This window comes from Aquila chrysaetos, chromosome 14 (genome assembly GCF_900496995.4).
Source record: "Aquila chrysaetos chrysaetos chromosome 14, bAquChr1.4, whole genome shotgun sequence".
NCBI classification, from domain to species: domain Eukaryota; kingdom Metazoa; phylum Chordata; class Aves; order Accipitriformes; family Accipitridae; genus Aquila; species Aquila chrysaetos.
The window spans coordinates 30,496,584-30,631,434 of record NC_044017.1 but is presented as its reverse complement, the minus strand read 5'-3'; the positions used below and the strand labels follow the sequence as shown (position 1 = coordinate 30,631,434).

At 42.6% G+C, this 134,851-nt stretch overlaps 3 protein-coding genes and 2 non-coding genes across 6 annotated transcripts; 4 read left to right on the top strand and 1 right to left on the bottom strand.

Annotated features, from left to right (window-relative positions):
* The first annotated feature begins 19,735 nt into the window (after positions 1-19,735).
* On the top strand, positions 19,736-23,968 carry TPT1 (tumor protein, translationally-controlled 1). The gene is made up of 6 exons (XM_030036324.1): positions 19,736-19,914; positions 20,196-20,269; positions 20,683-20,873; positions 21,607-21,712; positions 22,206-22,322; positions 23,742-23,968. The coding sequence occupies exons 1-6, from the start codon at positions 19,887-19,889 to the stop codon at positions 23,742-23,744; spliced, it is 519 nt and encodes a 172-aa protein (XP_029892184.1). The 5' UTR covers positions 19,736-19,886; the 3' UTR covers positions 23,745-23,968.
* Positions 23,547-23,676, top strand: LOC115350798. The gene has a single exon (XR_003926621.1). It is a non-coding gene; the product is annotated as a small nucleolar RNA SNORA31 (small nucleolar RNA).
* A 755-nt stretch (positions 23,969-24,723) lies between the features above and the next one.
* On the top strand, positions 24,724-24,859 carry LOC115350799. The gene has a single exon (XR_003926622.1). It is a non-coding gene; the product is annotated as a small nucleolar RNA SNORA31 (small nucleolar RNA).
* Positions 24,860-33,839: 8,980 nt separating this feature from the next.
* GTF2F2 (general transcription factor IIF subunit 2) lies at positions 33,840-125,415 on the bottom strand. Of its 2 annotated transcripts, XM_030036321.2 has the most exons (9): positions 125,179-125,412; positions 117,498-117,571; positions 117,006-117,024; positions 115,426-115,570; positions 107,272-107,310; positions 81,411-81,492; positions 46,976-47,075; positions 40,912-41,055; positions 33,840-34,735 (listed from the first exon to the last, which is right to left on the bottom strand). In XM_030036321.2, exons 1-9 carry the CDS (start codon positions 125,242-125,244, stop codon positions 34,616-34,618), a joined length of 789 nt encoding a protein of 262 aa, XP_029892181.1. In that variant the 5' UTR covers positions 125,245-125,412; the 3' UTR covers positions 33,840-34,615. The 2 variants fall into 2 exon arrangements, with proteins under 2 accessions (XP_029892181.1, XP_029892182.1); XM_030036322.2 differs by lacking the exon at positions 107,272-107,310 and having other exon boundaries at positions 125,179-125,415.
* KCTD4 (potassium channel tetramerization domain containing 4) lies at positions 93,115-94,538 on the top strand. Its single transcript, XM_030036323.1, has one exon. It carries the CDS (start codon positions 93,305-93,307, stop codon positions 94,076-94,078), a length of 774 nt encoding a protein of 257 aa, XP_029892183.1. The 5' UTR covers positions 93,115-93,304; the 3' UTR covers positions 94,079-94,538.
* Positions 125,416-134,851: the final 9,436 nt, after the last annotated feature.

Sequence of the window (134,851 nt, the reverse complement as noted above, 5' to 3'; positions counted from 1 at the left end):
GTGCTATTGGCATGTGTAAAAAATGTAAGACATATTAAATAGTCCTTCCATTGTGTTTGCCAGGGGCAAAGCCGCAGCTGGAGCACCACGTCCAGCTATGTGTGATGCATTTCAGGAGGGCTGTAGAGCGGAGTTAGGAGGATAAGGCGAGGGATACAAAACACGATCTGCAAGGAAAGATTGCAAGAAGTGACTTGTTTATTTTAAAAAAGATTGAGGATAACATAATCTTCAAGACTGAAAAGTGGTCGTACAGAGGAAAGGAATTACCTGTTCTCCACCACTTGTATTAGACATTAGAACAGACTGGCTAGTGGTATGGACAGCGCTAGATGAGACTGACTGGGAAGCTTGCAGTGCCTTCGTCATCACAAACTTTTAAAAACTGTTAAGCAGCTGTTTCTCAGGAATAGTTTCAGTCTGGATGATCCAGTCCAAGCATCGGGATGGACTCTCAAGGATCTTTCCAGCCCTTTTTTCTGTAATTATTCAATGACATTTCCTGCTCCAGCTTCTAGCATGTCATACAGGCATACAATGACAACACATCTTACAGTTTCTAATGTAGTAACAGACTCTGCTGTGCAGAGTTCAAGGAGAAAGGAAAGTGAAAGCAGGAATAACAGTAAATGTTATTTTGTAGCCTTTTTGTTAATAAATATTTTTTGATGATCTGATTTGGGCCCTGGCATTGGCAAGAGCCAAAGGTCTTTATTGTATCCTCGTTTTGTGGATATAAAAGGACCATGTTATTTGTTTTTAATGCGTAAAGGGTGAAGAAACGGAGGACAGTTCCGGGCTTTGAGGGTGAAGGAACTGAGGATAGTTCTGGGCTTTGAGCGGACGGAAGAGTCATACAGCACGAGTTCCCAGCAAGGCAATTCTAGTAAATGTAAACCTGGAATCCAAACAAAATTTTCTGAAAGTGTTGCAATCTTCCAGCAGGTCCTGGGAAATTGATTTCTGTTCATTTCTGAGACTCCCTACAGAGATAATAATTCCTATGTATGTCACGGCGTTGGATTTGATGTTATTTGAAAAGCTGTTAAAGATTCTCAGATAGGAAGGCACTACAGAAGGCTTTTCATTACTATACAATACTTTCCGACCTTAACAGGTGATCTGAGAAGTAGGCTGTTGTCCTCTGATCGCTTGCCAAATAAAGATCAGTCACAATTGCTTCACAGAGGCTTCTGTCCAACATGGCACTGCAGCTAAACAAGCAGCAGCTGGAAGAAATTATGCCAATTTGAATGCTAGCAGATGCAACACAAAGAAAAGCAAACATGTTTCTACGCCCTACTAAAAACCAGGCAGCATGTGCTGCAAGATATGGCCTAACCTTTTCCACAAGAGATGATTCAATGTTGAACGAAGGACAGAGAGGTCGGCGTGTCACCAAAGAACATGGTACATACAGTATGTTTTCTACCACTTTAAGTACACCCCTCACTTGGCAGTACTCAATATCCAGGGACAGTGGGACTAAGCATCTGCTGGGGGAAATACTTATTTGCACTTGACTATCCTGTGAAAGCAGAGTTGCAGTTGAAGTAGTTCTACAGTAACAGAAATGTGACTCATACATGATAACAGACAGTGAGATGTGGCGGCAGATGACCCCAAGCCATGTCCTTCACGGTACAGGATTTAGGTCGATCAAAACACAGAAATGCCTATGTAAGACATTTCAAACTTTCAGTGCTGTTACTTTTTAAAGGAGCCTCACTATTCTCTTTCCTGATTCCCAAGTTTTCATCATTTTCCCATAGTATCTATGGAATACTTTGCATTAAATCATTACCCAAATAATCCAGCTTTTCTTCTGTTTACCACAGTCTGGCTGTGGGTAACCCAGCTTTTCCTATCCATGTTTGAATACCATTTCCTTCTTTTTAACTTTAAAAATGTACTTTACAAAAATTTGTAAAATGAAGCATTTAAGTAACATCACAATTTTTTTTAACTTAAAAGGTTTGGAAAAACCAGGATGCTTTCTGAAGTACTTTCTTGCTTCGCAGGCCTGCTGATTCACAGCATGACAACACCAGGGTCTCAGAACTAACGCTGTGTTTGGCTAAGATGAGCTGATTGCTGTTAACCTTGAGCAAGACAGGTTAGTCTGCACAGCAGGAGAAAACAGCTGTAGGATTTCATCCTTATGGTAGTCATCTGTCACGAAAAACACATCTTGGACAAGTCACTCAGGATCTTTAGTGTGCAGTGGGATTCCTTGCCAATGCCGCAAAGCAGCAGCCGCAGGTAGGAACTCTCATCTCCACTCGCTTCCAGTCACAAGGCCTGACAGTGAGGGAAAGTGGTGGTCTTCAAGGGGCTGAACAGGCACAGACTGTGGTGATAGACACCCTGGGCTTCTGGGGAAACGTGGCAGCTGATGTGTTCAAACACCTCCCTCCATTTTCCGTAGTAGTCCCTCCCTAGGGTCTGAACAGAAGGTTCAGTGCATGCCAGCTTTTGGACTGGCTCATGCCTTAGGTGGCAGCTCCAGTGAGCGCAGCGATGTGCCTCGCAGCTGTAACAAGGGCTTTCTGCAACATGGCAGCACGGATGTAGGAGCTCATTGCCAACAAGGAGGATGCTTCCTTACCTTCCCACATCCTGCCCCTCCCCATTCCCAGACACAGCTCTGGCCCTTTGCTCATGCCGGTGATAGTTTTCGTCTGACTCGCGAGCAGGTTCAACTCACTATGTTTACAGAACGCACTCATCAAAACCTAAGCTTTTGCCAGCTGATGGAACTGAATTTGCTTCACACTGGCACCAGCACCAATGTAACAGAAGCGGCAGGAGTGCATGACTTGCAGTGGATTCAGCCTTTTTGGAAGCATTGAACTATTATTATGACTCAACATCTCACAGGACTTAGCCACAAGTACTGGGCACAGCAGAAACATTTGAGGAGTTGCAGTATGCATTCTGCGTTTAACACCACATCCTAATACCTCTGGCCTCCTGTCTGGCTTGCAGCGTGAACAGGAGGTGGCATTAACCGCCAGACTTCACACAATGTGCTGACAACTTTTTCTGACCTTCTTCAAAGTCAGAGAGCAGAGACTGCAAACAAGGCAGAGCGACCTTGCAGCCTGCAGGCTGCCAGCTGGACCATGTGGAAAACCTCACTGAAGGACTTCGGATGGACTCCTACAGTACAGCTAAAAATGCAGAGTCTAATTCATGCAGGAGACGGGTTGGCCTCGTTTCAGCTCTAAGGCCAGGGGGAATCCAGTCCTGTAGAGTCAAAGAACCAGCCTACAAATTTCATTGCTCTCCATTTCAAATGCAAAGCAAGCAAGAAGACACGGAGAAGAGAGACAAAAAAGCAATTAAGAGTGACATGGTTGAACAAGAGAAGGTAGTGCAAATGAAGGCTGAGATAAGAGACATGAGAACAGGCATGTATAAACTGTGCAGAAGCTTTTACGGGTGCTAGACCGTCTGAAATGACAAGAGGGTTTTTGTAAGTGAAAAGAATAAGTGATCTTTTGAAAACAGATGGTCTGCCAGTTCTGTAACAGTTTACGTGTGGATTAAGGCATTTAGGTAACTTGTTCCAGAGGAAAGTGCTACCGGTGAAAGCTATTTCTGACACCTTCAGCAGTCTGAGAGCCAAAATGTTCCAAGGAAAGTGGCTGGAGGTTGAGTTGAATTCCCTGGAGGAGGTCTTGAGGGACCTTGGAAGGCCACAGCACTATGCAGTCACACCTCAGGAGATCCACCATGGCTGTCCTTCAGGCTGCTTGGAGAGCAGGACTTAGCAATAGATTATATACTTCTCCCTGGATGGAGTTAAACTTTGGGGGATTGTAATATCTGTAAATTTTATGGGAAACTAGCCCAGCTCTTGTAGTTCTGACACACCCTGGATTTTATATGGTTCCAAAAGACATACATCCACTGTTTTTACTTTTTTTTTATCTTAAACTACAGTCCCTAACTGAAAGGCTTCTATAATGGATGCAACTGTGTGAAAATGCACACACATGTGAAATGCCTCTGTAGTAGAGGCTACACAACTTTTTTTCAAATCCTTCTCAGTAATATGCAGATGACAGCACTTTTTCTGATGTTGACTGTCACTGCAAACTCCATTGTAACACTGAATTTTTGAGATTATAAACAGGATGCTCTGTATTTCTAAAACCTTGGAGTACAGAAACAGTTCCAGAAGCAGGGGAACCCCAGAAGATGGCTTTTGATCAGTAAGCGTACAGCAACTGAAAGGAATGGGAGAGGTGCAAAGAGTGAGCAATGAAGTGTACAATATAGACGATCTTACTCTCTCCATACTGTCTGGCACATTGTAGAGGCATTTAAATGGTGTGGGTAAAAACTAGGTGGGGAAAAATCACAGTGGTGTGCAGACGCCTGCAGCTCCATCTGGCTTATCTGAACAGAGCTCATTCAATTAGCTCAGCAAGTCTCTAATCAGTAAAAAAGATCTTAGTTTAACCACTGCCTGCGTCACCACGGCAGAAGGATATAGCTCCCAAACTGAGCTGCCTTCTCATCTGACCATGTTAACACATAGCTATGGGTCAGTCTTTTCAATCTAAATGTTAACACACCTAACACACCTAAATTCGAGGGGGCTTTGCTAAGCTTAGACAGACACTGGCTTCTGGATACCTGCCCAGAAATGGTTCTAAGAGTTTACTTAAGCCTGTGTAGCCTCTGCAGCAGCTCTGCGCTGTGCTGCGATCCCCTACCAACGGTGATAGGAGACAGAGCTGCAGCAGCAGTGAGACTTTCTAAACTTCCTGTACATGTTGCAGGAAGACAGCATTAGGAACAGAATACTTGGCACACTGTCATGAGTGCAGCACTTCTTGTAGCAGGAGAAATCAGAATTAGGACTCTTGCGATCAAAGCTGTTCTGCCTGTGTCACAGATTCTTTTATTTTGCTGTTTTGCATTAGAAATAATGAGAGCATTTTTGCATTTTCATAAATAACGTTCTTGGTCAAAATCAGTTTACCCAGAAAGCTCCACTGAACAGCTTCTTTTTCTTCTTAATTCTTCTAAATCCACTGCAAAATACATCAGTTCTCTGGAAAACAATTGTTCAGACAGGCCACAACGTTTTTCCTCCCATCCAGTGCTCTCTCTCCCAACAGTTTCAGCAACCCTGGAGCGCGTTTGCCAGGCTTGGAGGTTATTTGCCGTTTGCTGACTAGTGGCAATGGCATTGGGCCCTAGAGCTTCTCACTGACATTCACGTCTTTGTCCTTTACCTTCCCCGTTTCATTTACTTTAAATGCACTGAAACAACTGGCAATGTAAATGTCAATGAATCATAGGCTCATTAAATGGACCTAGGTTTGCCTCCAAGTTTTAGCTGATCTCTCTTAGCCTTGTGAGGAAGGTACTGTGAAAAAGCTTGGAAAGCCAGAGCTTTGATTTCAGAAGGCAGTGGTGGGAGGCTGATTATTATTTTCTGAAGTTCTCAGGGCATAAGTTTTGGATGCAAAAATGGGAAAAAAAGTCTTGAATGAAAATCAAGAGCAAAATATATCCCTCAGATTTTTGTCAGGATGGTAACAACTGCTCATCCTAAACCAAGGGTCTAGCCTCACATCTTCAAATATTAGGCTAGACACAGTAATGTTAAACTGCTTCATGTGCACTGGCGCTTAAGGTGCTGCCGCAAAAGGTACAGCTGAATTTATAGAGCAGATGATCCTCTCTAGTGTACATTATACCTAAAGATGTGCCATGACACCAACATTAAGTATTGCACTGTAAATACAGAGATGTATGTTCAAACATTGCTCTGAGCTCATATAGGCTTTGCTCTGTTGATTCTAGTTGACTGTGGCTGTTGGGCTGAGTCGTCAAAGGTGGCAAGGCATAATAGTAGTCACTTTGAATTTTTGATGACGGAGACTGGTCCATCTTGGCTCCAGTATGTCTCAATTTTAAAATCTTCTCAAGCGTAGACTGAAATGTTTGCCATCACTGAACACCACATATGCAGATACAGACACTCTCCACCCCACTCCCCACTTTATTTCATACTTGAAGAGGTGCTTGCAAACATGAACTTTAAAAGGTATAGTCAAAAGGGCAGTCAGGAGCTCTGTGGGACAGGTAAAAATATATAATAAATCTCCTCTCTCAGAACGGCATCTCAGCTCTCGCTGCCTGTGTTTTGAGCCCAGATTTGGATGTCTGAACTTTTCCCTGAGTAGCGCATGACAGAGCGAATTTGTGCCAGGTTCCAAAACCAGCTCCCAGAGACCTCTCCTGACCACAGACAGGAGCCAGTGCAAGCAGCATGACCTTACTGTGGGGTCACTCTGCACTGGTGTTTTAAAAAGTAAGTCTTTTGCTTTCTGCTTTACACTTCTGTAATTGCATTAATGGATTCATGTCTGAGTTACTGCAAGCAATACAAAGAGAAAAAAATATAGCACTTGCTAAATAAATGTGTGATTGCAAGAAAACTAGGAAAAGTAGTGCAAATTAAAGCTGTTTATATATTTGTAGAGACTGCATAAGATCCTGTAGCAAACACCTCATGGCTTTTGGTAATACAGTGCTGTATTTTATATCAACTGTAAATTAATCACAGACATTTGTTAACATAAACCTTGTCTACGGAATATAAACTTACTATGCCTTAATACATTCAAGACATTCAACATGTTAATGAATAGTAACAGTGGCAACAATGATGATGCATCAGCTAGAACATTATGCCAGCTGCATTCGTACACAGTAATAATTCAGACCATCCTTTTTCTTAGTTTAAAAATGCTCAGATGCAATTCCTTGCAGAGCAAGCATTGAAAAACAAGTGGGAAATCATGAAAGAATTATACCTAAAATTTTGCAAATCTTCATTGTTTGGCTTCGTTTCCTCTTACTATACACTATTAACATGAGAATTTGTGTTTGAACTAAGTCAAAATAAAGCCATGGTTCACTTGCCAGAGCATGGACAATAAAACATTGCATTGTAAATCACAGTTCTTGTCTTGCAAACTACATGATGTCCTGGTTTCAGCTGGGAGAGAGTTAATTGTCTTCCTAGTAGCTGGTACAGTGCTATGTTTTTGAGCTAGGTATGAGAAGAATGTTGATAACACCGATGTTTTCAGTTGTTGCTAAGTGGTGTTTAGACTAAGTCAAGGATTTTTCAGCTTCTCAAGCCCAGCCAGCAAGAAGGCTGGAGGGGCACAAGGAGTTGGGAGGGGACACAGCCAGGGCAGTGACCCAAACCAGCCAAAGGGGTATTCCATACCATGTGACATCATGTCCAGTATATAAACTGGGGGGAGTGGGGGGGGGGGGAATTGCTGCTCGGGGACTCACTGGGTGTCGATCGGCGGGTGGTGAGCAATTGCACTGCGCATCATTTGTACATTCCAATCCTTTTATTATTACTGTTGTCATTTTATTAGTGTTATAATTATCATCAGTAGTTTCTTCTTTTCTGTTCTATTAAACCGTTCTTATTTCAACCCACGAGTTTTACTTCTCTTCCCAATTTTCTCCCCCATCCCACTGGGTGGTGGGGAGTGAGTGAGCGGCTGCGTAGTGCTTAGTTGCTGGCTGGGGTTAAACCATGACAATGATTAAAAAAATGTAACAACTGCAGTCATCTTAATAATACTACTGTATCACACACCAGAGAAATCCTGAACACATATATTCAACAGTCTTTACCTCTCAGATTTCTACTGGACATTTGCAACAGACGACTAAAGTTATCTGACCACCAGTACATTCTCCAAGAGTTATATATGCAAGTCCATATGTGTGCAGTGTATGCAGTCTGTAGCTTTCATATTTTTCACATAAAAATTATTTATTAGCTAACAGTAGTTAACATTGTATGCATGTTAATATAATTTTTAATTCTTTGAGATAGATATATGAATGAAAACAGTACTGTTGAAATATTGGGGGGATAGCACAAATCTGTCTTTCTCCCCTTTGTGCCTCCTGGTAAATCCATAGCTATTCCTAGTACAGTTTTTAAGCTAGCAGGTCCTTCATATTAATGGTATAAAAGGGCAAATAAAGGACTTCAAAATTCTGAATATGACTGAAATTGCACCAGTGATATAGTGATAGTGAAGAGAGGCTGGAACAGTGCCTGCTGCTGTTCACATCTCTGCAACTGGGCTTGAGCAAGGGGGTGCGATTCTTACATGCTTTGTAATACTCAGCCTTCTGTCTCAAGGCTTAAAAGGATCTCAACCCATATACTGCACTTCTAAGCTGTTAGTAATGAGTCTTAGGGGTACTTCTGTGTGGTCAGAGTTACTGCCCACACGTACATGTTTTGAATAAAGGGACTGAAACCAAAAGATAGAAGCCCAAATTGAGTGCCAAGAGCAAGACCTGAGCATCACAGGAAGCTCCTACCTCCTCTGAGAACCCAAAGAAAATTACTTAGGTTCCTAAATACAGATTTACAAGCTTGGCCCTGAACACCCTAGAAAGCGGCACTGCTCCAGCAGGGCTGGGGCATGGGACTTTGCAGCTGTCAGTCCAAAACCCAGCCCTTTTTCATACTTCTCTTGCAGGGTTAACATTTTGTAACTTGGGGATGCGAGGCCAAATGCCACACTGTGAAAACAAACCCTGTAGCTCTCTGAAGACCAAACTCCTGCATCAGCACCACTGAAATATTTTAGCATGGCAAGATCTCGGGTTCTTACTATCCTTCTTGAATATTCATGATCTCCATGGTTTTGTCTCCCTACCTATCGAAATATGTAATAATTTGTCACAACTGCATTAAATCAAAAGAGATGCTATGAATGAATAAACACATTTGGTCAATCTATCTACCAACTGTCATGGTTGTTTTCAAGAATGGAGAATATCATCAGATATCAAAGAAATTACAAAGAAGAATTTTCATGGCCCTTAATTTTCAGTGGGCTACAACAATCAGAAGATCCAGCCTTTGTGTTTGCACTTTTCATGTGAAATCTGCAAAAAAAAAAGAATTGCAAGTAAAAATCACTGCCCTGAGCCTCTGCCTAGGTGAAACTCCAAGTAGTACAGACACGTTGCACCTACAAGCAGTCAGGTTGTTCCTCTGGCAAAGCAGACCCTCAGGAAAGCAGCTTGCTCATAGGTCAGGGCTGCACACAGAAACTGAAACGGTGCCTTTTGTGTTCAGCAGTGGCAGAACTGTTCAATGAACTAATGGAGAATTTGCCTTTTTTTTGTCTGTATGTCTTATACAAAGCATGTGAGTGCAGGCTTTGGATAAAAGCCAAGTCTTTAAATAGCACTGGCTGCCGGCAGAAATCCAAAGGAATGGATGACAAACTCAGATTAATAGAAAGAAAGGTAAACTGTCCCCATTTCCATGGCATTGCTCTTAAGTGCCTGGCTGGGGCTCACCCCCTTTGCCTCACCGCAGAGGAGTTTGAAAGCAGAGACCAATTTGTATCCTGCTATTTATGGGCCGACCGCGACTCTGGGCAGCACCAGCACACCATACCCTGCATGCTCTCACGGTGTGTCTGCAACACCCACTGGAACCAAAACCAACTCCTCAGCTTCTCTCTCAGATGTTCAGCACAAAACTATTCATGAATGGTGAGGAAATGCACCAAAAAGATGAGTGGAATAATTTACATACATTTGATGTTCAGCATAGTGCATCTGTTGCATGGTTTCCACATTCATGCTGTTCTCAGTGGAGAAACATTTGCTTTGTGCTGTAAGAGCATACGCCCCCGAGCCTCCTCTTTTCTCCGCGTTCACTTGCTCCTGTATATATTAATTATTTCAATGGGATTTCTTCTTGGTTTCCTATCCCCATAGAGTAATAATGATTTGTTCTATCAACCCTCACAGTAGGTGGATAAACATTACTAGCCTGATTTCATGCATGGAGAATCTGAGACAGGAGGGTTATGCACTGACTGCCATCGCAGAGAAGAGTGGCTGTAAACACCAGCTTTGGCACAAAGGAATTTCTTTGTTGCCTCCCAGGTGTGTACCGTGCTCCCACCCACGCTGTTGAGCTTTTCAAAACTGAAGGACGGCACAACCTTTTAGGAAAAAAATAACAAACCCAAACCTAACAGGCATTGTGCGCATCGTGGCCACAGTGGTTTTCATTTGCAACAGAAAAATATGTATGCTCAGCTTTGGATGTGCATATATGTCTTTTCGATCTCCTGATGTGCTTTGCTTGCTTGCACACATATAAATGTTTGTGGGTTGAGATGTGTACATATGTCAGGACATCCCAGATGGGAAATTTGCTGTCATTTAATGCCCAGTGAGCCACAGGTGGAGGAATACAGGACTAGACCACATTGCAGAACAACTCGGAAATAAGACAGATGGAGGGCGCCTGTGGCTGCCCAGAAGACTGCAGAAGGTGGACGTGATTTCTTGGCATGGCTGAAACAAAGCAGCCTGACCTCGCAGCACCTCCATAATCCTTCGCTTACCCAGGGATACCCAACGCACAGTCATTAAACAGTAAGGAAGCTGATGGCAGCTAAACCACTTGACACGTGTGAGGGTTTTACTTGCTCTTTCAAATGTCAAAACCAGGTCAGAACTATGAGACAGCAAAATTAGACCAGGAAAAATCCTCAGGCTGGCAGCTAATGCAGTTCGCATAGCTGGGAGCTGGTGAGCAGAGCAGGCAGCGGCCCTCCCTCACCTCAGCATGGTCCCACAGCTCGCCAAGGGTTATTTCAGGCCAGAGAAACAGCCAGAGATGATTCCCCAGCCTCCTCGTGACCTCCTTGCTCCCTCTTCCTTCCTAGGCATGTCCCTTCCTGAGGCTGCACATGATTGGTAAGTTAATAAAGGCAATTCAAGGGTACAGGAGATCTCTTCCAAACCCTTTATCCCGCAAAACCTACAAATCTATGCAGAGGAAGATTTTTGTAACATTTCAGTGTTAAATTTCCCAGCCTCCAGCAGTCCTTGGCTGAAGGGCTTCTTCCTGAGCCAGAAGTGCTTAATAGCCCTTTCTCCATTTTTTCGATGACTCTTTCTAATTGCTTCTGCATTAATCTAAACTTTTGGCATCCACAGCATCCTCAGGCAGTAAGTGCCACAATATAACTATACACAGGGTGTTAAAAGGAGCCTTCTTTTGTTTCTTCTGAACCTGTCAGCTCATCATTTTCTTGATGTTCCCATAGTTCCTGTGTGCTGAGAGGCAGTGAATAATTAACCTTTTTTAACTTTCTCAGTGCCGCTGTTAATTTCAAAGACCGCCATCATACCCACCACCTCAGATATCTCTTAAAGCTGGTGTGTCCTATTCCAGTTTATTATTTCGCTCCTTGCCTCTCTTCTTGGTACTGTTACTACTTTTATCATACCCTTCTGACACTGGGAGGCCAGAACTGCACATGGCATTTGACATGGAATATCCCTTTGGTCAGTTGGGGTCAGCTGTCCCAGCTGTGTCCCCTCCCAGCTCCTTGTGCACCTGCTCGCTGGCAGAGCATGGGAAACTGAAAAATCCTTAACTTAGGATAAGTGCTACTTAGCAACAACTAAAACATCAGTGTGTTATCAACATTATTCTCATACTAAATCTGAAACACAGCACTATACCAGCTACTGGGAAGAAAATTGACTCTATCCCAGCCGAAACCAGGACAGGCATACAGCAGTTATATATAAAATGTGTATGTGCATATATATATATATATATTTACTCTGTGTGTGTGTGTATACAGACATATACATGGCAGGGATGTTTCTGGTTTTATTCTCTATTTCTTTCTTAAAATTTCATTAACAGTTTAGTCTTCTGATGAGCACTGAGAGCTGCTCTCACGTTTTCACAGAAGTATCTATTATCACTTCAAGCAAACTCAGCCCTGAATTGTATTCATTAGTTAAACTGCTTTTTATCTGTAAAGCTTCTTGGTAGAAATACATGAGACAGGCTGGTTCCTCCATTTCTCCTCTCTACCTACAGTATCATGGCCCCACAGATAGACTTCCATGTGCCCCTGGCCTGGTGAAGGAACCAAACAGTGGAGAGCATCCTGGTTCATCCTGTGTGGAAGTACTGACAAATAATACAGAATTTTTTCAGTTAAATATGGAAACTGTGCAGCCAAGTGTCCATGTAGAATGAGGCAAACTGAGCTCCATAAGGATCTGAGCATCAGACAGACCCCTAAATCCACTTTAATACAGGTTATGATCCATCCTATATTTACAACACTCACAGGGGAATGGGAGGACCCAGCCCCCAGTCCCTTTTTCAGTAAATGTTTGTTCTGCAGAAGAGGATGGTAATCTCCATCATCAGGAGATCTGAAAAACAAGGTAGACAAACATCTCCCCAGAGCGGTGCATGTCTAACTAATCCCCCTGATGCAAGAAGACTGGCTGATTGACCTCTCAAGGTCCGTTCCTACCCTAATCATGAAGTGCCTAGGATTATCAGCCATCTCACAGATAGATAAACAGATAGGCCCTTATTTTCTCAGAGCACAGCACATTCGTGGGGGACAGTTTGCAAAGAGCTTCTTCTACCACCCTTCCATTGAAATTCCCCGTTTCATAATGGCTCCTACAGTACTGCCGTACCTTTCTAAAACAATATCAACCGGAGCAGTTCAAAATCACTCAGAAGCTGGATGATACCTCCTGACCCTCCAACATATCCTTTGTTGCTCAGGTCCCTTTTTGATTTTCACAGAAGGGGGGAATATAGTAGACAGAAAATCCTTATCAGAAAATAATGAATAACAAATCTGTCTTGGGATCTTTGAAGATAATAGCAGGTTTGTGTTTGCAGCTGACAAGCGTTATGAACTCAAGTTACTGGATTGCGTTTAGGAAGCTGTTTTCCAAAATGCAGTCTTTTGATCCTGTTGCCTGCTTTCTCCTACATTATTTTAAAGTGATGCTTTGCACAACTGGGAGACCAAAAGGTTGATCTACCCCTTTCCTTATAATGCCACCTTTATTCCTGCCATTCTCCTGGAGCATCTGCAGCAAGGTTTGCTTTATACACATAACTGAGTGTGTTCCTTATTTATTACCTGCTGGCAAATCCACTGCCAGAATTTTAGGAATAACACCATTAACATGCTGCGTGCTCTGATGATTATTTCTCTATTGACAAGACTGAGAGCTCACACTGCATAACAATGAACTAAAAAGCACACAGCGACAGATTAAAACGATAGAACTCAATTTCAGGCTTCAAAACATTTGTGAAGCAAACACCATTTTGAAAAATGGCAAATGATTGAGTTTAGCATGGCAGGATCAGCCCCTCTAATGGTTAAAAACTCAACAGACCCAAGCAGGGATGCTAATTATCTGGAGAGAATGGTATTTGTGTGCAGCATCCAACTGGCCAGGAGCCCAGAGGAGTTCTGTCGGTTACAGGCCCAAGATCAAATTTTTCTTGAGCTGGTCCTGGGGCATTCCAGGTGATACGGGAATGACCCCAACACCAGTGGAAAAAGCTCTGGCCTCCTACCAAGATGAGTAGAGCCCTGCTTGCCATCCACCGGCTCCTGTCCTGCCATCTAGTGGGGTGTCTCCGTATGTCACAGGTACCCAAATAAGCAGTCTTACATCTGGAGGGCAAACGCAGAGATCTAGCGGGGGAAAGTCTTCTTTGAGTCTTCCCGAAGTTAACTGAGGATACAGTTCAGCTCAGTGTCTTCAGGGAGAAAAATTAGGCAGAGAGGTTAGCTGGCCTTAGAAAAAAGCTGCTCAACTTTAGAGGGGTGTCTGCAGATAGAAGTTGTAACCTTGGCTCAAGTTGCAGTAAAACCAGCTGCAGTGTGAGCCAGAGCCATGAGCGGCCTCGCTGGGACCCTCTCCCCCCATGGCTCCGCAGCTGTGTTTGTGCTCGGGCCCTTCCCTCGCTCCCCACCTGTGTTATGCTGCAGCCATGCTCTGCCTGACCCTCGATCTTGCTCATCCCAGCTCTGGCTTAACTTCAGACCTTGGTCCCACTCCGCTGGCCTCGCTGGGGCAACATGGGGCTGAGTCCTTGCTGGGGAGGACACTGGCCCTGCCTGCCTTGCCACCACCCATGCTCCCAGCTCCCCTTCCCTTATGGAGCAGGCCCTGCTGCTCCATGAGAAGTCAGATCCAGCTCACTTAACAAAGGGATCTAGAGGTGAGCCATCTCTACTGTGGAGGTTAAATAGGATGAGTTCCACCCTCATTCTTTACAAAGTAATTGAACCAGCCAGGTGTGCACTGATTTTTTTAATTTTTTTTGTGGATGAATTTATAAATCTTCCACTCTGCAGATTAAGCAGAGTCCTGGCAAGCACAGGTAGTTAAATCCCTGCTCACCTTTCCCTTAGGTTTGGCATGCAGCCCTTTCTGCAGCATAGCTCTGATCTGAGTCAAAGGACTGTACCACATTGTATTTAAATAGGACTAAAGTAGGGAATCCTACCTGGATTACAGCTCTGGGCACTGAGGAACCTGAATGCTTCTCCCTCTGCACACATGTGATTTCCATGCAGACCCATCTTGCCATGCAGGACGACAAACACATTCCTCTCTGACTATGTCCCTTTCCCAAACCCTCTTGTCCATTCTGAATAGGGATATGAGGATATTATTTTTATCCCAATTGTGTAACCAGTCTAAACAGGTGTCAATGACAGCACATAGTTCATCTAGGAATCACTGGGTGACAGAGAATAGGGCTAGAAAGGACCTAGAAAGGACCTAGAAGCAGTCTGTCCCTCTGTTGTGGGGCAGGATCAGCTATTATCTGTGTCATTCATGGTGGATCTATCATGCTTTCTGATCTCATCTGAGCAGGTTTCTAGCCTATTCTCAAAAACCTGCAGGGACAGAGAACTAGATAGACAGCCTATTCCTTGCTTCTCTATTGACAGTACTGGAAAGCATTTTCAATGCCTAATCTAAAACTCCTTGAAGCAAAATAAACCATCTCATATTCCTTCGACTCATTCCCGCTGCTCTTCTGAACTTTTGCCAATTAGTCCATACCTTTTTCAAAGCATGTTGCTAAAGCTGGAGTCAGTGCTCCAGGAGGTATTCACAGCACTGAACAGAGCTCAGCCCCTCACATCTTTAAGACAGCAGAAGTTTCTTACACGTAACATCACCACTTATATATTCCAATATGGCATGGGCTTTTCTTAAAACAGGTAAGACAGATGATATTAGGAAAAATTTCTTCACCAAAAGGTTTATCAAGCATTGGAACAGGCTGCCCAGGGAAGTGGTTGAGTCACCATCCCAGGAGGTTATTTAAAAGACGCGCAGACGTGGTGCTTAGGGACATGGTTTAGTGGTGGACTTGGCAGTGTTAGGTTAACGGCTGGACTCAACAATCTTAAAGGTCTTTTTCAACCTAAACGATTCTATGATTCTGGTTCAGCTTTGGATCTGCCAGTGCCCCAGGTCTTTTCTGCAGAACTGCTGCCCAGCTCTCTGTCCTGTGTCTGTAGCTGATCATTTCTGCTCTGCACTCAAGAGCATGACATCAGAACAGCCATATGGAGTGCAGCATCAGCTCAGCATTCCCTGGCATCTGCCAGCAGCAGAAGCCTAGGGAAGAGTGGAGGACCGGGGCCAGTAGAAAGCAGCACTTCCCCCATACACCCTCTCAGCTTCTAGCAGTGTGTGGCTTAGAGCTTGCCTGAACCTCGTGTTGCATCTTTGTGTTTAAAAGCCTTCAACAGATTTTCCTTTAGTAAATTTGTTTGACTGCTCAGTGACCTACTGGCCTTGTCCAAGTGCCCTCTATCGATTCAGGCCATTTGTCCAATGTGTCAAGATCATTTTTTAATTCTAATCTCAATCTCCAATACACTTGTGGTCCTTCCTGACCTAATGTTGTCTGCAACTTTAATGAATGCACCCTCTATTCCAGCACTCTGCACGTTAGTGAAACACTGAATGGTAGCAGACCCAAGACAGGAGCAGGCCTGGCTAGCATAGTTCTTTTAGTCACAGGGATGTTTATAAGGTTACCAAGTCTAAAATGTGGCTGCAGCTTTGGGCAGCACCTTGCTTCAAAGTTCCTATCTTGGCAATTCCCGTTTTTCCTGAAAATGCACTAGTTGCAGTGCAGCCTGACACCCTCACGCATCCCCACTGGCAGGGTTTTAGGTAAGCTGAACTGGTGCGCGTAATGTCACCGATAAAAAGCCTTTTTGTTGCTGTGCAGTGACCTCTCTGTCTGTTCGAAGAAGTGCAGCCAGCCATCAAGCAAAAGAGAGCTGTGGGTGTACAGCCAAGGGAGATGCAGAGGATTTTCAGGGGCCCAGCTGCAACAGAAAGAATTGTAAATACTGTAAACGTCAGGGTAACACCACCTACATTTCTTCTGAGTGCAGGAGGGGTTGTTGCTGAACGGAAGACCTTTCTTGTAGTCAAAAAAGTGATGCCTTTGTCTGGGATATCTTCATCTATCTAATCCAGTCTAACGTATTCTATTATTTGTGAATAGATCAGACCCGATAAGCTACACTGATGATCAAAGCTCAACTCTTTCAAGCAGCAATCTTGGGATCTGGGATTCTGGCTTAGTACATTGCCAGCGTAATCTAAATTACAAATTCTGGCTCAAGCTCCAGAAGGCTCCAAGGATTGCCAGGGACTGAAAGGCTGGCTATATTGCATAACCTAAACACGCCTGAAAGAACCAAACTGATGGCCTGGTTTTCTGCGGTCAATTCCCAATTAATAGGAAGGTTTAGCACCTAGAGGTCAAATCTTTATTGCCCTGAAACTCCTTGGGGAAAGAACTTGAACAAAACCAGTTAGAGCTGCAGTTTCCATCTGGATGGGTGGAATGAGGGGCTACAAAGTCACAGCTCCCATTTCAGTCCTAAATTCCAGCCAGATTTGTGAAGACACAAGCTGATCACAGGCTTGTCATGCACCCTCTCTCCCAATGCAAGAGCCTTCATGCCAGGAGATGCACTGGGGAACGGGGCACTGGGCCCAGACTGCCCTGCCAGGCCTCTCTGCAGTGCCAGGTCTCGCTCAGTCATTTAGTCTTCGATTTTCCAGTTTCTCGCTACCAGGGTATATATATATTTTTAGGACCCTCTGCTCCGCATCCAGCAAATGATGTAAAATATCACCACTACTATGTGACTTTCACAGTCTTGTACAAAGATTAGAAGAACGCATCGGTGCCATCCCTTACCTCAGAGCCCAGCCTCCCGTCTCTTCCTCCAGCCTCACCTCTCATTTATTTCCACTGACTGCACTTCACAGGATACTTGGCTGCAGGCAGGATCTCCTCCCTTTTCATTCAGCTCAATGGGAGCTGCCACGATGGGCTGAAAACGTGCTGTTTACTTAGAGGAAGAATGGCGAAGTATCAGCCATCATCCACCATTTTAATCCAAGACACAAACAATCAGTTGAGCACAGTTGTATCCAGATGCTGATATTTGATGTGAGTAATTCACGACTAGCTGAGATGTGTCTTCCATGAGAAAAGCTTCCTGTGAGACTCTGCAGACACCTGCCTAGAAAATCCTCCTCAAATGATATTAAAAGCCTCATCTACAAAAACACAGGACTTCCATCAGTCCTTGGGAATTTACACATCTCCAAAGATGAGGTACACTGTCAGGAAAACCTGTCACATCATTTTTAGCTGTCAGTCAGCACCTACAAAGACCCTGCTGTGGAGGGACCACCTTTTTAACCTACCACTCTGGAATGTATTAACAAAATACCTATTCTCGCTGGATGTGAGAGGTGCTTGAAGGGGCTGCCTGCACAGAAAGCAGGTGAGGAACACCAAGGTTTTCTTCAAACGATGCTGGTTTCTGGGGAGAAAAAAAAAAAATAATAAAAAAATGCATTTTCGAATCTAGTTCATCACAAAGTATCAGCACGTGACAGAATTATCTATTTATATGGCATCACAGGAAATTTTCAGCACTGGTACCTCAGTGAAGTGATTCTTGCAAAGCCTACACCAATTAAAATATCAGTAACTTAGTCCTGGGATTTATTCAGGGTTGTCTGAGTTTAAATCAGTTTTAAAAGCAACTCAAGTTAAATGGATGCAAAACCCGGTCATGTCAACACTCCTAGTCTCATTTAAAGCTTTTTCAACTTGATATTGATTTAGCTTAACTCCACATCAAACTGGTATTCGCACAGGAGCCTTGACCTATTTAACTGATGCATTTTAAAATAATATCTCCCATTTCACAGCTGCAACTCTGAATATAGACCTACAGGCAAAGGAACCTGAAGGTCCACCTACTTTAGCAGTTGTGCCGAAGGTTTTCTACCCTGGCTCCAGTAAATTGAGTCAACCGCTGAATTTGTAAGAGGTTTCAATACCACTACAGAAATATTCATTTTTCTAGAACAAACTCTTCAAAATAAAACCAAATTGAAGCACACCTACTAACTGGATGTTTTTAGCTGCATATTACACTACGGAGAAGGAGCCAAATGTTCCCCTGTCATTCAACCCACTGCTAAAGATGTAAGTTGCTCTTTTTCTACTGTGGTTTGTAAAAAAGAGGGGCTATCTTTTATCAGGCCAGCTGCCACTGAGAAAAAAACAGACAAGCTTTTGGGCAGAAGCCCCTTCTTCAGGTCTGAAACAGCACCAGCAGTCTTGAAGGTGAAGAACAGCAGAGAACGACTTATAAATTTAATTGGATTACGTAAGCAGCTAGACCATCTATGAAAAAAAAAAAAAAGGGCACTGATATCTGGAGCAAAGGAAGGGATAGCAGGGGAGGAGGAGATAAAAGGTGAGCTCCTCTGGCACACACAAAGCAAGCAATGAGTAATTTACTGCGTGAGGAGGGTGAGGAAGAGGGACTTGTACCCTGTGCCCTGGTGTCTCTGTCAAGTCTGGGATCGTTAACAGCATTAAGCATTTTAGGTCCCATTATGTCCTCTGAAGGTATTTTGTCAATGTCCCCTAAGAATCAGGGTTCAAGGGATGTCTGCATTTATTTCAACTGCGGCAGGCTGCTGCAGAAAAGTACGTGCAAGGGGGGAAAAAAGAGGCCTAGGTATTACTGTCCTTCTGCCTTTCATCTCGACCCCAACTGCTGGGCTTTCATCTCACTTATCGGTGGAAAAATAGGAAAGATACACCTGCCCCAACTGGTCCTTTCACAAGCACAGAAGCGGTGCCTCTGAACGTCCCAAACTCAATTTATCTGCGGGAGTAGTAACAGGAAGAGTCTAACAGCTTCTTAATTATTTGTCCATTAAAAAACCCAGCATGTATATGGAGAAGGCACAGCGCTCGGGACAGCGAATACACGCCGCGGCCCTTACGAAGCGTCAGGAGCTCCACAGCGAGCGAGCACAGCCCACGTTGCAGCAGTCGCTACAGAGGACGGGAGACCCCAGCGAGACGCCTCGTAGGTGAGAAGGCGGCCGATAACACGCTTGTTGCCAGGCTGTCAACGGAGCGAGTGACACAGCGGCACCCTGGAGACGCCTGGGAAAGGCTGGGAGCGTTTCTCCTCACAGAAAAAAAAAAAACAACCCTCAAGGTTGTGCCAGAGCTGGAGTTAAAAGATTACAGCCCCCTCTACCCTCCTCGGCTGAGGGGAAAGAGGGACGCCCGCTTCGCCGGCTCTGTGAGGGGAGGGCGGCTCGCGCGGCGCCCTCGCGCGGCCGTTTGGGCGGGAAGGCGGTTGGTGGCGAACGCCGCCAACCGCCTTCCCGCCCAAACGGCCGCGCGAGGGCGCCGCGCGGCGGGCGGGCGCGCATGCGCGATGACGCGCCGCGACGTGCCCGCTATATGAGCACCCGGCAGGCGCTGACTCGGCCCTTTCCGCCTCGCTCCCGCCCAGCTCTCGGGTCGCTGCGCAGAGACCCGCCGCCGCCGCCGCTAAATCACCACAAAACACCCTTCTTTCCCCCCCACTTCCCTTCCCGCCGCCATGATCATCTACCGGGACTGCATCAGCCGTAAGGATTGACGGCGCGGGGAGGGGGGGGGGGAAGCCGGGCGCTCGGTGGTTTAGTCGGTCGAGGGCGGGGGGGGGGGGGGGGAGAGAAGCGCTTGGCCGCGGCCTGCGCCCGGCCGCTGGGCCTGGTGCTGCCGCGCATGTGCAGTACGGGCGGCGGGGCTGAGGGGAAGGCGGCTGAGGGGAAGGCGGCCGAGGGCCGGCCCGGGGAGGCGGAGGTCGGAGGCTGACCTGTGTGTCTTGTGTGTGTGTGTGTCCCCCGCCCGCCCTTCCTCCTCACAGAGGACGAGATGTTTTCCGACATCTACAAGATCCGGGAAGTGGCGAACGGCCTGTGCCTGGAAGTGGAGGGGAAGGTGAGTGACCCGCCCGCCCCCCCCCCGGGGAGGGAGAGGGAGGCATGCGGGGGACTCGGGGCCCGGTTGCTGCGTGGAGGTAGGATTCGGGGGTTGGCTTCGCTGCTGGAGGTCCGAGAGGGGCGGATTCACCACGGCCTGGCGCCTGTGGCCGGGGCAGGGCCGGCTGCTGTCAGGCGTGAGAGGGCACGGGGCAGCCAGGCCGGAGTAGAGCACCGGCGGTGTAACGAAGCTTCGGTCGGGCACCGGGAGAGGAGCCTGGCTTAAGAAATCTGTGCTCAGGCTGCAGTCGGGTTCCTTGCGCTTAACTGTGGCTCTGAAGTCATGCCCTGCCGTCAGGTCATAGATGTGTAAGAGCGGTAGCGTTAAGATTTTTGCAGAGCCGTTAAGTTTTTTGATGTCTCTAAATCTAGATGGTCACCAGGACAGAGGGTCAAATTGATGACTCTCTAATTGGTGGCAATGCCTCTGCTGAAGGTCCTGAGGGAGATGGAACAGAAGCCACGGTCATAACTGGTGTTGATATAGTAATAAACCACCACCTTCAGGAAACCAGCTTTACAAAAGAGTCCTACAAGAAGTACATCAAGGACTACATGAAAGCGTAAGTGTTGGTAGGCTTTTTCTTCAAATGGGATTGCAAAATTTTTAGGCTGCTGAGATTTTAAAAACGGCGTTGAACTTTATTCCTTGTAGGTGTTAGTTCTGGTACAAGTGCCAAACTGGCTGTGAACTGCAGTAATGTCTTAATACTTGGCAAAACTGGAGGTCTAAAGAATTGATACTGGAATATCTAAGTTTATCTTGGCTGGGGCAGAGGACCTGATCACGTGCTTTGGATATTATTTGTAACCTTGCTGTTTTCTTTTGGATTTCTCTGTGCCAAACATTCATGTGGAAGGGAGTGAGGTGGCGAAGAAAAGCTTCCTGAAGCTTTTCTAACTTGACAGTTTAAATGTCTGAAAATAGTATGTGTGAATGGAACTTTTTGCTAATTTAAGGTCTAGTTTCTGCTACTCGTGGTTCAGTGGGTTAGTATTAAAGGTGAAAACAAACACTTTGTGATACTGGTGGTGCTCTTGATGCTGTGAAAATGGCTTGCTAATTCTTGTCTACCACTAGCCTACAAGTAAAATGAGCTTGATAGGAGTGGCAGGCACTGTTCTGCTAATTCATTAGCAAAAATAAGTTAAAAGTGGGGGGGCTTTGAGCGGGGGAGGGGCAGCAAAATCAAACAGTTTGACTGCTAGTAACTCTTTCTGTTACAGTGTGTTGCTGCACAGTGAGGTTACATAAGCTAGAACATGTTTTCGGAGCTTTTTTCTTTTTCCTTCCAGAATCAAAGCCAGACTTGAGGAACACAAGCCAGAGAGAGTAAAGCCTTTCATGACAGGGGCTGCAGAACAAATCAAACACATCCTTGCTAACTTCAAAAACTACCAGGTAATGAAACTTACGTCTCCTTATAGCAGTATTGCAGTGATGCAAACTGTGATTAGTTCAGCAGATGAACCAGCTTGTTGAGAGTTTTGAGGGCTCCTGTTGTGAGGACACCTAACTTGCCCTTCTCTGAGAGTATTAGGGGCTCTGAGAGTCAGGGAGGAGAAATAGCAAAAGACTTAGGTGTTTGGGGATGTCATTTCAGCTTGCCATGCTTGTAGCTAGCTACATTTGCACTTGCCACCATTTAGGAACTGTGGAGTTAAAGACTTGAAAGATGGATCACTTTGGCCCCTGCTGTGTCTTACTCTGCTGTTCATAGCAGTGTGGTGAAGTTACATGGTACTGAAATGGACAAGCTGCAGAAAGCAAAATCCTGCAGCTGGTCAGGGGGGCTTTTAAACTGAACTTGGAGAAGTTACAGGTTGTTTGTATAAAAAGGCACTTTCTTCTGGTAATAGCTCATTAAATGTCTCAGTAACACATTTCTCTGAAGTTCTTTGTAGGAGAGAACATGAATCCAGATGGTATGGTGGCTCTCCTGGATTTCCGTGAGGATGGTGTGACCCCGTATATGATTTTCTTTAAGGATGGCTTAGAAATCGAGAAATGTGTAAGTACTGACCTGAATTGGATGAATGTGCCTAACTACGTGATTAGCTCTTTCAATGCATCACTTGTTCTGTCGTATCCCTCTTAAAGTTGAACAGTAGCTGCCAGTCTAAAAACTTAAAGTTCATGTAAGTACAGCCTAATTGCTGCTTCGTGTTACATAAAGTGGCTGAAGCTTCCCCTGTACACTATTCAAAGGGGACATAGTTTCACTGCAATGATTCATGGTGACTTAATGGCTGAGAAATGCAGAAAGAATTGCCTTGGAGAGATGTGTGTAATTGGTAATGGTTTTAAACTATTAGATGAAGGACAGTGTCCTTTGAAATGGAGCACTTCTGCTCTGGATCCCTCTTGTGGGGGTTAATTCTGAAGTACCTTACATGGTCACGTTCCATCTTCTTTCACTTAATGCGATGCCCTTACTTTGTTATGTGAGAACTGTCTGTTTAAATATTGCCCTAAATTTGGGAACACGGTAATAGTTGGCCGAGTGCTTAACCTTATTCTATCTGGAATCTCCAACTGCCTGAGCTCAGACAGCTCCTGTGGTCTGCTTTATCTTTAACTACTCTTATCTTGGAATGTGGCTGCAACAAAACAGTATTTGGACCCCAACACTTGCATTTTTTGGCTTATTCGGGGAGCCGTGGAATTCACTGCAGACTAGCCGTGTGGGATCACCAATTGCTTTGCCCAGTCATTGTAGACTTACGAAGCCTGTTTATAGCCAGCTAAATTTATCTGTAAAGCCTCTTGCAGGCTTGCTGGTATGAAAGTCATGTAAAGATGAACCAACTTCTAGAGCAGAGCAGTGGCCCAACTAAAGGAAGCCTTTTATTGGCCAAAACAGGCACACCACCTCCTGTGTGTCCTGGGCCCTAGAACAGATAGTCACCTGGAAGGTGCCTCCTCGGAGCAGAAGCTTGTGTGCATCTCCCCTACTTGGACAGACCTTTTGGATGTGTAACTCCATTAGCTTCAAGATGGAGTAAAAGAATTGTAGCAGGGTGTTCCAGTGGGCAAAAAAACTGTTCCAGCTTCTTGGTACAGCTGTTGCAAGAGATAGCACGTACATTGTAAGCTTTAGTACTTGTTTAGGATGTGCTCTTACTTGAGAGGAACTCTGGAACTTGGTGTGTCAAGCAAAAAGGGTGTGAATGAGTATCTTGCCTGGCTTGCTCGGCAGCTGATGCCAGTTGCTCTGTACAATTATAAAAATGATCAGCATCCTCTGATAGACCATGAGCACTCTTCCTGTTGCTCTCTGGTTTGCACTAAGATGCAAAAATAATTTCCTTGCGCTTTCTGCCTGCCTGACTGTGGCAGCTCAGATTGAATTAGGGAATACACAAATAAGTTGTAGAAACGTAGCGTGACTGTCATGACCTTGAACTAACACTTGCTACTCTTGTTTCAGTAACAAATCAAACAGTATGGTTTTGGATCACTTGTCTTCATAGCTGGCTGCTGTTTCTTCTTCATCGGCACAACACCAGGAATCGGCAATGTCTAACAACTGGACTGATGTCATCTTGAGCTTTATTCACTTATTTTGACCCTGATTTGGAGTGGAGGCATTGTTTTAAAAGAAAAAACCAAACATCTGTCATGTAGGTTGTCTAAAATAAAACTCATTTAAACCCATTCTAGGTGATGCCTTTTGGTCTATAGTGTGTTTCTTAAGGTGACTTGCAGGAGACGTTGCAGCAAGGTGTTTGTCCAAGGATCTGGTACTGTCACTAGTATAGCCTGGTCCTAGCGCACCACAACTTGACTGTCTCCAGCCAGACTTCACGTGGTTTCTACCTGTGGCGTTGGAGTGCAAGAGCAGGCTGAGGTCAATAAGGCAAAGCCCAAGAAATGTCATCGTAATGGAGTGGACCACCTTCATCTTTCATGCTTGCACAGAGACTTGCCTCTGGAAGAGATACCGAAATTAATTAAAAAAAAAAAAAAAACAAACAAAACCAAACCCAGAATGGAATTGGTGCTGTTCAAGCTGAGCTTCTTTGTCAGACAAGGACACTTGAGTCTGTCCTCAGTTGTAGTATGACTTCAGGATCAAGGTAGGAGGATGGATGGAGCAGGAGTCTTAACACCAGCACTCTCTCTGAGCCCAGGTACTGGGAACATTGCGGGGAGAGGGTGAAATTACTAGGTTTTCCAACACAGGCCGGCTGTGGTACTAGCTCCTTTGTATTTGACAGCTGTTCAGGAGCAGACTAAGTAGAACTCAGTCAAGCTGCAGGATTTTTGGGTTTTTTGTACTTCTTGGTGAGAGAAATGTCAGAATGGCCTAGCCCTGTCCTAGGCTTACCACAAGGCAGGTGCGTGTCTGGGCTTGAGCCTTACCTGAGCCTTTATAACTTCACTGTTCCTGCTGCGTTGCCTGTTAGGAAACACATCTGTTTGACAGACCTGAGGCAAACAGCTGTTGCTTTTCTGGTTCTTGCTGAGATGCAACAGTAACAGGTTCCTTGCGCTTTCTACCTGTCTGATCTCATGGCAGTCTGGATTGAATAAAGGAACACAAAACGCCTTCGCAGAGCCCCGGCTGGGGCTAAGGGGGTTTATGTCACTGCTGACAAGGCAGAGGTGTGTGCCCCACCAGGGTTGTTGCCTTGGGCTGTAAATCATTAACTCTTCTTACTGCAGTGATGGCAGAGGTACGGGAGGTTAAGGTGCCTGAAAGGGGAGGGCATGACCCACTCTTGCCAGCTGTTGATCTCTGAGGCCTCAGGCTTCCATGTCAGAATTTTGTTGGCATTTTTGCAGTCTTGTGTCAGTTTTTGGTCCTTGGTGCCGGAGGGCTGAGATAGATGCGGCAGCAGGCTGGGAGGAGGGAGAGAGTGTCTGCAGAGGTGGGGGTGGAGTGTGCCCTAGTTATCTCAGAGGTTCCTGTCTGGTTTAAACACACCTTATTTTAGTTCTATGGGAACTTCATTTACATAGCTTGTTTTGTTTTTTTAGCTTTCCCAAGAAAGGGTCGTGGGCCAGCTGTGCTTATGGCTGAGGTACAATTTTGGTGTAATCTGAGCAATGTAAATGAGTGTTGCTCTGCCTTCACCCAACAGGGCTGAAAGGCAGGGAAGCAGGTTCAAAGCCTAAATAAAATCACTGTGAGCCAACTCTGGCTTTCCTTGCAGAGCGTTTGTTTAACGGGGCCAGGTGAGGATGTTTTCTTACCCTTCCTGTTGCATCTTTGTTAAAAACAGGGAGCCTTAAAGGAAGAGGAGAGTAAGCACTTGCTTAGCTTGAGACTTTTTGCTTCTCAGTGGAGTAAGGTTAGCGTGGGCAGGGCAGTGCTTGTACGCCCATGCAGCCTCTAATACCCCTGGCTGCCGCCTCCAGTGACTCAAAAGTGTTTAAAACTGAGGGGAGCTGGTATGTGGGAGTGAAAACAGCTCTTCTCCCCCCTGCCTGGCTGCTTGGTGAGTTACGCCTTGCTGTTGGGTTGGATGGCTTATTGCGTGCCATCCTGTCTGTACTCCAGGCTAATTGGGATACTTAATTGGTGTGTGCAAACATGCCTAACTAGTGGGTTGCGTGCTCCTCTCCATCTCTTACGCTTTTCTGCACGGCAGAGCCTCTGATGGGAAGTCTCCCTTCAGCCTGTTGTAGGAAAGTGTCAGTTCAAAGGCTCTTGAGATGCAGGATTTTGTTCTGTTTGTCTCCAGCCAGCTGCAAGAGAAGGGGTTTCACTGCTGGCTGTGCCATGCTTCCCAAAAATGTATCGCTGCCTTCAGTTTCTCGGGGGAAAGGGGCAAGTCTTGCCGCTCTCTGGTGTCCAGGCACCAGGGAGGAGAGGTTAAACCCCACTTGATGGCAGGGAAGGACCGTGGCAGTGACAAGCTGAGGAGCTGCTGTGGTAGCTGAGGTAGGGCGAGGGAAAGTTGGGATCCAGCTCCTTGCCTTGGGAGTTGCCACATACTGTGAAGTGGGAGGCCTGTGGCTAGTAAATGGACTTGTCAACAGTCCATGACGCAACTCCGAGTTGGAAATGAAGTCAGAGTACTTCCTTGTAACCCAATTCCTCCTCTTCTGGCCCCTCGTCATTTCAAGCAGCTGTTTTCTGGGGCTGCACAGCTGAAGTGATTTGAGAAGGCAAGGCTTTATACTACTGTAATGCTACAGCTTTGGAGTTGCTAAATTGATAAAAATCCCCCATCATAACAACTTATCCTAGTGCTGCTTAAACACAGCCTGAACTGAAGGACAGTTTTAAAACCTCTCCCCATCTTGTTTTAAAATGTGCTTATCAGGCTCGTATCTCGCATTCCTGGAAAGACATTTTCCGTGGCTGGAAGGGCTGTGGAGCTGAGAAGGATCCAAATAGCTTTTCCTCCTGAGCCTCATGGAGTGGGTTAAGCGGCTGGGTAGAAACCTTTCCTCTGCCGGCACGGGGCCAGGAGGCGGCTCCTGCACCCGCCATGAGCCGGCTGCTGGCAGGGGAAGGAAGCTGATTGCTTAGAAAGAGGGGAAAAAACCCTCCCTTTTTAGTTTTCTTACTTTTGTGGTTAAGGGAGTGATGTCTTGGGGCTGGAGGAAGCAGCTACTGTGCTGGGCACGTGTCCCACTGTCCCCTTGGCCTTTCACCATCCCACCCCACTGCTCTCCCTGTTTGTCTCAGTTTTGCTGCTCCGGATGGGTGCTGGGAGAGGTGCTGGTGGGGCCACGGAGAGCTGGATACCCCCACTGCCCCCTCTTGGGTACCCGGCTGAGCCAGCCCGGCTCCATCCCTTGGCTTTGCCCGCTCAGCGTGGGCAGGGGGTGGATGCCAGAGCCCAGGTGGATGCCAGAGCAAAAGGAAAATGAATGGATGTAGGGAACAGAGTTGGGTTTGTTCTGGTTTGCGTTTTTTTTTTTCCCACTTGGTTTAGCTCAAGGCCAGGAGGGATTTACTGTAAGCTTAGGACATGGTTGTTGTCAGAGAAGTAAAATTAGATTATTTTTCAAATAAGCTGTAGGAAAAAAAAAATTTTTTTAAAAAAGCTGCAACTTGCTTCCTTCCCTTAGCAAGTCTCTGTTGAGCTGGCTCAGGCTGGCCCGCTGCAGTCCTGGCAGTGTTTTTGGTGACAGCTGTCTAGGGACGATGTTTTTATTAAACAGCAATAGTATCTGCATCAAGATATCTCTGTTTTCTTGCATGCTGCTGCTGGCTTGGAGCAGGTAAGACGCCTCCCTCCACTCCCACGGACCTCTGGCTGCGCTTCAGCTCCGCAGCTGCTTCCCTGGGATGCGGCTGTTGTAAACTGGGATGTTTTACCCTGCACCAGCCAGCAAGTAAATCTCCATGTCAGCGCTAGCCCACAGCGGGAGAGCAGCAGTTAAACACCGTGTTCATTTAGCTCAGAGATAAATGTTTCAGTAGGAGAGGAAAAAAAACAACTAGCCAAGCCTGAAAGTCTTTGCTATAAACAGCCCAAAATCCATTGCCAGGAGCACAACCGTGCTGGTTTGTGGTCCCTGGGCCTTGGCTGCCTTTTGGTTGAAGCTGCAGCTGGAAGCTGTTGTGCAAAGATCACAGCCAAGTGGCCATGGCCAGGGCTTGGGAAGCTTTTTTTGGGTGCCAGCAAATGCTGGTGATCCTGGAAGTGTGTTCTACAGGAGGGCAGCAGGATGTTGTTGAGGATGTGTGTAGCTGCTGGGTGTTTTTGAGCCATTAGAGCTGCATTCATCACCTTCCACTCCTGGCAGAAAGGAGCCAAACACCCTAGGAGGCCTTTTTAGACTATTTTGGTGTGTGATACCAACCTCGCCAACGAGGCAGCGGCTGAACGCGGTGAGAAAAATGCTGAGCAATCATTTCTCTGCAGCCCTCCCGATATCCTGGGAGCGACCAGCAGCGGTGGGAGGAAGCACTGCTGGCATTTCGGAGAGCAGCCCCATTCCCTCCCATCCTCGGCAAGGTGCGGGCATGCCGGCAGCCCTGCCCAAGCAATGCAGCCGTTTGATTTTTATAGGGATTGTCCAAAAAAATTAGATGTCCGGAATGGATTTAAGGATTAGCTTCCCAAATTCTTTGTAATAGAGTAGTCGAGAAAAGGCCACGTCAAGCTGGGTGCTCCCTCCCGGCTCGCTGTGGATGCTCAGCTAGCAAAACCCCACTGCTGCTACTGGAATAGTCTGGTTCAAGGGCTCTGTGGGCTGCAGCCATGAAAGTGCCTGCAGCTGCTGGCGCTTGGTCAAGCTGCCCACAAAAAAGGCGTTTAAGGGGCTCGGTGCAGCCCTTCACCCATCGGCTTTGGCTGCCGCAGCCTGGCAATCACCTCCTGGCAGTCTGTGCTGTCCGGTTCACCTGGCATGGTGGGGCAAAGAGTGCTTTGACCCCCATAAACCCACTTGATTTTTAAGCTGAACGGGCAAGATAGCAGCTGCCCGCAAGTAGAAGGGTTTCGTGTTCACGGCCAGCTCGCTCACGGCGGGTCGGGCAGCTTTGGGAAGGATGCGCCGGAGGAAAATCTTGGGGTGCTCAGGCTGGTGGACCCCGCACAGATGCAGCCCTCGGTGCTTGCAGCATCTCCCATCGCTGGAGTTTAAATAGTCTCTTCCCGAGGCTGGGCTTGGCCGGGTGATAGAGGGAGGCTTTTCAGGAGTCCGTGGTGGGTTTTATGTGAGCCTCTCTGGAAGAAAAAGAAAGACCTTGAATTAGATCTGTGAAGCCCAGGGAGGGCTGGTCTCATTTCCCTCCCCCAGTGCTATCAGCTCTCCCACCGCAGACTGGTGGGGGCAGCTGGATGGGTGCAGGCGCAGGCCCAGGTGGCTGAGGAAGGACTCTCCATCGTTTCCTTCATGGCTTTTAATCAGTTCTTTGCCCTTGCCTGTTCCTCTGGTGCTCGGTACTTGGTTATCCGTCTGAAAGCCTTCCCCGTCTGCTGGAGGTGTTCAGGTCCCCATGGAAATCCCAATTCCAAGAATAGGCTCCAGAGGTAAAACTAGTTAATGGAGTAGAGGGAAAAACAAAACAATTGTTCTTCTCCTTTCAAGTTTGAAACCCCACTACTGGAGCTTCTCCCTTCTATGTATTTCCCTGTAATTGCAAACATACTGGCTGCAAAAGCCCAAACCCCTGTGTAACACCCCTCTCACGTGGCTGCACTTCTCCAGGGAAGGCATTTTGGCTGAGGTACTCCTAAGACCGGTACCAAGCAGCTCCTTGCAGTGAGGTTTGCCGAGCTGGGCAGGAGAACAGGGTTGCTGGAAGTTCAGCTGCTGGTGCTCGAATCTCGCTCATCAGACAAGCCCTGGGTGCGGTGAGCTGAAGCGATGCTCAATGCACCTGCGTTCATTGACCCCTCTGGTTTACAGGTGCCCCTTGTTTCCCATCCAAAAGTATTTACCGATTCCTTATTCCAAAATGCAATGAACTGAAAAATTTTTTGAGTTTGATGAGAGAGCTGAAGGTGGAAGAGTTTGACCTTCTTCAGCCAGACAAGAGATGTGAACCTTAAGACGCCTGCTGCAGCACTGGGTGCTGAGCTTTTCTGGAAAGGGCGTTTTTTGATCTTTCCCATTGGACTTTGTCATCCTTGTGCAAATAATTAAACACTCCCCGAGAAAGGCTGACCCCGCAGCCTGGTAGCCAGACAGCGTCTTGGTTAGAGGGGCCAAGAAAGAGTCCTTCGGTCCTGCCACCGGTATGAGACACGGGGCGGGTTGTACCCAGCCGCAGCTCTTTGAAAAGCCCAAGAAGCAGAGCAATCCTCCAGGTGAGCCTGGAGCAATGGTCTGCTCCGGTAGCGCGTTAGCGAGAAAAATGATTTGTTAGGAGTCAATAAATCCAGTGACTAATGAAAATGCCATCCTGGTGACAGGGACACGTGAACGTGGGTGGGCACAGCTGACACACGCAGGAGGTACGTTTGGCTGGAGCCAAGTCCAAGCAGCTGGGGAAGACGATACGTAGCTGACTCAAAGCACGGACGACATTTAGGGAGCATCCACTGGGATCACAGCAGCTAGTGAGCTGCGGTCCCACTCCGAGCTCTGTGTCAAAGACGCGGCGTCAGCAGCAGAGGCCTCGTAGCCACGGAACTTTCTGCCGGCCCGCAGCCGATATTCACACGTGGTGCTTTCTGTTCCCATGCCTCTGGCAGTCCTGCCTGTCCCACCGGCAGCCTCCAGGCAGGGCGGCGAGGAGGCAGGCAGATGTTTCGAATCATAGAATATCTCGAGTTGGAAGGGACCCATGAGGATCACCAAGTCCAACTGGGACTCAGCTGGGAAGTTATTCCTGGCCCCTGGGAAGACTTAGAGTCATTAAGTTTGGAAAAGATCTCTAAGATCATCGAGTCCAACTGTCAACCCAACACCACCATGCCCGTTAAACCATGTCCTAAAGTGCCACGTCTACGTGTTTTTTGAACACCTCCAGGGATGGTGACTCCACCACTTCCCTGGGCAGCCTGTTCCAATGCCTGACAACCCTTTCAGTAAAGAAATTTTTCCTAATATCCAATCTAAACTTCCCCTGATGCAACTTGAGGCCATTTCCCCTTGTGCTATTGCTTGTTACTTGATAGAAGAGACCAGCACCCACCTCGCTACCACCTCCTTTCAGGTGGGTGTAGAGAGTGATAAGGTCTCCCCTCAGCCTCCTTTTCTCCAGGCTAAACAACCCCAGTTCCCTCAGCTGCTCCTCATAAGACTTGTGCTCCAGACCCTTCACCAGCTTCGTTGCCCTTCTCTGGACACGCTCCAGCACCAAAATGTCTTTTTCCTTAGAGCCATGAGCTGGCCGGGAGCGGAGCACGGCAGCGCTGGGACCAGCCTGTCCCATGCTGGGTTCAAATCCAGCCTCCAGGCACGCACCATCTCACCCACTCCCAGCCCACTGCCGTGGGGATGTCTCATCGCTGCCGCCTTGCATCGGCTCAGGTCCGTGCCGGTACCGCCTGGCCTTCCTCAGTATGAAAGTTCTGATGATTCAAAGAACTGGTCATTTGGGAGAAATAATGCTAGAGTGTAGATACGCTTTTAATCTCATTTAATGGCATTTAGCACATTGATACTTCTGCTTGTGCCTATGGGACCCGCTTGTGGACCAATGTTTCGGCCGCTAACTTTCAAGAACATCTGCACAAGCAGAGTTGAGCAGCGAGCAGAGACGGCAGCACATGGGAAGACCAGCAGGGAATCGGTGTTCATCACTGCTGAGAGTTCAGAGTTTAAATTAATCCAAATGTGGGGGCCGGGGAATCAGACTCGAACGCCTACAAGCCTCCTCCTCCTCCTCTCTTTCGGGAGATGGCAATCCTGCTAACAGCAGTTGCCCAAGGTCCCCTTGCAGAACAAGCGGAGCAGAGCTGGAGAGTTTTTGCTGGTTATTACGTGCTGGATCCAAATGAGGTTGCCGCGAATGCTGAATCATTATCGCAGCCTCGCATGCAGTTTGACCGGTCTCGCAGTGCCTTCAGCTACTGCAGAAGGGAGAATACGGGGCCCACGGCAGCGTGTCTAACCCCGCCGCGTCTGCCTCTAGGGCACTTTGTGCTGCAAGACCCCGTGGCTTGGCTGCGGGCTGGATGATGACCTGCCGACGGCACCTAACAAATCCACCTCCATCTTTACCTCGCGCTCCCACCCGGCAGGAGCCAGCAGAGTCCTTGAGCGCACGGCACAGGTCCTGGTGTTGGCACAGGAGAGCAGCTTTCATCCCCTAGGTCAGCATCTCTGTGGGCTCGCTGTGCCCTTCTCTCATGCCACATGGATTTTGTGGCTGCTTTGGGGGCTGAAATTCCAGTGGCACCCTAACAAGCTAGAAAGCCTTTAAAATAATGCAGGAAGCAGATATAAAAGTGCTTCACGAGCTGCCTGGCTTCTGGACTGTCCACTGGGTATCTTTTCTTAGTTTATCCTGGCATAGTGTTTCCTAGTTCCGTTTCTTAGTTCCATTTTTTGAAATGGAGTTTCCTCACTGTCCCATTCCCCATTTTACCTTGAAAACTGGTGCTACTCCAGAGAAGGCTGCAAGTGAACCAGGGCACCTTGGCTTTCCTCAACCTTTCTATTGCTCGTTGGTTGAAAACTCCACTGCTCGTTTACTTCTGGCACTCTCCATGTTTTTAATGATGCCCATTAAGATCAGTTTTTTTGTAAAAAATATAAACCCCAGAAAAAATGGTGTGCTCGGTACACTTTGCATTGCTCCTAAGTAGAGCCTATTCACCCTGTCCAAAGGCACTCTGCAGATCAATAACATACCTACTTAGATCTTCTGGCTTTTCATGCTGACTGATTATGTCCCTCTCAACTGAAGACAAATTGGGAAGCAGTATACTCACATGAAACCAAAAATACAAGCAGATCCAAAATACCTTCCTGCTAAGCTAATCCTGCTGGCAATCCCACTAAAGGTAACATTTCCCATCTGAAATGGCACAGTCATTTTTACTTGTGGCACTGAATTACAACACTACTAAATCAGGATTGCACGGCATTGTCCTGCATGGTTTGAGAAGATCACGTGAAGAGCAACACAAGGGAGAAGCTGACCTAGACTTTCTAGGTACCTTAGCTGCTCAAATAGGACATGAACGCAGCAGAGGAGCCCAGCTCATGAAAAGCAAGAGTTTTCATCCCACGCACTTACGAATGCAAGTCTCTGCAGGACTCGAACAGCGCGAGGAGGACGGCAATGTGCGCAGGCTCTGGCTATTGCTGGGGAGCACAAAATGTACCGTAGCAAGACACGAAAGCTGATTTCCTGGGTTCCTCTCGGCATCCTCAGATATCTCCCGCAGCTGTCAGCAAGCTGGGTCCTGCTCAGAGAGCCCGAGGAGATGGGAGTCAACGGCGGTATTTATGAAAGCACACACGCATCCCTGGAACGTGATTTGCTTTTCCAAAAGCCTCAGTAGTCCACCTCCTAGGAACTGGACGCTTCATGCCATGGAAAGCTGAGCACCAGCAGGAAGCGTATCTCTAGTGAGATACTTACACAAACAATTCTAGGAAAAATGAACTGAGCAAAATTAAAATGTGTGACTTACGCGTAAGGGGTCAGAGTTGTTTTACAAACCTCCGAAGGCGTTTGACCCCCCTCCGAATCTTTCAGTGCTTCCAAGTGGACGAATAATGGAATGTTTGCTTTTCACACAGACCAATTATTTTATTACTATGTGCAGAAGTGATGCACACATCTGAAGGACCTGAGGGAATGTGAAAGTTGTGCTATAAAATCTCACCGTCTGCTTCATTTACAGGTATGCTAATGAGTTTTTTTCCACTCTGCTTTCTTTGCTCTTTTTTTAACAGAAAAGCTTTGAGAATTAATTAAATAGTGCTGTCCTATCTCCCTCCCTGCTCCCCCGCAAAAACAATGCTGAATAGACAACCCTTGCAATGTGCATTCCAAAAATGGGGGAACAGAGACACGGATACATTAAGGAATCTTCCCCAAAACACATGGAAACCCAGTGGCAAAGCCAGCAATAAAAACACAGTTTGAAAAAAAAACTTCATACCTATGCTACCTAAATCACAACACGTGGTCAGTCAATAATGTAGAACATTGTGTGGTAAAAATTAAAATAATGGTTTTATTGATATGCTTAAACATGAAACATAGGTAACATCATAAAAAACAAACAAAAGATAAATCTATTCCTTGATGTACCTAATAGACAGACATTTCATTTTTTTTCTCAGTAATCACCTGGAGGGGACTGTCGTCTTCCCACTGACCTGCGTATCAAACAGCCTTCGCTTTAGGGGTTTTTTAACTGTCTTGATTTGTTCCCATGGAGCCTAAGGACTGTGATGAGCACCGCGGTTACGGCTGTTTTTCCTAAAGCCTGATCCCAAAAGAAGCATCGTGTCCGTTCCACCCAAACGCTGCACAAAGCGTTGTGCATCTTTGCAGCCTTCCAGACGAAGCCCTGACAGATCCCAGCAGAAGTGAGGGTATTAACCCGGTTCTACTGGAGTGCAAAACCACCAAGTTACGGGTTCCCCTAGGACACATTTTCCTTCAGAGTCATCGAGGCTTGGAAAAGCCACAAAGCTATCAAGAAAAACTAAGATCAGAACTCAAAAGATTTCTAATAAAGATAAATCTAATACAAGTTTAATCTATAAATATTTTTTTCCTGTCAAAAGACAAAACACTTATAGAAACGTACAAGAAATATTCCTTGGAAAAAAAATGAAGCTATGGAAAATTACAAACTATCAGCTGCTTTAATTTAATTTGAACCTTGCAGAAAATTGCGCTGTGCTCAGTCCTGTCTGTAAACCCACCACGGTTCCCTCAGTGCAATCAATCTAATTCTCTCTTTGTAAACGCTTTTGTTAATCACTCTTATCTTCTCCTTGGTAGTGCCGGTATTCTGGCTTCAGCTCCCATGTGTTTTTGTGGGTCCCCTTCACGTTGTAGATGCCTATTTCTCTTAGAATTTCTTTCAAGTATATCTGAAAGGAAACAAAAAATTCAAATTACGCAGGCAGGCGATTGCCACAGTTCCTATACGATGTCGCGCGATCTGCTCAATCACATCTACGGGCTTCATGAAAACGACTCGGTGGACAGCAAGGCTGGCCGGTCGGCGCCGATTTGTGCCGTAACGACTCCGTGACGGTCTGCAACCCCCAGGCACCAAGAGGTATGGGAGCAGCCCGGGTCTAACGCCCGGCACAAGCCCCAGGGGTGACGGCTCCCAGGCAGTCCCGGGGTGCGGAGAGGCAGGTACTCGCGAGATGGATGCTCCGCGGGCTGCCGAAACGAAGCTCCACGAGGGTGTCATCGCACACGTCTTCCTCCTGTTGGAATTTCTCCACCTAAGCTAAAAGGTCTTGGCTTTTCGTCTGGCTTGGGCTGGGATTATCCTGAAACTCCTTGCCTTATTCAGACCCCATCAAAGCCCCGAGCTGTTGGTTTTCATGCCATTTTGCAAAGCATTAAGCATTTTATCACGGCCTCGTTTTTAGAGAAGAGCTGAGTAGGTGCCAGAGAATTTTCTAATACATTAAAATATTAAGGCTAGGAAGAGAAATAAAAAAAAAACCAAGCAAAGCTCTGATACCAGTGGTATAACCTTTGACACAAGACAGCTCACTAATATCACCCTCCTCTACTCCTTACAATAAGCACCAGTAATTTGTTTCATTTTTCGAAGAGCCGTTTGACTGCTTGTTTGTTTAAATATTAATCGCGACCGACTTGAGGGGGTTGCCATGGCAACCACAGACCACGGTTTAAGAATCCCCACATTAAATTTGTAATTGCTTTAGTTTGAGCAATTTAATCCTCTTTGAGTGCCTATATTGAACTGGAGTTACTGGAACCCTTGTATTTTCTGTACCTACAGTTCCAATAAGTGAAAATATCAACATACTCCAACTCATAAAAAAAGCAAATATTTGTTGATGACGTAGGAAAAAAAGAAAGGCCGATTGCCCGGTCTCTTCCTTATACTCCTCCCATTTTTTTGCTAAAAGGAAAAGTTAGGAAATAAATAAAAAGTATCTTCTCAGTCAGTAAAAAAAGTCTCTTTTAGAGAAACCGACTGTTTCTCTCCAGGTACACATCAAAAATTTACAAAGCAAAAAAATCCAGATCCCACGCTAACAACAATACTTCATTTGGACTCACGTAGCAAAGTGGTTCTTAAAAACCTCTCTCCAAGCAACGAGGGGTGTTTAAAAGACCACTTTGTCCAACAAGTAAGAAAGGTGACTATACACTGCGTATACAAACTAGTTTCTTGGGGTCTCGTCTTCGACCAGAGCGGCTGCAGGCAGGAGCCGTGCGGGGGGAGCAGGGGGTACATTCTGCACGGCGGGGACGGCTCTTCAGTTTTCGAGGGTGCCCGATGCAAACCCCAGCAGGTGGCAGCAGGAGATCAATATACATCTCTCAGCACACTTTCCCACATCGCATCTATTGCAGAGATGCTGTCATTATTTGAGAGTCAGGTACCCAAGACAAGCCTACTCACTACAACAGCAATTAGCGTGCGAACGGTTTCGTACGACAACGCCGCTGTTGTGCAATGCGTTTTTTAAAAGGTGATGAAAACAGGTGAAAAAGCGATTTCTACACGCGCACGTGTAGACGTGGGTACCTGCATATCCACTGCTTTGTTTGCAATCCTTGTGCACGCACGCAAGGTAGCTTTCAGCAGTGTCACTGACAGGCACTTCAAAAGATGGCAGAGCGGGTGGAAAGAACACTCAGATTCAAGGTCAAATTCTGCTCTAGACCACACGGACAGATTAATGAGAATTGGGAAAAAAAGAAAATAATCGCACCGAGTCCCACGAAGTACATCTATGTGCGGTTCCCGGGCTCAGAGACGTAGTCTGCGTCGGGGAAGCCAGGTCACCAGGCGTGAGGAAGGCGCAGGGCTCAGGCAGAACGAAACCCCCGCGGCCGCGTGCTCTGCGGCGTTTTGGGTTGACATTTTGCACGAGGCAGTTCTCGCCCCTTGCTACTGGCTCACGCCTCCAAACCACCCACCCAGTTAAACGAGGGTTAATTTTAATTTCAACTCGTTTTCAGACCCAATTCCCCAGGCAGTTCTGCTTCTCTCTAGGCAAAACTTCCAACAGTTTTGATTCAACAGCATAACAAGATGAAATAAAACCAACCCAAACTGAATAGCGAGGTAACGTCTGTGCCACAAGTAAGGGCACTTCAAGCTGGGACCGTGAACTGGAGCAGCTGAGGATTTGCAACATATTCCTATTTGCCACCTCTGCTGCCGGGGGGAAACAAGCAGCAGTGGTTTTGGGGAGGGCAGCTGACAGCGTTAACCCCAAAAAATCACTCTGCGTGCACATACAATGCTGAACTGTTGGAGCTTTTAGACCATCACAAATCAGGGATAATCCGGCTGTACTGTACCGTACTTGAGTTCAAGTGGCTTGACAAGATGCGTTCAGGGGACGTTACGATTTTTCCTGCAGGATCACTTCTCTTTCCAGAAACCAGGACCCTCTACCTGGGTCTGCGCTGTGCCGAGTTGGTCTGTACATCTTGAAGTGTACTACTCGGTCTGATACTATATCATCAAAAGAAACCTCCCACTTCCTCCAGTGATGCCAAATACTGAATTTCAGAGCCTGGTGAGCACTAATGGGAGCCCACAATTTCTTCTCAGAAAGGGATTCAATATGTTTATATACACCTAAGTCTAACACAGAAGCTAATCTGTAGGTAATCTGTTTGTACATTTAAGGCATCCTCTGCTCTGTTACACCTTCCCTCACGATTTTTTCCATAAAAAGTGAAATGTTATTATAGAATTATGGGATAAAAGTTTCTGAGACAGGAGTTAAGTTCCAAGCTCTGAAAATCCTTCTGAAACTTTGAGGGAAGAAAAAAACCCACACTTAGGATACTTAAGCTGAAACAAAAGAAAAACCTGCAAGCAGTCTACCCCATTTTGAAAAACTACAGTTCATATTAGACCACTGGTTCCACACTGGTTCCATTCTTCATAAATATTTGATTGCTCACATAAAAAGCATATTATGTTCTCAGCCATTAAGTCCAAATCTAGAATTACTGCAATATTTTCAGGGAGCACTCGATACTTACATCTGAGTAGGTGGCAACAGGTTTGCCTACTACTGCAAATTGTTATTTGTCATTAAAAAGAAAACCAAATAAAACCAGATTTCCCTAATAAAACAGTAGTTTGCATTCAAAGTAGACCTGCTTTGTGATTTCACGATTGCAAAATAAAGATGGCAGCAACTTCCCCTGTAACACGCAACATATTCTGTAGCAAGGGTTTACTTTACATTTACCATTACATAAGAAAAATACCCTTATTTATTTGTTACTTCACTAACAAAGACGTTGATTCCCTTAGACAAATGTGTTTTAAATATTATTAGCCCATGATGTAAGTACCTAGAACTTCATTTTAATGGGAGCTGAGGAGAGAGCAGCAGCAACAGCTTTTTTTCCTCGCGTCTGAAAATAACCTCAACATTTAGAAACTCAGAAGGGAAATTACATACCCAGACAATCTTAGACACTATGACAGAAAAGCAAGCAGTGAACACTCAGCAGAGATTAATTAGCAGCCAACCTCTGTACAGCACGGGGAAAGCATGCCTATTCACCTGTTGGCATTTTAGAATTTTTTTGTCAGGTATAGCTGCTCTGTGAACAATAAAGTCACAGTGGGCATTAGGAACAGATACTTGATTTGCAGAAAAAAAACGAAAGTTGCACACCAGAGGTTGAAGTCTGCAGTACCAGGGATGCTCACACATGGAGCGAATACCGCCTGAGCAGCAGGAACCAAGGGAAAGTATTTTTAAATGGAAATGGATGCCGTTAGCAACTCCCTACAGAAGTTTTTAATGGGAACCCAGATGGGAAATTAGGATAGCTTTAGATGATGGGTAGATGATGTACTGAAAGATAGTTTTGGATTTATTGCCATACTGGCTACCCAGTGAATGAAGAAAGGCATCAGGAAGAGGATTTTGGTCATTTATTTTCTCAGGATATCCAGGTCTGAGGAAGCTGGATGGGCACCAACACCTACGGCGAAACCCCGGCTGGGAATGAACACGAAAACCCCAGCTGTCGCACACAGCTCGAAACTGAGACCGCAGAGCCCATTCAGGGGAAGAGGGTTTAATGGTTTGATTAATCTCAGGAGCCCTATGGGACTTTTAGCCATCAGTAGAGAGACTCAAATAGGAAACACAGATGCAAAGATATAGCTCAAATAACATGTGATGTTAGGTCAAATTAGTCTACAATTTCCTTTTAACGTATCTATTTTACTACAACAGTTGAAAAAAAAAGGCTAGATTTGCTGACATGAAAGTACACAGCACAGATCTACTATGCTACGGGCAGAAGATATTGAGGAGCATACGGTGACAGCAGAGGTATATAGACAGGCATAGAAATTCATCACAAATGTAACAGAAGTATTCGTGTGAGGTGTTTTGCTCTATACATCTAATCTAATAACTACCCTATACATCTAATCCTTAGGGCAGCAACTAAGACAAAAATTGGATTAATCTTGCCCAACTTTTGGTGCTCAGTGAAGAAACTTGTGTCAGAAGCACAGCTTTTCCAGGCTCCTTTGAGCTGACGCAGAGAGACAAGTACATTCAAGAGTTAAATCACATCACAGGAGGAAGAAAACTTTTCCTCTCCCATGGCCTAAGTGGGAGTTGTGGGTGACTATTTCTAGCTGAAGTCATGCTAGACAGGATAAATCTGCACCTACTTACTTCAAAGTGGTTGAGATAGTGACTGTCACACCTATGTCTTACAAAAAAAAACCCCAAAAACTTAACATTTTCTTGCCACTCCCTCCATATCTTCTTCCTACTCCTTCCTCCTCCTCAGCTCCCATGATCCACACACTTTCTCTGCCACACATATAAGGAGTTGACTCATTAGATGAATGGAATAGAGGACACAAATACATTATCCAACTAGTTTCTTCCAAGGTACTAGAACACCGTGAACCTACGTGCATTTGAACTGGGTAATGTCTTTGTGCAGCTTCTTAACCAAACAGATTGTGCACCTTATACAAATCCTCTGATACAGATCCACTTAATTCTAAATGTGAAGTGAGCAAAACTAGTAAGCATCTTCATTTTTTCCCCTCTTACAGGGGAATAATTTTTTCCATAGTCCAGCTGTCACTGTTCCTTCTTCTGCCTTAGCTCTAACAACTTTTGAAATTGTTGCTCCATTTAGACTCAAACATAATTAAGTCCCTTTAAGTATTCTGAAAACTGCAGCTGGGTTGAGGATAGATATTGAAGTCAGCAGTGAAAAACATCAAAAGCACCAGAGATACTTCACGTCCCCCTGCTCTGGCCTGGTCTGCTCGAGGAAAGCTTGAACACGGGAAGAAGGGAAAGAACTGGAAAGTTAGGGTTCATAAAGGAAGGGGCTGGCAGACACTGCAGGATAACAAAATCATCACGTAAGCACACGTCTTCATGCTTTTCTTGCTTGTGTATTGTAACAGTGTTTAAAAAAAAAATCAAAATAAATCCCAAATATCAAACCCCTAAACTCTTAGTCTAAAAATTATTCTATTTGTAAAGGAAATCAAGTGATTTTGGGGGTGTTGACATGATGCCCGAGCTCCTAAAGTGGATAATGCATGCATTTAATACTAATTCCATGAAACACGGTTTTCTAGACCCACAGAAAAAGAGTAACCCCTGTTGCTATGCCAAGGTAAAGTTCAGAAACTGGAGGAAGGACTGATCACTCACAAAAGCTCTCTGCTGCCGACAGCAACAGAACTAGGCTGTTACTTCAGTGAGGACAGGAGTAGCATGGGAGACATCAGAGCATTACAGAATTTGGTTTCTAGTATTAAAGCAAACCTAAATAAGAAAGAGACCATTTAGGTTACTTAAACCACCTCTGTCAAGAAAAAGCATACTCACTGCAATGCTTGGTATCCTACACAGTTCTACAATGGCGAACTTAAAACTTGATGATTTCTGTTTGTTGTAAAACATATTTAGAGAGCTGTTTCAAAAGTATATAGTATACATTGAACTATTTTCTGGATAAGAAAAATATACACAATAGTAACTACTGAAAATGGTTATATTACAAGACTACTAGTACGTACCACCGGCTGTTTGGTTATGTCCACCAGGTCTTTAATGTTGTAATACTGATGTTTCTCAAAGGCTGAAAAAAGCATGTCCAACACTTGTTGTTTATCAGCTCGAGCCCGTTTTCCATCTTCTTTCTTCTTCTTCTCATATTCAATCTATCAGATACAAAACACATTTTAAAGGCATTCATATGTAACGCTGTATAATTCTTAGTGCTGAACATCAAGACATAAAAAACCTCTTCTATTTAATAAAACACTGTTCAATGGCTCAGTGCTTTTCATCTGCAAAATTTTCTTTTGAGCATTCAAATGTTCTTTTATGAACATAAACTAAGTGTTTTGTCTTCAGCACAATAAGCTTTTCAGATATGTATCTCTGCTTTAACCAGTAAAAAACCCCAGAAACAGAGCCTGCATGATGTGCCCAAACCTGGAGACAGAATTCGTGTAAGTACAGGAATCCAAACTGAGACGGTATTTTCACTCCACCTCTGCTGACACCAGCTTCTGAAGGATAATGACAAATATCAACCAACCTACAAACTGCCATACTCGGGGAAAATCCACAGACCAACATGGCTACATCCACAACCGTAACAACCACCTGCCCAAAGGATGCTCAAATGGCCCTCGGCCATCGCCTCCTCTGCTCCAGAAACAGCACTCAAGGCAACCACTCCATCAACATAAAACCAATCTTCACCAAGTGAAGACACAGTTCGAGGACACGGATGGTATCTCTTCAGGAGAAACCTGAGTAGCGCACACAAAGTTATGGTAGTCCAAAAAAAAAACCACCCTTCCACGCAAGTAGAGGCCCCTCGTTGCCACGCATCACCCTTTTTCAGAATCTGTATTAAAAAGTACTTAACTATTATAAACTGCACAAGACGATCATGTATTTTTGCAGAAACTTTTATCGCCTCCAAAAATACTTCCTGTATTTCCTCAGATTCATCATCAGAAGGAAGATTTGCACAGACCAGCACACCCCAAACAAACCCCGATCACCGCAGGGCACCAACCGCAACATCTGCCAGCACATCGCCTCGTCCATCCCCAGTACCACCCTCGATAACGGAAAACCATCAAGCTCCTTGGAACCAACAAAGGTCACCCAGAAGGTAATATAATTCATGTAATCATCAAGTTCTTTCAGGCAAACTGCGTGGGTGAATCCGAAGCGGCACAACGTACAGCAGGAGAGATGCACGTGATCATTGAGGGACACACGCCTGGCTGCCAGTGGGATAATTTTGTATGGGAGTCGTTCGGCCTCTGCTGTCTCAAACCTGATCCTCAGAAGGAAGGCCTTCAGGGAAGAAGCCTACAAATGAAAATTCACAGTTCTACTGGATACTAAAAACCTTATTTTTAAGAAGAGAGATTAGTTTTATGGCACAATTTATTTTTTCCTGTGTTTCCTTGCCAGCTAACTCCCTCCTACTCTCCGAGTGAAAATAGCCTGTCTCTTGGTATCTGTCTCAAAGTGGCTAAAGACTATTACCACCTTTGCCATTGCTCACAGGTCTCCGGCCAGCCAACTTTCTCTTTCAAATCCTGAAACAAATGTACATCATTAAATTGAACGCAGAATTCCCAACCTGTAGCTTGAAGTCTGTTGCTTCTGCTTAAAATCTAAGATGGGCTTGGGCAACCAAATACTTGTCTGCTTTTCCAACTATATGTTAGTGTTATAAAAGATAAAACCTCTCCACACAAACCCACACAATTGATTTTTACCCACTAATACACGTTGGTGTAATTATTTAACTCTTTAGCCTCTGCATTTAAAACAATTAATCTTGAAAACAGTAATGGCTTTGCAACAATAGCAAACTGTAGCATCAAGTAAAACAGCTTCGTGGTACATCACCTCGGTTGCCATGGTCTGCAGCAGAACTGCTACGCCAGAGAAACTAGAGTAGGAACATAAATCTAGGACGTTGGCCTTCCTATAAACAATAGTATGTCAAAACATTTGCTTCTTCTGAAAGTCCAACAGACAATTCATTAGGAGACTCTATATACCTGAATATATGCACGCGTTAACATTTTACAAGAGGAGGAGATGGATTATCCAGCCTTAATTTGTTGCCAGAAAGGCATCCAACACTTCAGAGGTCAAGCCCAGAAGATGGTAGGAGATGAAGGCGTCTCTATTTGCAATGTTTGACTGAGTTCTGGGTTCCTGCGTACATCTGAGGTCACTTTTCAGTGTAAAGACCTATGCATTTGTTTCTGAGGCTAGCGACTTTTCTCTGACTCAAAACTACACCAGTTGAAAGATGCAGTGTGAAAGACAAAGCCAGTTACAGGCTCCATCACTCTGCCACAGCAGCAGCTATTACGCCTGTGCTTACCAACCCTTCTGCAATTTTCTACCTCCCCAAACAACAAAAAGAAAATGAACAAGAAGAAGAAAACCAGAAACAGACAGACTGTGCCCTCCTCAGGTGGAAGGTCAAGCGGAAGTGATGGAAGAAACCAATCTCCTCCTTTTCTGGTTTTTGTTTTGTTTTTAAGGAGCAAGAACAAGAGCGAAGCACTGAGGTTATTCCTTCTCTACATGGCAGAGCTATGGGAATAATGGGTAAGTAACGTGGGCGGAATGGGAAAAGCTACTGGGACTCTCAAGACAATCTCTGAGAACAACAACAAAAAATCCACGGTACTGTTTGTACCTCTTCAAATGACATATAGCGAAAATGTGTTTAGCCAGCAACTAGCTACTAGCTACAACTCTCCCCATGTGGAGAAAAAAATTACTCGCTTTAAAACTGATGCTTCCTACACAAAGGAACAAAGTAACAATAAGGAAATTCTCAACATTATCTCCACTGATGTTCGGTCTCTGACAGGACGATTTCACGACTGAGTATAAAATCCTAATTATACAAATAACAGCCTCCTGGAAAATAACATGAAGTAGTCTTTTTAACCAAAGCACAATCTTTTTTTTGCTGGTAAATTGTAATGCCCAGCATTCTTCTTTCCCTATTATTTTAGTGCCTTGGTACGCTCTCCCCAGTAGGAGCTTCTATTTTACATTCTCTGGATGAGCTAAAGTAAATCAAAGAAGAGTGTTTGTATTCCCTATACAAATGCAGTGTGAATATTCTAATATTCTTAATTCATTAATGTATAAAATCAACTCGCACAGAAAACTGATTATCAAACCCTCCCTTTGTTGAAAAGTTATTTGCAGCTGGCATCCCAGTTGCCCACATTTTAATTAGCAACACTCTAGCATTTCCCTCCAACTTCAGCAACAGCTCCTACTGTTGTCTAAAAACACGGAGCATGTTGTGAAGTGCTATTTAAAAAAAAAAAAAGGCATGGTATGTGTTGCTGTTTTCTTCTTTTTGCCTTGTGAATACACTGCTCATAGCAAGTTACAATGCAGCCTTTCATTTTTTTCCTTCTTGTTTTCTTTGCAAAGAGGATGCTTTATTCAGTAGGCTTAAAGCCCTTTTTGAGAGTCATATTACAGAACGCATCTACACTGTAAACTAATTAGATTTCTTTAAAATTGTGTGGGTTTTAAATTTAAAAGGCATTAAAATACGATTTGATTTCAAGGAAGGACCATTTTAGAACAAGCTGTTGAGTGTAGAAGTTGTGAGTTTATCCCTGCAAGACTTCATACAGAAACCAATTTCTCTTTGTTTACCTTCTCAGGATGTTGCTAAGCTGGCTGAAAAGCTGCCAAAATTGCCTTCTTGAAGGTATCTTTAATACAGAAGCTGATGTATTACACTGCTTCAGTAGACAGCTAATACAAAGGTGATAGAGAAGTGAGACTAAATCTAAAGTTTCATCTGAAGATGTCTGAAAGAAGTCTTAAAGGTTTCCCCATCCCCTGGAGCACAGGTACCAACCTCCATAGTACGGGAGAGTGGGAAGAGGGGAGACCACAAAGAAGCCTCTGAAGTGGTAACCAGGACCAATAGAGAACTTTGCTGCTGTATTACAAAAAATAATTAAGTCACAGAAAGATTCCAGCTGCAAGAACATTGCAACCTTGTAAACAGGAGTAATATTTACAGATATACAGAAAATGAAGGTCCCCTTCCCAGAGAAGAAAAGCTAAGTTACAATCCTGGCATATATCGTAATGGAATTGCAATTTCTTCTAATAAAAAGGTAGGCTTAATACAATTTCTTGCAAAAAAAAAAATCACTTTCCCCATCCTTGTAGTCAAACAAGCTATTGCTATTTCCCATCCACACGTAATTTATTTCCCTCCTCCTTTCTATTTTATGTTCATTTATGGGTACATGGAGCTGCCACACTTCAGCCCCATTCAATAATCTCTCCCTTCAGGAAATGTTATCCCTTTCTTTCTTATTTAGCAGATACTCATTCTTTCCTCAGAAACTCCCCAGAAGATGATTGAATGTATCAGCATGTACAGTAGTTTGTACATTTTTTCTCCTTTCTTGTGAGACGTCTTGTCCCCAACAGGGCTGTCATACAGTTACAAGCAATGCAGCAAGTTTTAAGAAAGCAACTGCTGCTTGAAAACAACAGAAAAATTTAACCAAGAGGTTTAAAAAGTTTATGGACTTGTTCTCCCAGTTGTACATCCTCTCAGCCATCTAACCTGAACCTTAATAAAAGATTTAATGAAAAGAAAGATGTTGTAGAAAGTAGTCGTGCCTGGGTCTTTAGAGTCAAGGCAAGGCCAAGAGTGACTCAAGTACAAGCATGGCCTACTAGATTTTTCCCATCAGAACACCTTTAAGGTAGACACAAAAAGTAAACATGCTGCCAATGGATTTCCATTAGCGTGGACAGCTACGTAACCAATAAAAACATTACAATTAAGACACAACTTTTAAGAAGCCTGGTTACCTCCTGGTTATACCCCCTGAATCTCACACAAGACTTAAATTTCCATAACGATACAGCGACAGCAGTTTGCAACTGGAATAAAGATTCAAAGACTGTCTCCAGGCTGAAGTCATACTGTTGTAATTATGCTAGGGTCAGGGAAATGGCACAGGATCCCACTAAAAAGAGAAGCTGTACATCACCATAGCTTATTCCAGAATTAAAGGAGAACAACAGTAGCATCATAAAACAATATACTCATATAAAATTGCATTTGCATAGCAGGATATACCAGTGTGACTATTTTGGTTAAATGTCATTCCCTTAGCTGAAATAGTTATATTGGTATGATCATCTATGTATAGATCAGACTTTGAACAGTAACTACTACAAAACAGTCCCATGAGAGAGAAACGACTATTTTTGGTTCTGTGGAAATAGACTGCCTTTCAGAATAATGCTTAAATATCATCCAGTATATTGTCATTTGTTTTATGTAAATAAAATCTTAATAAAAAGTGTAAAAGTTTAAATGACTAACACAGTGACTCATTTTCAGTATGACTTAACATTTCTCACATTCAACAGTAACAGTTACTATATATGCATACATACAAAATACTCAAAGAGGATCTTTAAGAAAAAGGACATTATAGTTTGTAAGTACATCAACTGATCTGGAACAGCAGTGTGGGTGTAATATTGACAAAGCCAATGATGCAAATAACACGTACTATGAAGGTATGAAACTGTGAAAAATTATCAGCTGTTATTCTCTTCTACTTGTCAGTTCCTGCAAAGGGCTGGAAACTAATAATTCTTTTCAAGTCTTTTACCCACCTCCATATGATATTTTATTTGGCTCAAAGGAGTGCTTCCACATCTCATAGCACAAAGCCAGAACTGCCTTTTATCCCCAAACTTCAAAATTACATTTCAAAAAAAAGACTAGAGGAAGAATGTAATAAAGCCACTAGAAAAGGCTTGGGTAAAGGCGGTCTGTCCTCCGTCAGGTAACACGAGAGAGTTAGAATTGGCAGACCTTAGCCCCAAGGGTGATATTGGTCTTAAGACAGATGACAAAATCAGGGAGAAACCAGATAACATGGAGCGTTTCCAAAGACAGTGGCCAACTGCAAGGGAAATTGCTGCATGACACCAGCAGAGCGATTCTGGAGTCCTGAGCCAGGCTCCTCCTGAAGAGGAGAAGAAGGGAAAATACTGAAAGCTACTTACATTATATTGATGATTAGCCACTGGTTTATAGTTCGTGGTTACGGCTTTGTCCAGCTGCTGTGACAGCCTTACTGGTTTAGAAGATTCTTCTATCTGTAATCTGCAAAAGAGAAGAAAAAGAGAATTAATAAAAATTTCAGACAAGCACACGCTCAAAATGAATTCTAAAAATCTGCAAGTATGAACTAGCCCTTTTCAAAGGTCAGCTGCAAGCAAATCATAAATCATAAGGCAAACCAGATGCACTCTTGTGAATTAAGTTTCTCCTACTCTATTTTTGCTCAAGGACAGTGAGGACACTCTATGCTACAGAAGATACTGAAATGCTGAAATCCAAGCAACTGTGAAGGGAAGATACTAAAACCAATGTCTGAACACAAATTTTATTCAAAAAGCCTGACACTCATGTGGAAGAAAAGCCCCTGCTCTTCAAAAAGATCAAACCCAACCCAAATGAACCCAGAATCTCCCAGCTTACTCAGCTGAGGGCTGAAAAAGCTTTTGATCCACCTCCGCTGACTCCCAGAGCACAGCAAAGATCAGACTCCACGACCTTCTCTTAGATATTTTAATGTAAAAATAAAAATTTCCATGACCTTTCTTTTGCCATTACAGCACAGTAACAGAGCACAAATAATTGTTTTACGAGCACTTTTAAAAATGTGAAGACAGAGAAATCCACCCAGGTTCAAACCAATGCACAATCAAGTCTCAATCATACAGTTAACAACAGGCGACCTTCACTCCTCTTCGGGAGAGACTCTGAGAAGGTCAGAGGTTGAACACATTCTGTCAAGCTCATCCCTATGTAATTTAAACCTTATATATGATGGTGTAGAAGGAGTGCTCTGTTTACTTCAGGTTTAGCACTCAAGAATTAGTACTTGAAATGAAGATGCAAGAAACCAAGCTGTAGAAAGGTGCAGGACAACGTCCCTTCAGAGAAAACAGTTTTATGGCACATAAAATTAGTATTTTATCATCAGTGAAGTTATTTTGTTTCCAAAGGCGTATCTTACAGGTAGAGGTTCAGTTTTCACTAAACACAAGACTTTTAGACCAATAAATGTATGCTTCTTTCCAAAGAAAATTAATATGGTGACATTAATGCAAATAATAACTACATTTACTAATGTAGAACACCAATGTGATAAAACAGACAGTATTTTAAAGAACGCCGTGTTTAAGATCGCTGATTTCTTTTCATAAAAACATAGCATACAACCAAACCCCTAAACTTAAATTCAGCATGCTTCTGACTTGACACCTGAACAACCAAACAAATTACATTTGAAGTAAGCATTAAATTAAGAAATAAATTCTCTAGCTCTAGCAACTGGAAATAAAGGCAATCATCCTTCATAGCTAGTACTGCTGGATAGTGGTTGCCATCAGTTTTGTCTCATACATAGGTATAAACTTGCTTCCTCTTGAATCTTTGTAGACTTGTCATTTGTTCGACAGTTTTATAATTACCCTTAAGCGACCTTTGCCTTGTATTCTACATTTCTAAATCAGGAGAAGGTACATCAATGCCGCCTTCTGTCCAAATGTAACACATTTTTTCTTAGCTTGAAGGAAAATCAATTGGAAGGTAAACGAGCAGTGAACACTTTTTACCCCTGTTCTGGCAAATAAAGGTAGAAGTTTTTATCACAAGAGTTTATCTTTTGGCCTTCAATCTAATTAAATGATTCTAAAGATTTTATTGATCTGGTTACCAGAGGTCTTCTAAACTCATGTTGCACAAAGAAGCAGAGGCTAAAGCTAAATCAATATCTTTTCTCCAAACCTGTCTTTTTCCCCACATCTTCATTGCTTATTTTTTTTTCTTTTTGGTCCCAATGACTTTTTTTAGTTTTAAATAGTTTGGCTTTAATTTTTTTTTTTTAATCTTTTTTTGCAGTTCTTCACCATTTTTCCTATTGTTTTGACCTGGGGAGTTTTCCCCCTCTCCCGCTCTCCTGTTGTAGCTATTTTTCACCTCACTTCTCCCCTCTCACGTTTTTCCTTTCTGTGAAGGAGATTTCCTGCTCAACCTGTTTACTGACATTGCTCCTGTTCATGATACGGGGGCTCCTGGAGATGAACTGGGAATTCTTGTCTCCCCTTTCCCCTCCAAGGCCACCGCAGCACCTTCATGAGGACCAGATTTCGTTATGTGATTTGTGATGTTGTTCCAGAGTCCTTCTCATTATAGCTGCAGCACAGGAAAGTGATTGACAAGGTTCCTAACAATATTAAAATACATCAGAGAGTCTCACATTTTCAGGGAGTGCCAGGCTTTCAACGGTGGCATTTCTCCATGACTAAATCCTCCTTGCACTGGGCTTTACATTCATTACTCTTGACAACGTAAATTTACAATATCCTCCATTTCTTCAGGAAAACAGCCAAAGAACATTAGCCCTTCGACGATGAAATGCCAGAACATTGAAAATATGGACTGAACAGCTCAGACTGTCCTCAGAAGGAAAAGCTTTAGAATGCTGATGTCAACCCCCCCTCCAGCTTTTTAATAAATCAGATATTTAAGCGCGCAAACAATTGATAGCTCTTTAGCCTCGAGCCTGTCATGAACTTTGGACACCACTCAATGTTGAAGGTCTCCTCCTGTTCTGGCATTTTAAAATTACAATACAGGAAATTTCAACCCCCATTTCAGTGCAGCTCCTATAAATTAATCCTTCTTTGCCTAGGAGAACACCAGCAATTTATTTCTTAACATTTTTCACTTGCCATGCAGTATATGCATTTCAGCTTTTTTATTTTAACCTGCTAATTTCCAAACCAGTAGAAAACCAGGTGTGTAGCAGAGCTAACGCACTTCTCAGAGGCTTCCGAAGGTTGATGGCAGTGAAGTTACGTTTAACCAGTGAAGTTCCCCAGCACACAATCTTGAAAGCAAAGAAAAACTTCCTGCCTGCTTAGGAAACGGGATGGAAGCCTACCAAGTGAAAAAGGAAATGGACAATCTTGTTTGTGAAATGGCAGAAGACTTCAGAAAGATCTACATGTGTCAACTAACAAATGTATCAGCTACAAATGTATGTCTCTGAAAGAAATTTCAGAGATATCCAAGCTGTACTTCAAGATTTCTTGCCAAAGGTTTCCAAATTATGACCCACAGATCTCAGATGGTCTTTAGAAAACTGGCTCACAGTACAATGTTAACTTTTTTTTTCTGTTTTTAGTCGATATATTGTTGTAGTGAGAACTAAAAATATATTACATTCCTGGTATTACTTTTTAATGCAAGCAATTACAGCAGTTGCCACATCCCAATATGGAAATCTAAATGGGAAGCACGGTGACTCGGGAGGCAAACCTTTTTATTAATATGCATTTATTCTACACATGCATCTTGCTCTTCTCCCTAACGGCTGCCCTTCTCATTTCTTTTTCGGCAGCTTTCAAGATCTCCTGGAGAATGACAGAGCCTCAGGTTGCTTTCCTTCCACTGGGCTTCCATGCGGAATATGGTCACACACTCCTATGTGGAACACCAGCTGCTGCACATCTGGAGTTAGCCTGCCCAAGATGCACAAATACAGGTAAAGGGCCTGAGAAACGTACTATAAACCCCAGATTAGCAAATGGTTCATGTGTGGATGAAGCACTGAAATTTGCTTAGTGCATTACGAAGGGTAAAGACAAATAGCCTGTAATCATTTTGTCCAGATGATTTGTTGGTACAGACACCATTTGCAGGGAAAATATAGTGGTTTGTTTTTTGGTTTTGTTTTTTTTTTCAAAACCATGCTGTAATTCTCTTGTATTCAGAAAGCACTATGTCTGGGTGAATATAATTGACTTTTTAAATTTGTATAGCTGTTGTTTGAAAAAAGTTGATGAAATATATATTTATACATTCTAGTAATTATACACTCAAAAATTATAACAAAAGCTATGAACTGGGCATTATACTAGCCTTTTAGATCGATGTTGTAACGTGTTACAGATAAAATTACTTTTAAATGCTCGTTTCTTAAACAGAATTTTAAAAGCAGTATTAAACCAAAATATTATGAAGCATTTTATACAGGGTTCTCTCAGAGTGTATCTGCTGAATCTTAATTGAAACTGTTGGTAGGAATAAAGAAAAAAAAAATCAATAGATATTCTGAGTCACTGGTGACACTGATTTAAAGGAGCAGTGGCTTTTTACCTATTACTCTTTATTATGATTTGCCCGAGCGTGACAGCTAAAAGCCTTAGTTATGGCTCAGAACTACACACAACTCTCCAAGGAGTTAAATCTTCCACTTGACTCTTGTTGAAATAGCTAGCGCCATAATTCATGCTAATATCTGGCCTAAAAAATAAAGAGAATGCAGATTTTTTTCCCCCAAACTGCCAATACATTAGCGACCGAGCAGCCACCAGCCTGCACACTGTGGTTTTCTCTTCCACCCCCAAGATCAAATATAGCTCTTCCGCCTTGAAATACAGCAAGTAACCAGCACAGCATCAAATTCACCACGGTCATTTCGCAGCAAAATACGTTTTATACTGCAACTCTGATTTGTCATTGTGCCTACAGTTGAATAAGGGGAAAAACTGCTCGAACAGGCTGGAAATAATTCTATAGGACTTGTCAACGTGCAGCAGGCACATAAACGGAGACAGATGAAGGCAATATGTACATTCCTAGGAGGAGATGCTCATTGGCTTTTAAATATATGTATCTTCCAGCGATAAAAAATAAACCAAAGACCTTTAGAATAGATGATTTCCTGTGATTAATCTTCTGCCACAAAACAAATGTTTCAAAGATTAGAAGCAGGTATTAATCAGAAACGCTGCTAAGGCTTGAATTCTTGACATTTCTACAGAAATTATTGTTCGGCCGGGACTGAAAAGTTTCAATACCTTTTTGTGCTTGGCTGTATTTACACAGGGCACTGGTAAGTAGGGAGCCAACCTTACTGTTGCAAAAGAGGAAAAGTTGGTTTGCATCTCTCTCTGCAATATCACCCAGCAGAGATGCACTGGAAAAGAGCAGGCCCACTGCCCAAAGCTTTGGAGGGGAAGAAACACAAATTCTCCAGCTCTGCACAGTTTTGCAGCTTTTTTTTGACTCCTTGAGAAGTTCCCAGCCCGGTCCCAGGGGAGTGAAAGCCAAGGACTAATGTTCTTTTAGTCCTTTACTCAGTTATTCTGTGCTTGAACCAGACACAGGCAGCTGCATTACATGAAGTTTCACAATACCTGATATGGGCAACAAAGTTTCTTCTTTGCTTCCCTATTTTGCTAAGCATCCCAAATACGACAGAGATAGGTACATTCTGCAAAATCTCATCCAAAACAAGCTAATAAAAGAAATGTGCCCAACCACAAACAACATAGGAAATTACCAGAATGACCACATCGGTAAAAATACACATTATCTAAAATAATGATGGCAATCTGTTGCTACACAAAACAATCTGTCATATAATCTGAAAGATAAGAACTAGCAACATGCAAATTCAGCGCGTTGTGTTTCGTTGTAAGACGTTCTACTGTCTCGCGTTACATGGAGGCGGATGACTGCAGCCCGTTGCACGGATGAATCGAATCTACCGTTCTCCTTCAGACGTTGAGTGTTACTCCAGCACGCACACCCAGCCAAAGCAAAGTGAGTCCGTCCCCATTTAAAAAAACTAGACAGGCAGACAGAGAAGAGGATAAGCTGAATGGAAATGGCATTAAGAAGTGCATCTGCCAGCGTTAAATAATGAAATGTTTCAGATTATTAATACAGAATATGATTTATAACCAATTTTAAGTCCCGGAATCCTGACATTTCAAGAAAAGTGCTGCAATTATTATATGTTCAGGAAACCTATTAGGTTTTTCTGAAGTTGACATCTTCAACTATATATGTTGAAGGCTGAGCAATGAATCATATAAGATAATTTCATGTCTAATATTGAGACAGGCACCGCAGTCATAACTGAAGACTCCAATTCTTCATATCTTTCTCCAGTACAGAACACGAGATGATATGAATGGTAATTCTACAATAAGTAACAATTTCTTATGCATTTTATTTTCTGGTTTGATAAAATGGGAGTAATTGATTAAAACCACTAACTTCCCATTTTTCCTCTCTGAGTTTAGTATTGCAAATGATTAAAAAACTTCTGGGCCGAGGTTGTGAGGATAAATAATGTAAAGATAAAATAAGACGGACTTTAGCATTCAAGAAGTGATATAATTGAATAACTTCTCTATTATTAAATGCCCAACTTTAAACACTTTAAGTGATGCCCTCATGCAATAAGCATGAAGAATATTTTAAGATCGGCTTGACATCACAGATATTTTTAATCAAGCTCACATGTGTCTATGGATACTTCCTCTAGAAGTGTCCTGATGCTGATGAAGTCAGGCTCTGGCAGTGCCTGGTCCGTACTGGGGACAGGGTGGAAGTGTTCTGGAAGTTATCTGAGACAAAGCTTAAAAAGGCATCATAACTCAGAGATATTTTCTATGCAATGTGACTGTTAAGTGAGGTTATAAGTAGCCCATCCATTAGTGTGGCTGACGAAGTTTGTTTCTTGTCTTTGCCCCCGTTAGGCTTGTCTGTCCAGGTTTGTGTCTCTGTATGTTTTGTTTGTTGTTTCCCCCCTTTACTCAACACCCCTTTTTGCACCGAAAAGGGTCCTTGATCAGAGACCCGTAAGGGCGCAGATGCCCACCCGCCCTTGTGAAGCAAGGCAGCCTCTGCGCCCTCCTCGCCCTTCCAGAGGACTTGGGCCAACCCAGCATCGCCCTCCTGCCGGGTGAAAAGGCCCTTCCACCGCTGTCATGCTGTGGATCGATGGAAAGGCCTTGCACAGTCTATCACAGAATCTTCTAGGCTGGAAAAGACCTTTAAGATCATCGAGTCCAACTGTAAAGCTAGCACTGCCAAGTCCACCACTAAACCACGTCCCTAAGCACCACGTCTACACGGCTTTTAAATAACCTCCTGGGATGGTGACTCAACCACTTCCCTGGGCAGCCTGTTCCAATGCTTGATAACTCTTTCGGTGAAGAAATTTTTCCTAATCTAAACCTCCCCTGGTGCAGCTTGAGGCTGTTTCCTCTCCTCCTATCACTTAGTGCAAAGAAATGAACATTTCCTTATTACAACTCATGTACTCTGGAAGAGCAGAGAAGTCTGCAGCTCTGCAGTTGTTGAAATGTCAGGATTTTGCAGTCCTTTCCATCCTACAGTCACCATATTCAATCAATTAGTGCCCAGAGGGGAAATAAACCCTCTGTTACTGGTTCCTACCATACTTTCAACATTTTCTTATTAATACACACACCAGGAACGTCTCTGTTCTGCCCAGTTTTCAGCCCAACACAAATCCCAACAGAAGCGAGCAGATCAAGTTCAAGAACAAACAAAAGCATAGCTAGAGGGGACAGTCTTCTCTGAGGACTAAGTTAGGCTGCAAGTGCATCCATGCACGCTCCATTATGTGCTGTATCTCTATTTGGGGCACCTCATCTTAACTTTTAAGTGGATAAAACTGCAGGACACAGTACATTTTTATACCAGGGTGCTTATACTTGTGGCTTATTCCAGTGACAGAAAGGTCTAAAACTAGGGTGAAGTAAAATCTGGATGCCCTTTTGTGTTGTCCGGAGCATGTGGGGTACCTCGAGCACAGGCATGAGATGAGGCATAAGACTGGCAGAGTGACAAGGTACGCAGAGCAGAAGAAATTAGGCAGCATGCCAGAAGAAATGGGAACGCAGGTAAAATTTTGGAGAGAGCTCTGAAGAGCCATGTAGATGTATATGACGCACGTCAATCCTGCATGGAAAAAGAGGGAGAGGCGACACAGGGGCTGGAAGAGAAGCACAACACAACGGGAATGGCCAGATAGGGAGGAGTCTGGTGGACATACTCCAGAAAAACAGCAAAGAAGGGGAAAAAGTAGGTTAAAAAGTCTTAGTTTCCCTTTGGGTTTGTTCAGCTAAGACATGCACGCAGAGATCTACAGACCTCTACCACTGAGCTAACCATTTGACATTGTCTGTACAGCAGTCTGTACAACACACGCAGACGTCTGCGTCTTAAATATCGGTAGGAATGAATAACCAGTGAAAGCAGTTCCTCACTTCGGGGGAAGCACCGGGAATCTCACAAGCCCATTACTAATACTACAGAAGGCGAAGACTGAAGATCTAGGAAAAGTGACTCATTAGCAATCTAAGCAGGATAGAAAAAGGCCAGCCCTTTAATTTTAACGTGAAGATTATCCTCCTGAATTAAAGCCAGACGTATTCAAAAGGATCGCATACAATTGTAACTATGCATGTGTACATATTTCAGTTGTTCCTGTCAAAATAGATCCTTTAGGAAACAACTATACAACATCACTTCTTCCTTTTTTATGCTACTCGATAGTTTAGAAGGTAAATTGGAAAAGAAAATAAAGACTGCATGGTTTTGGGGAGGGGTCAGACTTCTTGAAAATGTACAAGAGAGCTTAAATACATGCAAAAACATATGAAGAAGTGTACTTATTTTTAAGGCAAAAATGTAAGGAATAGTTTTATCTTCCCTGTTGCTGGCTCAAGACCTTTTCTTGCTTCGCAGCCAGATGTTTGGAAATCTCTTGCCTCTTACTAAAAGGGAAGTTTATTTTAAATTGTGAACGCACAAAACCAACCAACCAACCGAGAAATAAAGTATTTGAAACACCGTTGACAAAATGCAGACTGCTAAAAACGACAGCATGGGTGAAAAGGTTAAACCCTCCAAGTTTTGATGTAGGTGACAAATGATGTCCGTGCCTGAGATTTTTGAACAGGAACCTGGGATAAGACGTGTTTAAAGTCAAGCTCTGTTCCAGCTCTGCACCCTGGTACTCCATGTACACCTTCCTGAAAATTATGCAGTTTGGAATCCTACTCTTATCCAAACTTTGGGGACCACCAGGCTCTGTATTTCAGGTCTGTCCTGACTACCCTGGGTTGCCCACTCTCCCAGCAATACAAATAAACAACATGTTTGAAAGTGTGTGCACCTGTACTCGGGAACTTGCAGCTATAAACTGTTTCCTGTTTAAGAAAAACTTCAACTTGAATATTTTCTTTGATATCATAAACCAATTAGTCACAATATTATACTTGGATGCCTGAGGAGATAAGAGGGGAAAAAAATCTGACATCCTAATGTAAAAACCAAGACAAACCATCTTTAAAAATGAAGTTACCTTCAGGTATTTATATATTTTAAAGACAGAAATGACCACTATAATCATGAAATGATAATCTACATTTTTCTCCTGCGCACTACTGACTGAAAAGTATCCAGTTATATAATCTCAATTTTGCCACACTACATCATTTATACAAAAACATCCTGTCATGATTCAAAAAATCAAAGATGATGAAGAATCACTGTATGTCTATGCCTTTTCATCAGGTTTTTAAAGATAGTCTCCTTTCCCACTTCCATTTTCAAAGATCCAGTTTCCTTTCTGCTCCCGTCTTCCTCAGTCCCCAAATTTCTCCATGACAAATGTTTTTATTTGTTAAACAATATTTCAATTTAAAAGAGAAATTTTAAATTCTCAACTGTTAATTATTTCTAAAAGTAAAATAAATAGACTTGTCTCAAAATCACATCATCTTCATTTTCCTGCCAAAACTAATCTGCAGCGCCAATGGTGTAAATAATGGGGACTTGTAAGTCCAGGCAACACAAAGTCAAACACTTCTTGTCGGTGCCTGCAGATTCAGAAATTGTGTAACATTTTGCTAATGGGAACAAGAAAGGAGAATTTTAGGAATAAGTCTGTTAGACAGAAAAGCTGTATCTTTACCATACCCTGAAAGGCCTAAGTCTTGAATTACTAGTAAAAAGGTGGATGATTTACAAGCTCAGTCAATGCACTCTGCAATGACACCACTCCCAGCTAAAGAGAAGCTGGAAAGAAAGGGCAGACTGTTGGCTACAAGGCTTCAAATGAAAAAAAAAAAAAAAAAAAAAAAAAAAAAAAATCCCCGCAGCATCTCAGCTAACTCTCCTCAGTCTGAACCTCTCCTCCCTTTCTCTTGCAAAATGTCTTTAGGGAGTTACAGCTGCCAGCACTCTGCCTCTGACTACGCGCTCCCATCTCCAAAACTCCACTTCCCAGATACCTCACCACTCCCCCGATAGCTCTGCAAACAGCCACGGCATCTGGCTCCATTGGGGATCTTCCAGTTAAAATTTACTGTAAACAATTTAACAGTTTGTGGCAATCTGGGAAACATTTGGATTGCTTCCCTAGAAAACCTTGCCGGCTCCAATCCTCGAGGTTTTTCTCTGCCTCCTCCTTCCTTCGCCTGCAGACCTAAAATGCCAGAGAGTGGAATGCCTTTTTGAGGACATCCACCTCCCTTCTGTTAAAATAAACTTGGAAACAACCGGCGAGGACTGCTGCAAAGGGCACTGAAATGAAACTGCTGGGAGAAAGCGTTGCACATGCCTATGCGTTAATGACTATACTGCTGTCGATAGCTTAAAAGGTAATCTTGCACAGTTCAGCTACTGTTAAATAGCTTAACCATATGCTTGCACTAAACTGCTGAATTAGCTCACCGTTGAACTGCTGAATTAACCCACCCAACACTCTTTCCTGCAAGCAAAGAGAACCAAATTGTTTTTAACTAAACTCTGAAAACACAGAGTTAATCCACACAAAACCAGCATTAAGTTAAAAAGAAAAGCTGTGTAGGCTCAGCAACCTTAGGAACCCTACACTACAAACAACAGAGCAAACACAGGAAGGGAAAGAAACCTGTCTTTCTCCTTAGTCCATGCGAAAAAGCAGTCTTGTTTATCCTCCAACTGGAAAACTTAGCAGTTTCTCCTGCAAGCCGCAGAAAAAAAAGAAACGTAACACAGCAACCGAAGAGCAGACTGAAAGATGTATCAGTTAAAGCAGAAAACAGATTATTTTTTTAAAGTTTGATCATCATTCTTTCAGCCAACCGTATTTCCTCTGCCAATTGTACAGCCCTGCTCTCTGCTGTATTTGTTCGAATACTTCCATTACATTTTACTTCCTCCTACTTTGCAAAACAAATGCTTCCCCAGCTCCCTCTCCCAATACCTTCCATACCTGCCCACCTCCACTCGAAAATCGCTGCTACGACATCCCTCAGCCGTCGTTCGAGCGGGGACGGGGCTCCCACAAGCAGAACAAGGGGGTACGCGGCCAGAGGCAGAAACGAGCCGTGCGGAGGGAGCCCGGCAAGCAGGAATCGTGGCGGGAGCTGCCGGGATGCTCTGCGGCTGGGAGGTGATGGCAACGGGGAGAGAAGAGCCACGGCGGAGCTACCCACCGCAAACTTCTGCTCCTGCTCGCCAGTCTGCGTGAAGGATGGTTTTACACCAGCCCTGCATCATTCAGCCTGGCTGGAGTCACCTTCCTCAAGGTCTGGTCTTTGAAGTCCTGCTGCAGAGGGCAAATGTCGTTGTTATTTTCTTAAGAAGCCTTACTTGGCTTCTGTGCATCATCTTCGGGGCGTACGGTGCTCATCGCAGGCACGGGTGTATCACCTTTAGTCCCTGGTAAGAGCTCTCACTCAGTATTTTGAAAATACCTACAGGGTCTGGAGGCTGTGGCTCAAGACTCAGCTTCGAGGTCTGCTACAACTTTAAACCAACAATTCTCTAAGTTATTTCAAAATCTCTTTCTTTTAAAAACACACCGATGACCACAAGGCACAACAAGGACATGGCTAGGTTTTGAGGCAACTGAGCCCAGAAAACATAAGATTTCATTTTGCATTTTAAAAATATAATTTAAAAACTAACTTTGCTTTTGTTTTGGAGAAGAAAACAACATAAGCTTGGTAGCTCAGAACATTGTCTTTTGAACACTCCCTAGAGAGCTTATTTGTTAAGAAATAAACTTAGCTCCATGCACTTCTGAGGTCTGCTACATTAGTATTCTCCTCTTAATTAGAGATTTTCAGAAGGGTTCCTGTTATTTGTGATCACAAAGAAACTCACCCAGACTTTGTGAAGCCATACCTATTCCGTTATTAAATAAAAACCCCCAAAGATTTGATTATAGATTTGTCTGGCATGACAAATTCCAAAACCAGTTAATGGCTGAAGCACAAACGTTGTCTAGCTTCCCTAATAGGAAGCTGGATAATTGGGTTTGTCTATAAGATCTGTGTGAAAGCAGATTCTATGCATGTGTTATTTGGTTGAGTACGTCCTCCACAGAAAAAAAAAGTCCTGAAAGAAGCTTCAGGACCATTGTATTTTAAAGCCTGCTCTGCATAGTTTTTCTTAATTATACCTAAGGCTGCAATTAAAAAAAAAAAAATATATATGCAAGAAGAAATGCTCCACACAAGTTTCACTGATTTGTCATAAACCTGCATGGAACTGAACTTGTTAGTAATCCAAACACGAAATATAATCTACCGTGAAATTATTATTATTGAGAAAAGACTACGGTTTTCCAAAAACTTCTACAATGTTTTATCAGTGTGCATATACGTCGCAAATGGCAGCGTACAACAGCGTATCTTAGTGTACTGAGTCTGGCTGGGATGGGGTTAACTCTCCCCATAGCAGCCCCTGTAGTGGCTAGGAGGGTGAGGATAACCCACCCATGCGTTGGGTGCCGCTGAGCAGCCCCCGCGCAGCACCGAGGCTGCGTCTCCAACACCCCCCAAAGGCCGGTGGGCAAGAGGGTGGGAGGGGACACAGCCAGGACAGCCGGCCCCAGCTGACCAAGGGGTTCTCCCGTACCATACGACATTGTGCTTAACAATAAAAGCTAAGAGAAAAGGGGAGGGAGGGGCGACATTTGTTATTAATGTCTTCCGAAGCAGCCGCTACGCATACTGGGGGCTTGCTTCCCACAACGTGGCTGGACATCACCTGCTGATAGGAAGGAAGCAGAGAATAATCTCCTTTGGTTTTGCTTTGCTTCTGCACACAATCTTTGCTTTCTTTCACACAACTGCCTTTATCTCGAGCCATGAGTTTTTCCATCTTATCTTCTCCCGCTGTCCTCCTGAGGAGCGGAATGAGAGAGCAGCTGGGTGGGCGTCTGGCAGCCAGCTAAGGTCAACCCACCACACTTAGAAACGCTAATAAATTTGTAACTTTATAAAAAGTTACCTTGGGATTAGAGATTTTGGGAGCTGTAAATTTTTTAAAAATGTTGAACACCGATGTGAGAAGTACTCTGTACTAAACAATACACATACCGGTGTCTGCAGAGGATACGCAGCAGTCAATGTAGGTCAGCTCAAAATGATGTGAACCGCTGGGTATCTGTCCTCTCTTCACTGGCATACACAGTATATTTTTAGGAACAATCACAGTGTATCACATATACTTACTACTTTACAAAAAGGCAGTTTTTATTTTCCCTACTCATATGTCTCCTATTAAGTTCCTTTTTTTTACACAATACTATCACTTTGAAGTATGCTTATTAATTTTTTTTGTGTATTAATTACTGGCTTTGTACAAAAATAAAGTTATAAGCATCTCTAGGGGAACCGGGAAACAAACCATCTTTTGTGAAAGTCATGACATTTGACAGCTTTGGAGCTGGTGGACGGTGTTTAAATTGTGTGGGAGATTGCTTTTTAAATTCTAGCCCTAAGTCCAGAGGAGCTGAGGACACTCTAGAGAAAAGAACTGGGAAACAGAATCACTTAAAAGAAAGAAAAAGCTCTAGCAAATATTTAATTCTCAAAATGCAGAGAACAGTCAAGCAATTACTCAGAAAGGTAAGAAGCCGAACAGGTTTCTTCCAAATGGATGCTTTTGTATCATGTTCTCTCTGCAATATTTTCCGGACAAATTGTTCTACTCTACCACACCCTTTAATTTTATTAACTCCACGAGATTTTGGAGGATTCCCACATCCTTCAGCGTAGAAGGAAATGGAATATAAAGTACCTGTCACTTTCCCATCTTTATTGCTTGCAACATCTGTATCTAGAGCTGCAAATATTTTGTTTGTGGTAAGTGTGGAGAAGAAAGCTGTCTCTGCTGCTAGCATGTTTTTTCAGCTATATAGAGCCTCAAGACTTCTATAGCAATTCACCATTTCAGCCTAAGTAGTTCCTGCTTTTGAGGTTACAGGATCTGTCTGAGCTGGAGAAGACAGACACTACACACTGTATTCTTTTCTGCATTTAGCTGAGCAGAAACAGAACACAAACAGCTTTTCTGGCCTTGAAAATTTTGGAAAATCCTCCAATCTGCAGAAAAGAGGAAACTTCCTTTTCACAATGGAAAAATGCCAACTTACGCAAAACGTTGTTATAATTACTTTCAAATTCCTCTCCACTTCACAAATTAAGAAAATAATTCACCATCATTTCTTCTCAAGTGCAAATTCTGTTAATGGCTGCATGAAAACTAGGTTTGCAAAAGGGACTGGCAATACACAGCTTTGTAATGCAAAAAAGGTAATGAAAAATAATAACATACGAAAATACCAAATAACAGAGAACGTAGTCTTGTGCATCGAAACAATGTGCCTTTACAACAGGCGTCTGGTATGCGATACCCCATGTAACACGTGAAATAAACACCTTATTGCAATGAAATACAAACAACCTGAAATGGGACTTCTCCCTTTGCACATGTTCCATGACAGACGGTACTGGAGTGGTATTTGCTGCAAACCAGATTAAATCAGTTTTAGAAACTGAATTCCATCGATGAACAGATTGCACCATCTGCTTCTACTAATATACATTAGGGAATGTGTATTTTCCATAGCTGCACATTTACTCTGTAATCAGAAGACTATGAGACAAATAGGTATAGCTTAGCTACAGACTGACTGAAAACTATCATCATTTGTGGATGTCAAGGGTGTAAACAAAAAAGCAGTTAGGTTATTTGAAGGCTGTGCAATGAAGTAATGAAACGGAATTAGGCAAAGGAAAATTTAAGCAGCACACTGGGACACTAACAGTCATTGCAGTGATGAGAGAAATACAAATGCAAAAAGCGTAGATGTAATAAAGTTTCTTACTAATAACATGTAGAAAAAAGAGAAATAATCTTCCAACTGAAGCGTAAATAGAGCTGGCTGGAAATCTGAATTTTTATTACATGCTTTTTGTGTTTTCAAGAAAAAAAAAACCTTTGAATCAGGAGGTAAGCCAACATTTAAAGTTTTCATAGAACAGAAATCCTCCAAAATTTTGTTTTGGAAACCCAAACATGATGTTCCCAAAACAAAATATGCTTTCCCAGTATCCTCAGCAGCTGCTGACTGAAATTAATGCAATTCCTGTCATTTCATAACTGCCATTTCCATGGCTTGCTGCGGTGACAAAAATGCCAAAAACTACCTTAGACTCCAGCTCAGGGGCTGCCAGAGCATCTGCGGTGCCTCTTCTCTGGCAGTCCGGCCGTATGGGTTGCCCGGGAATGCCAGAGCCCTGCGCTCCCTCCCCATGCCACCCACCATCAGGACAGCCAGCCAGATAACTTCAGAAACGCTGACATCTCATACACAAGACCCCTTCTTAAAAGCAGCTGAAAAGTCAGGCTGACACATTGGTTAGATGCTCATCTGGTACACTGGCATCGCAAAAATGAACCTGAGCTAAATGCTTGAGAAGCCAGGGTGAGATTTCAGCATTATTATTCCACGCATCCTCAGTAGCGAGGACGATTATTTCCAGGCCAGTAAGATATTGCAATTAACGAAACAGTATTTCATTAAAAAAGGCAGTCTTCTCTTCTTTGAAAGGACAGTAAAAGAAACAAGGACTATTGGGGCACTATTGTACCCCAGTATAAATTCACAGAGGTATAGAACAAGTTACGTTGTAAGAGAAAACAAAGAGTAGGACTCTTCAGGGCTACAAAAGAGGAAAATGAGAGATGGAGATATGACTGAGGCCTACAAAATCATTGGACAGGAAGACAACAATAGGAAACAATTGTATGTTCTGAATACCAGAACTAGCAGGCATTAAATCTATAAGATAGGAAAATTCAAAGCAAACATGGGAAAGCAGTTCTTCACGCAACTTGTAAATAAATGACGGAACTTCTTGCTGCAGGATATTATGGATGCTAAAAGTGCATATGGGTTCAAAAGGATAAATTCCCAAAAGAGAACTGTATTGATGGGTGTTAAACACCAACCCAAGAGCCCTTGAGGTACGAGCTGCTGGAGACTCGAGGACTATGCTGAAGAAGTATCAGGAGGTGCTTGCCCTGTTCTAACAGTCTTCTCTAAGCCACCCATTACTGGCAACTCTTTGTGACATTTGGTGAGACAGTTTTTGCTCTGAACCAGCAGAGACAGTCTTAAATTCAGGCATAAAACATGTTATATGCATCAAGTGCTGGATTTAGCAGGAAAACTGAAGAGACTCAGCACTCCCCCCTTCCCTTGAGCAGTGCAAGGAATGAGGTGTGCCTTCCACGGCTTATCAAAAGCGAGCAGCCACAGAGTCTCTCCCCTTTGGAACTACAGCGTAGCTACATGCAGGTCTGCAAGAAATAGATGAAGATTTGGATGTGCTAAGCGTTCGCTCCAGCTCAGTAAAACTGACAATCCAGAAAGAGAAAACATATCAGACACTGTTGTGATTTCTTCTCACTCGCTTGAAATGACAGTCCTGAGAAATGTTAATTACTGGGCCAGTAATCAAATGTCATAAACAGCTACAGTAGATGAGGGAAAAAAAAGAATTTTAATGTCATTCCAAATGTGTGGTAGATTTAATTAGCTTCTGCTCAAAGGTACCTCTTAACAGAAGGATGGGATCCATACAAAGACACAAAGGCATATATTGTTGCAATCCTATTGTTGGAAGTAAGTCTAAGAGATAGAAGAAAAATTGAAAGGAAGACTTTCTGAGTCGAGTAAGTATTATTTCAAGAGCAAGGCTTTTGACTTCAGAGTCTTGGAGGGAAGAAGCATCCCATATGAGCCATACAGACAAAGGAAAATAAGATGAACCTGATTTTTGCCAGAAGCTGGGAAGCGACCATGCCACAGAATTTCTGGCAGGACACGCAGAGGAACACCATCGGTTCACTCATCATATCTGGACTGGTCAGCTTCTTCATATACCTATTTCCCTGCTTGAAAACACGGCATAAAATTGACCATCTAAAATGCAATGCCTTTCATGACCCTTGGATATGGGCATATTACACAGAGTATTAACAAACCCCACTGGGCCCTGAACATGCGACTAAACACAGAGGTACCTCTCTGGAATAACATGCAAGCTAAATAGTTAAGCCAAAAACAGGTAGAAAGAGGAAAAAAGTGAAACATTAATTCCTGCTGGCCAATGAAACTGTAGAGAAATTAAATTACTTGTTCAAGATGGACATCCTCAACAAAGCTAGGTATTCACACCCATGATAGAAAAGAACTAAAAGACCTAAAATGAAGTAAAAAAAAGTTTGAGAGTTACTACATTTAGGTAGGATAAAGTAACATAGTCATGACCTGAAGAGGACAGTGTGAAGCAGGGAACCCTATGGATCTGTGCAGACATTCAGATAGGCCCATCTCCTAAAGCTAGAGAAAAGGAAGAATGAAAATGCAGACAGAAACATGTTACAGAAAACTGGGAGGTTTTTTGGAAGAGTTTTTTCAAAAAACCAAGAAGCCACAATTACATAAATAAAAAAGGATTTCTTCAAAAAGGAGTAAAGGCACAGTATGGAGGAAAAAAGATAACCAACGAATAGAAGAGAGACCAACAGACGGCTATTGTAAGATATTAATTTTCTGTACTTCACATAGGAGATTAGGGACATCAGAAATTTTGTTCGTACACTAGGGGTTCTGAGGAGAAACACATCCATTTGTAGGTGGAGATAGTGAAGCTGCTATTGCACTTTAATCTCCATCCAGAAGTCACAACACGGCAACCTTGAGGCTATTTCAATGAGGAACAGAAACTGTTGATGGAGTCAAGTATTTCTTTCTCATAATCTTGTTTATTTAAAAAAAAAATGTCTACAGCTACATTTTTCTTGGAGATCGGCTACTAGCTGCTTGTTTTGAGTCATTTACTTTGACAGAATTGTTTCCAAAAAGCTCCTATCTACTGCAGCCAGAAGCTATGTCTGAACAAGATGATTCTCTTGTCAGCTGGCTTTTATATAGCTAAATCCTCTAAACCTGACTTTTCTTTCCCTTCTTTATTAATACTGCAATGAACTGGAAGTACTTCTGCAACTTGCCAAACCTTCAAAATATTTTTTTTCTTTAAATTAAGAAATATTCTGAACAAAACCAAAGCAAAACATTATTTTTTTAAAGTGAGGAAGATGCCTCTACTTTGAATGAAAACTACTGATTTATCTTTATAGAAGGCAAAAAGGAAGTGTGTGCTAATTGCCTCGTCCCTGAGAGCTCAGAGCAGATGACCCTTTTTAGCCTCGACTCCTTTCACAGGGGACTTTCAACTCACACACAAAACTGAACACAAAGCCAGCTTCAATTTATTTTATTCAGACAGTAACTGAGTCCAGGGCACTTGCTGGAGTTCATAGTGATTAATGAAGAGAAGAGATGCAACTGTCAAGCCCGTGTGAGAAGCCAGGTTATCCGAAGAGCACTTGGGTGACAAAGCAATGCTTAATCATGCTGAAGGCAGTGTTACAGAATGGGTGGCCCCCACCTTGCATTTTGTTTCAGGAAAAAAACCCCACCATTATAGCAGTATCTTCTTCGCTTACATAGTAGAGGCAGACCACTGAGAAAAGCAAAAAAAATTTAAAAAGCAAACCAAGTATTATATGACCACAAAATACAGCTAAGACATAGGATTCTGCACTATCATTAAAGGGCTGGATTTAATACCTGCTGCACCTGATGGAAGTCTTCCTCCTTGATTTGATAGGATTTAGGGATCAGGCCCTAAAAGCTCCTAATAACCACTTGGTTGGTGTAGCGTGTCATGAATTCAAAACATCGTTTAATTTTTGCCTTTTAAATTTTGCCAAATAAACGTCTTGTACATCAGTCACTTTTTATATAGACACACAAATACATCAAAAGGCCCATATAAACATCAAAGCTGACCACGTAAGAAGATGTTTCCCTTGCTTCCAAAAAGGACATAGGTGTTTCTGAACTTAGTAAGAGCTTGTGCACTTGCTTTCTAGCAAGTTTTCGACATCTCTCACCAAGTTTCCTAAATCCCAGACTTCAACTCTATGTTTATTTTTCTATTAAAATAATGGCGTATGCAACATTTGGGCAAATATTCTTATAAATCCTCTTCATCTTCTCTGGATGATACATAGGACACTTGTGCTTCACTCATTAGTTTCTGAAATTGATCTGCCCATAATCTATGTAACTCCAAATTACTTCATGCATAATTAGGCACTTCCTGATTTTCATTACTCATGTTTATCTCTGTAATATTTACACAGCACCAATCATACAGCTGCCCGTGTACAGATTGGAACACATCACTAATTACATACGTTTAATTTCGTTGTATTCCTCTGGAAGAGAGGATATTGTTTTCAAGGGCCTTGTTCCAGCCTCATCACCCAGATGTTCAGGGACCAAGAAGTCCCTGAGGTGTATAAACTCATTTGAATTTACTGACCCTTTCAGAGAAATAAAACCACAAGTAAAATATGTATGCCGTTTTGTTTCAAAACTTGTGTATCTATAGCTAAAAAGGTACCAGCTTGCATTCACTAAAGCTGGTAATACTTTACCTGTGATTCCTTACATACTGTTTTACAATATTTTTAAAAAAATTATATTAAAAGAAATGCATATTTTATCTGTTGGAAGTTTGAAATCTTTGTTGGAAAATAGTGTCAACAGATCAGTTTATGATTTGTTTGCTTTTCTCTCATCAATTTAGATGAATGACTACAGCCTGTTTAGGCCAAGCAGCTGCTTTTCAAGCAGCTTTCACAAATCTTACCTTCCTTCACACAGCTGAAGTCCCAGTATATACACAGGAGATAAAAATACAATCCTATTTATTTCCCCAAAACTTTATCCTATCCTCCATTTTGCCGGTTTCTAGACTTCCACAAATGATATGCTTAGGTAATTAAAGCATGTGAAACCTCTCTTTCAGTTGTACTATGCACATTTATAAACGTGAAGTAGTTGAGTGTAATAGAAAACAACTTCTCAGGTTATAAGAGCCTATAAAGTAATTAAACCAAATAATTCCCATATTCCAATCTATGTTCTGACAATTTTGATGACATAGGCACAGACTATGCAGCAACTAATATAATTCATTGAATACACAAAACCACAGCTCATTTTCCACAAGCATTGGTTCTCAGGCATGCTCAGGAACAAAAATCAGCATACGCACGCTACAGCTAACATGTATCATTTACGAGCCTAGTGTTTCACTTATATACAGCTTAGTGAAATTTAAAAAAATAAAAATCTAAATGCTATATAATAAATATACTCCACAAACTAATATCCAAGTGACATTCAACGTTACTTTTTTTTAAAAACAGCAAAAGGATGTATTAATTAATAATTCTTTCTGTGGCACACCAAGCAACTCTGAGAGTTCAGGATAGAGAAGGGGGAAAAATATCTGCATATGATTGTAATAAAATGGCTCAAATTGGGAAGAACTATTTGCTAGCTTTGTCCTTGCTAAGGTACTACAAACTGGTACAGTTTGTAGGAAGTATTCCCCCCCCCCCCCCCCCCCCCAGAGTGGATACTATATCAGATCATTTGTCTACTAATATAAAAAAAGAGCTAAAAAGAGTTAAAAAAAGAAAAAGCAATAAAACCAGTTTTAATAATCGACTCAGATCGGGTGATTAAGGTGTCAATTTATAAACCCTACACCATTACTCCTACTCCATTATGCGGCAGCATAACTATGTTGGAGGTGCTTCTCTCCAAGTTACCCTGAGTATATCTAACGGTCAATGGTCAATATTGCAGTAATAAAGTGTATTTCATACTACTTTACATTTGTGGTAGAAAGACAGGTGCACACAGAAATTAAAACAGACACTTTAATTCTGCTACAATTTAATAGGAAATATTTGTATGATTCAGTTTCACAGCATGCGTGAATATAAATCCTCCAGGGATTTAATTAGCTGTATTTTATCATAAATTGCACTCCCATAGACAGATGCTGCTCCTGCATCATGCTGATAATAACAAAGACCAACTGACACTTAAGAGCACATCTGAAATGTGTTTTTCTGAAGACATTAGGTACAGTAAAAGAATCACTACATAGTGCTGAATAAAAGTATCGATGGTTTTCCCAGCTGGTTTACCATACCGACTTGAAGGGCAGTTTATTTTATACAGTATAAACAAATTAACCTCATGAAGTTATACATTTTGTCAATCTACAAAACGTATCTTTTGCTTCTGATACCAAAAAGACTGTTTATGAAAATTCTCAGTTTGCTGTACCCATAGTTGTGCTGTCCAAGAGCCTACAGAAACACCCACTTGTTTTGAAAATCATGATTTTGATCAATTAACCTCTTGTCGACTGAAAGGTCATTTCTGCAATATAGCTATTTCTTAGTGCTCTAAGCATTTTGATCATAGTTTCAGACTTTTAGGACGTAGTACTTATTCCCTACATTTTACTTCAGAGAAAGAGTACCTACTTTTCAAGGACTTTGTTGAAAAGTCCCTTTTCAACATGTGGTACCAATTGCAAAGTAGTTTCTAAGCGGTTCCCAAAGGTGAGAACAGGAGCCAATGTCTGAGTTGAAATTAGAATTCAAAATAAAGCTATTGTTTGAAATATAATTTGAAAATTATATAATTTGTTTGTGGGGTTTTTTTAATTTTGAAAAGTATTACATAAATACAGATCTAACGCATATTTCTCTCTCAGATATTATCATGTAACATCCCCAGGTATGCATGCAGATATCAGTGTTGATTTCCATGTAGTCTTCTATTTTTATCACACGTTTTTATACTCCCGCCTACAGTCACATGCACTGAAATTTCTCTTTCAGGATGACTTCTCAATTGAAAATACATTCCAGAACGCTGGGGTTTTCTTCCCTTTTTTTACATAGAGAAATCTGGCCATGGGTATTTTTGTGCTCCCATTTCTCCTGTCTGTTTTCCAGTTAGAAAAAAATAGAGTGAACTATGATACAGATAATGTTCAGCCTTGTAACAGGTTTTGAACATAGGGCTTTCTTTAACCTCAGAAACAGATACAGTTACCTCACTGTTGGAGAGCTAGGATTCTTTCTTTTCCTTCTTTCAGATACGACACAGGAACTTTTTAAAATGAGCTTAGCAGCCAGAATATGTGTCTCATTGCTTCTAGCCCCAACTAAACCTTTTTTTTTTTTAAATCAAAACGATTTCGCAAGTGATTTTTTCACCTCCCTCTGCTTTTAAATCCAAAGCGGTTGCATTGTCGTGGTTGTGACAGTCTAAGGATTAACAAGAGCCTGGGTTCATGAGAAGTTAAGCACTCATGTTAGCCTATTTTTTTACATTTAGATTCTTCATCTTAAAGCTGTTGTCACATTCCTAACTTATTCTAACCTGAGTTAAGACGGTTCAACCAATTCTGCAGAAGGACAGAAAGAAGCCCGTGTGTCTCCACCATCTGCGGACTGGAATCATGAAGCCAGGGCCTTATGTTATTCACAGAAATGAACCCTGTAAAATCCCAAACTTCCCTGTGCCTGTTAATGGGAGTGCTGCGCAAAGCCTCAGAATTGAATACAGTCCAAGAGCAGAAGGAGCAGAGGAAAGCTCTTTGGTGAGCTGTTTCTTTTCCTAATCCATTACTATTTCTTCTTTATCTTCCTCCTTGGCAAGGTCTCAGTCAGCACTCAAGCACATACACACAATCTGAGGGAACAGCAGGACAGTAATCCAAATTTGTATTACCAGTCGCAGGGTACAGTTCCTCCTGATTCTGCCACTAGCATTAAAAAGGGTTAGCCAGATATCCCTGCAAAAATACTTAAGTATTCAAAGACCTAACATAGATACTTCATTGGCATTAACTTTGGTTAGGACCCAGCCTGTTCACACTTCCCTCAGTTACTGTTTCCGTGTGTCTAGCACCTGCAAGATAGTGCTGTACCTATTAATTTCTGGCAGGTCTTTTTGGACTTGCAGCAGAATGAACTCTGTGAAACATCTGTGAGGATGGACTAATACATTAATAAAGTTGGAAGTTTGCTATCTCTGGCATTAGTCATTTATAAAATCAAATGTAAATTGTCAGTAGAATACATAGTATGAGTTGAGCACAGAATTAAATTGCTTTATATTTTAAAACGGCTGCTGAAGACAACCCCTGGATAAACTCACTTGCAATTTCATCCGAGTCAGAAAGGGCTACCCTAAACTCACATCAGCGAATCTTCAACGGTGCTTGGCAATACTAGGAGCATCTGGCACACTTAAAGTTTGAGTGAGACAAGTACGCCGGATGAGAGAAGGGAAGGAAAAGTGGGGGATGGAAAAGACACACACAGAGAGTAAGGAATTGAAAAAAATCAGCCTGTCCTCCAAAACATCCCAATTTCAGTCAGTCTGCCGCTACAGGTTTCGCTATTGCCCTCCTCTACCTTGTAAATATAAGTTCTGATCTGTGCATAGAGCAGCTTCTAAATTGTTCAGAGACGGCCCAGCTAGAAAAGGCTTTAGATAGCTATGTTACAACACCTTTGTAAAGACAATGGATCCCAAAGAGAAAAAAATAAATGAATTTTGATAGGTCAGGTGACATATATCAATATATACTGCTATGATATACATGGATATCAATAGGATATTAATTCAGTTGTGCAGAATCAGTTTTAGTGCAGAACACCATCAGCGTTTATGTGTGTCAGAAACTTGGGTGAAGATGAGCACGCTTCATTTTTTTTTAATTGTTATGGTCCGTTTAGTGGCTTTGCTATATTCGTTACACTCTGTTGGAAACTTCTGTTTCAAATACCAGCATATAATCTCTCTCAGGTTCACTTTATGCTATACCTTGCTTCCAAACTCGTGGCTTGCAAGCACCTGAAAGAGGAGGAGCTGACAACTCTCAGATGCCACACTACCCATTTTAACTTTGTATTTGGACATTTCAGACTTTTTGTGAGGCATTGGGAAAGCACAGAGCAGTCACCTGGAACAGTCACCTCCAAGGCAAAACAGATCTTCAAAACTCCTGTGCAACATGGCATTTCTGCCTTCACTGCATGGGCAGGAGTCAGTTCCTTGCCTTAGGCATGAAACTGATTATCCAGTCTTATATCCATGTATTTCTTAGAGTCACGGAATGCTTTGGGTCAGAAGGGACCTTTAAAAATCATCTCGCTCCAAACCCCCCCGCCACGGGCAGGGACACCTTCCACTAGCCCAGGTTGCTCCAAGCCCCATCCAACCTGGCCTTGAACACTGCCAGGGATGGGGCAGCCACAGCCTCTCTGGGCAACCTGTGCCAGTGCCTCACCGCCCTCACGGTAAAACATTTCTTCCTTATGTCCAATCTAAATCTACCCTCTTCCAGTTTAAAACCATTGCCCCTTGTCCTGTCACTACAGGTCCTGCTAAGAAGTCTGTCCCCACCTTTCTTATAAGCCCCCTTTATATATTTAAAGACTGCTGTAAGGTCTCCCCAGAGCCTTCTCTTCTCCAGGCTGGACAACCCCAACTCTCTCAGCCTTTCTCCATAGCAGAGGTGCTCCAGCCCCCTGATGGTTTTCGTGTCCCCCCTCCGGACCCGCTCCGACAGGTCCATGTCTGTCCCGTGCTGAGGACCCCAGAGCTGGACGCAGGACCGCAGCTGGGCTCTCACCCGATGGGAGCAGAGGGGCAGAATCCCCTCCCTCGACCTGCTGCCCACGCTGCTTGGGATGCAGCCCAGGACACGGTCGGCTTTCTGGGCTGCGAGCGCACGTTGCCGGCTCGCGCCCGGCTTTTCATCCCCCGGTACCCCCAAGTCCTTCTCGGCAGGGCTGCTCTCAATCCCGTCATCCCCCAGCCTGTGTTGACACTGGGGGTTGCCCCGACCCGGGGGCAGGACCTTACATATTATATATATGTGTGTGCTACAGAAGAGAACCACATTACTCAAGAACAAACTCAAACAAAATAGTAAACTGAAGTAACATGGATCCAAAACCTTAATGATTGCAGCTAGTTGTCATAAAACTGCTGAGTTCCAGCTCACTGCCACGGGCAGCAGGGAAGGAAGGAACTGAGCAGCAGCGAGCCCGCAGCACTCTTACGCTTTCCTGTTGGGATACATCACAGCATTCAAGGTACGAGGATAGCTCAGAAAAAGCTTCTCATCCCAATCTCAGGTACGGATAAAGCACATCAGCCCTACAATGGTTTCACATGGACACTGTACTATTCAATAAACATACTCACAGCCAGATTTGTAATACTCTTTCTACCAGTGCAGATGCATTTGTGTTAGGTCCCACTGATGGTACTGGCTTAGTGTATAGTGCAAAATTTTCAGCAAAGCATCACGGATACTGAAATGACAATGATTAAATCCCAGAGAAATCCACTAACTGCAAACAAAGGAGGCAACAGCTTATCAGAAACATCATAATAGATCATAACCAGAAACCCCAGGAACTGTATGATTATTGTCTACAAGGTTCACTTAAGAAATGTATTTCATTAAAAAGCACAAAGCAACCTGCAAATTTCAAACTCAATGTAGACTCAAAAGGAAGGAGTACTTGCATGATTTGCACATCACTAGCACTGACATTTAAGTCACATTCTGTTGATAAAATACCATTTCAAAGAGAAACCATCTCATTCTCTCGCAGCCCTGTTGGTCTTGCGATGGTAACAGGATAAAAATAGCAGCATATATTTCTCTTAAGGCCATAAGCAGATGTGTCTGTATTTAAATGCAGGCATGGAAAATACAAAGAATTTGAAAACCATCATTTTGATATTGTTAAATTTGTGCATGCACATGAATGTACGTAAGAAATATTTTAGGCAGTGGTCCTTTGTATTCATTTCTGCTTCTTTCAAGCTGTGGAAAATAACATTCTGTAGAAGAGCTTTTGTGAAAAATATACTGAAAATGATTTGCACTTGACTTGAAATGTAAATAAAACCCCTAGGATTTTAAAGTTCCTTCACTCTATTTGCAACTTAAGTATAATTTGTTGGCCTCTGATACTGACAGTCTCCTTTTCTCTATCCAGAAAATTCAACGGGAAAAAAAGTGAGTTGAAGTAGTCTAGATGACTGAAATGCAAAGCATTTTACATTACATCTCTCTCTTAAAAAAAAAAAAAAAAAAAAGAAGTAACTTACTATTCTTTTTCATTTTATGGCGTTCATCTGAATTCAACTACCAAGCCATTTTAAAAACATCCCAGACTCCAGCATTGGCAGGTGGCTACACAATATCCTCTCTTTTGGAAAATATTTCAGGATTGCATCTGAGTACTAACTGATGGTTGCAGTGCTTCAGCATTTTGTATGAATATCTGAGGTATTTAGAGAAAGAAAGATTCTCCCATAAAATGTAATGCTGTGATTAATTCCTAAAGCTGGGATCTTTTCCAGCCACAGAGCCTTTGAGGAGCACAGGAGATACCTCTGTTTGCTTTCCCCGTGATGTAGCTGGCCCTGTGGCACTCCAGGAGTTAGGCTCCCGATGGAATTTTGCTGTGTCTTCAGGAATTAAATCACCCACCGATCACAGGGAACCCCAGTTTGAGAAGCATTGGAGCCCTACAGACAGAAACTCCCTCAAAAAAAGAACCAGAAATAGAGGATGGATGGTTTGTCATCTATGAACTCATTTGAACTTGGCGACATCCCAAGTAACAAGTGCTATTTGGATGGATGTGTATGTACTCTGTCACCCTTCAGGCCATCATTTTAGCACCTTCCTGCAATTCCATGAATTTCAGAAATATTTTAATACACCAGGAAATCAATACGTCACCAACAGAGCTTGCCACCCGGTGATTCTAATCTTTGATTTTGCACAAGGACAACTTTTAGTACTCAGTGATATCATACAATTTTTGGAGCTCCTTGGCAGCAGGGTAACTGTTGGACGATACTAGTCTACCGATCTCTCACAAATTGCAAATATCATCAGTAGTATGTGAACAAAGTTGCTTAAAAATAGAAGATGTGCTGTGGTGCTGACATTCTACATATTGTGTAAATTTGAGCTCGTCAGCCTGGTAGATGCCAAAGCAGTTTTGCAGAACACTGGCAGCACTTGGCATGACTATAGCATCTGGCATGGCGGCTAGGAAGAGATCCATGAGCTTCAGCGAGCTCTGCTCTGCAACAGAGAAAATGAAGATTTACATCCAAACTCTGACACCGATGTAGAAATGGCCTTTTTTATACCAGCTAGCTATCCCACCTTCCCTGACAGGGTCAAGCATGACGGTAAACGAAAAGAACAGAAGGTTAGTATGTCTAGTAACACAGGGTAAGTGATCATAGTTAAAAATGCACTCTCTGAAAGAGATTTTCACCCATTATAGTGTGACTTTCATCCTACAGATGGAAAAGAAGATGAAAAGGAGGAATTGGTGCTGCCCTGGGAACAGGAAGGATGTCCCTAAGTACTAAACAAGTCCCTCACCGATATCTGGAAAGCACCTTAGCAGCAGAGACATCTTTGTAATTGTTGTAGCCCTGGTAACAGTAAGGTAAAAAGACCTCCAGCACTGTACGACACCAAAGACTTTGGTTTCAAGAGAAGGAAGCTGTGCCACTGACATTTAGGTTTACTGGAAATACAAGTACCCAGAACTTCTGGTGCTGAGCACTGGTACTGAATGAGGCTTTTTTCAGCCTGAAGAAGCTGGCTACGACTGAAGCCTGAATATGTTCCAGGGCGACTATTTTTAGCCTCACCCCTTTCAGCAGATAAAAAGGAAATGGATGCTTTTTGGCTAATTACCACAAAGGCAAACTGGATATATTCTTAAATGCAACACCTCTGATAGCAGGGAAAAGGAGCAATGTAATCAGCAGAAGAGGAATGGTGTTTCATGAACTCCCCGTTAAAGAAACAGGACAATGAGAACTCTCCAGTTACAACTACTGATTTCCTTCCCCAGGGTATAAGGAAAAATCCGTGCAATATTTGCCATAAACTCTTTTTAAATACGCATCCCTAAGTAGTTCTCTTCTTTCTGAAAATGACCTTCATGCTAGGCTCCTCTCAACAACGCGCCTTTCTAAAAGGCACAGAACACATTCAGTACACCCGCTATTAAAAAACGCGAGAGCATCCCAGCAGCATCTTATCACACAATTTCAATTCCAGAGCAATGCAGGGGTGTCTGGACACAGTCTTGGGCAACTGGCTCTAGGCGGCCCTCCTTGAGCAGGGGGTTTGGACCAGATGACTCCAGAGGTGCCTTCCAACCTCAACCATTCTGTGATTCTGTGCCTGTCACCTGGAAATGATGATACTTAACAGACGGAAAGAAGGCAAATTTCCTGCCACGCTGTAACAAAGCCATTTTAAGGTGAAACAAAAGGAGAACGGTAAGTCAGCCAGCAAGGAAGCCTACTTTTTTGATCCTCTGCCTCCAGGCATTTGCAAAAGGAAGGAAACTGAGATCCAATGATCAGATCGACAGTCTCTCACAAAATGTAAGAGAGTATCGGTTTCCATAACTAGTATGATTCATATGCTGGAAAGTATATTGCAAAAACATAGGAATGTTTCATGCCTCTTTTTTTAAATCTTTTTTTTTTCCCCTAACCCCCCCTCCAAATTAGTCCATATACACCTGGCTACTAGAAGCTGAAGACAACAACGAGGTTAAAAGGATATGGTAACCTTCTGCATCCAGCTGCAGGTTTAAGAGAAACATGATAAAATACCTGCTGCATTACAAACAGTAGGTTATTCCTTATTTATTAGCATTATTATAATGGCTGGAAGCAGTGCCAAAATTAGGACCTTTTCATATCACTGAACAAAAAAGCATGGTAATATAAAAGACCTATTAAAATCCAGTCTCAGAACAGCACTTGTAAGAACAGTAAAAGACAATAGACAAAATGGAAAGGACAAGAGACAGAAAAAAGAGCCAAAGATCACAAAGAAATACATAGCAAATCAACAAAAGCAACTCTCCTGACCTCTGAAATGGGGAATAACCACTCCTCCGAGCTGCTGAACTCATTTCACTTTAACCTTATTTTTCTTACTTGCTCTTCTCCATTACTCTATTCAAAAAATGTGAAAAATGGACCAAAAATGGACAAAGAAACTTAAGTACTAGTGTGCCTGCTACTTTGCAGTCCAATTGTTCACAAGTAGAATGGTATTTGCTTGATTTGTAAAAACTGGTGGGTGTCCAGGAACATAAGGCAAATATAAAATACACCTCTCAGCAGTACACCTTAACCCTTATGAACATGATTATTAGATAATTTCCTACAAATTGCACATTATTCTCCAGGAAAAACGGGCACTGGAAATATTTTAGCACATGGAAAAAAATGTGTTTTTTGTAGTTAATGATGAGTTACTCAAAACATCCTAGGGAACGTCTTTTTGTATTATGTTGAATCTTAGTTCAAGACAAAGGAATTGATCTTCGATACTTGAAAAATCAAGATTGCACTGACTGACAGGCAGATGCAATCTCAGCTTTGTGTAAAAAAGGCCTCCCCCTTCAAACAAACTGAACAGCATTTGTGCAGCATATCAGGTTTTGTGGAAAATGCACGGATGTATTCATACATATTTATTTTGAAAGGCAATTCATAGCCAACTAAGCATATCTACAAGAATATATATGAAGTGGCATGATGGTCAAATTATTCATTTTCTTTTGCTAGTAGGGGGTATTTGCAGGAAAAAAATGGCATAATGCTCATTTTCAGCAATATACTGAGCTGTCAGTCAATACTCTCACAGTATTTTAGAGGAGATGAGAACTCATCTGCACTAACTAAATTTCACTTGCTTGGCCTAGACTACCAAGTGTCAGGACTTCTAGTGGCCTCCATAATACAGCTGTAAAGAAATGTGACTTTTCAAATGTGGAAGTTCATTAATTATTCTAGAACGTTTTGCAACCCATTTCTCCTAAAGCCTATCATGCATGTTTCTTCCAGTAGCTTTTTCTAAGGACATTCATCATGCTCTCTGTAGTAAACTCTTAAAAGAAAAAGCAAGAAAATATACAAAATTCTTGCAGCCTTGTTACAAGCTGCCATGTTGGCAACTGACATTTTCACTAATGATACTTCAAGATGTATTTTTAAGTTACTTAAGAGAATTATAGGGATTACCAGCCTTACTGGAGTGTTAATAGTCAGCTCTTCTAGGCTTTCTGTAATCCTGGGACTCCTTTTTTGTTTTAATTTGGTGTACAGTTTGGGAGAGTTCAGTAATTCACCTTATGTATAACTGAATCAGAGCCATTTTGAAAGGCAACCAGCATTTCACTGGTACATTTCAGAATGAAACAAGGACTCTGATTTTATCCCAGTTTTTGCCTGCCATCCACTCCTGTTGGGGGAGTGCTATCAAACACTGCATTCAGCAACTGCTTGAGCTGCACTTTGCATGTGCCTTCAAAACCTGCCCCGAGAACTGCGAGCCTGGTGCCCGGCCACCCCATTGCAAAGGACCCGGACCTTGTTACAGCTACTCAACTTGACAATGTCAGTTTGAATCGGAGCTTTGCAGAAGTCGATCCCAGAGATTATTTTTCTTTTCCCTTCTTAACTTTTCCTCAAAATGAAATGTAGTTTGAATGTATATGATACCGATGTGTTCAAATTATTTTTGAAAATAGAATTCTTTCTGTCTGTGAGGAATGGAGAAACAGAAGTAAGCAGAAATGGGAATGGGGGACTGAGAAAGAACTGGGGAAGAAGAGGGTTCGCTATGGTCAGAGGGATGAACAGAATGAATGTGAGGACCAGTGCAAGGAGGGAAACAGGTAATTTGGCAGAGAGATGGGGTGCATGCCAGTCCCCCATTTTCCCTCTTTCGTGCATAGCAAAAGCCCCTTGGGAGTATCAAAATCTTATTCTTGTCTCCTCGCAAGTCAGCTGGAGCCTGAGGGGATCCCGAATGTTTGGGGGACTCCTCTCTCCCTGTGCCCTGTCCTTCCCACTGCAGACAAGCCTCTCGGAGGACCTCTCTCTTTGGGGAGTCATTAACCCCAAGGCAGTTAAACACTGGGATCATGGAATGAAGGTAATGGAATCAAAATTCTTAAGCCTCAGGAAGACAAAATTAAGGGACAGATAACGCCTCCTCATGGTGGAAAGCTGACTACAGCGAGATGAAGAAAATAGTCTAGTTCGGGTGGGACTGGCTGGGGTGGATGTGGATGGAGCGTGGCAGAAGGGAAAGGCAGCGTACCGAAGGCGACACGTCCAGCGTGTGCTGTACAATGAGCCGTGCGGGTATCCCCCCCTGCGATACACACCCTCCGCCACAACAGTTGACGTGCCACCGTCTTCCTTCGTCTGACAGGCTCGATGGGGCAAGAGGGGAAGCATCAACCAGAAAGAGGAGCGTAGGGACGGTATTTTCTGTGACCACCACACAGTAAAAACATCCGCAGTTGGGAACAGTCCGCCTATGTTTTTCACCCACAGTCCAAATATTTTTAAGTGGGACCGTGAGATCCACTCCCACAAGACAGAAATTAGGACAGGTGCTTGGAAACCCCATATTATTGCCTCAACAGCATCACCAGCAGTAACTGCAAATGTATAACTAATCATTAAGGCGTTACAAAGAACAAATACATTGTTGGTAAAAAATTTCTAGGAAATTCAACAGCATGAAGCTTTACTAGTGCAGGATAGCAGGTGTTTCACGGTATTTGTTCCCCTTCTAGAACTTGAAGTTCAGGAAAACGGAAAAAAAATAAATAAACGTGCCAACAACAAAACTTCCAAAATGGAAAATACCAAGTGAAGGTCACACAACCTTTGTTTTACCTTTCTGACCAGTTATCCCGAGACACACATTTGCACCTTGTATTCAAAGTGTTGTGAACATCAGCCATCTACACCCTTCCTGTAATCAAAAAGCTGCTCCTCGGGAAAAAACCTTCCCGTCTGCTACATGTGATAACGCTTTCACCAAACTCTGTGCTTTCATTGCCCACCCTTAAACCCACACGTCACACATATCTCCCACCTAACTGCTGGCAGCCCCATCACAAGACCATCACTTTGTCCTCTCACTGAAACTGCCATGGAAATCAGATGCCACGTCACGCCACAAACCCATCAGCCGACTTCCCTGACCCAGATACAGATGGTAAAATAGATGGGATCCATAGCTGCATTTAATACCAGGGAGGTATATAATCCCTTTTGGTCACTGCCAGCTCTCGGAAAACAAATGATTGCAGCTATTGGAGTGTGCAGCTTAACTTCATTTTCTAGATCTTCAAAGTTTGAAGCAACTGCATTTATCTTTTATTTCCTTCCCAACTCAACTTACTATTGTAGCACTTAAGCCTACACAACAGACTTGCTGTTTTATCAATATTATCAATTCCACCTTTGGAGAGTCTCTCTCATGTAAAGCACAATAGTAAATAGAAAAATGAATAAAAATGGTTCAATATAAACACAGTTCTATAACTTACGTGGTTTATCTTCAATGCTGTCACTTTTTTAAAGCACAAATACAGACTGCAGCATGTTGAGGGTGGGAGAGAGTAAAGGGAGTAAAGAGAAAAGTTAGATCCTACTACTCAAATACCAGAGACGGTATTTGGACATAAACCAATTTCTTCTGAGGCTGTGACTGCTAGATCTGCTAAATCTCATGCTGATTCCCACAAGATTATTTTTTTTTTTAACTTTTTGGTAAGAGGCAAAAAATCTTTAACAACATGGAAAGTTAGAAACTAGGCATATACAGCCTGACAATTTTTCTACAGGAAAGAAAAAACAACAGTACCATCAGTTTTCAGCTGCCAGTTCTTCCAAACACAAAACCTGCCTTTGTGTTTGTATCTTTATTGCTCCTACAGGAGTTGAACACAACAAAATCAAAGACCAGGAGGGGCTCCATGCATGCGTGCATGACAGAAAGTAGAATGCTGAAAAATTCAAAGTTTGGGTAGCATGTCATTAAAGCTATCAGTTTTGTTTTGGTCTCCTGCTGTGGCCTTACCAGAAGCAGCTTAGCTGATCAACTAATAGAAAACTGCGTACAAAATGCAAAAAAAGCACTTGGATCAGGCAACCTGTGATTAAAACAATTATGAAGCAAATACATCCCACAGACTATATTTGTATATATTTAAAATTGCCAGATTGAAATGAGTCCTTTTCTAGTAACATCACATTTGCTTCATACTCCATTTCACACAGATGACAAAAATCATGATAGCAATCACAAAACACAGTCTGAAATGAAGTACTCCACGTACATGAGCAAACTTATGGTACTGATTTGCCAACAGCTAGAACATGGTCTCAGAATTGAACACAATAAGGAAATACTGGAGCAGTTTAGATGACAGAGGAGGTTAATAAAACATAAGATACGGCAAATGTAGTATATGATACATAGAAAACAGATCAGGAATTGAGGAAAAAACATCACTTTGCCTTTTCTGCATTTCTTTTGATGATTCGAAAACTAGTCACGGACGATTCTCTTCCTGAAATCTCCTGCTTTGGATTTCTCTATTTACAGCAAACTCACAATATAAAAGGATGATTTAATTAAAACACACATGCTTGAAATATATAAATAAGTATTTAATATAATACACAATTCAATTCCAAATCTGATTTATTACTAGAGTACATCATCAAGTTAATTATCCGTATGATATATGAAGCACATGGTAAATTCTAGATGTAGCAGATTAAATTTTCAAAAGTCACTAAATGACTCTGTTAAATGTATGTCTTGTGGTTTCCATGCCACTTCTGACATTTTCAGCCATTACCTTTCCTACCAAGCAAGCCAGTCTAGGTCTAGTACTTCTCCCTGAACTCTCTCCTATTTGGGGCATTTTAAATATCTTTTCAGAGGTGCTCTTCGTCTAGTATGGCACAGTATTAAGTGGAATTACATTTGGATGATCCACACAGAAACCCATACTCAAGAAGCGTGTCCTGACCAGACCAATGTAAACCTTTAAGTCCTCAGGAAATTCAGCTTTAATCACATTTGAATATAGCCACACATTCGTATGTTCAGGTATGAAGAGGCACAATGTGTGCTCTAGTAAGAGCTTTGCACACGATGGAACGCAGAAGTCTACATCATCCCACCAGACAATACCAGAGGGAGGTACAAGCCCCACGCCAGCCTTCCTTCCCTCCCTACAGTAAATCCACCCCGAAAGCAAGAACAGTTCCAATCCTGTATAAATCCTCTGTAAGACCATGATAATACTGAAGTCATCCATCCCTAGTAAGACAATAATAAAGCATCAGATATCACATATCCATTTGTAATAGAGCGCTCCTACCTTTTCAGTTTCATATAATTTTCACTAGCTGCAGGTCTGCACTCAGCACGCTGCACCACTATTCCTTCCAAGGAAAGTTTATCTAGAATGAAAAAAAACCAAAGCAAACCTGGACATTAAAATAAGATTCACCAACATGGTCAACATTTGAATTATTCTTCACTAATTAAGTATTTAGTAAATATCATGTAATTGTAAGTTCTGAAATCTCAAATTAAGTTCTAAAAATCTCTATTTAGACACCAAAGAAATAAGCAGGAAAAACATGTTTGCACAGCTGGTATACCCTAGACTTCCTGATTTTGCCATCAGATGTTTTACATATTAAGAACGAATCACAAAGACCAAATTTTAAATAAGAGATGGTAACTGTGTGGTCGCCCTTTCTCTAGATTGCTGCACTCATTAACTAGGAACTGTTTTCTGGAAATATGTATTGAATACAGTTAGTGACCATGAAAAAATTAATCTACAAAGTGAACCCGATCATCAAAGTATCCAAAATTAGTGGAAGATAAAATGAGAGGTAATTTTATTCCTATCCTCAGAAAAAGAGTAACCTATTTTCATCTTATTGCCATAAAAAAAAAATTGTTCACTAAAGGAACATAATGCAATACGAGTAATTACTACATATGCTAACACTCAGGGAAAAGAAATAAAAACTTGCAGTTAGTAACCTAGGAGATCACATACTAAGTTTTAGTTAATCCTGCTCTCTGTACATTCACCTCTGTAACACAGTCACTTTGTAATCCACCGTGAACACCTTTTGGCCTAAAGCAACGATGACTAACAGAGCAGTGCAATAGTACCAGCCTACTCCATAAAGGTGGAAAAGTCTAAAAATTAAAAGCAACTTCATGTAGAAAGGAAGAGAGAAGTGATGGTGGGCAAACACCTGCATGTGTGTGTGGGTGTGTGGGAATTCATCCATCTCTTTGGGGCACAGCCAGTGCAATATGTGTAAAACAAACACCTCTGGAACAGCCTTGCATAACAAGAAAGGATGAGCTTTAATGGCTTGATTAGCTCTTCACTATTTAAAACGTACTTCCAACAGAGAGTCTCATCTTACTATTGGTGTAGGGTACTACACTGTCACCGTCACCTTCAGCAGGCAGTGTCACAAAAGGTAACAGAAACGCTTAGAAGTATTGATGCAAGTAATGCAAGGCACTCTGCGACATCTCTAATTTTTCTGCTGCCTTACAGACTGAAATGTTATTACACCTGGAAATCTACGTCTGCTCTCCCTGAATAAGGCAGAGAGTGATTACTTTGACACCATGTATTTTAAAATGCTTTAATCTAAAATTTCTTGGTTTGATTTAAACTCAGTCCCTGAAAGGAGTAAGAATGCCATACTTTTTCAGGTAGTTTTGAATGAAACAAAGAAAATTTGTATTAAAACACTTCTGGTTTTACAGATTCCTAAGGTTTATGGTCAGGAGAGACAACATGGCAAATTTACCTGTCTGTGATACACAGGCGGTCAGGCAAATTTCATCCTCTTTCTTCTATACAGAACCCAGTAGCTTATTTGTGGCTAAAGTGGTACTAATATTGCTGCTTAATTTCTGATATGAATTTGCCTTCAGCTTCTAGCAGTTGGTTCTTCTTATGACTTTCTATACGGTGCTAAAGAGCCTTTTAGTACCTGGTGTTTTCTCCCTTTGAAAGTACTTCCACACTGTAATCAAGTCACTTCTCAATCATCTTTTCAATAAATGAAGTAATTCAAGCTCATGCATTATCTCACCACAAGGCATTTACACCACACTTAAATCAGTTTTGGGTCTCTTATCTGCACCTTGTTTTAAGAATACAGAGAACAGAAAACAGACCTAATACTATTGTACTGGTCTTACCAAAACGAGATACGGAGGTAAATAACAGACAGGAGCTGGAATTTCTCTCACCTCTCTTCAGCCATCTCAAGGTTATTCAACAGACTCTCTGAATTCAGCTGAGAGAGGGAGCAGGGGAGACTTTCAGAAGAAAACTGGTCCCATCTCTTTCAGGATTCAATGATCTGCCCTGTGCTGGTGGGTTTTTTGTGGTTTTGGTTTTCGGGTTTTTTTGGGGGGGGCGGTGGTGTCTGTGTCTCATGACTGTGCTTCATGTTTAGATGGCTAAAACTGGGTTAAGATCAGTTTGTCTCTAAAAATCAAGTTCTGGGGATTAATGGAGCTGACTGGCTATTATATCACTAATAGATCTATTTTGAGTCTCTTCTAAGCCTCACATTTTACTTATGTGCTCTGCATTCCCTGTTCCTAGATGTATAATTGCCTTTGGCTTGGTTAAAATGCATTGCCTTTAAACAGATTCTGCGAATTAAGTGATTCCAGTCACACCATGACAGTCCTGTCCAGCATTTGTGTCAATCATGACACATTTTATAAGCAGTGATTCTCACTTACTACTGTCCCTCTTGCTAATCCTGGAGGAAGCCCTTCAAACTACAACCCGAGTGGCTTCCTACTGATAATTACTTTTTGATAACTGTCAGCCAGTTTTTAATCTCGTTCTGTGCTTGCAATTTTTTTAGACGTAAATCAGAATGTCACAAGATTCAAAATTACGTGCAATACAAAATGCTAAGCAGGCTGCAAACGTGCTGTTACTTTTAAACTCACAATCTCCAAAATAAATAAAATTAGGTTTGTTTGACCAGAAAACCTTTACATAAAGCCATGTTTGCTAGCATTCATTATATTTCTGATCTTTTCTACCTCTTGAACTCCATGACAATTTTCCCACTAGTTTCTATGGTACAGGTTCAAGGCTAACTAGCCTATAGTTGTCTGAGCCATCCAGCCCAGCTGTCTGAACACTGACATGCTGCTATCGATCTCTCTGCACCTTGCACAATTTTCAAATTATTCTTAAGTTTTCAGAATCAGTGAACCGGATAGCTCCCCCCCCCCAGCTATTTAGGAAATGAACCTGCCAATTAAACGTGCTTGTCCTTAGTAATATCTCATCTTTGATGTTCTGGCTAATACCCTCTTTTAATTACCACTGATCCGGATTTGGCTTTTGTGCTGGTTTGGGCTGGGATAGAGTTAATTTTCTTCATAGTAGCTGGTATAGGGCTATGTTTTGGATTTGTGCTGGAAACAGCGTTGATAATGCAGGGATGTTTTCGTTCCTGCTGAGCAGTGCTTACCCAGAGCCAAGGGCTTTGCTGCTTCTCCCCCCGTCCCACCAGCGAGCAGGCTGGGGGGGCACAAGGAGTTGGGGGGGACACAGCCGGGACAGCTGACCCCAACTGACCCAAGGGATATCCCACACCATACGACGTCATGCTCAGCAATAAAAGCTGTGGGAAGAAGGAGGAAGCGGTGGGATGTTGGGAGTGATGGCATTTGTCTTCCCAAGTCACCGTTCTGCATGATGGAGCCCTGCTTCCCTGGAGATGGCTGAACACCTGCCTGCCCGTGGGAAGCAGGGAATGAATTCCTTGTTTGGCTTTGCTTGCGTGCCCGGCTTTTGCTTTACTTATTAAACTGTCTTTACCTCAACCCACGAGTTTTCTCACTTTCACTCCGATTCTCTCCCCCATCCCAATGCAGGGGGACCGAGCAAGCAGCTGCGTGGGGCTTAGTTGCTGGCTGGGGTTAAACCACGACAGTCCTTTTTGGTGCCCAACGTGGGGCTCGAAGGGTTCAAGATAACCACAGATTTGGTTGGAATGTGCTAGATTGAATTTATAGCTGTTACTGCTGTTTAGCTATTAATTGACAGGCTTCTGTGCTTGCTAGGGGGCTTGCTTGCCTCACTGTATATTAGAATCTAGTGCTCGTTAGCGGCTGCTTTTTGTTTTCGCTGCTTGCTCTACTGCTGTACTGCTTATCGTCTTACTCTGCTGTGCCTGGGAACATTCTGATAACAGCAACGGCCGTGCGCCTGGGCTGGCAGATGGCCAGGGCATCGCTGCTGCTTCTGCGCTGCTGTACTGGACAGGCTGGATCTCCAGCGTGAACTCGAGTCGAAGGGACCGTGGCCGTGGATAAGCCCCTGCCCGAGCAGGTACATCTCAAAGCGTCTGCGGCCGTGGTTATGTCTGTGCCGCAGCAGGTATAGCTCTGAAGGGATTGTGGCCCAAGGAGAAGTCCACGCTGGAGAAGGTACACCTCAAAGCATCTGTGGCTGTGGGTCAGTCCACGCTGGAGAAGGTACACCTCAAAGCATCTGTGGCTGTGGGTCAGTCCACGCTGGACAAGGTACACCGCGAAGCATCTGTGGCCGTGGGTCAGTCCACGCTGGAGAAGGTACACCGCGAAGCATCTGTGGCCGTGGGTCAGTCCACGCTGGAGAAGGTACACCGCGAAGCATCTGTGGCCGTGGGTCAGTCCACGCTGGACAAGGTACACCTCGAAGCATCTGTGGCCGTGGGTCAGTCCACGCTGGAGCACCTCAAAGCGTGTGGCCATGGATAAGCCCGTGACAGAGCAGGTACACCCCTGGAGGGACTGCAGTCTGGAGATAAGTCCAAGCCAGAGCAGGGGCAATGGGAGGAGTTCATGGCAATGTTAAACCCGACGATCTGGTCCAAAGGGACCAGGGGTGGAGATTGTAATAGAAATACCTTTAAATTGTTGTAACCCTGGATTTGAGTTGCATGTCGTAGGAAATACTACAGCAGAAACCACCTGAACTAATGGAAGACAAGCCTCACAAGAAGCAGTGCAAGCGCAGCAGCGAGCTGACCCGAGCTGGCTTTGGTGCCCAGTAACTCCAGGCAACACACCACCTCTCCCGTCCTGAGTGACCACCATAACAGATGGAGCCCAAAGGCATGGACTAAATGAACTCGGTGGACGCTTTGTGGACATTTTAAAGACATTTGATGGGGGTGGTCCATAGACTAAGGGAATGATATCTGTGTATTTTATCAAAGGACAGGAAGGGTGATGGTGGATAATGAGGCTGTATCGGATAATGTGGTACCTGAGCATGTCATAAGTGGTATGGAATAAGGGGTGGAGAATGCGCTGGTTTTGGCTGGGATAGTTATTTTCCTTCATAGTAGCTAGTATGGTGCTATGTTTTGGATTTGTGACCAAAACAGTGTTGATAACACAGGGATGTTTTTGTTACTGCTGAGCAGTGCTTACCCAGAGCCAAGGGCTTTGCTGCTTCTCACCCCGTCCCACCAGCGAGCAGCCTGGGGGGGCACAAGGAGTTGGGGGGGACACAGCCGGGACAGCTGACCCTGACTGACCCAAGGGATATTCCAGACCATACGACGACATGCTCAGCAATAAAAGCTGTGGGAAGAAGGAAGGCGGGGACATTCGGAGTGATGGCATCTGTCTTCCCAAGTCACCGTTACGCGTGACAGAGCCCTGCTTTGCCGGCGACAGCTGAACACCTGCCTGCCCATGGGAATTAGCAAATTAATTCCTTGTTTTGATTTGCTTGCATGCACGGCTTTTGCTTTACTTATTAAACTGTCTTTATCTCAAGCCACGAGCTTTCTCACTTTTACCCTTCCGATTCTCTCCCCTGTCCCACCGCAGGGGGAGTGATCGAGCGGCTGGGTGGCGCTTGGTTGCTGGCTGGGGTTAAACCACGACAGCTTTTAATGTTCCAGTTGCTTCACAGTACAAGGCTGTCTGCAGTCTCCAAGAACACCACCTTGACCTAAGCTAGTCTGCTGACAAAGCTCATCCACTGTCCAAAAGCCAAGGTTTAAGTCCCACTTCCCCTGGACCCTCTTGGGGATTTTAACACATCCAGAGAGCCTCGCAGAATAAATCTGCAAAGATGCACGCAAACCTCCGGCTGCAAGACTGTAGCGGGGGAACACATGTTTTACTCCCTTTGCAGCCTAATTAGCTCTCATTCACCAAACTCAAGTTGAGAGACTTGGGTCTGTCTTCACTTATTGCAGGACCAGAGCTGTAATGAAAAGACATCCAAAGTGCTACATGCCTGCCTTGGCATTTCCATAGTCACATCAGCCTACAAGCCAAAGGATGAATAAGGCATGAAAGTGGCAAATCTCTGTTAAAAATACCTACTCAAAACAAAGCAGATAGTACAAGATAAATGAATAGGTCTGGAAGACTAGCAAAGACCAATAATTAGAAGGAAAAACAGACATTTTCCCAAGTGTCTTACGCTCTCAGTTGCCTTATGTGGGGTGGCAGGTACAAGTACACTGTGAGTGCAGCTCTGGACAGGCTGGTCTACATAACCCATGGCTTCATCATTAGCTGCCAAATGCATGCTCACCCCACCCTCCCCGCCTGAATGCCCCGGTGCCAATTCATAATGGAATCTCAACTGTTGACTTTTTCAGTGAGATAATAGGGAATTATGCTGGGGAGATGCCGATTCCAGCTTCAAATCCTGCTGACAATCACCAGCAAATGAACAGAATGTAGTTAAAACGCTTAAACGGGCACTGGGGAAATTTACTGGAATTGTGCAGATGATGGTCTGATAGGGGCTTGTTTGGGTTTTGGGGGGGGGGGGGGGGGCGCGGGGTGAGACAGAGAGATGGACTAGCTTGGAGAATTTAATGTGTTAGTTTTCTAGTCTGACTGCACCTGGCTCCAATTTCCAGCCACTGGGTCTTGTTAGACCATTGACTGCTAAGTTGAAGAGCCTGCTATGAAAGCATTTCTGCCCATCCAAGCACTTATGGACCCTCCACCTTTATCAAGCCTAATAAAAATGAACCATGTTTTCTCGAATCTTCCATTACGCCTATTTTTCAGCTTCTTAATCATTCTTATTGGCCTGAGAAAGTTGAGTTCATGAACGTCTCTCCTGAGACATTGTCTCTCACAGCCAGCCTTGACAGCATGTGGGACAGGATCTGGAGTTTACCAGCTCCTGCTCTTTATGAGCAGTGCCAGGGAAGGAGGAGATGAAGAGCTGCCTCAAGACGCACGATTCCCAAGCAGCAGAAAAAAGTGGAAGAAAGTGCAGTAAGGACAGACGACGGGCACGTGTGCCTTCAGCCCCTCAGCAGGTAGCAGTTGGGCTGTTGCTTCCCAGCATCCAAGTTGGAAGCCCCGGTAGTTCCCGCTGCCCGCTTATACCACTGTGCAGCTTCCCAGGCTATTGCATGTGACAGCCGGACAAGGAGCAGCCCCCTCCTAAACTAGACCTCAGCTCTGCCGCTCTCCCAGACCAGAGGCATTCTGTGGCACCTCTCTTCCATTCAAAGGGCAGCCTCAAAGCCAGCGCCCTTCTCAGACCTTCTCTAGCTGGTAGCTACGCAGCTAGAGAATAGGATTGCCCCATCTTCACTTGGCACTCCCTTATTTAGGCATCCAAAGATACACACTACATTTTTTTACTGACCACCGCACAGGACTATGACCTCATGTTCAGTTGTCAATGATGCATTACACATAGGAGTAACCTTCCTGCAAACATATGTACCACAAACCCCACCTACAGTGTATTCCTGGGCATATAAACTTCATATTGGTCATATTAAAATGTTATCCTAACCAACTATCCAAATGGTTCTGCATCAGCAATGTATCTCCTTACTGATTACATTCTCAGTCTGTATCGTCTCCAAACTTCATCAGTAACTATCTCCTTCTTGATCACTGACTAAAAATAAATAGGACCAAGAACCAAAACACAGCAACATTTTAGTGATAATTCTCTGCTTCCCATTTGCCAGTTTGAAGCCGGCAGATAATTTTTGTATAGTTAAATGAAACGGAAACTAATACAGTACATAGTACTAACACTAATTCAAAATAACAAATGAGACATACTCCAAGATTTAACAGAAGAAAGCATCACCTGCTTTGCTGAACAAATTGTAACCAAAAAAGAGAAAAGATTTTGGCACAATCCATTTTCCCTCCACCCACACTGATTAGTATTATATTACTCTCCCTTAATTTTTAACTGATTGACTTCCAAGTCAGATGTTGTATTGTTTTTCATACAGTCCCTTTTCGTTTTTAAATACCTGGGCCATCCAATTCACCTTTCAAATACGGGCACATCATTTGCTTTTTCAGTCTTGTAGAAATGCAGTGCTCAAAAATTATTAAAAATATCAACAGCAACTGTTGTTAAGAGTTTCTCAGACAGCTCTTTTAAAACTCTTGAATGCAAATTGTTCAGACTTGCTGATTTGAAAATCTTCAATTTTAATGAGTGTGTAGAGCTTGTCTTCAATAGCTGTTAATCAACATCCTGGAGTTGTTACTGGAATGAGAATGTCTCTGCTATCAACACTGTGAGATAGTAGCTATTGAGTGGTTTAATTGTCCAACAACCTGGCCAATTTTCTGTGTTATGACATTAAATGACTAGCAAATTGCCTCGATAACCCAAACAGATTTCATTAGCATGGTCTCCTAATACACTTAAAAAATTCTCTACCTCTTAAAGCTGGTATGTCTCCTCATATCCTTTTGTTCTGTAATAAATAAAAGTAGCTGTTTTCTGTAACTCAGGTCATTTTCACCAACAGCAGACTCTCGGTGAAGCTGATGCTGTCTGGACACATGAATAAGCTGAACCATTGGTAAAGCACCAACTTCCCTGTGGTGTGCTCTAGTCCTGAATCGTCAGCTCCATGGCATGCTCAAGCTTCCAAGACCAGGAGGTTCAGGAGAAGGATGGAAGCTGAGGAGGAGTGAGGTTATCTTCCAAAAGGAATCATGTAGGACGGAATGAGGGGCAGATGCCTAGCCCCCTCCTCCTTGGATTTGTGCTTCTGTGTAGCTGACAGGCACCAGCACTGCATTTTCACTGTCTCCAGGATGGCTTGTCTGACCGAGAAGAAACTGAAAAGCTGTGGATTGCCCTCCCGGCACAGCCCAAAGGGAGAGTAACTTGGAAATGGAGTAGTACTACTACAGCCACTCTCTTAAGTGTGTGCAAGAGTGCTTAGTATATTTACTGACTTAATCTGGAACCAAACCAATATCCTTTCAATTGCTGGATTCCAGCGCCATTCCTTACTTGAATGGCCAATCCCAGCATACAGGCGACACTAAGAATTTGTGAAGCAGCAGTCACTTCAGGACTGCTAGCGACCAACATCTGCAAGCAGGATACTTCAGCTGGATGGGGCAGAAACAGACAGTTCACTCACGGCATGGGAGAGCACACAGTAGCAAGTTGCTCTGTCTCAATCCAAGCGGGAAGCAAGAAGATCCGGGATGCACGGGGCACATGTCAGCTATCACACGCCTGGTGCACAACACAAAGACTCTCAGAGCACCAGAATGGTCAAAGTCTCTAATTTGATTGCAAGAAATACTTGCACACCTTTACCAAAATGAACTTTCGGGTGATCTTTCAGTACATGGACAAAAGGACAGAAAAACGGAAATCCAGTTCCTCTAGGCATAGCTCCACCTTCAGAAAACAGTGAGCTATATAAAACCACCCCACTAAAACTACATGAGCTGCAATACCATATGTATCACCAAGTGCACAGCAAGAATGAGGGCTCTTCAGAAAAGTTGTCTTGTAGTACGGCACAGAAAGCGGAAAATTTTCACAAAGATGTGCCAGGCTTTAATTTTGTGTTACAGATGACTGTCAGCTGCAGTGAAGTAAAGTTACATGGGTTTGTGGTGATGAAAATTTTACAGCAGCTCTACATTTTTCAAGTCTCAGAAGTTTAAATGTAAATATTCATGATCTCCACAGAGTATATTTTCCACATCAAATCGATTTTGAATATTTTATCATACAAACCACTAAAATGACTTTGCACGATATGTCAAAGAATACTTACTTGTTCACAAAAGTGGAAAATTTCAACTGCAAGTGTTAGAACATTGAGAAGACGATGAGCATGAAAAACTAAGTGAGCAGATACTGTTCTGTAACTGCTGTCTCTTAAAATGTAGATAGCTTAGCTGGCCATGAAAAATTTTACAAATCCCAGCTCTCCTTGGAAATCCCTACTTACTTGTGCCAGGACATTCCTAGTTCAGCTTCAAAGTATTTCAAGGTCACTGTGTAAGATGAAAGCACCACAAAAATCATTCTCTTAGGGTCTAACAGCCACTAAGATGGTTCAACACTGTAGCTAAGCACGATCTAAGTACATTAACTGAATTTTCCATCACTTGAAGATAAACTAAATTTGAATGGATGTCTCCTGTAAAGGCAAAAAAAAAAATCACATTTGAAACTACTTGGCTCTTTCATTTTCTCAATTATTCACTCAATAATTGTGAAAGGAGTTAATGTTGAAAAAAGTCCGAATGTTTAAAAATTAGAAACTGGTTGAAATCTCTTTGACTGAAGTTATGCTAAACATATCAATGGCATCAAAGAGTTAAAATTAAAACCATGACTAAATCCTGATAAATCAAATCTAATGAATAATATCTGCTTAATATATCACATACAGCAGCAGAAAAATTTAGCATATCAGTGCTAGGGTTACACTGGCAAGGAGAATAGCGAGTAAAAAGGAGTGCATTTATTTCTACTAGATTCAGTTATCAATTAATAAAATATTATAGTGATGACGCTACAGTATCGATAACCAGCCTTAGAGACAGTGGGAGCAGTAGGAATAAAATATTTAGAAATAGCACAGAAGAATTTACAGAAGAATAATCTGACTTTTCACTGCTAATCGGGCAAAGCAGGACACATCTACCTGTAAAATGAAAAACACATCTTGAAAAAGATGGGACCTCCTCTCCGGGTTCAGCCCAAGGTAAGCGTTCGCTCCCGCCGGTGCTGGGGAATGCATGCTGCGGCTCCCGTCCGCTCCCCAAGGAAACACACACAGAGATGTGTGGCGAGCTTTCCCTTTCCTGCTCCAAGCTGCAAATGTTTAAAGGGGAAACCTTTTTCTAAGAGGCAACTGAGAGCGAGTCTCCAAGCTCAGATTCATGGAGAGAAGACAGCCATTTGATTCAGGCGTGCTCTGCTGATGTTTCCCCCCCTTCCCGTACTCAAGTGTTGCTAAGCTATAATGTTATGTGATGCTCAAAGCTATCTGTAGGCACACTAACCCTTTGTTCTGCAGGGCAGCTGAGTTGTTTCTATCGAGAAAGAACAAACTGATGCCAGATAGCTTTGGGGACTTAAAAAACATCACCAAAATAAAGAGTAAATCCCCCTCTCTAAAATAGTTTTTGTCTATGGCACAGAGAAAGGCAAAAAGTGACACCGAATCAGGCTGTAGTTCTTGTGTTGGTGCGGATACTCCCATCGACTGCAAATGGAAGCTTTCACCACAAACTTAAAGCAGTCAGACCATCCAGCCCTCAGCACCGCTTCCAGCGTATCTTCTGTGAAAACATCGTACCACTGCGCACGTGTCCGATAAATGAGGAATATGTATGCGCATACGCTCCACAGACGACACCCCCCTTGCACAGACACAACACCTTTCCTTTCAGTGTCGTCCTGCTGTATGCATCAGGTACTGTAATCGGTACCAAAAAAATGTGAAAAGACACTTTGTGAAAATTAAAATCCTTGAAACATAAATGAAGCTATCTGTTTAACACCATAGGTACTAAACACGATTTGGCCAGCTGTACTACGTATACATCTTAAAGTATTAAAAATAAGGTGTCATTTAGAATAGTAGTATGCATTTCTGTGAATAACCCCCAAACTATGTAAACTTCCTAGACTTAAAGGAAAGAAAGAGACAAACAGTTGTTATACACTTCTTCCCTTATACAGTTAAATGCAAATTCTCCTTTACAGTCATATTCCTGATATCTCCCTGCATACACAGCTGATACGCCACCTACTGCAAACCCGAGCTGACAGTCGGAGCAATGCTAGCAGCATTTCCATTCCAACATCGTGCCGGAGCTGAATAAAGGTGCTTTTTCAAAAAAAAATCTCTTTGCAAGCTGAGAAGAATAAAGCAAGATAGCTGGCTTTTTGTCCTAGCTTTGATAATGGAGAGAAAAATAAACAGAAGAGAAAAGGAATGCGAAGAAAAACACAGCAACTCTGAAGGCTCTGAGCAAGACAAGGACTATAAAACGTCTCTGATTACTCTGAATGTTGGTGGCTATCTATATATCACACAAAAACAGACACTAACCAAGTATCCAGACTCTTTTCTGGAAGGGATCATAAACGGAAAAATAATGTGCCCATTTGATGCAGATGGTCATTACTTCATAGACAGAGATGGACTGCTTTTCAGACACATTCTCAACTTCCTACGAAATGGAGAACTTCTTCTACCAGAAGGGTTTCGAGAAAATCAACTTTTGGCACAAGAAGCAGATTTTTTCCAGCTTAAGGTACTCTCGGACGCAGTGAAATCGAGGTGGGAGAAGGAACAGCTAGCATCTCGAGAGACTACTTTCCTGGAAATCACTGACAGCCACGACCGTTCTCAAGGACTTAGAATCTTTTGTAATGCTCCCGATTTCATTGCAAAAATAAAATCCAGAATTGTACTGGTGTCCAAAAGCAGGCTGGATGGATTTCCGGAGGAGTTTTCAGTATCTTCAAATATTATTCAATTCAAGTACTTCATAAAGTCTGAAAACGGTACACGACTGGTACTGAAGGAGGACAACACCTTTGTCTGCACCCTGGAAACTCTTAAGTTTGAGGCTATAATGATGGCTTTAAAATGTGGATTTAGACTGCTGACCAGTCTGGATTGTTCAAAAGGGTCAATTGTTCACAGTGATGCACTTCATTTTATCAAGTGATCACAAAAGCAAAGGAAATGAGCATGCAGCCAGTAAACCTCCTTGACCTGCAGCCTCCTGGCATCACAAATAATGTATCTATCTAACTAGCCTTGTACCACAGAGCTCGACTGCTAATCAATTGATGTGAGCTAATGGTATGTAAATCTCATAATGACATCCATCTCTGGCTTACTTAAGCTGAATGACAATTTTATGCCTGAATTTAATAAATTATCTGCTAAACATCGTAAACACAGATTGAATGCTTTATGCTATTTGTAATATATGTTTTCTCGATGTTTTCAACCAGAGAGTCTAGCTGAATTTTTGTGTACTTGTATGACTAACATGCATACACCTAACTGCTCTGCTGAACAGCAGTGAGAGTATTTTCATACAATAAGCAGGCTTAAAATATGTTTTGCTTATAACCCATTCAGAATGGATTTTAACTGGAATAAATGATTTTGAATGCTCATTAGTGTTTATGCTAATCTATTATACTGAATTTGCAAAACATGAGATTGCAAAAGGGTTTAAAATCAACCAACTTGATTTTAAAGTTAAATGATTTCTCAACTCACTTAAAACCAAATTTATAGCTGTGTGAATACATTAGTAACAATTGCCAAAACCACGTAAACCAACCAAGTAATGCTGGGGAGATTAGTTCTATTACAGCAAAGGAGTTGAATCTACACAGAATGTTAAATTTTCTAATTATATATACACATATGAAATGGCTAATAAAAATATTTGATATAAAGTTTCATGTAACGGGTTTCCAGTAATGACATCCTACAACACCAAAGTCACTATTTCCTACTAATCACTTGTGTCCATAAGGACAGGGAATTAACAGAGCCCTTGATTTGCACAATGGCTTACTAAAAGCAACTAGTACTATTAGTTTTGAACAGACCACCTGCTGGCATTTAAGATGCATCACTCTAAGAAACAGAATAAACATCTTCTTTCTCCTCATCTCCACTATTTATCAAATCTTTTCATTTATATGTTAAACAAAGCTTTAATAGGTTCTATGGAACAACTGTAACTAATTTAACCACAAGCATTACAAACCAGTCTCTCTGCAAAAGCGGACTGAAAAATCACCACAAAAGGCAAAAGGAAGCTGTACTAACTCTAAGTTTACGCTTTGTCCATCATTGAACCCAACCATCATTCACAGCTTTTATGAACCCAAAATTCAAGTAAAATGCCATTAAAGAAAGAAAAAACAACCAAGTTATTTCTCAACTTTCCCAAAACATCAATTTTATATAGAAAAAAATACTAAGAATGTCAACAAAATGCAGTATAATCCATACTAGAAGTGACAACCGAGGAAATCAGCTAACACAAGACAGGCTGAGAACAGTTTTCTTTTGGATTTTAGAGGGAACAAATCCATCCTTAGTAGTAGTGACTGGGAATGCAAATGCAGGGTCCACTTACCCTTCAACATGAAACGCTATTTCACCTGTAATATACAATAGGTGTTGTTAACTAGGTCCCTCACCAGAGATGAATTGAGAGGGACTCTACAACTCCAGAGCAGGCAGCAGTGATTGAAACATATTCTAATATGATTTTATCAAATAGGGAAATCCAACCTCTCCAGAATACTCCCTCAGAATGAACCCACTGTCTAGAAACGACAAACTTTTCTATGAAGTCCCCATGTTACAGGCTTACAGATCATAAAAGATGTGGTTCCAAGTGGAACTTCTCCAAACTGAACTGATTAAAAATCAGATAACTCCACATTTCAGGCATACAAGCTGAATAACTGTTCACGTATCCCAAAACTGCTCTGAGTTTGTCAAAACGCATTAACTATCTACAAACAAAAGATATATAGTAAAATACAATTCTTTACATACACTGTCACGGTGTGTCATCCTCCCTCCTCCCCCCCCCCCAAGTTATCTTCAAATTTCTATCTTCAAAAAAAATCCTCATTAACCACTCATCTTGTGCATACAAGAATCTGTAGGACTTCTGTGAAAAGTAAATGTGAAAGCTCCCCCAAAAGAAATCCAAAATCCTGATCTTCTAGAACAAGAACTAGAAACACCATCACACAGAACAATTACAAGAAAAGCCCTTTGTGGACACAATTCTCTACATGAACAAGAAAAAATGACAAGACAATCTAAAAAAGCTCCATAACTAATCTGCAAGTTTTAAAGCAGCATGCTCTCAGTGCTGTCAAACACACAGCCTGTAATAAGCACGAAGTCTAGAGGAGGCCGTTGCTCCTAGATGTCAAATCATCCATTTTCACTTAAACACTTTTGACTATAACCTTCACTTGTAATGGCTCTTTGACATTTAAAATGTCATTGCAGTCAAAAAGAAAAAATAGCAAAAATCAATTTTTATTTCAAACAATTAATATACTTATATGTTAATTAAAATATACTGTGGTTCCTTGCCTTTCAGATGGGCTCTTAGGATGCCCAATATCAAGAAAATATTAGCACTTCAGTATCAGAAAGCAGTACCAGTTTTTCATCATAGCATGACCTTACTCATGAAAAAGCAGTAGAGAATTTGATGGTTCTGCATTTATTACGGAAAATGCTTTCGGAATATAAGCTATTCACAAGCTGGTAATCACAAGTAAAATTCAAACCACCTGAAATATCTTCTAAGAATAGTCTCTAGCTATTCTTAAAAGATTTACTGGAAAGCTTTTATTTGGCAGGCCTTTGGTTCAGAGTACCTACTTCCCTCTTTACCTACATAAAGGAAAGAGCACTTGAAACTCCTTTTTTTTATTTAACGTGAAAAATGTACTTCTCTAATCATTAGTAAAAATAAATACTTTTTTAATTTAAAACTCAATGATTCATTACATTAAGCATTTTCCACTGCAATTTATTTTTTTTTTATTTCTGTGTAAATAACACTTGACATCTATGGCATACATGTAAAGTCATTTGCTGTAACACTAACTTCAATCTTGTCATCTCTACCCATTTTCATGAGCGCTCATGCATTTCTACAAGTGTCAGGGATTGAAATTTTTACGTGCCATCTCTGATCAAAGGCACATCACTCAGCTGTTTGATTCGCACAGCAGAAACAGAAGGAAGATGAGGGTGACAAAATCATTCTCTTCCCTGTTCACATTGAACAAATCACATTGAATCACACCATATCAGCTACAATCAAGATGCTTCAAACTAGTTATAAACCTGAACAATTTTTCAAACCAGGGTGAGGGAGTGTCTTGCTTTGGTATATGAACAAAATGACCACATAAAACTTCCATACTGTGCATAACGTTTCCTTTTTACTCCATAAATACGTTCAGTATAACATAAATATATTTTCCATATGGTCAGTCACTCAGGTAGATGCTTGTGTTCCACCACTGTAGGCTGTGCCAGAACAGGTACCAAGTTATACGTGAGTTACCTTTTCTATTTTCTCTTTAAGGTTGGAAATTGCATATTTAATACTACTATGACAATGAGAAAGCTGCAAAATCAAGCACTTAAGTCAGAAATACTAACAGTTGTTCTCACATTACTTTGAATACGATGTGCATGCAAAGTATTTCTATTCATCTTTCTCTCGTTAAGAGCTGGATCACAATGAACTTATTGGAACAGTCCTACAAATATCAGGAAAGAACAACAATTTCCATAATTTCTCTGATGATCTTCAATTGCTCGGGTAGGAGTAAAAAAGAACTTCCTCCCCCTTCCCCAAGGAGGCACTTAACCTGCTCCCACGCAGGTCGGCTCCTCTTGCCTCCCTGCCCATCTTCTCGGGTGAGAAAAAAGGACCACCACGCAGACAATTCAGAAGGGACAGAGGGAGCTGAAGGCAGGACTGACCCCCATGCACTAAAAAAAGACTATCCCTGCCCCTGTGAGTTCCCTCAATGACTCCTCATGAAAGAGCAGTGCCAAATTGACCAAAATACCCATTGTATTCCTTCCTCCCACACTTGAACGCCCAGCTTTTCCACTGGTGGAGAAGCCAACGGCTCTTTTATCACGCTTGGAGTACACTGGCATAGTTATCACCTATTTGGTTTTTTTCCTACGTAAGGACAAACATAAGAGTGGCTGCACTACGTCAGACTAAGGTCTATCTAGCCCAGTGTCCCCTGGTGACTGTGAACTGTTTCCATTCCGATTCTCCACATCTCTGGGCAGAATCCGCATTTTTGATCCTGTGACCCTCACATCCTTCCCCTTACCTTGTCTTCGTCCCACATCACACAACTACTTTTCGTTTTTCTTTCACCGTACCCCTCCCTTTCACCAGGAGGGCTGTGGGCTTTGTGAGGGGTGGGCAGCAGCCTGACTCAAGAGGATAAATCAGTAAAGACAGTGGCCAAAAGCAGATGCCTAGGAAAGAATGTAAGAAACAGAAAATACCACACACGACGATGCTCCCTTGAAGTATCCTCTCAGTCTCCAGCCACTTACTGCCCAATGACTTCCAGAGCCAGATGTGGTTTCTTGGAGGTAGCCTTGATGTTGTGAAACACGCAGGCTGGGCAACAACGTCAAATTACAGCTCCAACTCCGCACCTTCGGTACCTGCTCACCCACTGACCAGTGTTTCACAGCACCATAATTGCACTATTGACATTTCGACATATTGACTCATGCCTTATTTTTAATTGTGTTTTTGCATTTGTACCTATTACACCTGTGTACGTGGCAATCTGTCACTTCTTTTCTACAGTAATTAATATTTCTTTAGATCCTAAAGGGGAAAAAAATTTACACCATTATTTGCACCAATCAGTGGCATTGTTATTTTCACCTCTTACTTAAAATCATTACAAGGTTTCCATTCAGTAAGATGGGAACAGCTTAAGAAAATTAACTTCCTCCTTGTCTCCCCATTAGTATACAAGTAGAATAAGGGCAGGCAACAAATATCACAATTTAATAACAGCAGTGCCTCATCCATGAATTTATTTGCATAGAAGGGTCACGTTGCCCTAATTCTGTTGACTAATGAATCAGGATTGGGGATGAAGGGGACGAGTTAACTTGGGTCTATAACAAAATAAATATTTTCTTAGGCTAGAATTATTTCATCTTTGCTAGATAAGTATTGTCTAACCCTAATTTTGTCTCCTGTCCTGCAACACAGGGCAGAAATTCTTAGATTGACAGGAAAGCGACTACTAGTTAAAAAAATAAAAGTATTTTCATTTGGAGAGATAGGTTTGCATAATTTACTAGGTTGAAACAAAAGCAATCAATAAGGCACAGGAAATTTAAGATCAGAAAATTAACATTATGGTTTTTAATTACTTTTGAAACAGACATTCTGTAAGTCCTATGCACAAGTATATCACACAGAACATTCTCTCAAAACACCGCCTCTATAAGTCATCATCATTCACAATAAAATGCCAGAAAACGAGAAGCGCGACAAGGACTGGGGAAGGTAGGAGGGAGATGTATGATGATACCTGAGGAATGTGGATGAGCAAGCACTCAGAAAAAGAAAGCACAGTTGCCTTTCTTTCTGAAAGAAATTGCATAATATCCTATAGAACTAGACAGTTGATTTCTTTTCCTAAAAATGTGTGTAGTAGGAGTACCACACGCAGCTAAAGCAACAGTCTCCCAAAAAGCTGTTTCTGTCTGCGCTGGTAACAGTTTAACATCATTGCCATTATCATTTAACACAATGTTTGTTCATTTTAAGCTTCAGAAAAGAATACCGTTCTGCTGCTTCAGAAACAAAAACGTTCACAAAACTGGTATAGTAATTATAGCTGTAAACAGCAGCTACTCATTTAAAACCCTGTTAGGCATGATGACATGCAAGTTCAACATGTTAAGGTTTCAAAACCAAGCAGTTAAAAGGTGACTGTTAAAAGTCAAGCCATTCTGAAGGTCTGTAAACTTCTCCTGATAATGCCAAAAATGACTATAGCATTGCCTCGTTTACTGGTGTCGTGACTTTTGCGGCTACAACCTCAGTTTATAGAGTTCACCAAACCCACAATCTTTCCAGACATTAAAGAGGGATTCCACTAGTCCCACCCCAAGTTCAAGTTACCTGAAAACTACATCACTACGCTTTTCCAGGCTACATCTTTTTTGCCTTTGACAGCACCTCATCCCAAGCTCTCAACAGCAGCTTTGTTCCAGGTATGGAAAGCCTGGCCAAAAGGAGTTGGCAGGTTTTCTTGCTCACATCTCCTGAAGGGAGATTCGGCGTCCTGTGTGTAAGGGGATGGCACTTCATAAGCTGCAGGAGCACACCAAGGAGATGAGAATTCAGATTTAAAAGCCCAAGGCTGCTTGCTAGGGAAACACCCCAGGAAGATGAGGTCCAAGGGGCTTGTTAGAGCCATGGGCCTGATGCTCAGGGAAGCTCGCAGTGCTGGGCTCCCTGAGCAGTGAGGGTGAGGAGGGAGCAGTGTGGTGAGAAAGCCTACAATACCTGAGCAGTAGGAGATGAAGAGGAGGGCCGAGGGACTCCGCGTCAGTGACTGTCACCTGGAGGCCTTGGGTTTATGGAGAGGATGCCAACACAGTGCAACACTGAGGCTGTACAACACAAGTAACGTCTAATTATCCTGAAATTACTAAATTAAAAAAAAAAAAAAAAAACAAAAAAACAAACACCAAAAAAAAAATTTCTCTTTTGGCTTTTCATATGTCATGTTTCAGAAAGGCAATTTGCTTTTTTGCAGCAGAAGTCAGAGGAATGGAGAGATTCACTTTTTAAAAAATTTGTTAATGGAAAACCTTGAGCTACAAATCTACTGCTGCAGCTCCACAGAAAGCTGCTTGTTATCTCAAAGGAAGTTCTTGATTTTGTACCATAGTGAACAGATGAATAAAAAAAAAACAGGTCAGAGGTGGGTACAGACTCTCTCAATTAGGAAGAAAAAATTAAGCAAACAAACTAGCAATGAACAGGCTAAGCATCAAAAAATGTAAACAGAATAAGCAACTGTAACACCAAACCCAGTCATTTATTGCCTCTCTACGACTTAAATAAAGCCTTTAGCAAGTATTAGGGATAAAGCAGTACATTTTCTCAATGCTGAAACTGGTAATCTCTGAGGAGACAAATTAAAGGTCCTGCAAGCCAGGCTGATAAGAATCAGCTTAACAGAGAAAAAGGTACTCTCAGGTTAGGAGTCCTATCAATACTAACTTTATCTAAGGCCTGCAGCATTGCCAGGTCTTGTGATATTTCCAACACATTGTCTAAAATGAACAGCAAATAATGTTCTTTCCCAACAGGGCAGAAATCTAACATGTAGGCTATTTTATGCCTTCTCACGTGATAATAAAAGTCTACCTCTATAAGACTTTTCTGCCATGCACAGATGATGATTTCAGGGTTTGCCCACAGAGCACAGTGCAGAAATCCCTAAGACAACCTACATGAGTAAGACAATATGCTGTAGCAGAACTACACGCTGTTCCTGCTCCGCTATAACCACAGCTGTCGGCAAGATGCTGGGGCTGCAAAAGCCTTATAGCTCAGGAAGAGCACCAAATGAGCTCTGCTAGACTGTTTCCAGACTCAAGCATACAGAAAGCTCGGGTCCCACTGTGCTGCAGCCTCCAGTGCTCTCGCAGCTGCGGTTAGCCAAGGCAGAGGTAACACACAACCTCAGAACAGCTGCTCTTGCTTTTGCTTCCATTGCCTTCCCCCTCAAAAGTTACTCCTATGGTTAAAAAGGAGAAACTTCAACTATCCCTGATGCAGGCTGTGTAACAACAGTACAGGACTGGGAAAAAAAAAAAAAAAAAAATCGGGGAAAAAACGAAGCAGAGCCTGAGAGTAATAGGACTGGATCAGGCTAAATGTCTGCTTTGCTCAGCATTGTGACTCCAGTAAAGTGGCCAAAACCAGATATCCATCAAGAAGCCTAAGGGCAGAGCAGATATGTATGATTCTCCTACTGGGTATGTATCCCAGTGTCCACCAGGCTTTTGTGGCTTGAGGTCTCTTAAATCAGATATCTTCTCAGTCTTTAGTACCCTTTGGTGGATTTTTTTTTTCACATACCTCTTTGGTCTCCTCTAAGGTCATGTAAGCCTTTAGCAAATACCACCTTCACATCCACATCTTCTGGCAAGGAATTCAATAGCTCAATTACATTCTGAGTGCAGAACCACCTCTTTTTATTTACTTTGAAACCGCCTCCTGCTAGCTTTACATCTGCTACACACCAGTCTTCTACTAGCCAAGGCAGCAAGCACTTGATCTCCCTCTGCCCCTTTGATCCATCGTTCAAGGCTCTAATTTGCAATACTGCAAAGGTCGTGATCCTGCTGGTAGGTGGGTGAACTGCAATAATCAGCAAAATCCCTCACAGAAGACAAACGCAATTTGTGGAGTCACAATCTGCGATGCCAGGCATGGCTGAAATTCCTGGGATTTCTCAAGAGTCAGAAGGGAAGACCAAGAACTCCGATATGAGCCAAAAGCATGCTTCTGCTTAGTGCAATACTTCGCTGGATGTGGACATCGTTGAAGGACAGAATAGGCTTGTGGGATTAACTCCCACCATTTTATATCAGGTTCTGTTCTCAGGATAGAGACTGAATGACAATAAATACATCAGTGCTGCTCAGGCAAACATAAATGTTAGAATATTCATACAGAATACTAAAATAAATTGCCAGACCCTAAGGACACTAAGGCCATTTATGCAAGTTCTTAAAAAATTTAACTCAGGTTTGTGGCGACGTACATTAACTCCATACCCTTTTTGCTGTTCTACCAGTCTACCTTCCCTATTTCTCCACACTATTTATTATAACCAGTATGACAGACTTTGACTACACATATCTTAAAGCAGGAATTGTTGCTTCTTTGTGTGTTTTAACAGCTACAAATGGAGTCTCATTACTGATTATGGCTCCTGGAAAACTACTGGGAAGCTTATAAAAGTTTTGTTGCATTCATCTGCCAACAAAACCAGTTACATTTCCAAGACAAAAACTGTTTCTGTGGCTTGAAAATGGCAGATTCCATAACCAAGTTATATTCAACACTGAGTTTCGAGCTAGCATTTAAATTAAGAATTAGTTTTACTCCTCCTGATGATCATTTTTCAGTTAGTTTCACTTTGAAGTATAATTAATATATGCTAACCACTTTAAAGAGGATTAAATCAAATATGCATTTAGCAGCTTTATACAGTCCTGTGCCATAACAGTTTTTTTAACAAAAAATTACTGATTTTACTGCATGCAGTTCAGTGTTTATCAAAGTGCTTACACTGAATTTCAAATATTCTGACACATGTATAATCAACACCTGACTTTTTTTACTGCAACATCAAAAAACGAAGCAAATGTGATCTACAGACAATTCAAGTGTTCTATAGTTGTGACTGCAGTTAAACACGTACATTCACGATTGGCAAAATTTTAATACTATGTTCACACAATATTGTCTGTAGTAGTTCAGATAATGTACTCCTTTTAACCAAAGTCAAATCAGAAATGGTGCCAATGGTGCCTCTCCCTTCACTTAGAAGGCACTTGTACTACTCACTGGCAGCTTTAGGGAAAAGAGATGACTAACACCTTGTCCTTAAGCACGTTAAGTACTGAAGGCTGCTATTTGCTATAAACTTACATCAAAGATTTTAAGAGATGAAATTTAGGTACAACAGGATTTCAATTGGCTTGAAGAAGGTTCAAGATTTCAACCAGTAGGTTGCACATAACACTCCCTGATGTACACATTCTTGAAGAAAAAGATGCATCTGCAGTTTGTGTAGAGTTGATATATCCACCCCCCCCCCCCCCCCCCCCCCGAAAGCAATACTATGCTTTCAAAACTACATTCTCAAAGCTTAGGCAACATTATAACAACATAGGCAACATCAATTGCTGCCCATGCGACTTTCATTTAACTCACTTCCACAAAGACAGTACCAAATTACATTTGCTCTTACATGAGAATGCATTTCTTTACCATATCATTCTCAACAGACTACACAGGCTCAGGGTGCAGCTTCTGGGTATTTTTATTGGGGCAGGGGGGTAGGTGGGGAGCAGGTCACACTTTAAATGGCACAAATGCTTGGTTTTCACAGCTTCTGTCATCACCGACAGCACTTACAGGCAGGTGCAAGCAAAGCCATCAGCAAACAGGAGCTACGTACGCATATTTGAGTTTAAATCACTTGCTCATCACCATATAGGAACAAGCAAAGCCAATTCTCATTTCTCTTTTCCTTTAGCTGAGTGTGCAATTTGCTACACTCACATTTAACACAAAGCCTTCCGGCACTAAGCAACACTGGTTGAATCACCAAGCAGTATTTATCACAAGCACTAATCAAATACGATTTCTGTACAGAAAAAGTGATCTAAAATGATAATATGCAAAAGGAGCTCAAATTAAGATTAGGTAAACTTGTTTCAGGTATGTCTTGATTCCTGAATATTTTGACTATAACCATAGCATCATTAAAGATAACTATGGATACTAAAGCTTTGCATGGACTCAACCAACAAGGATACTTCATAGAAGGAAAATCCATGAGGGCCTGTTAAAACACCATGACCCCAGCTCTAGGTCTCTTGAGCTGTGAATCATTAAAGGCTGGAAGAAGTATTTTGGGGAGGTATCACTATACTTTTGCGTTGTTCTCATCCTCTCCTCAAGGCACCTGCTACTGACTACCACTTAGGACAGGATACCAGCTAGATGATCTTTGGTCTGACTCAGTATCACGTTGTCTTTCTCCAAACAGTAACAAGTAGAGAAGCAACGCTGGTACTATCTCGCCTTTTGATAAGTAGTTTACAACCATCCCAACAATAAATGTGATTAAAAATGTCATACATAATACTAATGATTTATGACATAAGAAATTCTGGATTGACAGTACCCTCCCAATGTAAAAACGCGGGGGAACTTTTTAAGGATGTAAATCAAAGGATTTTTGAATGTTATTTATCTCATTTACCTCCTTTATTTACTTTCTAACTACAAATAAACCTTACATATTTTTATTACAGTAATACTCAAAAGCAGTCATTAGGGTCTTGTTATGCTAAAATGCTACATAAATACATAAAAGACATCATCTTTCGCTCAAAAGTACTTATTGTAGGCCAAGATAAAGTAGATTAACGGCAAAATGGAGCACTCGATGACCTGAATTACTGGAGAGGTAGTTTGGAAAAGGTCATCTGAGTTCCACAATGATTTCAAGAAAAAAAGTGAATAAGCAAGTAAGTGCAACTGATGGCTGAGAGTCCTCCTTTAAAGACCCCAGTGTAAGCAACTACCATCGCTCAGAAACTGAATCCACAACCAGCTTGATTCCATCAAATGGGTTTAGCACTCATCTTGTCAGCATATTTGAGCAGCCCACAGCATACAGTAGTTCATTCTTCCGACCAAAGCAAAATACAAACAACTAAACACGTGGCCATCTTACACAATATTTGCAGAACAAGGAGGAGACACCAAGAGTGAAAAGCGGACAATCCAACCATTCAAACACAAACTGAAACAGAATAAAAAACCCAAAAGCCAAGGAAAATCAAGGATGCACCCCTACAACTAAAGAACATCAGAGAAATGCAATGTATCAAAATTCTGATTCATTTTAGCAGTTAAACTCCCAAGATCTGCTTTACATGCGACATCCCACAGCAGTGAGTCTCAGTTTTCAAGTGGTATAAAATACTAATCTCAAAAACCACACCACAATTAACATATCATCAGTGAGCAGGTTTTAACAAATAACGGAGAAAAATTGCAAGCTATAAAACACACCTTGGATTCAGTACAAGTCTACAGAGTATAACATTTCTAACACTAGTCTTTTGACATGCTTAAGCCAGTGTAATAAAAAGCATCTCAATATTACAAAGAATTCCCTCCTACAAAAAAAAACCAAACCCTACTCCTAGCCAGACACAAAGTATACACTGTTAACAACATTTGATGCTGAAATGCAATTCAAACAAAAGTCAAATATTAGAAAAAACAAGACATCTTCATGTTAAAGTGTCCAAAAAATTACTTTCAAGAAGACATTTTGAAAACCCACTAGCATTAGTCTTAGGAATTACTTTTTAAGAAAGGTAGGGGTGTGAGGCTCTTTCCAGTCCATCTGCTATCTCTGCCATTACCACTCACCAGTGCCAGCCCGGTCCTAGTACTATTTAATCTGTGTGCATCAGAGGTAATCCTTCTACTAACAAAACCGAGATTTGTCTATATATTTTGTATTAGCTGTCTCTAGCTTCCCAGGTTCACAGGTTCTTGCTAACATTGGCACTTATTTGCGCTAGTATGTTAATGATATTTTTGAAACACCTCTTTAATAAAAGCAGAAAAGGGGAATTTTATTAAACGCTACTTGACACTTTAACATTCTCATGCTGTTGTGTACCTATCTGGGAATTTCAGTAATGTAAGCCCAAAGGATTTAGTAGAAGAAAAGGGAGCAGGCTAGGAACACACCGCCTCAAGAGAGCTCTGCTCGAGCTGCTGGGAAATATCCTGTCTGATATAAGCATGTTGCCCATTTCACAAAAAAATACTAATCGAAGGGCAATACTTTTATTTACTACTCTGAACTGTGTAAAAAAACCACTTTTACTATAGCCATTGCAGTTTGAGAAGCACCCTTAGAATTTTTAACTGTACTTAAGACGTCGTTGGACTGACTAATATGTAACTGGTAGGTAATATCAGCGAACTAACCATTTTTGACTCTTTCCAAAGAATTTATAAATATTTCATAAGAAATTTGCTTTCATTAGAAAACTGAATAAAGTAAAATACTAGAACACTATTTTTCTGACTGCTTAGTCTATGCAATTAAAATCAAGTAACAAAAGATTTGGAAATTTGCTACAAACTTTCCAATCAAAAGAGGAAAGAATTCAAATTAAAAAATAGAGACAATGAACCTAAAAAAAACCAAAAACTGAGAAATAAAAGAGAATTTCTAAAATAACATTACAATTCTAAAGCTCTCCCTCATCATTTTATTCCCCTTCATTTTAATAAAAAATGCTAATAATTTAAGCTCTTGGTCGCAGCAGATAACCAGTTTATGAAGTAATTTTTTAACTTTATTATATTCTACCCTAAAAATACAACAAAAAAAGACTTTTTTTTTAATCTACAGTTTCTTGAAAAGAAAACTGAAAATCTGCAGTCATAAGTAATTTCTTAAGTGTTTCAAAGAAAGTGTCCATACTCACCAGCACTGCTGCTTTCAGATTTTTCTTCTGGTTGGCTTTCTGCAAAAAAAAAAAACAAACGAACAAAAAAGGAAACGTAATGTTTCTGTGTTGATTATTTGAAATTACATCTAAAGAGTGGGTTGTAAAGCACAGAATGATAAAAATCATAATCACTGGGTTTGATTAATGTCTATAAATTTACTTTCTGAAGAATAATTTGCCACTGGGAGCAACAACAACAAAAAAAACTCCTTTAGTGCCCAAACTCACAACTTAAATGAGAGAACTCCATTACACCTCTGATAGAGTTCTGCAAGAATGAAGTTACACATTTATACAAAATCAGTAGTAGGATTATGCTTAAGCAATGAATAGTATCCATTTACCTCACTGGTCACTCTAGACAAATAAATATTATCTTTGTATATTAAAAAAAAATACAATCAAGGTTCTGCAAAAGAATGCTCTTAACTAGCATTAGTTAAATTTTTTAACTTGATCAACCTCTTCTCTACCATTTCTACAGATCATGCAAGAATTTATTTCTTCAACTTTTCCCTGTCTGATCATTGGCCCTCAAATGGTACTATAGCCCAACTTGTTAGGTACAAAAAATACACATAATCAGAAACGACTCCTGTTCCACAGAGCAGAGAGTCGATGTATGAAGGAAAAACCTAGACACAAGTGTTGCAAAGTGACTTGCCAAAAAATTATCACTCGGGTGAATGTCAGAGTCAGATTCAGAAACAGCTTTCTGCATGAAATTCCAATCCCACGTTTCAAGAAATGGCAGCCGGCGGATGTATTTTGGTAAACTGAGTTCTAACACTTACCAAGTCCCATGAAATTAAACCCCTACATACATTTGTCAACCTGAAATTTGACTGCTCCTCCTATATTTCTCCTTTTTACACTTCTTCTAAGGTAGAGAATAAAAAGAACATTTTCACTTATCTGAAATACAGTTTAAAATGGTAAAATATACTTGTCCTTAGCTTTCAACTCAGACATGTCACAGCTATCATTACAGACCATTTACTTACAGGCAAGAGTAAATTACTGCTCTAACTCGGAGAATAATTTTTGAGTCCAGTTAGTTTGATCATTTCTGCCACTTACAGGCTGGGTATTAACAGAAATGAAAACATGAAATATCTTACAAAACGTTTTTCTTGCCACTGATTCTTGCTGGCTTTCATGGCTGATGGCGCTGTTTTCTCATTGAGATGGCTGACAGCCGGAGGACTAATGCAAATGGGAAAAACACTATCTCACAGACCCTTCTTTCTTTACCGGTGGCTGTTGTTAGTCTTGGAAGCTGAAGGCACATCCTTTCTCTAATGAGAAAACATCATTATATGGCCTCTTCCCACCCATGAGTATTCACAAAGCAAGTTAAGATCCCTGCCAACTTTCAGATACACATGCAGGACAGTGTGTTTGCAGAAAAACACGTATCTTCTCATCGACATTATTCTTTGTGTGTATTTAGCATATTTACAGCATAATGTTATCACCCAACCAATACCCTAATTCAATTGTAACTTAATTATGGAAACATTCAGTACGCACACAAGAAGCAAAGAGGACGTAATGAAGAATGCGCAAACGTACCAAGATATCAATGCCCGCCTGGACTGAGATGTAAGAAGCAGCTGGATTTAAAGCTGTTTCTTTTTAACTCCATTTCAGTGAAAGACTAGCTACCTAGCCCAAACTACCGCATAAGACATCAAACTTCAAAATTGTTAATAGCATCTCTGATTCAAATAACAATAAATATGTATCGTGTCTACAGGGGGAGTGTGTGTGTATTTGCTTGTATGTATCAACAGTATCTGCCCTCAACAGCAAAGACAGAAAAAGAGACAAAATTCAAGCCCTGCAAAAAGTAGTGGTCTTTTTTCTCATCATTAGACAATTTGGGTTTGTCATGATTAGGTCACAAGTCTCTGCTTTGAAATTCTTCTCAGTACTAATATCAAGAAGGTAAAAGAGGTTGTACTATGTCTACTCAAAATATTTTATCAATGCAGACTACAGCTGCTCAGCCTCCTCCACAACATGTGAGATTCACAGATAAACGTCAACAGGTTGGGGTTGGTTGGTTGGGTTTTTGTTGTTGTTTTTTTGTTGGGGGGTTTTTTGGCAGGGAGGTTGGGTGGGGTTGGTTTTTTACACATACATCAGTGAGACTGAAAAAAACAAAGAAAATTTAAGTCAATGAAGTAGGCAGAGAGCCAGTTCTATTCCCATCACACTGAGCCCATTCTAATATACTATATATTTTGTGCATTATATCCTCGATTGTTTAAAATTGTATGGGAATTAACAGTCTATAGTATCAATAACAAAAATGAAAAGAAAATTAGGAGCTTACCCCTGCCAGCCAGCTGAACCCACTTTACAGTAATTTGTTAATCCTCACAACGTTCATATCAACTAAGTAAATAAATATAATTTCCATTTTTTAGAGATGGAGAAGAGAGATGATGTAAGCAGTCGCAGTTGTTTTCTAAATGGACTGTGTGTCACCATAATACATACAAAATCTCGACCCATCAAAATGCTGTCTGTAATTAGAGTAGCTTGAGTCACATATTCTGCTTTTCTGATGATGGGTTGCATCTTCTTTATGATCCTCACAAATATTTGGAAATTTGCATAAATGCCAGGGATCTGAAAGGCTGCTGTTGCTTCTATTTCTTTTGATCGTGAGGCTGCTGATAGGTTTTCCTCTTCTGCTAACAGTCCATGAAAGACTGAAGTACATAAAGGAACAAAGAGGCATTAAGTAAGACCCCAAAGCATTTAGGAGACTGGAATGTGTGGTTGAATGACAGCCTGAACAATTGGAAAGTACTGTTACAGTAGTCAGGTATATGTCAAAACTCCTCAGCAGGCAGAGCTAAGATGGCAGAATGATGAGGGAGGGAGTTTATTTCCTAAATAAGAGTTTGATGAAAAATTGGAAAAGTCAAACATTCATCTAATATGATTAGAAGTAGTGTCACAAGGCATCAAGATTCTGAGCACTAGATATTTTACTGGAAATAATTAAATGTAATTATAGGAGTAACTGCTTTAATGAAAGAAAGAAACATCTTTCCAGGATTTTTGTTAGTGTTTCTTCCCTTCACATTTCTTTAAATGGCTGGATATATCTGATATTTCAAAATACAAATATACAAAATACAGAATACAAACCTCTGAATATTCATTTTCACTGGAATACAATCACGCATTGTAAGTTATATAGGCGTGATTCATGTACAAACTCAGAAAAGGTCCTTTCATATATGAGAAGCTGTATAAAGGGAAAAAAAAAAACCAATCCAAAACAAGGGGAGAATATTCAAGGGGTGTGGGAATAAAGGAGCTGTTCTAAAGTATATAGGCAGAGTTATGTGTATTATTGAACAGGAATAAAAAAAAAAAAATTTAATTTCATGAATTGAGATTCTGAAAGAAGAGAAGACTCAGAAAACTGGAGAAGAATGCAATGTTAAGAGCCAGCAACCTTCTGTGAAGCATGAAGCAGTAAAACAATCCATGCATGAATGCTGCTCTGAAACAAAGGTCTGGTAGTCATTCTGTCAATGGAATTCTCTAAACACTTTTTACTTTCAGTAAGATGGAACAAGCATGAAGGAATTTAAAGTCACTAAAATAGGCATTAAGGCAATCCCACTTACGAAGGGGGAGTTGTGAAGATATATTCAAAATTTCAATAAAATGAGTCATCTCACCCAACTTTACAGAAATATCTTATACTTTATTTGTGCCTACAGTGTAAAACCTTCCTCTCCACCCATCAGTCCTTTACAGTTAGGGATCCAATTGCCTGCCAAGGTCTGTGTTTTCCCAAGTCACATTAGTAGCACATTTTTCCAAGAACTAGCTGAGTAAGAAACTTTTATCATTATCTATAACATAGCTGCATTTTTTATTTAGAGCCAGCAATCCTAAACTACCTGCTGGCAGAAGAATGAAGCAACAGGCAATTAAAGCAGTAAGAGAATTAATTTATAATCACAAGCAGAAGAGTTTGCTGTTAAATGTTTAACAAAAGCACGTTCCCATTCCTTCAACCAAGAAAGAAACTGTCAAATTATAGCACTTCCTTATGCCAGGGTGTCTGCCAGTAGGAAGTTCAGAAAAAAACAATTTTAACCAAACACACCCTATATCAAACCCATGACTTGCCCCTAGATAGTTCTCAGCTATACACGCATAAGAAAAATTCATTTTGTTCAATACAACACATTGAAATATATGCAAAATGCTCTCCTTTCCTCCCGCCCAAAAAATTACAGCTATGATAGCTGATGACAAAGACAAGATAAAATGACTGGAAGCACAAATAGCATTGTCGCATAGCAACTGTTGATGTACATATGGTGATCTTTACGGAACAGAATGTAGTTCATATTTAATGCAGAAATAATACTGAAACCAGCCTAGACAGCAAGACCTAGACAGCAAGAGACAACTGTGCTTTGGATGCCTCTGCAGTCATCACAGAAGCCACACTTCCCGCCAGCTTTGCTAAACTGATGTTCAGGAACACCACCGCAGGTCTTAGTGATTTGCCCAGCAATGAAGACAACACCACGTCTCACATGTGCAAACAGCCTTGCAAAGGCAGCAGGGACATATTTTGCAACTACTACTTTTGGAGTGCATTGCACTACTCTATTATTCATCGCAGCTATTTCAAAATACAGAAATCGGAAAAAGAAAAGGAACAGGAGACACTCCAGAGTTAGTCTAAACAGAAAGCGCACCCTGCGTGAAAACCAGCATAGAACAGATTTTTAACAGTAACTGGGACAGCATCCACTTTATCCAGCTTTATATTAGCTCAGATCTAGTGCACACAGTGCAGAAGACCAAGAAACTGCAATTCATTAGACTTTGGACATAACAAATGGCACCTCAGAAAAGCCTACTGCTGTCCATCAACTAATACAGAGATGCAGAGGTTGACAGTGCAAGAACTAAAGGATTTCTTCCAACTACAACAGGTATTAGAAGCAAGTTCAGTTAAGACAAAACAAAACAAAACCCACAGAAAAACCATCCAGAAATCTAGAAATTACATCATGCAGAAAATATTAAATTACTTGTCAAATTTGATCTCTTTTGCTTGCTCTAAGTGACCTGACAAGTCAATGTGAAGTGCTGAATTATCCAGAATATGTAAACTCCCTGCAGCATCTTCCAAGATTACAAAATATTTCAAAGGCAGATTTGTCATCTCTCATTCATCTTCTGAAAGACCATCAAAAAGATGGTCACTACAACATAAGGATCCCAGTATTAGAAGGCAGCACACAAAATAGATCTTGGGGCTTTTAATGGAAAATAAGGAAAAAAAAACCCCAAACCCAGAACCAAAAAACCCCCACCCTTTATAAAAAAAAAATCCAACTAGTTTATGCCATTTGATCCAATTTAGGTAAGTTCAGTCCTCAAGAAGGGTATTGACTGAGAGCAATAGTGCATGAAGCACATTTTTTATCCATATTTCATTTGCATAATTCCTCAAATGCATCCTTCCAGATGCAACACTAGCAATTCCATCTGCAGTTCCATACCAGCTTAATCTTTGGCCCACGGTTCCAATTGGCATACTGCTTCTGTTACATGGTGCACTTCGCAAAAGAGAAAGGAACAACATCACCAATGCTCTTCACAAAAATATTCTAATTATAATTTGAAGACAAATACTGGTCTGTGAACATACAAATGAATGAATTTCGATTTCCTATGACTGTCTCTTACTGCGGATTGACTGATCTGCAAAGATGTGTTAAGTTTTTATTGAGTCTTTTTCCATGGGTGATATAATTACAGTGGTTTTTTCCATGTGGACTTTCTGGCATCAAATAGGGTAGCAGCCTTTCTTTCAGTTGGGATATCCGTAGTTTCATTCCACTCTTCAGACACCTGTTTTCACACTAGCCATAATTCACTAGAAAATTTGTTGAAATCGGCTGTGGAGCTCAAAACATATTGGCGATACACATTTAAACACAAGGGTGTGGCTGCAGGAACATGGTGTCTGTAAGAAATCTTGACTGGAATTTGGAATATTTGTGTCACATTCATCTTACAACTGAAAAAAGTCATGCAAGAAAAGCACATGAAAGTTTATTTTTGATTGTACTGCCAGCGCCAGCTTTAACACAACAGCAACACATTTTAGCCATTTTGCATTTAAGCGAGTTTCATGAAAACACATTGACTGCATGTTATGCTTGCTAATCTCAAGCAAAAACAATTTTGACAGGGTCTATGCTTATTCAGTGCTTCAGTCCAAACATTTCTCATTTCACTAACTACCCTTTGCTCCTAATTAATATAATAATTTCTACTCAATAGATCCATGGTCTTTGAATAACATTTTCTAGCTGCTGAGAAATGCAAAATTTTTAATCTATTCAATAAAAATTGGACAGGTTCTAAGTACCTAAAGGTTTCGAGACACTGGTATTACAGATGGTAAAACAGAAATAAATGGGCATCTTCTAGCTACCACATTCCAATGACTTTCATTCTAACTGATGACAAATACTCCACATTCAAGTTAAGCATCTGCACTCACTGCAGCTTAAGTTACCGTCAGAGATTTCTGAAGCAATATTTTGTATCAAAATTTGTCTTGGGAAGCAAAATCCCATGGGATTTGCAGCAAACATGCAAAAGTCACTGAACGTATACTCTAAACACATCTTCACACCTGAAATCTTTCTCTTTTGTCAAGCATTCTGAGGTTGGGCCACAGAGAAACAAAAAAGGATGAGGTACTACTACAATGCTTACAATGCTCTTGAAAACTTGCTCCCTATCTCTTTCCACATTTGTAATCTATGAATTATAAAACCCAGTATTTTTAAAGTGTTGCAAGTCACACACATGAAAATACAGGGGTTTTTTTTAAGTGAAAAACCAATAACACAATTACATTAGTTTCTGGGAAAGGGATAACAAATGAAAAGTGCCTGAGTTGTAGTGTAAGAGCTTGTATTTCTAAACATAACTGAGACAGCCAAGCTACTTGTACCTTAGTATCTCAATGCTCAGCCATTAAATCTTTAAAATAGATTTTAAAAAGGAGGTGCTCAAACTTACTAAGTATTCTAACTCTGTCCCGTGAGTTACGATTCTCACTCCCTCATGTATTTGATAAAGCATCACACTGCCATCACAGGAATTACTTGCCAATGAGCATCAAAAAATCAGAAGCTGGTGGGACCACTGTAGTTTGCTGCCCCAAAGAAGGCAGAGGTATCAAAAAATATTACTATTATTTGTCTTCTAGGGACACCAAAACCTCAGTGCTTGAAACTAAGATACCTTCTGCAGACAATGAGGTATGGTCTGCAGACACCTTCCTTCTCTTTCTAATATCCAGAACATGACCACGTAATTTCAGTAGAAAACCTTACAGCACATGGGAGTTACATGCAAGGCATCTGCTGAATTTATTGTACAGTGTAACACTACCATGTCCCTTAAGTCTAACATGCAATTTAGGACATATGATCTTGAATATCCTAATTGCTTATACAGCTACTGCGCTGAACTTAAGGCAGGCCAAACAGCTGAAATGCAGTGAGAAAAATTATAACCTTACTGCTGCACTGTTTAGTATTATGACCTTATTAAGCTTTAATGCACTTTGAAACCATATATATACTTCAAGAAAATGTAGTGAACAGAAGTATTTATTGCTAAAATGGATCTGTTCAACTGGACAGAGGAACAATCAGCATTCTTATAAAACTACATTCACAGCAGAGACCCATTCAAGGAGAAAAAAATTAATATTAGTTGATCCCAACAGTACATAGGAACACAAAAAAACATTTTTTCCAGTGAAAACCCTAAAGGGGAATACACAATGTACTGCACTCCATGCTCTCTCTTCAGCAGACCCACAGCTGAAATGTACATGATAACCCTATGAGGAGAACTTAAATTAGTTGCTCAATCATATGAAGGAAAGAGACAGACACAGAAAAAGTACAACGGCGTTATGTACGCAGATAACAACAAAACAGCGCAAAAATCTGACTTCTGAGTCTTCTGGCCTTTACAGCATTCAGTTTACTGAAATCACATATACTGGAATAGTAAGAGATAACTTTAATTCTAACTTACCTACTGAACTTTCTGTGAACACTGTTAAGGTCTGTCCTCCCACACTTTGCAAAAGAAATGGATGTTCCCTTGGTGCACTGACTGAAGCAGGTTTTCCTCCAATATCATTGATGCTTGCAAGCTCTTCATTCAAAGTAAATGACACCTAACAGTCACAATTACCACAGTGTTACTAAACAGACTCAATTACACAGCTTTATGAGTTATGGGGAAACAAAAAGAGAGAAAACACAAGTAGTATAGCACATTTCCATTTCAAAAACATAAAGAGTGGGATAAGAGTCTTACTATATTGATCTCTTGTTGAAATACAGAATTCAAAGCTTTCATGTACTTAATAAAATCTACTCATCTTTTAAAAAACTGTAAATTACTTCCCCCTAAGTCAGAGAACAATTTGATTTTACTTATTAAAACATAAGGCATAATAGGTTTTCAGACATTGTTCAGTATGAGTGCTTTAAAACGTTTCACACAGCCAGCTGAGTTCTGGAAAAAGTGCTAATGTACTACAACAAGTGTTATTAGTCCGGAGACTCCTGAATTGCATGCTGCCCAGGAGAGGTTCAAATACGGCTCCTTTGCTATGTTTACATTGCATGCCCAATACAGGAGCTGAGGAGGTACTGGAGGGACTGGGTAACCAAAATCCCTAGCCACAGGACACAGCAAGAAACCTGAAGAGGGATATTTAAGACCGGCACTGCATGCTTTTCCTGTAGGTCCTGCTTGGCCTCATTCTGCCACGCAGCAACAGGGGCCCCGGGAAGCCACCCGTTCTCATGGGGTTCCTCACCGCTTGGCTCTACACGGACTGCAAAATGAGTTTTGTAGCTCTCAACAATATCAAGATTTTGGTGTGGGGCTCACAAAATTAGGAAGGTTGGCTCGTATTCCAGCCCAGAAGAGTCCAATCAAACATCCAGACCTCCAGTAGAACTCTCTTTACTTATTCGAAAAGGAGTTTGGCCAGGTGATCAAATGGCAAATGCAGCTTGCTTCCCTGCCATCTTTTTGTCCACAGTTTCTTCCAATTCAGTGACAGACCTACGTGGTAGTTGAAGTAATTCTAACTAACGCAACTTCCCTTACCTCCTGTAAAAGATACAGGAGGTTACTATCATTCACTAAGGCTGCTAATAAAAGCAGTTACTTTTGCATGCAGAAAAACCTTCAAGTTGCTTTATATTTAGTAGGACCAAATTCCAAATATAAGACAGAATACATTCTGAAGTTGCAACCCTCCATCTCCACCTTCTTTTGCTTTATCATCACCCTCCTTAGTTCTCAGACAGCCTTTTGCACTAACACATCTCAAAATGTTTGGAGAGAAGATTGCTACTATGATTGCTGCTTACAGATGGGTAAACAAACGTAGGGAACAAAGAGACCTGATGAAAGTCCCACAGTAAATCTATGGGCAGAGCTACCAACAGAATTCTCTCCTCCTGATTCTGTGGTACAATACTTCATTACAGGTGTAACAAAAAATATGTGACATTAGAAACCAGCATGTTCTAAACAATTTTTAGAATTCAAAACATAACACATTCACAGCCTTTGTATTCAGTATTACTTACTTCTGTTCTTCCTTGATTTCTGCAAAAGAAAATATTTAATGTTTTAGTTTCCATAATCTAATTCCACAAGTTTAGCTTTCCTCATAAAAAAGCAAATTCAAATTCTAGTTTTGTTACTCATCTTCACTCCTGAGCTGCTCAAATTTTTTTGTTACGCTGATGCCCAAGAATAAATGGGAAAAGCCACCAGGTGAGAACAGAAGCAGCAAAATAGCACATATAGGTTAAAGAACATTCTCCAGTTAGATGTGCATATTTCTTGAGTTTAAGAAATCAAACATCATGTAAAGGGATACAGCCACTCCCCAGTATAATTTCATATAATTTATATTCATATCACTATACAAGCAAGTACCATTCGGGTATTGGAGAAATATGCACAGTGTTTGCAAGAAACAGGATTATGTATTATAAGAGGTGCGACATAATCTATTTTACTGCAGATAACTTCTTCTAAGAATTGCAACCAATAAAGGTACAGTAAAGGCTTACTTGGCAATCCTTAGTTTTCCCACTTCACCTCTTCCTGAAGCTTTACTCCACTGCTGTGACAAGTATTTGGGGACCTAAGAAAAGAAGACAGATTTCAAGAAAAGCAGATTTTAAAATTCTATATAAATTGTGTATGTGTATATAATTTAAATGCTTTACCCTGACCACTTCGGAATACAGTATGAGCTAAATATAGTAGACAATATAGAATCATAGAACAGGTTGGGTTAGAATGGACCTTTAAAGGTCATCTAGTGCAACCCCCCTGCAGTGAACAGGGACATCTTCAACTCGATCAGGTTGCTCAGAGCCCCGTCCAACTTGTCCTTGAATGTTTCCAGGGATGGGGCATCTGCTTCTCTGGGCAACCTGTGCCAGGGTCTCAGCACCCTCATCATACTACTAAAAAGCCTGTTCCCCTCTTTCTTATAAGCCCCCTTTAGGTACTGGGGGGCTGCTGTAAGGTCTCCCCAGAGCCTTCTCTTCTCCAGGCTGGACAACCCCAACTCTCTCAGCCTTTCTCCATAGCAGAGGTGCTCCAGCCCCCTGATGGTTTTCGTGTCCCCCCTCGGGACCCGCTCCGACAGGTCCATGTCTGCCCCGTGCTGAGGACCCCAGAGCTGGACGCAGGACCGCAGGTGGGCTCTCACCCGATGGGAGCAGAGGGGCAGAATCCCCTCCCTCGACCTGCTGCCCACGCTGCTTGGGATGCAGCCCAGGACACGGTCGGCTTTCTGGGCTGCGAGCGCACGTTGCCGGCTCGCGCCCGGCTTTTCATCCCCCGGTACCCCCAAGTCCTTCTCCTCAGGGCTGCTCTCAAGCCACTCATCGCCTAGCCTGTATTTGTGCTTGGGATTGCCCCAACCCATGTGCAGGACCCTGCACTTGGCCTTGATGAACCTCATGAGGTTCACATGGGCCCACTTCTCAAGTCGTTATATATATATATTTTGTTAGGGAGAGCAAAGAGAATAATTTAGCAATAATACCTTGAATCTCAAATACTATTATGCAATCATGAAAAGCAAAAAAAGTATCAGCATCATATTCTTAAGCTAATGACTCCAAGTAATTTTATCAGGTAAAACTATATTTTTAAATATTTATTTGAAATTATCATCTCTCTCGGAAAAAAAAAAAACCCAGAACAACCAAACAACCATGATGATGAGAAGTTAGGCAATTACAACTCAGAGACCAAACAGTGCTGTGAAGGGAAGGCTTAGAGTTTGGGAACCTCAGACACATTAGGTAGCAAACCGCAGCCCTACTCCCACCAGACATCCAACAGCAGAACTACCCTAGGCAGATCTCCCTCCCATCACTCATTCCCACCCCTCCACTGTATTGGGGAAAGTCTTTGTGCAGCTGCTCAGTATATAGAAAGAGCAGACTGATCTGGCTGGGAGGTGTGGGGGAATTCTATGTTTTAGCTGGGCTGATTTTGTATTTAGTGGGTAGAAGAACCAAACCAGCTCCCCAACCCATTTCCCCGAACGGCTGCACAACGCAGAGGTCAGTGCAGGGACAGGAGCAAGCAGCCCTGCTTAACCAGATACATCCAAGGAATAAAAGCTGCTCCAGTAATGCTGACTCACCTACACACAAATTCCTTCAGTTTCAAAGGTCTTGGTATCTGCAGCATTGGGTGACCTGCGCTCATGGTGGACAGTAAAGGCGCCTACGTAACCAACCAACAAGCTGGAAGCTGGCTTTCCAAGTGGACCTGTTTTTCCTCTTTTCCCATCAATGTAGTATAAGCTGAAATCACAGCCTGCCTCTCCACTCTCTGGCCAAAAAAGTACCAGCTAACTACTGCCAGGTAAACGACCCCAATAGCTGGCACTTCCACAGCCAGCCTCAACACCTCGCTGCTGCCGCAGGCCCAGGCTCCTCAGAGTCCCAGATGTGTCCCAGATGTGATGATGCACGCACACCTGTACGCAGCAGCAACAGCACTTCCTTTTTCTGGAGACAGTAATGCCAGGAGAATGTGTTCAGCGCTCAGCAGACTTACCCCGGTTCTCCTTAAAGGCCAGACAAGCTTAAAGATGACAAACAACATTTATTCTGTGAAATCAAAAGGTTAAGTCTTTGTTTTGATATACGGTGCTATCGCGGATGAACACCTATAAATCTGAACAGTTGTCTGAGTGCACAGTTCCTCAGGACTTCAAAAGGTGGCCTGCGCCAGTGGCTGCCACTGCCCTGCCCCAGAGAGGAGCTCCCAGCTCAGCCAGTATGTCCATGCACCCAGCCTTGGTGAGGCACTTCAAGCTTCTCAGTTTAGCCCCAGGGGAACGAAGAACTTCTCTACCTTCCCTGCTCCACCGCATGGCATCAGTTCCAGCCAGGTCGACCTTTCCTTGCAAGAAGCCAGCTCAATCAGTTTTAAGCGCAGAGTGCAATGTTTTGCAGATCACATAGTTTTGCAGCTTTTTTCCCCACCATTCAGGAATTACAACTGTCTTTTCTATGATGGCTTTTTATAAAGACTGAACATGACACATTAGTACAACAAACGTGAGATTGGAGCACTTGGCCCCCTACACACAAGCTATTAGATGTAGAAGTACTGTGGCACATCAAGAGGTGGAATACAGAGGTGAGGCAATAAGGACAATCTCACATCTGACTATCTAAAACTAACTGTAAGATGTTCAAGTGATATGGAAATTACAGATTTTTTTCAAAAGGAAATAGCTGAAACCAGTCTAATAGAAGCTACTACTTCCTAGAAACCCCTTTCTTTCCAATAAGGATGCAGCAGTCACTGGGAGAACATAATCTTAAAGACCTACAGTAGTCTCAGTATCTAGCAAAACAGTGACTTGTTAAAAAGAAAAATCATTTACTGTTCCAACGCCATGTACTAAAGAAGTATTCTGATACAGGAATTTTATATCTTTTTTCTTCATGTGCTCACGACACATCAGGACAATTCTACATTCTTTAATTTTGCAGCAATGTTCTTTACTGGTACAGCAAAGTTTATTCTGGCTCACAGAGTCCACAGCTACTGAAAACATCTGTGCCCACATAGTAAAATGGTGTGAGACACAGCCAGTGAGAAAGAGAAACGTACTAAGCTATGCATGTGGCATTTTCTGTTTCAAACAGCAAAGAGGCACTTTGTAGTCTGATTTTGTCTTGCATAGAATAAAACTAAGCCAAGTTTCACTGCACAGCTGAGGAGGTGAAGAGCCTGTTCCAGGAACTAACAGCAACCTGTTAACTTCCTAAAGCTCAAATGAATTTAACACTAACCTTGCATTTACCTGTTCTTACAAAAACCCCCACAAACCTCTTGGTACTGGTGCTTAGCACTTTCCTTTAGTCTCACAGCACCTCATGAAGTACTGTGGAATAGCTAGAAAATCCAGATGTCCTCCAACTGCTCAGCCAAACTAAACGTTGGTCCAGGTTTTCATGAAGTCCTAACATGGGATCAAAAATGTCACAAATGCACAACAGAAAGCCATGAACTGGCACAATCTATTAATATATATTTTTTCCACAGTCTTCAAAGTGGTAATTTTCTACAGAGGATTTCATGCCAGATCAGATATCATTTTCTTTCTAAAGCCAAGATAAATGCTATGACATGCCCCAGCTGACTCAATAGAAGTATTATTATGTGCTCGCACCTAATCTGTATCTAATTTACATTGCCAGGTAATAAGGTAGACATACATTCAGTATGAGTGGACAAGGAGTGAAGAACTCTCATGCTGTTAAAATCACTGACTTGCTGTATAATATCAGCAGACAGGGAATTTATTCAGATTAAGAGGTTGCAGATCAATCATACTTCTTTCAGCTGCATGGGAAACAGTCTCAGAGTGCAATTAATCATCTTTCTGCTGGCCTATCCACAGTCAAGGGCTATGCAGAGGAAAAAAAAAAGGGTTATGAAGGACTGTGATCAAAGGATTACTTCTAGCTATACACAGATACTTCAGTTAAAACCAGACGGTACTCTCAAAACCACGTGCTAAATTCTGTAGCTCCATGCAAATGGCATAAGCAATCACAGGAAAGATTAAATAAAGTCTTACACACTGTAGACATCTTAATTTGCCACTTCCTTTAACCTGAGCATAATAAAAGTTTAACTTACGGAGAACAGTCAGTTTTCAAACTTTTATACTCCTTGAAAGAACATACAGAAAACGAAAGCAACCTACTTTTACAGAGCAGAAAGAATTTTCAAAGATCCCACAGCAGGATTTTGAAAAATACATACCCACAGAAAGACTGACTTGTGTACAGGAGTACCTGCCATACTGAAAGGTTACTGAACGTTTTTAAGACAAGTGGCCTTTATTCTGGGATTTGTAGGTAGGAACACTCTTCTCTCCAAAAACCCATACAATTTAATCATGAGAAGAAATCTGATGCACTAAGTAGCATCACTTCAAGACCTTTTCACACTGCTGTTTTCTTCCTGCTACTCACATCACACAAACACCCAGGCTCCAGTACACGAGGAACCTGCAGGTAGCGTATGACACGAGGGCCCCTGCTCCACGCATCTTTCAGCTTATTCACAGCTTCCTGTCTGCCTTTAGAACAAAACACACAAGCAGCCCCTATCTGTAATAAACTACTTCCAATTTTCTGTATGAAATTAAATTAGCTCTTTCTCTATATAGCAATCCGTATGCAGTACATACATCAGAAACTGAATAAGGCTGATGTCAGGTTCTATGTTTTCGTTTTCCTTTGAACATACAAAAAAGACATTATATAAAGATATCCTCTTTCTAAATATAGATCAATGCAGCAGATTAAATAAAAACAAACCACCACCCAGGGAACAAGAAATTAACAAATCTAACTGCTAACACTAAATGGGCTTCACTTTAACACAAGTACATAACCAATACTTCTTATAATATTCCCCTATCTTAGCTTTCACTGAAAACACAGAAAAAATTATTCCAGTTGCTTTCTGGGTTTGTACTAAAGTGACTCACTCGATTTCTGGTACCTCCTCTTACTGCTCATGCTCCTAAAGTACTCATCACTACATTTTTTTATTGCCTGTTAAGTAGTCTCTCTAGAATACTTCCTGTGCTAGCATAATACATGCTAAAGGGAAATTAAATAAGCCAGGTTTTTTATTCCAGCAGAACTGATGGCTCTCTCCCTCAAAGGAAGGATAAATTCAGCCTCGTTATCCTAGCTAGTGAAGATTAAAAGTAAAGGTGCTACACACTGTCATGCCTCTGAGCGTGTTGAAGATCCTAGTAACAAGGACAGTTGTTTCCAAGTTCAAGTCCAAAGGAATTAAAAGGATAAAATTCTGCACATCCCTTGCTATGGTCTATCTATGTTAGCAACTTTGTAATATTTTTTTTAATTATCATTATGCAAGAAGACAGACAAATTATAAGTTCAGATCACATGCATGAAGGATTACATTAACATTTAGTTGGAAGAGTAATATTTAAGCATTCCTTTTAGTCTGATTTTCTCATTAAACCAGGCAGCTCTCTGTGCTCACAGAGTGGCATCAAACTGTAAGCATAGATGTGCCTGAAAATTCCTGACTTGCTTCAAGAAACACTGAATTGTATCAGAGCAAGTTCAGTGTCCTGTCTCCAAATGCAGCCAACAGCGGATACTTCAGGAAGAACAGAAGAACATAGGAAGAAAAGGTATATCCCCAGCATGCTCTTCTAATTTCTAGGATCTTTTGGTCAGCAGTCTTGGGGTATGGAAGCATGTTAATTTTTAATCTCTCAATCCGATTTTCTTGCCTGAATTTGTCTAATGGCTTTTTGAGCTTCTGCAAAGTTTTGTCATTAACAACAAGTTCCAAAATTTAACTACATATTGTGCAAAACGGTACCTGCTTTGTTTGCTCTGAGCCCCATCAGATGAACTAATATGACACACCCCTAATTCTTGTGTCAAACTGGCTCGTCCCTATTCACCTTTGCCTATTCACTTCTTCCTTATCCACCTGTGACATTACTTATTACTTCAGACCTCTAGATGATTTCCTAATCAAACATCTTGCCAGCCTGAAAGGTAACAACGTATTTAGGAGTTCCCTCCACAGCCACCATTCCTTGTTCCCCAGATCATCCCTGGTGCTCTCCTCTGTCCTGTTTCTGGGTCCACTGTATACCTGCCACGATGGGGAGGATGAGACCAGAACTACACACAGTATTCAGGATACAGGCAATATGATGGCACAACAATATTTTCTCTTTTGTTCTCTGTATATTTCATAATTATGCCCAATGTTGAATCTGCTCATTTGACATGACATTCTTATAGAGTTATCTACATCTACTGAAAACCTAAACCCCCTCCTGAATGACAACAACCAGCAGAGACCCTATTGCTGTGTATGTATAATTAGGATAGTTTTTCTCTATGCATGTCAGATTAGATTTTTCAACTCTGAATTTCATCTGCCACTTTATCATCCTGTCACTCAGCATATCATGATATACTTCTGCAGCTTTCTGCTGTCAGCTTTCGCTTTTACTGTCCTGGATAAGCTATTACAATTAGAGCACTATGCAGCGTTCATTATGGTTTCACGAAACCAGACATTTGGGTGTCAGCACGAAAGAGGAAGCCAGATGCAGCGACCTACCCACCACCAGAAGTTCTGCACAGCAAAGCAAGTCTGAAATTCCCCACCATTTTCAAGGGCCACAGTAAGATCACAGGGGCCACAATAAGATGTTTTGCTAGTTGAAGTATGATGGTATCACACTCCCAGTATTTGGGTACTACCCCATCCCCACAGGTTCCTTCAAGTTGATGTTCTGAGCCTCTTACCTCCGTCCCCAAAGGAGGAAGAGGAGGCGGCTGCTGTTTCTCCCCAGACCAAACAAATACAGATCTAGAAAAACAGGGACACATCCACAGGGGACTAGAAGGGGGCCAGGTCACATATTCCCCCACTGGCTCTGAGTCTCCTCTTTCCTGAGCCCATGCTTGCCGTTGCCAGCAGAAGTGGCCAAGCTATCTTGATAAAAGACCCTCCACAGAACAGATGTGAGACGCAGGCAGTGGCAACCGAGTTCACAGCAGCAGATGTGAGCGTGGCCCTGCACCAGGCAGGTGCCTGGGTTCGACTTGACGATCTTTACATCTTTTCGTAGCACCTTCACCACAGCTGTACTTCTCTAGCACCAAGCTGAGCTGTAGTGACAAGAGATGGGCGTTTATTTTCCTTGGGTTTTTTTGTTTTTTTGGGTTTTTTTTCTTTTTTAACCAGGACGTGAATTTGGGAGCACTCAAACTTTCTCCGACTCTCAGAGTTTTGGGAAAATAAAAGCCACGGTACCGCGTTCGTCACCCCTAACAGAGCACAAGCCGAGGGCAGCTCCCAGGTAGCCCAATTTTCCCCGCCGTGTATCACTTACCCCAGCAGCCAGCCGGGCAAACGCCACACGTCGTTGCTCGCCCACCCACCCCGCGCCCACGAGAAGGGAAACGGGGGCACCGGCCGCCCGGGGGCACCGGCCGCCCGGGGGCACCGGCCAAGCCCCGCCGCGGGCCTGCTCCCCTTCCCCAGCGCCTCAGGCACGGCCCCGCTCCGCGCTACCGCCCGGCCTCTGCCCCGGGACCCGCCACCGCCAGCCCGGGCACGGCGGAGGGAAGGCCCGGCCGCCACAGGCCGGGCCCGGGGACTGCACCGGCGGCTTCTCACCTTCACCAGCCACATGCCCGTGTTCTGCTTGGCCCCGGTGAGGTCCAGCTCGCCCTTCTCGCTCATGGCGGGGCCGAGGCGGAGGACGGGCCGAGCGGGCTGGGGCACGCCGGGCCGCTCTTCCTGCTCCCCCGGCCGCTGTACCCGCCCGGACCCGTACGGCAGCGCACCGCACCACCGGGAGACGGTGGCCCGCGGTGGACAAACCGCCTCCGTTCGCGGAGAGCGCCGCGGGGAGAGGCCGGATGGCGGGCCGGCGCTGCGGGGAGGACGCGGGTTCGAGTCCCCGCCCCGGCGCGGCAGCGGGCAGGGGAGGCCCTCGACATGGCGGGCACAAAAAGTTATTCTCTCCCTGTAGGGGAAGGGTTGGGCCGGCGTTCCGGAGGACGGCAGCAGCGGGCAAAATGGTCTAGAGAACCTGGAGGAGCCGCCTGGGGAGAGGAGGCGCCGCCATGACGGTGCTCGCCGGCGTGGGCGGGAAATGGTGGCCGGGGAGCAGCTCCAGGGAAAGGGGTCAAAGCATCACAGTGCGCCCAAACGTCGCAAAAAGTGAGGGAAAAAGAGCAGGTGGATCGTTGGCCGTGGGTAAAAAGTGAAGAATTAGGCTTAGCTTTCCGCAAAGTGAACTCACGGTGAAGCGTTGGAACAGGCTGTCCGACGGTGGGATGGCGTCTCTGATGCCGAAAATGACTTAAGTCAGGAGAGAGCAAGCGTCTGCCAGCTCTGCTTTGAGACGGGGCATTGGGCTTAGATAACCTCTCCAAGTCCCTGTTTTATGACTCTGTCCTTATCGCTAGGGGAGTTTTCCTAACATCTAGTCTGTTTCCCTTCTTGCAGTTTAAGCTCATTATTTCTCTTCTATCCATTGTGAACACGGAAAGCATCTTATTACTTCCTTTTCTGCAGTTTTACTTTATCCCTTCACTGAGGTGTATCCCTGTGGTTTGTCTCCACCTACACTAAACAACCTCAGTTTATTCCAATCTTGTCTCATAGGTCGTATTTTCTAGACCTCCGTTGCTCTCTGAATTCTCCCCAGTACAGGTTGACATCCTCCATGAAGTCTGGTTGCACAGCAGTGAAAGTCATACTCCTTCTGAGACTGCAAGCAGAGAATATTTCTGGTACAATATGCAAGACATCGCTTATCTGGTTTGCAGAAAATGATCTCAGTATTACATCTCAGATATGGTAGTCTGTCTTTCTAATTATAGGCAAGCCTCTAGGTAACCAAGGAGGGCAATGCTTTTATGCATATCTGAAGCAACAACAGCTAGCACTGAACTATTCTGATTAGGGTTAATTACATTTAAAAATTACTTTTGTTTTTACATTGGAATCGTACTTGCCTGCAGAACTCAGCTGGGAGGGTGGGTGAAGCTTACACTGTTAATCAGCTTCCACTAAAAATTCAGATTTCATTGAGACAACCTTTCACAGACACAGCGGAGGCATCTCCTCAAATGTTAACAAAAATGGAAGCAGATGCATCTCAACAGCGGTAAAACCAGCCACCATTCCTGGGACTGTGCTACCCCCAAATATTATAGGTCTAAGACCCTTAGGTTTTGTTCACCTGGAAAAAGGGTGGATCTACACAGACAAACACCATTGCTTTAGTTTGCTTTTGGGTCCTACTCCACTGATTCTCTGTGCTGTACATAGGAGAGTTTGTTCCTGGGTCTCTCTGAGAACAAGCCAGTGAATTCCCTCTAAGTGAAACCCAGAGGCACGGCTGGATATCCAAGAAGGTACGGATGCAGCCGTACCCCACCTCCCTCTCACTACCCAGCGTGGTCCTCCAGCATAAGTCCAAGAATCACTGCCCCCTCAACCGCAGCCAATTTTTCAGGATACGTGGTGTTCCTCACCCTGCTATAAAACAACTTGGTGACGTGTCTGGCAGAAATGAGGGGATCAGTGATATGATCTTCCTAGAATCACAGGGTCACAGAACGGTTTGGGTTGGAAGGGACCTTCAAAGATCACCTCGTTCCACCCCCCCTGCCATGGGCAGGGACACCTTCCACTAGACCAGGTTGCTCCAAGCCCCATCCAACCTGGCCTTGAACACTGCCAGGGATGGGGCAGCCACAGCCTCTCTGGGCAACCTGTGCCAGTGCCTCACCGCCCTCACAGTGAAGAACTTCTTCCTTACATCTAATCTAAATCTACCCTCTTCCAGTTTAAAGCCATTACCTCTTGTCCTATCACTACATGCCCTTGTAAAAAGTCCCTCTCCAGCTATCTTGTAGTCCCCCTTTAGGTACTGGCAGGCTGCTGTAAGGTCTCCCCAGAGCCTTCTCTTCTCCAGGCTGGACAACCCCAACTCTCTCAGCCTTTCTCCATAGCAGAGGTGCTCCAGCCCTCTGATGGTTTTCATGTCCCTCCTCTGGACCTGCTCCAACAGGTCCATGTCTGTCCTGTGCTGGGGACCCCAGAGCTGGACACGGTACTCCAGGTGGGGGTCTCAAATTTTCCCCTGGGATAAACATTGAATTAATGACAAAGTTGTCCCTCTGCCACCGCTCCCAGCTCAGTCTGCGTGCTCAGATCACACCCGCCACCACTTTTAAAAAAGGAAAAAGTGGTGGAATGGATGTTTCTAACAGGAGTGACGTTTTCAGCGAGGCGGTATCACGGCGGGTTCGGAGGAGCCTGCACTCTGCCGGACAGGCGATGGAAGGAGAGGAGCTCTGCTTGCAAGCAGCCCAGCTGCAGGTGACACCTTGGGACACCTGAGAGATGGAACCCACGAGGAGCCATCGCTCCTATTCCACGTGTAAATGACAATAGCAAAAACCTCTGTAAAAGCCTGGCAATTGGGGTGGCTCAGCTGGCAACCAGGAGGGGAGGGCGGCCAGGCAGAGATCTCTCCTGGCTCCCTCCAGGCAGCTTCTCCAGACCCGTTTCCATGGAAACTGAATTTAAAGGGACAACAAGCTGGAAAAGAGCTCATTTTCATTAATTCCTCATTTAAAATCTCAACCTTCTGTTTGCCAGGGACACATTTAGCGCCACGGAGGAGGATCCGGGGGCCAGCTGCTGAGCAGCAGAGCTGTGAGTTAGTCACCCATTTTCTTCTTTCTTGCACAGAAGCAGATGTTGTGTCTGAGGAGATAGGTGGCCAAATTCAGACTTGCACAACCTTTCCCTCTTTTCCCCCCACCCCATCCAACTAGGTGAGATGAAGAGGCTGCAGTGTTGTCGGCAGTCGCACATAGTTTCTCTTCACCGGTTTTAGGAACGGGCTAATCGCTGCAGCCTCATGGTGCTGGCTGAAAACCAGCGCAGCAGAAGATGCAAAAGGCCTGATTGCTGTCCTGTTGAAGCTGATGGGAGTTTTGCCATCGGGAACTCACGTGCTTCCCTCAAAGCCCAGTGAGGATGAGGGGAGACGTGCTCCTGGGAGCTGGTAGTGGTCTCAGCCAAGATGTCAATGATGGACACCATTGGACAAGTTTCACTGAAAACACTTCTCGGCTATCACATGGAGTTTTTAGGGGAAAAAGACCTACTGGCAAAGTGAATTGCACGTGAGAGTGCTCGAACCACTCAGCTGTATCCTCTGTGGGGAAAACCTGCTTTATTTTTGGGTAGCACTAAACCGTGGCACCTGGGAAAGCTCTTCAGCTCCTGGCACGGTGTGCGCATCTCCCCAGGGACAGCACTCACGCATGTGCTGGTCACTGCTTTGTGTCTCACTGGTTTCCACTGGAGAGAAGGGGACCTAGACGTGCAGGCAGAGAGCTGGGCAGCGAGCCTGGAGGCCACGTGCTTTCTTTTCCTGAGCCCCCCTAATAGCACCAAACAGAGGAACCCCCACAAGACAGCTCTTGAAGATGTCAGGATTCCTTTGCCCCAGCCTCACTGATTTTAGCTGCAAGATGATTCAACATAGTTCTTATTGCCTGCCTGGCAAGAAGTCATGGGATAACATTGTTTTAGAAACATCGGAGGTTTTGATGAAAACTACATTTTTTCTGTATTTTTCCTGGTGCAGGGAGACCACTGGGGAAGTGAAGCAGGCTTTGTAGAAAGGAAATAAAATAGAGCACATGATTATTAGCGTGTTATGAGCTAATACAACACAGAGATCTATATTGCTCTATTGTCCCCAAACCTTCCACATCGGGTAAAACAGCAGATGACAAACAGTTTTCATACACTAGATCAGACAAATCAGCTATAATCACACTAAACTGCAAGCACTGAATTATATGAAGCAGGTGGATCCCAACCTGTGTTTCAGTTTATAAGCAAGGCGGAGTGCTTGCGTGGAATTTTAACAAGAGGAACAAAATTTCCCTACTCCAGGAGCATGACAACAGAGAAGAAGATCATTGCTTTGAGTGACGGAAAAACGGAGTCACAGCCACCTCTGGCTCCTTTTCACTGCTCTGCCAGCAATGAGTTTGCAGACCCCCTGTCTTTAATACTTTCCACATGGTGGATGAGGAGGAGAAGTGTGTATCTGGCACAAGGCAAGGAGACGGACTGCAGCTCCTGGCTCTGGTCCTGTGAAATCACATTAAACACATGAAAGCCCCTTCCTACCTGAACTGCTGCCGTGACTTTGCTGCTCTGGGACTCCAGATGTGCCACAGGAGTCCAACCGTGGGCTCTCCCTGCAAGAAAAACCTTGCCACTGGGCCACGGGCTCCCCTTCCCGTGAAAGGCATTGGGGCACAGCCAGCAAGCCCGCATCCCATCACGATGCTCGTGTGGCTGGGGACACGGAGGGGTGGGAAGAGTTTGGGAGAGGCCACGAGGCTGCCCAGGTCGTGCTGGCCGCCTGGCTGGCCCGAGAGCCGGGCAGCCCAAAAATCCAGAGGCCACGACCTCCTTCATGTGGCCAGATGCGGCTTGGCCATCTCGCAGCCCAGAGGCTTGGCTATCTAAGACCAAGGCATTCACTTAGATTCATGCGGATAGAAGACCTTGTTTTGGTGATTTCTCACTCCTCCTCACGGCGGGTGTCCTCGGGGACGGCTGGAGCACCCTTCTCCTTTTCTGGCTGCTGGTGCTGAGCATGTTGCAGGAGCACCACCTCCCTGAGTCACACTTGATGTTTGATGGGAGCCCTTGGCATTTGCAAGCGATTCCTGGTAGGTTTGGGATGTTCCCTCATCTCTCGGTTCTCAGGTTTCCAGAAAGCATTTCACCGGGAAAGGGTGATGCCCCAGAAACCTGGTTTTACCTCTCCTCTTCTCTGTGGATGAGGTGACCCTCCAGTCTGTTTTCTAGCATTTCCGTGTGCTGGAGGAGCTGGGTGCTGCCCACACCTGGATGCTCCCTGACGTTCATCTGTGTACACAGGAGCTGTGCTGGGCCTCCATAGGGTCAAACCCTTTGGGTCGGGAGCTAGAGATGAGATTTCTGCCGGGCACGAAGGGAAGCTCCTGCAGAAGCTGACTTTCACTTGGGAGCACTGAGCCAGGAAGGAGACTATTCCACCAACAGCTAATGCTCTGACTTCATTCATTCCTGTCAGCCAACCTCCTCGTTAACAAATTAAGGTGAGCAGGGCACTCATTTTGGAAGAGGAAAACTGGTGGAGTGAGATTGTTACAGAGCTGCTTGTCCTACTCCGTTACAAGTACCGCACAGCATCAGCAGAGCTCCGCTGGCCAGCGAGGGTCTCTCCTATAGCCTGAATATCTGATTTTTCAGCCAGCAAAGAACCCATGGCTTCACAAGTGTGCAAGAAATAAGTCTCAAAACTACCATTAACGCTTGAACTGCCAGGGCAAGCAGACAGCAAACCTTTGCCATCTTCAACTGTCATGCATCATTCTCTTACCTGCACTGCAGATGGTCTATGTAACCTGGAAAAAAGAGAGGAAATAATCTGCAAAGGGGCAAAAAACATCTGGGCAGAGCATGATCATTGATTTTGGAATAAGAGAAAAGAAAACCTGTGTAGCTTATTCCTCAAACAGAGCATAGGCCATCAAACTGCACGTCTATTTCCTCTGGCAGCAAAGGATTCTCAGTGTGCCTTTTTAAGGCCAAAATATATGTTGCAGCTGTTGTGTTTTCAGACTGCCTTTGAGCAATACATTAATAACAGACTTGTTCACCCCATGCTGTTCTGTCAGTGCACAAGCATCAAGTTCACGGCAGAGCTCCCATTTCAGTAGAAGCTAGGCAGTCTGAAACCTTAACCATCACACTTCTGCCCGAAAATACGACTCAAAACCCCAGTTCTGATGAGAAGGCAATCTTCATTCATTAATTAATCCTTTTTAATTCTTTCTAGATGTTTACAGCCACACATTTTTATGTATGCTATGCATTGGAGAACACCTACTTTTCAGGTTAGTGGAATCGCAGCTGTGCTTACAATTTCACCCATACCGTGTCTTCCAGCACATTAACAACGTGCAGTGAGTTTGACTGTAGGCAGCTTAGCCTCTTGTTTGTTTGGATTTTCACCATATCAAGGAAGGGACAAAAAAAAGAGAGAATTGAAAGATGCAGCTGCAAAATTTTTTTTAAAAAAGAAAGAAGACACTTGTCAGAGAATGTCAGAGATACTTGATCTGAACCTAATTTAAAATAATTTCTGAAAAAGTGACCATAAAATTGACATTATGTCTTTAACTCCAGTTCCCTTTTGCCTCTCTCTGGCATAAAAAGGTATTAGCTAGCATTTTTCACTAGTGTGTCTGAAGAAGGGGTTTTAAGCATGCAACATTTTTAACCCAGTAATAGTACAAAGGTAACGTAAGCTCTGAGCAGCTTGTTGCTTTCTAAAGTGCCTTTTCATTGTAGGTGAGTAGAAGATGTTACATAGAACTGAGTACTACCTGTTCTCCAGTCCTCCACTCCTTCACCTTTTTTCTGATCCTTGAGTTTTCTCTGGTGATGTACTACCTCAGCACAAAAGGTCAGCAGTACCTACAGTCACTCATTTCCTGGACTTTCTGCTAATGATTTGGTGAAAAACGAGGGATTTTCTGTTCAGCTACCAAAAAAATGTAATGTTTTCAATGGATTTATTTCCCTTGTGTTATAATTAAACAAATGTGATTATATGCCAGTGATATTGCCATAATTATGTAGGTATAGACAACGCACAGTTGCCAAGGTATGTTACTGATATATAAATTATCTCCTGATGGACTATTGTTTTGCAGAGGGAGCTTTCCAATGACGGTAGGAGAAGACTGTGTGACTAAGCTGAGCTAAAACAACATTAGTTTGTTGTTAGAAGAACAAATCTAGAAGGTTACCAAAGAAAAACAGGACGCTCCTGTTGGGAAGCCAGTCAGCCTGTTGCCTAGGGGTTGCACCGTTTGAACATGTATAGGACTGGCTGACAACCTCCTGCAGCTGCCCACAGTTGAAAACATAGGCAGATATATACAATTTTGAGATCGTGTATATATATAAATGAGATAAAGGCACCTAGTTTGTGGGTGCCACTGCTTCAGAAGTGATCATTCTGGTCCCCTGCAATGCCACATATTTAAGCGCCATCATTAGAGGAAACAAACCACATGTATTTGCATCCAACCTCGTACCCCACCCTTGCACCTGGTTGCAGCTCAGCCACCGCCGTGCCTCCCAACAAGCTCTCAATGAGATAATTAACTGGAGACATCAGACGCGTCTGCTTCATTACTGCTGCGAACTGCCTGCAGGTTCCCTCCAAAGCCTTTCCACCTAATGGCCTTTACTGCCAGCTCTCTTTTTTCCCTAAGTGCCAGTTGTTGGCTCTTCTCTAAAACAGTGCTAATGATCTAATAAATATGATTATATGAGAGTGGTTTGTCTCCTCACTGCATAAGATAACAATGCTACTGTGGACCGGAGCAAAATACATTCTTTTTGCCACCAAGAAGGGCTTTCAGACTAAACTGAAATGAATAAACTGGAATGAATAGAAAGTGTTACAGACCTACAACTGGATTGCATTTTACTAGATTTCTCTCGATGGATGAGGTTAAATAAGGTCTGAAATTTTGCCTCCTAGTTAATTATTATGAGTTAAACATGAAAGAAGAACAGAAACAGCATTTCAGTCAGTGGGAGGAAAATAAGCAGAAGAGGAACAGAGGGAAACAGCAAATAAAACCAGTGAGGACAACAAGATCCGACAAGAACATGGGTGCCAAAGGGTGGTGAGAGGGGCAGGGACTGCAGCGAACCCTGACAGCCTCTTGTTGCTTCGTTTTATCTTCTGGCAAATGGCACGTGGGGCTAGGAGAAGGAAATACAATGATTCTGGGATTATTTCTCATCAGAGGCCATTTCCTCATAGTCTGTTTCTTGCTGAAAACCACAGGCTTATCACTGAGAATGATTTCTCCTGGAAACCGAGCGTTTGGCAGCAGCCCTCAAATCCGCACTTGCAGCTTGCAGGATACGTCCACCTCCCTCCAGAAGCTCACATGCTGTTTCACATAACGCTTGTCATTTCTGGAGACTCAACGTGATCAGGAGTTCAACTCTTTGCTTCTTATACTCTTAAAGATGAATCACTGAAGCTTTATCTAACAAAGCTGAATGTTAACTTCTTTCTTAAAGTTACCAGAAGAAAAAAACCCCATAAATAACAAAAAAGCCATCTCTGACTGCAATGAGATTTCCCTTCAGAGCCTGCAATATTTTCGCTAGCTTTGCAAACCTCATCCCGTTACTGTTCCCTGCCCTAAGGCTCGCAGGACCTTTCCTCCTTTCACCCTCTGGCTTATGGTGGCTCCCGTTGCTGTCCTGTGAATTCGAGCTCTTGGCCCTCATTTTATCACGTTACTTAATTGCACTCCTTTTTAACATGCATAGTTGCCCTCACTTAAATAACCTTCCTGGCTGTTACAGCTTTTTCAAGGCTTTACCGTTATATTCTTATTCTTACGCGTACACCTTAACCCCCCCGTCTCTTGCGCAGCACCAGTGCTACATCAATCACATATAACGTTATCCTTTCAGTATTCTTATTAGCAGAGCATTTGCCTAATCTGTCCTTCCGTAGTCTGGGGCTCAGAGCCCCTCAGCAAATTAGCAGCATCTTGCTACACCGTTCTTCGAGAAATTGTATTCCCCCCCCCCCGTCTGCCTTGCCTTGCCCTGCAGATCTGGTTCATGCCTGCACGGCGCATTACCTAGTTATTTCTTAGAGAACAAATGGAACATAATCCATTTAGAAACACCCCGATAAGAGCTACAACGTGTCTCCTACCTTCAACATCTCTGCTTCTAATTTACTGATTTGCTGTTAAAGATTTGCTATTGCTGCCGACTCTGACTCAGCCGTCTCACAAATAAAGACCAAAGAACAACGCCGGCCCCGGCTGAGCGTCTCGCTCACCTCGCCATCCCTGCTGTGCATCACCAGCACCTCCGACGGCCCCTGCCTCCGGCTGAAGATCCTAACACTTTTGATCAGGAGTTGAGACAGCAACGACTTGAAGCCAGCCATAGGCTTTACCCTCATTTGCTGGCATGTTATGCTAGGCAATAACATCTCCCTAAGAGCACCATGGTTAAATTACCTGAACTTTCTTTGTTCACGTGGAGATCTTCCGCGGTGAGAGAGAAGGCATCGTTCTGGCAGTGCTAGGAATAATGAATTCTGATTTCTCATCTGCTTGCATCTCTCGCTTGGCTGACTTTGAGTCCTTCCTTTGGCTTGGACAGGCTTTTCCCCCCATCATTAAATCTTAAA

Coding starts and splice junctions, on each gene's coding strand:
- TPT1 (XM_030036324.1), top strand. CDS start 19,887: ATGATCATCTACCGGGACTGCATCAGCC. Junction 20,270..20,682: donor GCCTGGAAGTGGAGGGGAAG/GTGAGTGACCCG, acceptor CTCTAAATCTAG/ATGGTCACCAGGACAGAGGG. Junction 21,713..22,205: donor CTAACTTCAAAAACTACCAG/GTAATGAAACTT, acceptor ATTTCTCTGAAG/TTCTTTGTAGGAGAGAACAT.
- KCTD4 (XM_030036323.1), top strand. CDS start 93,305: ATGGAGAGAAAAATAAACAGAAGAGAAAAGGAATGCGAAGAAAAACAC.
- GTF2F2 (XM_030036321.2), bottom strand. CDS start 125,244: ATGAGCGAGAAGGGCGAGCTGGACCTCACCGGGGCCAAGCAGAACACG. Junction 107,311..115,425: donor GTTCACAGAAAGTTCAGTAG/GTAAGTTAGAAT, acceptor TTTTTTTTGCAG/AAAGCCAACCAGAAGAAAAA. Junction 47,076..81,410: donor AATTATATGAAACTGAAAAG/GTAGGAGCGCTC, acceptor TCTCTTTTGCAG/ATTACAGATAGAAGAATCTT.